The 143,873-nt window shown below is 45.9% G+C and overlaps 1 protein-coding gene and 1 long non-coding RNA gene across 4 annotated transcripts; both read left to right on the top strand.

Moving 5' to 3' along the window:
• Nucleotides 1-59,603: 59,603 nt before the first annotated feature.
• LOC133041318 (uncharacterized) lies at nt 59,604-63,926 on the top strand. Its single transcript, XR_009689217.1, has 2 exons — nt 59,604-59,759; nt 63,808-63,926. It is a non-coding gene; the product is annotated as an uncharacterized LOC133041318 (long non-coding RNA).
• Nucleotides 63,927-64,828: 902 nt separating this feature from the next.
• LOC133043543 (cyclin-Y-like protein 1) lies at nt 64,829-99,138 on the top strand. Of its 3 annotated transcripts, XM_061124475.1 has the most exons (10): nt 64,829-65,241; nt 75,917-75,991; nt 77,798-77,832; nt 83,170-83,270; nt 86,425-86,460; nt 88,598-88,649; nt 89,495-89,614; nt 92,715-92,881; nt 96,101-96,263; nt 97,388-99,138. In XM_061124475.1, exons 1-10 carry the CDS (start codon nt 65,010-65,012, stop codon nt 97,502-97,504), a joined length of 1,098 nt encoding a protein of 365 aa, XP_060980458.1. In that variant the 5' UTR covers nt 64,829-65,009; the 3' UTR covers nt 97,505-99,138. The 3 variants fall into 3 exon arrangements, with proteins under 3 accessions (XP_060980458.1, XP_060980475.1, XP_060980467.1); XM_061124492.1 differs by lacking the exons at nt 83,170-83,270; nt 88,598-88,649 and having other exon boundaries at nt 64,831-65,241; XM_061124484.1 differs by lacking the exons at nt 64,829-65,241; nt 77,798-77,832 and having other exon boundaries at nt 75,937-75,991.
• Nucleotides 99,139-143,873: the final 44,735 nt, after the last annotated feature.

Below are 143,873 nucleotides of genomic sequence, written 5' to 3'. Positions count from 1 at the left end.
GAATCTCTGGTGTTGCCTAAAAGAAGTCAATCCACTTGTCCTGCTTGATGGGGAATGCAGGATTGCTCTGGAGCCAATGCAGGGGAATCAGGCCTCATCTTGAGTTGATTTGTGGTACACTGGGCTCTTTCGTGTTGCTGCGTTGAACTCAGGGTCCCTCTAGACTTGTGACAGAGTTCTTGGGGACTATGTGGAGTTTCATCTAGGAAGTCAAGGCTCCTTTCCTGTTTGATGAGGAACACGGATGTGCTCTGCACCCAGTGCAGGGGAATTGGGCCTCATCTCGCGGCGAGGGGGGTTTCTCATGGCTTTCTCGAGTTGTGGAGGGAACCTGGTGTATTTTCTCGAGATACGACGGTGATGGCCCTCCAAAACTCGTGTTGGTTCAGCGACATCAGGACTCCTGTCTAGTTGCAAGGGACACATCAGGATTCTGCTCGAGGCTTGGCAGGACAATAGGGTCGCCTCTCGACGTGAGGGGGGAGACCAAGGGTCCTTTCCAGTTGCCCCAGGAATTTTGGGATTCCTATAAATTTTCAAGAGGAGGCAGCCATCCTCTCCTTTTGTAGCATTTAACTCCACGTGCCTCTTGAGGTTTCAAAAGGATGTGAGGCCTCCTGTCGAGATGAGCTGGGGAACTAGGGCTTTCTTTATGGTCTCTACAGGGGATTCAGACTCCCTTCATCTTTTGACATGAAAGACAAGCCTGGATTCATGTCACTGCAGGGACATCCGGCCTTATTTCGAGTCACGGCATCACGATGACCATTCCACTTGATACAGCAAACTCAGGGTCCGTCTCACATAGCTATAGCTGAGGGAAGCCTCCTCTTGAGGGGCTTATGGAAAGTTGGCATTCCTCTTGAGTCGAAGCCAGGGAATCAGCTCTCATCTCGAAATGATTTGCGTTACACGGAGCTTTTCTCGAGTTGCTGTGTTAAACTTGATGTCCCTTTAGACATGAGACGGTATTCTCGGGGAAATTCTGGGGTTGCCTAAAGGAAGTAAGCCCCATGTCGTGTATGGTATGATGGGTAATGTGGAATGGCTCTGGAGAAAATGCAGGGGAATCGGGCCTCATCTCGATTTGATTTGGAGTACACAGAGCCATTTCTTGTTGCTGTGGGGACATCAGGGTCCCTCTAGACTGGTGTCAGTGTTCTTGGGGTCTCTCTGGAGTTCCATCAAGGAAGTCAAGGCTCCTTTCATGTTTGATGGGGAAAACGGACTTACCCTGCATGTAGTGCAATGGAATCGGGCCTCATCTCGAGTGGATTTGGAGTACAAGAAGCCCTTTCATGTTGCTGCGGGGACCTCAGGGTCTCTCTAGACTTCTGACAGTGTCTTGGGGTCTCTCTCGAGTTCTATCAAGGAAGTCAAGGCTCCTTTCGTGTTTGATGGGGAACACGGACTTACTCTGCATGATTTGCAGGGGAATCGGACCTCATCTCGCAGCGAGGGGAAAGTCTCATTGTTTTTCTGGAGTAGCAGCGGGAAACTAGGTTATGTTCTCGAGTGACGACGGGGATTGCCCCTCAAAACTCGTGTTTGTTCAGCGATGTCAGGACTCCTGTCTAGTTGCAAGTGACAGCTCGGGATTCTCTTCAAGGCTTGGCAGGGCAACAGGGATGCCTCTCGAGGTGAGGCGTGAGTCCCAGTGTCCTTTCAGGTTGGCACAGGGATACTGGGATTCCTGTCAATTTTCTTTCTTTCTTTCTTTCTTTCTTTTTTTTTTTTTTTATTAGTTGGAGGCCAATCACTTCACAACATTTCAGTGGGTTTTGTCATACATTGATATGAATCAGCCATGGATTTACACGTATTCCCCATCCCGATCCCCCCTCCCACCTTCCTCTCCACCCGATTCCCCCGGGTCCTCCCAGTGCACCAGGCTGGAGCACTTGTCTCATGCATCCCACCTGGGCTGGTGATCTGTTTCACCATAGATAGTATACATGCTGTTCTTTTGAAATATCCCACCCTCACATTCTCCCACAGAGTTCAAAAGTCTGTTCTGTATTTCTGTGTCTCTTTTTCTGTTTTGCATATAGGGTTATCGTTACCATCTTTCTAAATTCCATATATATGTGTTAGTATGCTGTAATGTTCTTTATCTTTCTGGCTTACTTCACTCTGTATAAGGGGCTCCAGCTTCATCCATCTCATTAGGACTGGTTCAAATGAATTCTTTTTAATGGCTGAGTAATATTCCATGGTGTATATGTACCACAGCTTCCTTATCCATTCATCTGCTGATGGGCATCTAGGTTGTTTCCATGTCCTGGCTATTATAAACAGTGCTGGGATGAACATTGGGGTGCACGTGTCTCTTTCAGATCTGGTTTCCTCAGTGTGTATGCCCAGGAGTGGGATTGCTGGGTCATATGGCAGTTCTATTTCCAGTTTTTTAAGAAATCTCCACACTGTTTTCCATAGCGGCTGTACTAGTTTGCATTCCCACCAACAGTGTAAGAGGGTTCCCTTTTCTCCACACCCTCTCCAGCATTTATTGCTTGTAGACTTTTGGATAGCAGCCATCCTGACTGGCGTGTAATGGTACCTCATTGTGGTTTTGATTTGCATTTCTCTAATAATGAGTGATGTTGAGCATCTTTTCATGTGTTTGTTAGCCATCTGTATGTCTTCTTTGGAGAAATGTCTGTTTAGTTCTTTGGCCCATTTTTTGATTGGGTCATTTATTTTTCTGGAATTGAGCTGCAGGAGTTGCTTGTATATTTTTGAGATTAATCCTTTGTCTGTTTCTTCATTTGCTATTATTTTCTCCCAATCTGAGGGCTGTCTTTTCACCTTACTTATAGTTTCCATTGTAGTGCAAAAGCTTTTAAGTTCCATTAGGTCCCATTCGTTTATTTTTGCTTTTATTTCCAATATTCTGGGAGGTGGGTCATAGAGTATCTTGCTGTGATTTATGTCGGAGAGTGTTTTGCCTATGTTCTCCTCTAGGAGTTTTATAGTTTCTGGTCTTACATTTAGATCTTTAATCCATTTTGAGTTTATTTCTGTGTATGGTGTTAGAAAGTGTTCTAGTTTCATTATTTTACAAGTGGTTGGCCAGTTTTCCCAGCACCACTTGTTAAAGAGGTTGTCTTTTTTCCATTGTATATCCTTGCCTCCTTTGTCAAAGATAAGGTGTCCATAGGTTCGTGGATTTATCTCTGGGCTTTCTATTCTGTTCCATTGATCTATATTTCTGTCTTTGTGCCAGTACCATACTGTCTTGATGACTGTGGCTTTGTAGTAGAGTCTGAAGTCAGGCAGGTTGATTCCTCCAGTTCCATTCTTCTTTCTCAAGATTACTTTGGCTATTCGAGGTTTTTTGTATTTCCATACAAATTGTGAAATTCTTTGGTCTAGTTCTGTGAAAAATACCGTTGGTAGCTTGATAGGGATTGCATTGAATCTATAGACTGCTTTGGGTAGAATAGCCATTTTGACAATATTGATTCTTCCAATCCATGAACACAGTAGGTTTCTCCATCCGTTTGTGTCCTCTTTGATTTCTTTCATCAGTGTTTTATAGTTTTCTATGTATAGGTCTTTTGTTTCTTTAGGTAGATATACTCCTAAGTATTTTATTCTTTTTGTTGCAATGGTGAATGGTATTGTTTCCTTAATTTCTCTTTCTGTTTTTTCATTGTTAGTATATAGGAGTGCAAGGGATTTCTGTGTGTTAATTTTATATCCTGCAACTTTACTATATTTATTGATTAGCTCTAGTAATTTTCTGGTAGAGTCTTTAGGGTTTTCTATGTAGAGGATCATGTCATCTGCAAACAGTGAGAGTTTCACTTCTTCTTTTCCTATCTGGATTCCTTTTACTTCTTTTTCTGCTCTGATTGCTGTGGCCAGAACTTCCAACACTATGTTGAATAGTAGTGGTGAGAGTGGGCACCCTTGTCTTGTTCCTGATTTCAGGGGAAATGCTTTCAATTTTTCACCATTGAGGGTGATGCTTGCTGTGGGTTTGTCATATATAGCTTTTATTATGTTGAGGTATGTTCCTTCTATTCCTGCTTTCTGGAGAGTTTTAATCATAAATGAGTGTTGAATTTTGTCAAAGGCTTTCTCTGCATCTATTGAGATAATCATATGGTTTTTATCTTTTAATTTGTTAATGTGGTGTATTACATTGATTGATTTGCGGATATTAAAGAATCCTTGCATTCCTGGGATAAAGCCCACTTGGTCATGGTGTATGATTTTTTAAATATGTTGTTGGATTCCGTTTGCTAGAATTTTGTTAAGGATTTTTGCATCTATGTTCATCAGTGATATTGGCCTGTAGTTTTCTTTTTTTGTGGCATCTTTGGTTTTGGAATTAGGGTGATGGTGGCCTCATAGAATGAGTTTGGAAGCTTACCTTCTTCTGCAATTTTCTGGAAGAGTTTGAGTAAGTAGGTGTTAGCTCTTCTCTAAATTTTTGGTCAAATTCAGCTGTGAAGCCATCTGGTCCTGGGCTTTTGTTTGCTGGAAGATTTTTGATGACAGTTTCGATTTCCTTGCTTGTGATGGGTCTGTTAAGATCTTCTATTTCTTCCTGGTTCAGTTTTGGAAAGTTATACTTTTCTAAGAATTTGTCCATTTCATCCAAGTTGTCCATTTTATTGGCATAGAGCTGCTGGTAGTAGTCTCTTATGATCCTTTGTATTTCAGTGTTGTCTGTTGTGATCTCTCCATTTTCATTTCTAATTTTGTTAATTTGGTTCTTCTCTCTTTGTTTCTTAATGAGTCTTGCTAATGGTTTGTCAATTTTGTTTATTTTTTCATAAAACCAGCTTTTAGCTTTGTTGATTTTTGCTATGGTCTCTTTAGTTTCTTTTGCATTTATTTCTGCCCTAATTTTTAAGATTTCTTTCCTTCTGCTAACCCTGGGGTTCTTCATTTCTTCCTTCTCTAATTGCTTTAGGTGTAGAGTTAGGTTATTTATTTGGTTTTTTTCTTGTTTCTTGATGTAAGCCTGTAATGCTATGAACCTTCCCCTTAGCACTGCTTTTACAGTGTCCCATAGGTTTTGGGTTGTTGTGTTTTCATTTTCATTCATTTCTATACATATTTTGATTTCTTTTTTGATTTCTTCTATGATTTGTTGGTTATTCAGAAGCGTGTTATTTAGCCTCCATATGTTTGAAGTTTTAACAATTTTTTTCCTGTAATTGAGATCTAATCTTACTGCACTGTGGTCAGAAAAGATGACTGGAATGATTTCAATTTTTTTGAATTTTCCAAGACCAGATTTATGGCCCAGGATGTGATCTATTCTGGAGAATGTTCCGTGTGCACTTGAGAAAAAGGTGAAGTTGATTGTTTTGGGGTGAAATGTCCTATAGATATCAATTAGGTCTAGCTGGTCCATTGCGTCATTTAAGGTTTGTGTTTCCTTGTTAATTTTCTGTTTAGTTGATCTATCCATAGTTGTGAGTGGGGTATTAAAGTCTCCCACTATTATTGTGTTACTATTAATTTCCTCTTTCATACTCATTAGTGTTTGCTGCACATATTGCGGTGCTCCTATGTTGTGTGCATATATATTTATAATTGTTATATCTTCTTCTTTGATTGATCCTTTGATCATTATTTAGTGTCCTTCTTTGTCTCTTTTCACATCCTTTATTTGAAAGTCTATTTTATCTGATATGAGTATTGCGACTCCTGCTTTCTTTTGGTCTCCGTTTGCATGAAATATTTTTTTCCAGCCCTTCACTTTTAGTCTGTATGTGTCTCTTGTTTTGAGGTGGGTCTCTTGTAGACAGCATATATAGGGGTCTTGTTTTTGTATCCATTCAGCCAATCTTTGTCTTTTGGTTGGGGCATTCAACCCATTTACATTTAGGGTAATTATTGATAGGTGTGGTCCCGTTGCCATTTACTTTGTTGTTTTGGGTTCACGTTTATACAGCCTTTCTGCATTTCCTGTCTAGAGAAGATCCTTTAGCATTTGTTGAAGAGTGGTTTGGTGGTGCTGAATTCTCTCGGCTTTTGCTTATCTGTAAAGCTTTTGAATTCTCCTTCATATCTGAATGAGATCCTTGCTGGATACAGTAATCTAGGTTGTAGGTTATTCTCTTTCATTACTTTCAGTACGTCCTGCCATTCCCTTCTGGCCTGGAGGGTTTCTATTGATAGATCAGCTGTTATCCTTATGGGAATCCCTTTGTGTGTTATTTGTTGTTTCTCCCTTGCTGCTTTTAAGATTTGTTCTTTGTGTTTGATCTTTGTTAACTTGATTAATATGTGTCTTGGGGTGTTTCGCCTTGGATTTATCCTGTTTGGGACTCTCTGGGTTTCTTGGGCTTGGGTGGCTATTTCCTTCCCCATTTTAGGGAAGTTTTCAGCTATTATCTCCTCGAGTATTTTCTCATGGCCTTTCTTTTTGTCTCCTTCGTCTGGAACTCCTATGATTCGAATGTTGGGGCGTTTCACAGTGTCCCAGAGGTCCCTGAGGTTGTCCTCATTTCTTTTGATCCTTTTTTCTCTTTTCCTCTCTGCTTCATTTATTTCCACCATTTTATCTTCTACCTCACTTATCCTGTCTTCTGCCTCCGTTATTCTACTCTTGGTTCCCTCCAAAGTGTTTTTGATCTCATTCATTGCATTATTCATTTGTAATTGACTCTTTTTTATTTCTTCTAGGTCTTTATTAAACATTTCTTGTGTCTTTTCAATCTTTGTTTCCAGGCTATTTATCTGTAACTCCATTTTGTTTTCAAGATTTTGGATCATTTTTATTATCATTATTCTAAATTCTTTTTCAGGTAGATTCCCTATCTCCTCCTCTTTTGTTTGACTTGGTGGGCATTTTTCATGTTCCTTTACCTGTTGGGTATTTCTTTGCCTTTTCATCTTGTTTAGATTGCTGTATCTGGAGTGGGCTTTCTGTATTCTGGAGGTCTGTGGTTCCTTTTTATTGTGGAGGATTAACCTAGTGGGTGGGGTTAGACGATTGGCTTGTCAAGGTTTCCTGGTTAGGGAAGCTTGCGTCAGTGTTCTGGTGTGTGGAACTTGATTTCTTCTCTTTGGAGAGCAATGGAGTGCCCAGTAATGAGTTTTGAGATGGGTCTATGTGTTAGGTGTGACCTTGGGCAGCCTGTATGTTCAGGGCTATGTTCCTGCGTTGCTGGAGAATTTGCGTGGTATGCCTTGCTCTAAAACTTATTGGCTCTTGGGTGGTGGTTGGTTTCAGTGTAGGTATGAGGGCTTTTGGACAGTCACTTATTACTTAAAGTTCCATGTAGTCAGGAGTTTTCTGGTGTTTTCAGGTTTTGGGCTTAAGTCTCCTGACTCTGGATTTCAGTTTGATTCTTCCTGTAGTCTCAGGACTTCTCCAACTATACAGCCCTCCTTTCGAAGACAATGGGCTGCTTTTCTGGGCGCCTGATGACCTCAGCTAGCGATCAGAAGTTGTTTTGCGAAGTTTGCTCTGCGTTCAGTTATGCTTTTGATGAATTTGTAGGAGAGAAAGTGGTCTCCCCGTCCTACTCCTCCGCCATCTTGGCTCCTCCCCCTTCCTGTCAATTTTCAAAAGGAGTCAGTCATGGACTACTTTTGAAGCATTGAACTCTGCCTTTCACTCGTGTTGTCAAAGGGATGTGAGGCCTCCTGTCGAGATGAGGCGGGGAACTAGGGCTTTCTCTAGGGCCTTCCCAGGGGATTCAGACATCCCTTCCTCTTGTGAGATGCAAGACGAGCCTGCATTCCAGTCACTGCAGGGAATCCGGCCTCATTTTGAGTCAGGGCACCTCGGTGTCCATTCCACTTGAGGAAGAAAACTCAGGGTCCCTCTCACATACCTAGAGCTGAGAAAAGCCTCCGCTTGAGCTGCTTGTGGAAAGCTAGCATTCCTCTTGATTCAAAGCCAGGGAATCAGCTCTCATCTCCAAATGTTTTGGGGTACACAGAGCTTTTCTCGAGTTGCTGTGCTGAACTTGGTGTTCCTCTAGACTTGGGACAGTGTTCTTGGGGAATCTCTGGTGTTGCCTAAAAGAAGTCAAGCCACTTGTCCTGTTTGATGAGGAAGGCAGGATTGATCTGGATCCAATGCAGGGGAATCGGGCCTCATCTCGAGTTGATTTGTGTTACACTGGGCTCTTTCGTGTTGCTGTGTTGCCCTCAGGGTCCCTCTAGAATTATGACAGAGGTCTTGGGGACTATGTGGAGTTTCATCTAGGAAGTCAAGGCTCCTTTACTGTTTGATGGGGAACACGGACTTGATCTGCATGCAATGCAGGGGAATCGGGCTTCATCTCGCGGTGAAGGGGAATCCTCATGGTTTTCTCGACTTGTGGAGGGAACCTGGGGTATCTTCTCGAGTTACGGTGGGATGGCACTTCAGAACTCATGTTGGTTCAGCGACGTCACGACTCCTGTCTAGTTGCGAGGGACACATCAGGATTCTGCTCGAGGCTTGGCAGGACAATAGGGTCGCCTCTCGACGTGAGGGGGGAGACCAAGGGTCCTTTCCAGTTGCCCCAGGAATTTTGGGATTCCTATAAATTTTCAAGAGGAGGCAGCCATCCTCTCCTTTTGTAGCATTTAACTCCACGTGCCTCTCGAGGTTTCAAAAGGATGTGAGGCCTCCTGTCGAGATGAGGCGGGGAACTACAGTATTCTCCAGGGTCTCTACAGGGGATTCAGACATCCCTTCATCTTTTGACATGAAAGACAAGCCTGCATTCATGTCACTGCAGGGACATCCGGCCTTATTTCGAGTCACGGCATCACGATGTCCATTCCACTTGAAGCAGCAAACTCAGGGTCCCTCTCACGTACCTATAGCTGAGAGAAGCCTCCTCTTGAGGAACTTGTGGAAAGTTGGCATTCCTCTTGATTCAAAGCCAGGGAATCAGCTCTCATCTCGAAATGTTTTGGGGTACACAGATCTTTTCTCGAGTTGCTGTGCTGAACTTGGTGTTCCTCTAGACTTGGGACAGCGTTCTCGGGGAATCTCTGGTGTTGCCTAAAAGAAGTCAAGCCACTTGTCCTGTTTGATGAGGAATGCATGATTGATCTGGATCCAATGCAGGGGAATCGGGCCTCATCTCGAGTTGATTTGTGATACACGGGGCTCTTTCGTGTTGCTGCGTTGCCCTCAGGGTCCCTCTAGACTTGTGACAGTGTTCTTGGGGTCTCTCTGTAGTTTCATCTAGGAAGTCAAGGCTCCTTTCCTGTTTGATGGGGAACACGGACTTACTCTGCATGCATTGCAGGGGAATCGGGCATCATCTCGCGGTAAGGGAAAAGTCTCATTGTTTTTCTGGAATTGCGGCGGGAACCTGGGTTATGTTCTCGAGTTACGGTGGGGATGACCCTTCAAAACTCGTGTTGGTGCAGCGACGTCAAGACTCCTGTTTAGTTGCGAGGGACATCTTGGGATTCTCCTTGAGGCTTGGCAGGACAATAGGGTCGCCTCTCGAGATGAGGCGGGAGACCAAGTTTCCCTTTGCAGTTGCCAGAGCTATACTGTGACTCCTGTCAGTTTTCAAGAGGAGTTAGGCTTCATCTCTTTTTGAAGCATTAAACTCCGCGTGCATCTCTTGTTGTCAAAGGGATGTGAGGCCCGTTGTCGAGATGAGGCGGGGAACTAGGGTATTCTCTAGGGTCTCCACAGGGGACTCAGACATCCCTTCATCATGTGAGCTGAAAGAGGAGCCTGTATTCAAGTCACTGCAGGGAAATCTGGCCTTATTTCGAGTCAGGGCATCTTGGTGTCCATTCCACTTGAGGCAGCAAACTCAGGGTCCCTCCCACGTACATATAGCTGAGAGAAGCCTCCTCTTTTGGTGTTGTTTAAAGATGGCATTCCTCTTGAGTCAACGTCAGGGAATCAGCTCTCATCTCGAGATGATTTGAGGAACATGGAGCTGTTTTGTAGTTGCTGTGCTGAAGGTGGTGTTCCTCTATACTTAGGACGGTGTTCTCGGGTAATCTCTGGAGTTGTCTAAAGGAAGTCAAGCCACTTGTCGTGTTTGATGGGGAAAGCCGGATGGCTCTGGGTCAATGTAGTGGAATCTGACCTCATCTTGAGTTGATTTGGGGTACACCGATCTCTTTCGTGTTGATGTGGGGACCTCAGGGTCCCACTAGCCTTGTATCAGTGTTCTTGGGAACTCTCTGGAGTTCCATCACGGAAGTCAAGTCTCCTTTCATGTTTGATGGGGAACACGAAATTGCTCTGCACGCAATGCAGGGAAATCTGATCTCATCTCTTATCCAACAGGAAGTCTCCTGGTTTTGCTTGAGTTGCGGAGGGAACCTGGGTTATATTCCCGAGTGACGACGGGGATGGCCCCTCAAAACTCGTGTTTGTTCAGCAACTTCAAGACTCCTGTCTAGTTGTGAGGTACAACTCGGGATTCTCTTCGAGGCTTGGCAGGGCAACAGGGATGCCTCTCGAGGTGAGGCGTGAGTCCCAGTGTCCTTTCACGTTCTCACAGGAATACTGGGATTCCTGTCAATTTTCAAGAGGAGTCAGTCATCGACTACTTTTGAAGCATTGAACTCTGCGTTCCACTCGTGTTGTCAAAGGGATGTGAGGCCTCCTGTCGAGATGAGGCGGGGAACTAGGGCTTTCTCTAGGGTCTTCACATGGGATTCAGACATCCCTTCCTCTTGTGAGATGCAAGACGAGCCTGCATTCCAGTCACTGCAGGGCATCTGGCCTTATTTTGAGTCAGGGCATCTCGGTGTCCATTCCACTTGAGGAAGAAAACTCAGGGTCCCTCTCACATACCTAGAGCTGAGAAATGCCTCCGCTTGAGCTGCTTGTGAAAAGCTAGCATTCCTCTTGATTCAAAGCCAGGGAATCAGCTCTCATCTCCAAATGTTTTGGGGTACATGGAGCTTTTCTCGAGTTGCTGTGCTGAACTTGGTGTTCCTCTAGACTTGGGACAGTGTTCTCGGGGAATCTCTGGTGTTGCCTAAAAGAAGTCAAGCCACTTGTCCTGTTTGATGAGGAAGGCAGGATTGCTCTGGAGCCAATGCAGGGGAATCGGGCCTCATCTCGAGTTGATTTGTGCTACACGGGGCTCTTTCGTGTTGCTGCATTGACCTCAGGGTCCCTCTAGACTTGTGACAGAGTTCTTGGGGACTATGTGGAGTTTCATCTAGGAAGTCAAGTCTCCTTTCGGGTTTGATGGGGAACATGGACTTGATCTGCATGCAATGCAGGGGAATCAGGCCTTATCTCGTGGTGAAGGGGTATTCTCATGGTTTTTTCGAGTTGTGGTGGGAACCCGGGGTACATTCTCGTGTTACGGCGGGATGGCCTTTCAAAACTTGTGTTGGTTCAACGACGTCAGGACTACTGTTTAGTTGTGATGGACACATCGGGATTCTGCTCAAGGCTTGGCAGAAAAATAGGGACGACTCTCGAGGTGAGGGGGGAGACCCAGGGTCCTTTCCAGTTGCCCCAGGAATTTTGGGATTCCTATCAATGTTCAAGAGGAGGCCGACATCCTCTCCTTTTGTAGCATTTAACTCCGTGTGCCTCTCGAGATTTCAAAAGGTTGTGAGGCCTCCTATCGAGATGAGCCAGGAACTAGGCCTTTCTCCAGGGTCTCCACAGGGGATTCAGACATCCCTTCATCGTTTGACATGAAAGACAAGCCTGCATTCATGTCACTGCAGGGACATCCGGCCTTATTTCAAGTCACGGCATCTTGATGACCATTCCACTTGATACAACAAACTCAGGGTCCCTCTCACATACCTATAGCTGAGAGAAGCCTACTCTTGTGGGGCTTGTGGAAAGTTGGCATTCCTCTTGAGTCGAAGCCAGGAAATCAGCTCTCATCTCAAAATGATTTGGGGTACACAGAGCTTTTCTTAAATTGCTATGTTGAACTTGGTGTCCCTTTAGACATGAGACGGTATTCTCAGGGAAATTCTGGGGTTGCCTAAAGGAAGTAAGCCCCATGTCGTGTATGATGGTAACGCAGAATGGATCTGGAGACAATGCAGGGGAATCGGCCCTCATCTCGATTTGATTTGGAGTACACAGAGCCATTTCCTGTTGCTGCGGGGCCATCAGGGTCCCTCTATACTTCTGACAGTGTTCTTGAGGACTCTATGGAGTTCCATCAAGGAAGTCAAGTCTCCTTTCGTGTTTGATGGGGAACACGGACTTACCCTGCATGTAGTGCAATGGAATCGGACCTCATCTCAAGTTGATTTGGATTACACAAAGCCCTTTCATGTTGCTGCAGGGACCTCAGGGTCCCTCTAGACTTCTGACAGTGTTTTTGGGGTCTCTCTCGAGTTCCATCAAGGAACTCAAGGCTCCTTTCATGTTTGATGGGGAACACGGACTTACTCTGCATGATTTTCAGGATAATCGGACCTCATCTCGCGGCGAGGGGAAAGTCTCATTGTTCTTCTGGAGTAGCGACGGGAACCTGGGTTATGTTCTCGAGTGACGACTGGGATGGCCTCTCAAAACTTGTGTTTGTTCAGTGACATCAGGACTCCTGTCTAGTTGCGATAGACACCTTGGGATTCTCCTCGAGGCTTGTCAGGACAATAGGGACACCTGTCGAGGTGAGGCGGGAGACCAAGTTTCCCTTTGTAGTTGCCAGAGCGATACTGTGACTCCTGTCAGTTTTCAAGAGGAGTCAGGCTTCGTCTCCTTTTGAAGCATTGAGCTCCGCATGCCTCTCGTCTTGTCAAAGGGATGTGAGGCCTTCTGTCGAGATGAGGCGGGGAACTAGGGTATTCTCTAGGGTCTCCACAGGGGATTCAGACATCCCTTCATCTTGTGAGATGAAGGACGAGCCTGCATTCAAGTCACTGCAGGGAAATCCGGCCTTATTTCGAGTCAGGGCATCAGGGTGTCCATTCCACTTGAGGCCGCAAACTCAGGGTCCCTCTCACATACCTATAGTTGAAAGAAGCCTCTTCTTTACGTGTTCTTTAAAGCTGGCATTCCTCTTGAGTCAAAGTCTGGGAATGAGTTCCCATCTCCAGATGATTTGAAGTACACAGAGCTGTTTTCTAGTTGCTGTGCTGAACGTGGTGGTCCTCTATACTTAGGACGGTGTTCGCGGGGAATCTCTGGAGTTGCCTAAAGAAGTCAAGCCACTTGTCGTCTTTGATGGGGAAATCCGGATAGCTCTGGGCCAATGTAGGGTAATCTGGTCATATCGAGTTGATTTGGGGTACACCAATCACTTTCGTGTTGATGCGGGGACCTCAGGGTCCCACTAGCCTTGTATCAGTGTTCTTGGGAACTCTCTGGAGTTCCATCAAGGAAGTCAAGCCTCCTTTCATGTTTGATGGGGAACACGGAATTGCTCTGCGTGCAATGCAGGGGAAACTGATCTCATCTCTCATCCAGCGGGAAGTCTTGTGGTTTTGCTTGAGGTGCGGAGGGAACCTGGGTTATATTCTCCAGTGACGACGGGGATGGCCCCTCAAAACTCGTGTTTGTTCAGCAACATCAGGACTCCTGTCTAGTTGTGAGGGACAACTCGGGATTCTCTTCGAGGCTTGGCAGGCAATAGGGACACCTCTCGAGGTGAGGCGGGAGACCCAGTGTCCTTTCACGTTGACACAGGGATACTGGGATTCCTGTCAGTTTTCAAGAGGAGTCAGTCATCGACTACTTTTGAAGCATTGAACTCTGCCTTCCACTCGTGTTGTCAAAGGGATTTGAGGCCACCTGTCGAGATGAGGCGGGGAACTAGGGCTTTCTCTAGGGTCTTCACCGGGGGTTCAGACATCCCTTCCTCTTGTGAGATGCAAGACGAGCCTGCATTCCAGTCACTGCAGGGCATCTGGCCTTATTTTGAGTCAGGGCATCTCGGTGTCCATTCCACTTGAGGAAGAAAACTCAGGGTCCCTCTCACATACCTAGAGCTGAGAAATGCCTCCACTTGAGCTGCTTGTGGAAAGCTAGCATTCCTCTTGATTCAAAACCAGGGAATCAGCTCTCCTCTCAAAATGTTTTGGGGTACACGGAGCTTTTCTCGAGTTGCTGTGCTGAACTTGGTGTTCCTCTAGGCTTGGGACATTGTTCTTGAGGAATCTCTGGTGTTGCCTAAAAGAAGTCAATCCACTTGTCCTGTTTGATGAGGAAGGCAGGATTGCTCTGGAGCCAAGGCAGGGGAATCGGGTCTCATCTCGAGTTGAATTGTGGTACACGGGACTCTTTCGTGTTGCTGCGTTAACCTCAGGGTCCCTCTAGACTTGTGATAGAGTTCTTGGGCACTATGTAGAGTTTCATCTAGGAAGTCAATCTCCTTTCGGGTTTGATGGGGAACACCGCCTTGATCTGCATGCAATGCAGGGGAATCGGGCCTCATCTCGTGGCGAAGGGGAATTCTCATGGTTTTCTCGTGTTGTGGTGGAAGCCTGGGGTATGTTCTCGGGTTACGGTGGGATGGCCCTTCAAAACTCGTGTTGGTTCAGCGACGTCAGGACTCCTGTTTATTTGCGAGGGACACACCGGGATTCTGCTCGAGGCTTGGCAGGACAATAGGGACGCCTCTCGAGGTGAGGGGGGAGACCCAGGGTCCTTCCCAGTTGCCCCAGGAATTTTGGGATTCCTATCAATATTCAAGAGGAGGCAGCCATCCTCTCCTTTTGTAGCATTTAACTCCGCATGCCTCTCGAGGTTTCAGAAGGATGTGAGGCCTCCTATCGAGATCAGCCGGGGAACTAGGGCTCTCTCTAGGGTGTCCACAGGGGATTCAGACATCCCTTCATCTTTTGACATGAAAAACAAGCCTGCATTCATGTCACTGCAGGGAAATCCTGCCTTATTTCGAGTCACGATATCTCGATATTCATTCCACTTGATACAGCATACTCAGGGTCCCTCTCACATACCTATAGCTGAGAGAAGCCTCCTCTTGAGGGGCTTATGGAAAGTTGGCATTCCTCTTGAGTCGAAGCCAGGGAATCAGCTCTCATCTCAAAATGATTTGGGGCACATGGAGCTTTTCTCGAGTTGCTGTGTTGAACTTGGTGTCTCTTTAGACATGAGACGGTATTCTCGGGGAAATTCTGGGGTTGCCTAAAGGAAGTAAGCCCCATGTCGTTTATGATGGGTAACGTGGAATGGCTCTGGAGACAATGCAGGGGAATCGGGCCTCATCTCAATTTGATTTGGAGTTCACAGAGCCATTTCCTGTTGCTGCGAGGACATCAGGGTCCCTCTAGACTTCTGACAGTGTTCTTGGGGTCTCTCTGGAGTTCCATCAAGGAAGTCAAGGCTCCTTTCGTGTTTGATGAGGAACACGGACATACTCTGCATGTAGTGCAATGGAATCGGGCCTCATCTCCTGTTGATTTGGAGTACACAAAGCCCTTTCATGTTTCTGCAGGGACCTCAGGGTCCCTCTATACTTTTGACAGTGTTCGTGGGGTCTCTCTCGAGCTCAATCAAGGAAGTAAAGGCTCCTTTCGTGTTTGAAGGGGAACACGGACTTACTCTGCAGGATTTGCAGGGGAATCGGGCCTCATCTCGCGGCGAGGAGAAAGTCTCATTGTTTTTCTGGAGTTGGGACGGGAACCTGGGTTATGTTCTCGAGTTACGGCGGGGATGGCCCTTCAAAACTCGTGTTTGTTCAGTGACGTCAGGACTCCTGTCTAGTTGCGAGGGACACCTTGGGATTCTCCTCGAGGCTTGGCAGGACAATAGGGACGCCTGTCGAGGTGAGGCGGGAGACCAAGTTTCCCTTTGTAGTTGCCAGAGTGATACTGTGACTCCTGTCAGTTTTCAAGAGCAGTCAGGCTTCGTCTCCTTTTGAAGCATTGAACTGCGCGAGCCTCTGGTGTTGTCAAAGGGATGTGAGGCCTCCTGTCGAGATGAGTTGGGGAACAAGGGCTTTCTCTAGGGTCTCCACAGGGGATTCAGACATCCCTTCATCTTGTGAGATGAAAGAAGAGACTGCATTCAAGTCACTGCAGGGAAATCTGGCCTTATTTCGAGTCAGGGCATCACGGTGTCCATTCCACTTGAGGCAGCAAACTCAGGGTCCCTCTCACGTACCTATAGCTGAGAGAAGCCACTTCTTTAGTTGTTCTTTAAAGCTGGCATTCCTCTTGAGTCAAAGTCAGGGAATCAGCTCCCATCTCGAGATGATTTGAGGTACACGGAGCTGTTTTCTAGTTGCTGTGCTGAACGTGGTGTTCCTCTATACTTAGGACGGTGTTCGCGGGGAATCTCTGGAATTGCCTAAAGAAGTCAAGCCACTTGTCGTCTTTCATGGGGAAAGCCGGATAGCTCTGGGCCAATGTAGGGGTAATCTGGTCATATCGAGTTGATTTGGGGTACACCGATCTCTTTCGTGTTGATGCGGGGACCTCAGGGTCCCATTAGCCTTGTATCAGTGTTCTTGGGAACTCTCTGGAGTTCCATCAAGGAAGTCAAGCCTCCTTTCATGTTTGATGGGGAACACGGAATTGCTCTGAGCTCAATGCAGGGGAATCTGATCTCATCACTTATCCAGTGGGAAGTCTCATGGTTTTGCTTGAGTTGCGGAGGGAACCTGGGTTATATTCTCGAGTGACGACGGGGATTGCCCCTCAAAACTCCTCTTTGTTCAGTGACCTCAGGACTCCTGTCTAGTTGCGAGGGACCACTCGGGATTCTCTTCGTGTCTTGGCAGGGCAATAGGGACGCCTCTCGAGGTGAGGCGGGAGACCAAGTTTCCCTTTGCACTTTCCAGAGTGATACCGTGACTCCTGTCAGTTTTCAAGAGGAGTCAGAAACCTGACTCCATTGTAAGCATTGAACTCCACGTGCATCTCATGTTGTCAAAGGGATGTGAGGCCCTTTGTCGATATGAGGCGGGGTACTAAGTCTTTCACTAGGGTCTCCACAGGGGATTCAGACATCCCTTCTTCTTGTGAGATAAAAGACAAGCCAGCATTCAAGTCACTGAAGGGAAATCCTGCCTTATTTCGAGTCAGGGCATCTCGGTGTCCATTCCACTTGAGGCAGCAAACTCAGGTTCCCTCTCACATACTATAGCTGAGAGAAGCCTCCCCTTGAGGTGCTTGTGGAAAGTTGGCATTCCTCTTGAGTCGAATCCAGCGAATCAGCTCTCATCTCGAGATGATTTTGGTTACAGGGAGCTTTTCTCGAGTTTCTGTGCTGAACTTGGTGTTCCTCTAGACTTGAGACGGTATTCTCGGGGAATCTCTGGAGTTGCCTAAAGGAAGTCAAGCCACTTGTCGTGTTTGATGGGGAGCGAGGGATGGCTCTGGAGACCATGCAGGGGAATCTGGCCTCATCTGGAGTTGATTTTGTGTACACAGTGCACTGTCATGTTGCTGCCAGGACCTCAGGGTCCCTCTAGACTTGTGACAGGGTTCCTGGGGACTCTCTGGAGTTCCATCAAGGAAGTCAAGGCTCTTTTCGTGTTTGATGGGGAACACGGACATGCTCTGCACGCAGTGCAGGGTAATCAGGCCTTATCTCACGGCCAGGGGAAAGTGTCATGATTTTTCTGGAGTTGCGGCGGGAACCTGGGTTATGTTCTCGAGTTATGGCGGGGATGGCCCTTCAAAACTCGTGTTGGTTCAGCGATGTCAGGACTCCTGTCTAGTTGCGAGGGACACCTTGCGATTTCCCTCGAGGCTTGGCAGGACAATAAGGACACCTCTCGAGGTTAGGCGGGATACCCAGTTTCCCTTTGCAGTTGCCACAGGGATATTTGGATACCTATCAATTTTCAAGAGGACTCAGGCCTCGTCTGCTTTTGAAGCATTAAGCTCCACATGCCTCTCGAGTTTTCAAAGGATGTGAGGCCTCCTGTCGAGATGAGGTGGGGAACTAGGGCTTTGTCTAGGGTCTCCACAGGGGATTCAGACACCCTTTCTTCTTGTGAGATGAAAGAGGAGCCTGCATTCTAGTCACTGCAGGGAAATCCGGCCTTATTTCAAGTCAGGGCATATCGGTGTCCATTCCACTTGAGGCAGCACACTCACGGTCCCTCTCACATACCTATATCTGAGAGAAGCCTCCTCTTGAGCTGCTTGTGGAAAGTTGGCATTCCTTTTGAATTGAAGCCAGGGAATCAGCTCTCATCTCAAGATGATTTGGGGTACACGGAGCTTTTCTCGAGTTGCTCTGCTGAACCTGGTGTTCCCCTAGATATGGGACGGAGCACTCGGGTAATCTCTGGAGTTGCCTAAAGGAAGTCAAGCCACTTGTCCTGTTTGATGGGGAATGCGGGATGGCTCTGGAGACCATGCAGGGGAATCGGACCTCTTCACGAGATGATTTGAGTTACACTAGCTCTTTCGTGTTGCTGCGATAACCTCAGGGTCCCTCTAGTCCTGTGACATTGTTCTTGGGGACTATGTGGAGTTTCATCTAGGAAGTCAAGGCTCCTTTCATGTTTGATGGGGAACACGAACTTGCTCTGCACTCAATGCAGGGTAATCGTGCCTCACCTTGTGGCCAGGGGGAAGTCTCATGGTTTTTGTCGAGTTGTTGTGGGAACCTAGGGTATGTTCTCGAGTTAAGCCCAGGATGGCCCTTCAAAACCGATGTTGGTTGAGCGGTGACAGGACTCCTGTCTAGTTGCGAGGGACACCTCAGGATTCTCCTCGAGGCTTGGCAGGACAATAGGGATGCCTCTCGAGGTGAGGCGGGTGACCCAGTTTCCCTTTGCAGTTGCCACAGGAAATTGTTATTCCTTTCAATTTTCAAGAGGTGTCAGCCATCGTCTCCTTTTGAAGCTTTGAACTCCAAGTGCCTCTCGAGTTGTCAAAGGGATGTAAGGCCTCCTGTCGAGGGGAGGCGGGGAACTAGGGCTTTCCCTAGGGTCTCCACAGGGGATTCAGACATCTCTTCATCTTGTGAGCTGAAAGACGAGCCTGCATTCAAGTCACTGAAGGGAAATCCGGCCTTATTTCGAGTTAGGGCCTCTCTGTGTCCATTCCACTTGAGGCAGAAAACTCAGGGTCCCTCTCACATACCTAGAGCTGAGAAAAGCCTCCGCTTGAGCTGCTTGTGGAAAGTTGGCATTCCTCCTGAGTCGAAGCCAGGGAATCAGCTCTCATCTCGAAATGTTTTGCAGTACATGGAGCTTTTCTCAAGTTACTGTGCTGAACTTGGTGTTCCTCTAGACTTGGAATGGTGTTCTCGGGGAATCTCTGTAGTTCTAAAGAAGTCAAGCCACTTGACCTGTTTGATGAGGTACGCGGGATTGCTCTGCAGCCAACGCAGGGGAATCAGGCATCATCTCGAGTTTATTTGGGGGTACTCGGAGCTCTTTCGTGTTGCTGCGGTGACCTCAGGGTCCCTCTAGACCTGTGACACTGTTCTTGGGGACTATGTGGAGTTTCATCTCGCAAGTCAAGGCTCCTTTCATGTCTGATGTGGAACACGGAGTTTCTCTGCATGCAATGCAGGGGAATGGGCCTCATCTCGGGGCGAGGGGGAATTCTCATGGTTTTCTCGAGTTTTGGCGGGAACCTGGGGTATGTTCTCGAGTTACAACGGGGATGGCCCTTCAAAACTAGTGTTGGTTCAGCGATGTCAGGACTCCTGTCTAGTTGCGAGGGACACATCGGGATTCTCCTCGAGGCTTGGCAGGGCAATAGGTACGCCTCTCGATGTGAGGCGGGAGACCCAGTGTCCCTTTCCAGTTGCCACAGGGATATTGGGATTTCTATCAATTTTCAAGAGGATTCAGCCGTCGTCTCCTTTTGAAATATTTAACTCATGCCTCTCGAGGTTTCAAATGGATGTGAGGCATACTGTCGTTATGAGGCGGGGAACTAAGTCTTTCTCTATGGTCTCCACAGCGGATTCAGACATCCCTTCTTCTTGTGAGATAAAAGACGAGCCAGCATTCAAGTCACTGAAGGGAAATCCTGCCTTATTTCGAGTCAGGGCATCTCGGTGTCCATTCCACTTGAGGCAGCAAACTCAGGGTCCCTCTCACATATCTATAGCTGAGAGAAGCCTCCCCTTGAGGTGCTTGTGGAAAGTTGGCATTCCTCTTGAGTCGAATCCAGCGAATCAGCTCTCATCTCGAGATAATTTGGGTTACAGGGAGCTTTTCTCGAGTTTCTGTGCTGAACTTGGTGTTCCTCTAGACTTGAGACGGTATTCTCGGGGAATCTCTGGAGTTGCCTATAGGAAGTCAAGCCACTTGTCGTGTTTGATGGGGAACGAGGGATGGCTCTGGAGACCATGCAGGGGAATCTGGCCTCATCTGGAGTTGATTTTGTGTACACAGTGCACTGTCATGTTGCTGCCGGGACCTCAGGGTCCCTCTAGACTAGTGACAGGGTTCCTGGGGACTCTCTGGAGTTCCATCAAGGAAGTCAAGGCTCTTTTCATGTTTGATGGGGAACACAGACATGCTCTGCATGCAGTGCAGGGTAATCGGGCCTCATCTCGAGGCCAGGGGAAAGTGTCATGATTTTTCTGGAGTTGCGGCGGGAACCTGGGTTATGTTCTCGAGTTACAGCGGGGATGGGCCTTCAAAACTCGTGTTGGTTCAGCGATGTCAGGACTCCTGTCTAGTTGCGAGGGACACCTGGGTATTCTCCTCGAGGCTTGGCCGGGAAATAGGGATGTCTCTCGAGGTGAGGCGGCAGACCCAGTCTCCCTTCCCAGTTTACACAGGGATATTAAGATTTCTGTCAATTTTCAAGAGGAGTCAGGCCTTGTCTCCTTTTGAAGCACTGACCTCCACATGCCTCTCGAGTTGTCAAAGGAATGTGAGGCCTCCAGTAGAGATGAAGCGGGGGGGGGGGGGGGGGGGGGCGGGGAACCAGGGCTTTCTCTAAGGTCTCCACAGGGGATTCAGACATCCCTTCATCTTGTGAGCTGATAGACGAGACTGCATTCAAGTCACTGCACGGAAATCCAGCCTTATTTCGAGTCAGGGCATCTCGGTGTCCATTCCACTTGAGGCAGCAAACTCAGGGTCCCTCTCACATACCTATAGCTGAGAGAAGCCTCCTCTTGAGGTGCTTGTGGAAAGTTGGCATTCCTTTTGAATCGAAGCCAGGGAATCAGCTCCCATCTCGAGATGATTTGGGGTACATGGAGCTTTTCTCGAGTTGCTGTGCTGAACTTGGTGTTCCTCTAGACTTGGGACGGTGTTCTCGGGAATCTCTGGAGTTGCCTAAGGGAAGTCAAGCCACTTGTGTTTGAAGGGGAACACGGGATGGCTCTGGAGCTAATGTAGCAGAATTGGGCCTCATTTCGTGTTGATTTTGGGTACTTGAAGCTCTTTCGTGTTGCTGGGGTGACCTCAGGGTCCCTCTCGGCTTTTGATAGTGTTCTTGGGGACTCTATACAGTTCCATCAAGGAAGCTTAGTCCTATCACATTTGCTGGGGAACACGTAATTGCTCTGCACGCAATGCAGGGGAATCAGGGCTCATCTGGCAGCGAGGGGGGTGTCTCATGGCTTTTCTTGCGTTGCGGCAGAAACCTGGGGTATATTGTCAAGTTACGACGGGGATGACCCTTCAAAACTCCTGTCTGTTAGCGACGTCAGGACTCTTGTGTACTTGCGAGGGACACCTTGGGATTCTCCTCGAGGTTTGGCAGGGAAATAGGACGACTCTTGAAGTGAGGCGGGAGACCCAGGGCCCTTTTCCAGTTGCCACAGGGATATTGGGGTTCCTATCAATTTTCAAGATGACTCAGGCATTGTGTCCTTTTAAAGTTATGAACTCCACCTTCCTCTCGAGTTATCAAAGGGATGTGAGGCCTCCTGGCGAGATGAGGCGGGGAACTAGGGCTTTCTCTAGGGTCTCCACAGGGGATTCAGGCATCCCTTCATCTTGAGAGATGAAAGATGAGCCTGCATTCAAGTCACTGCAGGGAAATCCGGCCTTATTTCGAGTCAGGGCATCTCGGTGTCCATTCCACTTGAGGCAGCACACTCAGGGTCCCTCTCACATACCTATAGCTGAGAGATGCCTCCTCTTGAGGTGCTTGTGGAAAGTTGGCATTCCCCTTGAGTCGATGCCAGGGAATCCACTCTGATCTCGAGATGATTTTGGCTACATGGAGCTTTTCTCGAGTTGCTGTGCTGAACTTGGTGTTCCTCTAGACTTGGGACAGTGTTCTCGGGGAATCTCTGGAGTTGCCTATAGGAAGTGAGGCCACTTGTTGTGCTTGATGGGGAATGCGGGATTGCTCAGGAGCCAATGCAAGGGAATCGGGCCTCATCTCGAGTTGATTTGGGGTACACGATGCTCTTTTGTGTTGCTGCGGTGACCTCAGGGTCTCTCTAGACTTGTGACAGTGTTCTTGGGGACTCTATGGAGCTCCATCAAGGAAGTCAAGGCTCCTTTCGTGTTTGATGGGGAACTCGGATGTGGTCTGCATGCAATGCAGTGGAATCGGGCCTCATCTCGAGTTGATTTGGGGTACACGATGCTCTTTGGTGTTGCTGCGGTGACCTCAGGGTCTCTCTAGACTTGTGACAGTGTTCTTGCGGACTCTATGGAGTTCCATCAAGGAAGTCAAGGCTCCTTTCATGTTTGATGGGGAACTCGGATGTGGTCTGCATGGAATGCAGTGGAATCGGGCCTCATCTCGAGTTGACTTAGGGTACACAGTGCTCTTTGGTGTTGCTGCGGGGACCTCAGGGTCCCGCTAGACTGGTGACAGTGTTCTAGGGAACTTTCTGGAGGTCCATCGAGGAAGTCAAGGCTCCTTTCGTGTTTGATGAGGAACACGGACTTGCTCTGCACGCAGCATTGCAATCGGGCTTCAGCTCGCGGCAATGGGGAGGTCTCATGGTTTTTCTTGAGTTGCAGCGGGAATCTGGGGTATGTTCTCATGTTACAGCAGGGATGGCCCTTCAAAAGTCGTGTTGGTTCAGCGACTTGAGGACTCCTGTCTAGTTGCCAGCAATACCTCGGGATTCTCCTCGAGGCTTGGCAGGGCAATAGGGACGGCTCTCAAGGTGAGACGGGAGACCCAGGCTCCCTTCCCAGTTGCCACAGGGATGTTGGGATTCCTATCAATTTTCAAGGTTAGTCAGGCGTCGTCTCCTTTTGACGACTTGAACTCTGTGCTCCTCTCGAGTTGTCAAAGGGATGTGAGGCCTCCTGTCGAGATGAGTCGGGGAACAAGGGCTTTCTTTAGGGTCTCCACAGGGCATTCAGACATCCCTTCATCTTGTGAGATGAAAGAAGAGCCTGCATTCAAGTCACTGCAGGGAAGTCCGGCCTTATTTCGAGTCAGGGCAGCTCGGTTTCAATTCCACTTGAGGCAGCAAACTCAGGGTCCCTCTCACATACCTATAGCTGAGAGAAGCCTCCTCTTGAGGTGCTTGTGGAAAGTTGGCATTCCTTTTGAATCGAAGCCAGGGAATCAGCTCCCATCTCGAGATGATTTGGGGTACATGGAGCTTTTCTCGAGTTGCTGTGCTGAACTTGGTGTTCCTCTAGACTTGGGACGGTGTTCTCGGGAATCTCTGGAGTTGCCTAAGGGAAGTCAAGCCACTTGTGTTTGAAGGGGAACACGGGATGGCTCTGGAGCTAATGTAGCGGAATTGGGCCTCATTTTTCGTGTTGATTTGGGGTACTTGAAGCTCTTTCGTGTTGCTGGGGTGACCTCAGGGTCCCTCTCGGCTTTTGATAGTGTTCTTGGGGACTCTATACAGTTCCATCAAGGAAGTCCAGTCTCCTATCACATTTGCTGGGGAACACGTAATTGCTCTGCATGCAATGCAGGGGAATCGGGGCTTATCTGGCAGCGAGGGGGATGTCTCATGGCTTTTCTCGAGTTGCAGCAGAAACCTTGGCTATATTCTCGAGTTACGATGGGGATGACCCTTCAAAACTCCTGTCTGTTAGCGACGTCAGGACTCTTGTGTACTTGCGAGGGACACCTTGGGATTCTCCTCGAGGTTTGGCAGGGAAATAGGACGACTCTTGAAGTGAGGTGGGAGACCCAGGGCCCTTTTCCAGTTGCCACAGGGATATTGGGGTTCCTATCAATTTTCAAGATGACTCAGGCATTGTGTCCTTTTAAAGTTATGAACTCCACCTTCCTCTCGAGTTATCAAAGGGATGTGAGGCCTCCTGGCGAGATGAGGCGGGGAACTAGGGCTTTCTCTAGGGTCTCCACAGGGGATTCAGGCATCCCTTCATCTTGAGAGATGAAAGATGAGCCTGCATTCAAGTCACTGCAGGGAAATCCGGCCTTATTTCGAGTCAGGGCATCTCGGTGTCCATTCCACTTGAGGCAGCACACTCAGGGTCCCTCTCACATACCTATAGCTGAGAGATGCCTCCTCTTGAGGTGCTTGTGGAAAGTTGGCATTCCCCTTGAGTCGATGCCAGGGAATCCACTCTGATCTCGAGATGATTTCGGCTACATGGAGCTTTTCTCGAGTTGCTGTGCTGAACTTGGTGTTCCTCTAGACTTGGGACAGTATTCTCGGGGAATCTCTGGAGTTGCCTATAGGAAGTGAGGCCACTTGTTGTGCTTGATGGGGAATGCGGGATTGCTCAGGAGCCAATGCAAGGGAATCGGGCCTCATCTCGAGTTGATTTGGGGTACACGATGCTCTTTTGTGTTGCTGCGGTGACCTCAGGGTCTCTCTAGACTTGTGACAGTGTTCTTGGGGACTCTATGGAGCTCCATCAAGGAAGTCAAGGCTCCTTTCATGTTTGATGGGGAACTCGGATGTGGTCTGCATGCAATGCAGTGGAATCGGGCCTCATCTCGAGTTGACTTAGGGTACACAGTGCTCTTTGGTGTTGCTGCGGGGACCTCAGGGTCCCGCTAGACTGGTGACAGTGTTCTAGGGAACTTTCTGGAGGTCCATCGAGGAAGTCAAGGCTCCTTTCGTGTTTGATGAGGAACACGGACTTGCTCTGCACGCAGCATTGCAATCGGGCTTCAGCTCGCGGCAATGGGGAGGTCTCATGGTTTTTCTTGAGTTGCAGCGGGAATCTGGGGTATGTTCTCATGTTACAGCGGGGATGGCCCTTCAAAACTCGTGTTGGTTCAGCGACTTGAGGACTCCTGTCTAGTTGCCAGCGATACCTCGGGATTCTCCTCGAGGCTTGGCAGGGCAATAGGGACGGCTCTCCAGATGAGGAGGGAAACCCAGGGTCCCTTTCCACATGCCACAGGGATACTGGGATTCCTGTCAATTTTCAAGAGGAGTCAGGCATCATCTCCTTTTGAAGCATTGATCTCCGCATACCTCTCGAGTTTTCAAAGGATGTGATGCCTCTGGTCGCCATTAGTGGGGAGCTAAGTCTTTCTGTATGGTCTCCACAGGGGATTCAGACATCCCTTCATCTTGGGAGATGCAAGACGAGCCTGCATTCAAGTCACTGCAGGGATATCCGGCCTTATTTCGAGTCAGGGCATCTCGGTGTCCATTCCACTGGAGGCCGCAAACTCAGGGTCCCTCTCAGATACCTATAGCTGAGAGAAGCCTCTTCTTGTGGTGCTTGCGGAAAGTTGGCATTCCTCTTGATTTGAAGCCAGGATATCAGCTCTCATCTCGAGATGATTTGGGGTACATGGAGCTCTTTTGTGTGGCTGCAGTGACGTCAGGATCCCTCTAGACTTGAGACAGTGTTCTTGGGGTTTCTCTGGAGTGCTATCAAGGAAATGAAGGCTCCTTTCGTGTTTTATGTGGAACACGGAATTGCTCTGCACGCAATGCAGGGGAATCGGGCCTCATCTCTTGGCGAGGGGGAAGTCTCATGGTTTTTTTCGAGTTGCGGCGGGAATCTGGGCTGTATTCTCAAGTTACGACGGGGATGGCCCTTCAAAACACGTGTTTGTTCAGCGACATCAGGACTCCTGTCTAGTTGCAAGGGACACCCCGGGATTCTCCTCGAGGCTTGGCAAGGCAATTCGGACACCTCTCCACGTGAGGTGGGAGACCCAGGGTCCCTTTCCTCGTGCCACAGGGATACTGGGATTCCTATCAATTTTCAAAAGGAGTCAGGCATCGTCTCCTTTTGGAGTCATTTATCTCCACGTACCTCTCGATTTTTCAAAGGATGTGAGGCCTCCGGTCTGGATTAGCTGGGGATCTAGGTCTTTCTCTATGGTCTCCGTAGGGGATTCAGACATCCCTTCTTCTTGGGAGATTCAAGACGATCCTGCATTTAAGTCACTGCAGGGATATCCGGCCTTATTTCGAGTCAGGGCATCTCGGTGTCCATTCCACTTGAGGCCGCAAACTCAGGGGCCCTCTCACATACCCACAGCTGAGAGATGCTTCCTCTTGAGTTGTTTGTGGAAAGTTGGTATTCCCCTTGAGTCGAAGCCAGGGACTAAGGTCTCATCTCGAATTGATTTTGGGTACACGGAGCTCTTTCGTGTGGCTGCAGTGACCTCAGGATCCCTCTAGACTTGAGACAGTTTTCCTGGGGTTTCTCTGGATTGCCATGAAGGAAATCAAGGCTCCTTTTATGTTTGATGTGGAACAAGGTATTGCTCTGAATGCAATGCCACAGAATCGGGCCTCATCTTGCGGCGAGGGGGACGTCTCATGGTTTTTCTCGAGTTGCGGCGGGCACCTAGGGTATATTCTCGAGTTACGACGGGGATGGCCGTTCAAAACACGTGTTTGCTCAGGAACATCAGGACTCCTGCCTAGTTGCGAGGGACACCTCGGGATTCTCCTCAAGGCTTGAAAGGTCAATAGAAATACCTCTCGAGGTGAGGCGGCAGACACAGGGTCCCTTTCCTGTTGCCACTGGGATACTGGGATTCCTATGAATTTTCAAGAGCATTCAGGCATAGTCTCCTTTTGAATAATCAACTCCGCGTTTCTCTGGAGTTGTCAAAGGGATGTGAGGCCTCCTGTCGAGATGGGGCGGGGAGCTAGGGCCTTCTCTTGTGTCTCTCCAGGGGATTCAGACATCCCTTCATCTTGTGAGAAGGAAACCAGCTTGCGTTCAAGTCACTGCAGTGAATTCCAGCCTTATTTCGAGTCAGGCCATCTCGGTGTCGATTCCATTTAGGTCCGCAAGTTTCGGGTCCCTCTCACATACATATAGCTGAGAGAAGCCTCCTCTTGTAGTTCTTGTGGAAAGATGGCATTCCTCTTGATTTGAAGCCAGGAAATCAGCTCTCATCTCGAGATGATTTGGGTTACATGGAACTCTTTCGTGTTGCTGCAGTGACCTCAGGGTCCCTCTAGACTTGAGACAGTGTTCTTGGGGATTCTCTGGAGTGCCATCAAGGAAATCAAGGCTCCTTCGTGTTTGATGTGGAACACGGAGTTGCTCTGCACGCAGTGCAGGGGAATCAGGCCTCATCTTGCGGCAAGGGGGATGTCTCATGGTTTTTCTCGAGTTGCCGCAGGAACCTGGGGTATATTTTCGAGTTACGAAGGGGATGACCCTGCAAAACACATGTTTGTTCAGCGATGTCAGGACTCCTGTCTAGTTGCAAGGGACACCCCGGGATTCTCCTCGAGGCTTGGCAGGGCAATCGGGATGCCTCTCCACGTGAGACGGGAGACCCAGTGTCCCTTTCCACATGCCACAGGGATACTGGGATGCTTATCAATTTTCAAGAGCAGTCAGGCATCGTCTTCTTTTGAAGCTTTGATCTCCGGGCACTTCTTAACAGCACAGACACGGGGCTGCCCTGGAGTCTGATTCAACTGGTCTGGGCAGAGCCTGGGGTGAGGGTGTAAGGTTCCCCAGGCCTGAGCCACGGATCTCAACTGTGAGCCAACCTGGGTGGTTGCGTGCCCTGCCCACGGGGAGGCAGGCGCACCACTGCCCACAGGTGTGTGCAGCTCACCCCAGAAGCAAAGCAGGCAAGTAGCCACCTGGCCCGTCTGCGTGCCCATCACACCCGCAAAGTGTTTACGAAGCGGCCTGCTAGGAACTCTGGCTATTTCTGTCCCTCACACTGGAGAATGGAACACGGCGAGAGAACACAAACGCGAACAGGTGGAGAGGTCGAGTCAGGGGCCTGCCTCCGGGCGTCAAGGACCCCGGGGCCCCTGCTGCTCACCTGCACGCCCTGGCCTGGCCTGCCCGCCCCCAGCCAGGGCATACTCAGGATGGGGGCAGCTGCAGCCGGGAAGGGGATTTTAAATTCTCTGCTGCAGCGTGAAACAGGCAGCTCAGCCCCCGATCGTGTTTATTCTTTGCTTCTCTAGGACACACTCATGCATAGCCGAGAAGATTTAAAATGTTTATGCATTATACGGGCCGGCATAAAACAAGCCAAAGCTCTGCTATCACCGGGTGCTCAGACTCATAATAAGCCGCTCCTCAAGGAATTAACAAAGAGAGAGAAGCTCACCGATGCCGCGGGCACTTCAGGGAGGAGTGGAAGGGGAGAGGCGGCCTGGGCCCGCGTCCACGGGACTCCCCGTCCAGAGCTGACCTCCAGGCCAGAGGCTGCAGCCTGCCCCTCTGCCCCTCGACACCCGGGCTCTGGGATGGCAGAGAAGCCCCGCGTTAGCCACTGCTTTCCCAGACAGCATCTTGTCTGAGACCCGCCCCGCCTGCACTCTATTTTATAGACAAATAGCTGAGGCTCCAGGGGCAGAGGAGGCCTCCCCAAGGTCACATCCCAAGTGTCAGGGCCAGTCACACCAGCGACTCAAGCCCTGCCCTTCTGCTCCCCAGCCACCTCCGAGCCTCCTTTGTAAGGTTGACGCCTAGATGGCAGCCTGGACCCCTGGGAACCAGGCAGGAAACCCGAGAGGGGAGATCTGACCCTCATCACTCAAAGAAGCAGTCTGGGTCTGCAATGCCCCAGATGGCAGCATCAGACAGGAACAGGCTGGAGAGGTAGTGAGGTCCCCATCATCGTCAGGGTCCAAGGAAGCAGTAGAGTGCAGACTCTGATGTCAGATAGAACCCTGAGGACCAGCTCTGCACCCACTGGGAGACCTTCCTGGAGGCCCCTCACCCATCCCTGCCTCAGCTTCCTTGGCTGTGAAATGGGTATAAGTATATGACAGCTACCAGGTAAAGAATGGGAGGATTGGGTGAGCTAATAGCTTTGTGGTTGTGGACACCCATCACAGCCTGGCCCTGGGCAGCCCTCCCTCATCAATCCTCCCCTCCCCACAAGCCCCTGATGAGGAGGCCTCTCCACATCAGAGGTGATGATGGAAGCCGAAATTTAACTCAATGCCCTAAATCAACAGAGGAGATGCTGTCATTCCTGGTTTCGTGAATGTTGCTGTTTGGTTCTGCACTGTGGAATGCACAGGTGCGGAGCTCAGAGGCTCTCCTGGGGACCTGGCGGGCTTGGACAGGAGGTGGTCACAGGAGAAAGGAGACTTGGCCGGGCCCTCGGGGGTCAGATCCCAGCCCTGCAGCCTCTGGAGCTGGGCTCCTCATCATCCACACCCGCCTGGCCCCTGTCCACCCCTCCCGCCTCCTGGAGGGAAGGGGCCAGCTATGCCGTGGATGGTCCCCGTGGCCTGGAGTCCAGAAGGGGGATGCCTTCCTAGAGGCCGCACCTCTGTCACCATGGTCTCCCCAGGGCCTCTTCCTTGCCTCTCAGGTCTCTCAAAAGTGGTTGAAAGGGTTAGTCCAGGAGGCTGAATCTAGGAAAGAGCGTGGTCCAGCCTCATCCACCCTACCTTGCTCCTCCAAGTCCCCAGCTCTGGCAAACAGTAAGCACCAATGCTGGAATATTTAGGATGCTGCTTTGGGGTTACTGTAGGTGTGTTGGAGCCTACCAGATGCTGTCTGGGTGAGGATGGAGGCAGGAGGGGACGCCTGTACTCACAGCCTGCAGGACGGGCTGGGCACTAGACGGCGGGAGAAACAGGAGTCCCTGGAGGAGGGCATGGCAACCCACTCCAGTATTCTTGCCTGAAGAATCCTATGGACGGAGGAACCTGGCGGGCTACGGTCCATGGGGTGGCACAGAGCCGGACACGACTGAGTGACACACGCAGTGTATTTGAAGGGGCAGCTCCGGGCCCAGGGCCCCTCCCCGCTGACTCCCAGAGCCCCAGCCTGCCCTTCTCCTCTCGCATCACTGCTGCTCCACCTTCTCTCCCTGACCTGGGGAAGCTGGGGGCCCAGGCCGGCTGCTCAGGCTTCTTCCCTCTCTGTCTCACGATCACGTCCAGTTCTGCGGCAGTGAGAGCATGGGTCCTAACTACTGGACCACCGGGGGATCCCCTGTGGCTTTAAATGCCACCATCTCCCAGGAGTCTGTCTGTCTTCAGCCTGGAGCTCCCCACCTCAAGCCAAGACTCTAGCTAACTCTCCTCTGCACCTCTTCCCCGGCCTATCTGAAGGCATCACCAGTGCAGAATTAGACTCTTGAGCCCCTAGCCCCAAGTTGCTCCTATCAGTATATGGGGCTTCCTTTCCTCCAGTGGCTCAGGCCAGAAACTGCAAGTCTTCCCGTTGCTCCCCTCCCCTTCCCCCATCAGCCCCTCCATCGGCAAAGCCTGTGGGCTCCATCTTCAAGACACATGTAGAAGCAGCACTTCTCTCCGCTGAGCCCCCAGCCCCTCTGCCCTGGATTGCTGCCCTGGCCACCTTGTGGTCTGAGTGGCGGCCCCTACCCCTCACGTCTGCTCTGCAACCACCAGACCCACCTGGCTAACTGCCAGTCAGGGGTGGTCAGTCCTCTCCTGCCCCCCGGGGGCCCTCCCCTCTTCTCCACAACTCTCACCCCTGGCCCGCAACACCCCAAAGCGCCTCTGCACAGCCCACCGCCTGCTGGTACTAAGTGTGAGGCCGGGCCAGTGCTGTGGACACCAGTGCAGTGCTGTGCCTCCGGCCACTCACCCTGGAGGCCTTCAGGGAGGAGGTGTCCCGGTGGACAGGACAGGCTGCCCGGGGTGGGGGCACAGCCATTCTGCCATCCAAATCTGAGGCTCCTGCAAGGCTGCCTCGGACCTGTCCAAGGTGCTGAGTGCAGTGGGCCCCGAGCCAGCCCCTCTGGCCTCACACCCTGCTCAGAGCCAGTCCACCTGGGTCTGTGATTCTGGAAGCAACCGCTTTGGTGCTGAGCTAGGAAGGCACTTCCCACTGACAAAGCGGGTCACAGGAGGACCTGACAAAGAGGTTCACAAAGGTTCATGACCTCTTTATCCACAAGGATGGCAGAACAGGCTCAACTGTTTCCATTTTTCAGATGGGGAAACGGAGGCTCAGGGAATCCAGAACCCAGACCACGCTCTCCCAGGTGACGGAAGCACCTCTGACCCAGGTTTGCTGGCTCCTGTCCCTGGCCTGGGAGAAGCCGAGTGTGTGCGGTACACAGCTGTGGCGGAGCCTGGCGCACAGCAGATGCCCCAGGGTACTTAGCAGGGGAGGAGAGTCATCGTCCAGGGGCCCCTAGCAGGAGGGTGGGCACGGGGGCGCTCCTGCGGCCATCAGTTCAGGGCGGGCCTCTCTGGGTCTGCATTCTCACCAGGAAAACAGGCTGAGTGCTGTTGCCCCTCACAGGGGTGTGGGGGGAGGACCTAAGAACTCACGCTCAGAGCCTTGTATGGGTTCATCCATCACCTCCTCCCAGGCCCTCCCCCTGAGTCCTGCCTTGTCTCCAAGGAGCTGCCCAGTTGGTCCTGTGTCCCCAGAGACTTATCTATACCCAGGGAGGACCCACGGTTGCATCGTTGAGTTCAGTATCCCCAGAGCTAAGCACTTTGCTGAAGGAAGGAAGGGGGCAAGGGGGAAGGGTCTCTCCTAGCAGCTCATAGAAGGTGTGGGCTTGGAGTGGCGGCTTGGGCTGCTGCCTGGGACCATGGATGGATGGGCCTCACGGGTGCAGAGGCCCCCACCCAGGGGCACAGTGCTGCGTCCATACACACGTGATATCTGAGAGCGGACCCCTGGATTTCACCAGACCCCCACCTCCTGGGATTCCATGTGTGAGTCAGCGATCAGCCATGTCCCCATTTCTCCTGGAATGTGCTCCTGGAGTGAGGGGGAAGGGGGTGTCCCACGGACACAGCACCAGCCCAGCTTCCAACCGGATCCTTCTCCCTGGTGAAGCTGGTCAAGCTGGTCAGCCCCCTGGGTCCCAGATCCCCGTGCCCAGGCAGGGCTCCCTCCTCCCCCAATCTGTTGACACAAGGCCGGCTCTGGCCCCTCCATGCTGGCCCTGCTGAGTCCTCCTTCGAATTCACCCTCACCTGGCTCTGTCCCCCTCCCCCGCAGTCCATCCTCTGCCCAGGCCCAGGATCGACTTTCCATTGAGAGTCATCAGGTCACCCCTGCTCTCTGGGGATGACCCCAGGTCCACAGCAGGCTCTGCGAGCTCCCCGCAAAGCTATCCAGACTCCTCCCCTTCTGAAACTTTCCGCCCAAATAGTATGTAGTGGCTATATTCTAACACACCCCTCCGGGCCTTTCTGCCGCTCACAGCTCCTTAGCGCTGTCCCTGGAAATTAGTCTCCCTCTCCGGTACCCCTCCCCTCTCTGTCTCCACGTGGCCCACCTTGGCCTCTCTGGCTCAGCGCGGGTGGCTGCGGGAGTCGCTTATCTCTGGCCGCTCCGCGATCCCTGCCCGCAGGCCCCGCCGCGCCCCAGGAGCCCCCGTTCCCGGACATCTACGGCGGGGACGCGCAGCTGTGGGAGGCGCACTTCCGCGGCATCGGGCGCGCCTATCGAGCGCTGGGCGAGGAGAACGACTTCGCCATCCGCGTGCTCACAGAGGACTTCACGCTGCCCTTCCCGTTCGCCTGGCCGCCGGGGCCCGACCCGGCTCGCGGGCCGCTCTTCTACGACCCGCACGACCGCACGGGCTTCGACTTCCTGCTGCGGGGCCCGGGCGCGCCGCCCCCCGCGCTGCTGCGGCCCCTGCACAGCACGGCGCAGGCGGCGCGGCGCAAGCGGCGCCTGGAGCAGCTGGCGCTGAGCTATGCGCACGCGGGCGCCGGCCCCCGGCCCGGCCTGGTGCTGCTGGCGCCCGCGCCCGCCACAGCGGGCGGCGCCTTCCCTGGGCCCGAGGCCGCTTCCCCCAGCGGGGGCGCCCCCTGGCTGGGCTAGCGCAGTCCCGAGATTGTCAATAAAGCGTGCAGTGCCTCTGCTTCTCCCGCTCGAGGCTCTTTGCCAGACACACCTGGGCGGGCGTCTGGTGCCAGCAGAGCCCCGGGGGCCGGGTCCGCGGTGTTGTGGGATGTCCACTTTGTCCCAAGTGGCTAATGAATCAAGGCGGGAAGTCAGAGTGGCAGCCTTGATGGGCTGGCTAGGCCGTGAGGGGGAGAGGACCTGGGATAGTGGGGAGGTGGGTGGCCCTCGTGGCGGGGAGAGGACCTGGGATAGTGGGGGGAGGGGGGTGGCCCTCTGGGACCCTGGTCACAGCCTCTTGGTGGGCATTAGCGCCCCCATGCTGCAGGTGAGGACCCTGGGTCCCAGCGCTCCCGGGAGCACCTGCGATTTGGTTCCCTTGTGACTGCAAGTTCAGCAGGGGTCCTGTCTTCCAGGACAGAGGGGCCTCAGGGTCGGGTGAGGGGCGCGGATGGAGAGATGGGAGGGAAGGAGCACAGGGCAGGAGGGGGCGGGGAGGATGTGATGGGGAAACAGGAGCCAGGACACAAGCATCACATGGGGAGCCCAGTCCCCAGGCCGCTGCTTTCCTGCCAGCCCTCCGTGCTGGCTCTGCAGAGAAGAGGGTCCTCCTGCCCCCCCCACTCCCACCCCCACCCCTCTTATGGGGCTGAGAGATCGGCTGAGGCCGTTGGTGACCTGGCCTCCATCCTGGGTGTCTCCCTCTGTAGGTGAGAAGCCCTGGCAGAGGCCAGTCTATCGTGGACTCCTGGTGCCGGCAGAGCCACTGGACGCAGGGCCCGGGTGACCTTCTTCTCCCACCTGCCGGCCAAGGCTCAGCTTTCCTCTTGTTGGGGGCTTGGATCCGAGGCGTGCAGGAGGCAGGGGGCTGGAGGGCGCATTCTTACTCAAGTACAGATGGAATCGGAGCTTTTTTTTTTATCCCTTTCTTCTAATCCGGGAGTTATTTATAGCTTCCTGGTGGTGGGCAGAGATGGTTTTTCCAAAGTCTTGCTTGGTGTGCAGGAGAACCAGTGACAAGAAATGCTCAGCTCTGGAGGACAGGGGCTCAGCCTCTGCAAGAGGGGTCCTTAGCTTCCCCCTTCTCTGGTGGGGACCCCACAAGACCCCTGACCCTGCTCCAGATTCCTTTCCACTTGTGGTCCCATCTCTCCAATTTTATAGACATGTGCGGTGGTTACACCACAATCCTCATGCGTGTGAATCCTGACAGGGTAACAGAAATGATTCTGTTAAAGGATTCTATCAATATCCCTGTGTTGGATACTAATTGTTCGGGTTTCCCCAGAAGCAGGCCCTAAACGTGGATTTGAGTGCAGGTGACTGATGCGGGAGGTGACCTTTGGAAACATAGGTAGGGGAGTGAGGAGGTGAGAGAGAGAAGGGAAGGAAGCCAGTGGGGGGCGGCTATGCAGCTAGGTAGGCCCGCAGGTGTATGGAAGCCCCTCTGGGAACCCCGGGAGACCGCATGGGGACTGCCGCACCGCCAGCCCGCCTCCAGGAAGGGGAAGCCAGTGTTTAAACTCTGCCTCCCTTGTGCTGTGGGGACCGAGCCTGCAATTCACCCAAAAACAGCATACATGGGGAGGAACTGTTTAGAAACTTTTATAAGGTGCCAGAGTAGCTTTATAACTGTAAAGTGTGATAAGAATTTGGAGTTTATATTTAGTATATTCCTTAAATAGAAATTTGTCTAGAAATGTATTTTTAATGTAGTTTATGGCAATGGCAACCCACTCCAGTACTGTTGCCTGGAAAATCCCATGGACGGAGGAGCCTGGTGGGCTGCAGTTCATGGGGTCACAAAGAGTTGGACATGACTGAGCAACTTCCCTTTCACTTTTCACTTTCATGCATTGGTGAAGGAAATGGCAACCCACTTCAGTGTTCTTGCCTGGAGAATTCCAGGGACGGAGGAGCCTGGTAGGCTGCCATCTATGGGGTCGCACAGGGTCGGACATGACTGAAGTGACTTAGCAGCAGCAGCATGGAGGTATTGGGGCTTCCCAGGTGGCGCTAGTGGTAAAGAACCTGCCTGCCAATGCAGGAGACATAAGAGATGAGGGTTTGATTCCTGGGTCCAGAAGATCCCCTGGAGGAGAACATGGCAACCCACTCTAGTATTCTTGCCTGGAGAATCCCATCGACAGAGGAGCATGGTGGGCTACAGTCCATGGGGTCGCAAAGAGTCGGACACCACTGAGCGACTTAGCATGCACACATGGAAGTACATGTTGGAAATAAAAATGTGGCCCTTTACCACCTCTAATCTGAGAAGTACTGACCAAAGGGAGAAAGATAAGTAACCAAATAAGTAACCTACTAAAGAAACAAACGTGACTAAAAAAATAAAAACAGCAGTAAGTACTATGAAGAAAATGAGTAAAGACAGGTCCTATTTCAAACAAAGTGGTCATGAGGGCCTCTTGGAGGAGGTGACATCTGAGGTTGGAAGAGTGAGGAGGACCCGTCACTTGAACTTTTGGGGAGGGGGCTCCAGGCAGAGGGGACAGACTGTGCAAAGGCTGAGCAATTAAAAATAAAGCTTCAAAGGTCACAGGACTGGAAGCAGCGGGTGCAAGGCCAGAGCACAATGAGCAAGAAGAGACTCTCATTGTCTGATAAATAGCCTTCCATTTATGGGGAAGACTCTTTCCCCACAAGACTCTAGGATCCCAAAGCCCTTTCATGCTTACTGCATCTTTTCATCCGCCCTGTAGTTCCATGAGGTCAGTGGGTGGAAGAGGGCCCTGGGGCCTAGAGAGGGGAAGGGACGTGCCCAAGAGCATAAGCCAGCATGTTATTAGAACTCCACATTATAGCCACGAAAGGCCTGGCTACAACAGGCTTAAATGGGAGAAAGTTAAAAAGAATGGTTCATGTAACTGGAAGATCCAGAAATAAGCTGAGCTTCAGGTAAGGTTTGATCCAGGAGCTCAAGATTGGGTCTATCCCTCCGACTAGCTTCCTTAATGATGACAGCATGCCTGATGCGCCTCCTGACTTTTCATTCTCCCTGGCCACTGACTTCCCAGAGCTCTCATGGAAGAATGGATCCATCTCAAGCCCCAAGAAGCCTCCCTGAATGGCCCATTGGTCCAGTAGGGTCACGTGTCTAGTCCCAAATCAGACAGTATCCTGTACTCACTGACCTAGGCATGTATTTCCTGAACCAATCCCTATGACCAGTGGGTGGGGTTACCCTGACTGGATTCTAAGAATAAGGCCAGGAACAGTATCCTGGATCAGCTTGAGGGGACTGGAAGGGATGTTGGGGAGGTGACTCCCATGTCCATCACAGCCAGGAGGTGTGAGCCCTGGGGTGTGGCCCCTGGGTTGACTTTTTTTTGCTAAATCATGCATTTTCTCTTCCAATTAAGTACGCTGTTCCTGGAGAGAGGCTTGGGTCAGAAATGGCCACAGCGGGACCTCTACTCTTTCATGTGAAGCAAGGTTGATCATCTAAGTTGTCTCCTGACCACCCACTCAGTGCGGGGGTGGGGCATTCAGGGGTGGAAGACTTCCTGCATCAAGAAACCTGTGGGGGCGGGGAGTGTTGGGAGACCTCAGGACCTCTGCTCATTGCCCCTTGGATGAGTGTCTGGGCAGCCCCTCCTGGGATGCAGGGTCTCCTGCTGCCCTCCTCACAGACAGAGCCATGAAGCCCTGGCCTGGCCTTTTTGCTCTGGCTGATAGGGAGCTCAAAGCCCACCTGTGCCTCTCTGCCCTAGCTTTCCTCAGGCGTGATCTCCCAGGTAGGGCGCCTCTAACTTCTGGCCTCACTGTTTTATCCTGGACTGGCTTTCGAGTCTTAGGCTAAGGGGATAAAATCTTAAAAATGATGCTTCCAATTATTTTTGGAAATTGGAGAGAAACACCTTTTTTTTGAATGCTGCAGACCGTTTCACCCCCTCTGACTTGCCAGAAGATTCCGCTGTATTCTCAGAGGCAAGCCTGGTGGTCTGCACTGAATATTGTGGGTGTTGTGTCGGGGCTGATTGCTGTGACATTGGGCCCTGGTACTCGCTGGGGTGAGCAGTGGCTGCCTCCCAGGCTCCGGGAGACAACATACCTCTGCCAGAAAGCTGGGTCCTCTATGCACCGGCCCTGTAGCCCTCGGTCAGCACGTATCTAGGGCCTCAGGTCCTCAGTGGTAGGTGGGAGCACGGTCACGGTGCCTCTGGGTGGGACACTGGGGGGGGAGGTGGGAGAGCTCATTGTTCAGGCCCCTGGGTCGGCCTGGCATGCAGTGAGAGCCTGCAGAGGGCCAGCTGTTGCCACTGAGACTGTCCACTCTCTGGCAGCTAGCCTTCTCCCATTGTCTTAACCCAGGGGGGATCTCCTCCTCTGTCCTTCTCTACCCTGGAGCCCAGCACACGCCTCCTTTCCACATCCCTCACTCGGGGCACCAGCAGCCTCGCCAGGTCACTCACACCCACACCACAGCTGGTACAGCAGCATGTGGGGCAGGGTGTGACCCGTCAGTGGTCACGTGGGACCTCTGCCCCTAGAACCTGCTTGTGGGGGCTGCTCTGAAAGTTATGAATGTGACCGGGGGCTGTCAGCTTGCTAAGCAGGGAAGCTGGGCATCCTGGGGGTCCCCGGGGGAGGACAGGAGTCGGGTTGTCAGCTCGGAACCCGAGGCAGGTTCCCTCTGCCTTCCAGCCAGCACAGCATTTCCAGGGAGACTGGAGACTCCATGTCCTTCCATATTCCAAGGAGACGGCTCCCGTTTGATCCCTGCACTGCTAGAAACAGGGGTCAGGGCCCCTCCACCCCCTGCCTCTGCTCCAGTTTCCTCGGGAACAGACTCTGAGGAACAGTGAGATTGTTTAATTAATTGCAATTACAATCTTCAAAGGAAGCCGGGAGTTGAAACTTGTTCCTAATTACTGTGTTGCAATGTCGGCTGGCTCCCCAAATTGATCATGCTAGAATTTCCGATGGAGGATTAATTGAGTTGCTGTGAGGACCACTTTGCATCCCTCCCCCTTAGATGCGGCCTGTCCTCAGCCTGGAATGACAATGAGGGGGCCGGCAGCCTAATGAAGAGCTCCCAGCCCAGGTCAGGGCCGCAGCTTCGGCCTGTGGGCTGGCCGAGCGACTCCCTGCAGTCCCTGGTGCGTGCACTTCACCCAGTGTCTCCTGCTCCTGCTTCTGGAATTTCCCTGCGTGGGGCCTGCTCTCTAGGCCCCCTGTGTTTAGCTGGGGCCTGCGACTAGTGCTGGCCAGCAAGTCCTGGTCACCGTGACATGCGTCTCTTTGGGGCCAGAGGCCTTCCTGCTGGGACAAGACCCTCAGGAGTCTTTCCTTCCTCTGCCCCGTGACCCGTGGCCCTGGAGACAGTGCCTCCTCCACCGTCCTGCATCCTGGAGGCACCTGCAGCTAGAGTGAGAATCGCCCATCGTTGCCCCAGCTCCTAAGATTCGGAGGCTGTTTCCTCCCGTGGCTCGGTCTAGCGCCTCCCGGTTGATACAGCCTCTGCAGGCGAGACTGTGCAGGCCCAGAGCCAGATGAGACCAGGGGCCCTTGTTCAAAATCAGGAAAATAGCAGGATGACAACAGCAGAGCATTAAACCGGCCCTGGAGTGTGACTGCCCAGGTCCCCGGCCCCAGACCCTGTAGAACGAGAGGAGGGAGCTGTGAGCAGGCCTCATGGAGGCAGGTTCTGTGGGACCCGTGGCAGGAGAAGGGTGTGGGCCGCCCTCCCCGTCCTGTGTCCTGCAGGGCCCGCCGCCCTCCCGTCCCGGCCCCAGGCGCCTTCTGCTGCTTTCCATGGAGTCGCTGAGCTGTTGTTGCTCCTTTTCAGATGGGCTTTCTGCTCTGCGATGTTGCCCTGGGCGTGGGGGTCGCAGGCCCCCAGGAGTGCTCCCATCCAGGGCTGCAGAGAGGCTCAAGGGGTGTCAGGCAGGTAGGGGAGGGAGGCCACCAGAGAGGGGTTTAAACAGAGCCCCCAGGGAAGGGGTGAGGGGCAGACTCTGAAGAGGGGAGCCCAGGAGGTGAAGGACGCCCGTTTCTTGTGTAGGACCGAACTAACTGAACTTTGGCTTGTTCCTTGGTGGGCTTGGAGCAGAGCAATGGCAGCGTCTCATAATTCTTTAAAGCCTGCATTCATAGGGGTGGTGCTGATTTCACCCCCAAGGGGAAAATCTGGTTCTTGGGGGGGCGGTTCTTAAGTCTGGTTCTTAAGATTTCAGTGAAGAAATCTTACTTGTTATGTTTGAAGCACAGCTACACATAAAGTACACACACAGAGATGCACAGTTCATCTGTGGTCTTAAAATTTCGAGGGGGGCAAACTAGGAAGACATGTCTAAAAAGACTCCTTAGGTGCTGAGGGGCAGAAAATGAAAGAAAGGTTGAGAAGCACTGGTCTAGAAGGATCAGTTTGCTGTTATGGGTTGAAAATAGATTTGGGCGCGGGTTCCACAGAGGCACTAAAAATTTAAAGTGTCAGTTGCCCAATCGTGTCTGACTCTTTGCAATCCCATGGATTGGAGCCCGCCAGGCTCCTCTGTCCATGGGATTCTCCAGACAAGAATACTGGAGTGGGTTGCCATGCCCTCCTCCAGGGGATCTTCCTGACTCAGGGACTGAACCCAGGTCTCCAGCATTGCAGGTGGATTCTTTATCATCTGAGGCACCAGGGAAGCCCAGGAGAGCTAGAGGCAATTGCAATAATCCAGATGAGCCGTGCTGGAAATGCAAGAGGAACCTGGGAGGGGGTGCAGCTCCAGTGCAACTTCCTGGTTAGAGAAGGAGGGATGTCAGGGAGGCCCGAGGTCTGGGCAGGGGCAGCGGGAAAGCTGGACTTTTATCCCCTGGGGTGGGGAGGCTGGAGAGGAGGCCACCTGAGGAGCCTGGCGGACCCCAGTGGCGGCGGCAGGCTCAGCTCAGTGGAGGCCTTGGACAGATGGTGTGTTGGGGACTCAGGCTCAGTGCTGAAGGAGGACCTGCCTGGTGCTGGCTGAGATTTTTTGAATGGCCGAGGAAGGGTGCACTTGGAGTCCCTTGGCTTGGTAGGCCCTCAGGCTTCTCATCTGTGAAATTGGCACTCTGTCACTTGGCCTGAGCCTGGTTTTTCTCTGTGGGGCAGGGACTGTCTCCAGCAGGAGCTGCTGAGGGCCATTTGAGGCCCCAGTGCTGGGCTGTTGCCGGGGTGTTGAGTGTTCTCATGGCCTTTAATTACTGAATGCTAACGAGCCCTGAAATTAAATTAAGAAGAGGAGCTGACCACCAGCGTCCCTTCTTCCCCGCCGTGACGGAGTTAATGGGGATCCTGGGGACAGGCTGGGGCGGGGGGGGATGTTAATGAGGGCAGGGGGGCTGGAAGTTTGCACGGTGTTCTGATGTTCAGGCTCATGTCATTCTGCTGGCTCCTGTGGCCCAAGGAGAGAGGGCAGGGCCCGCCCCAGAGCGTCCCAGCCCCAGACCAGGCAGTCTCATCGTCCCCCACTCTCCCAGCTGGAGAGACTCAGATCTGCCACCATGGCGGGCAGAGCGACCAGCAGGTTCCTGGTTCAGTGTCCGTGCTTCCGCTGATGGCCCTGAGCCGAGGCCAAGCTCGCTGGCCTCTCTGGTCCCTGGTCTCCTCTTCTGTGGGACAGAGGGACAGGTGCACCTTGTGGGGTCAGCTTGTAACTGTAGGAAAGGGTGGACGTGCGTCTGAGCTTAGCCGGGCTCCGGCCGCAGGACGGCTGGTCTCCCCTGGCCATTGAGGCCTCCTGCCTGGAGCCCGAGGCACCTGGGTCTGTGATGGGCCAGCTTCCCTGGAAAGGGCCTGTGTCCTCTGACCCCAGCCCGGTCATCATTCCCTGGCCACACTGGCCTCCTCTGGTTCCCAGACCCGAGAGCGCTGGAGAAAGCCCCCAGGAACACCCTCCTTCCATTCCACACGCGTTTGTCACAAATCCATGAATATGCCATCTTTGCCCACCCCCTCCAGTGAACTTCCTCCACTTCTGCATCGAGTTCTACGTTAATCATCACTAATTGCTAGCGGGAGTCGTTTATGTCAAGAGCCATTATTCCTGGGAATAAAGAGGAAGAAAAGATGCTGCCTTTCAGGAACCCTGGCGTTGGCTCTGGGGGAACAATGCCAGGCCCGGACGAGGGCCCTAGCCCGCCCGGCCCACTTCCAGCGGTTCCAAACCGCGTGTGACAAACGTGGGCCTCTGGCCTTGATGCATATTCAGGGGAATGAACGCATCCATCATGTTCACGCGGTCTTCTAAAGTTGTTGTGAGTTTCCTTGAAACCAAGGAGAGTTTTTTCTTTTTTTTCCCTTTTTGGCAACAACAGCTGGGAATAAGTTGACACTTTCTAAAAACTGCCACTTCTTGCTTGGGGAGGGAGCAGAGGAGAGAGACCCCTGCTCGCCGACACCCAGGCCCAGCCCAGAGCTTGCCCGCCAGGACCGGTCCGTTTTGGGTTCGCTACTGGGAGGTCAGGCTGGGCGGTGTACCTGCGAGGTGAGGGGCGGGCCGCAGCTGTGGGCTCCGGGACCCAGAGGAGACCCTGAGGGCTTTCTGCACATCTCACGTGCTGAACGTTGCTTCTGTGTTTTCATTTTTTTTGGGTCTGAATTCAGCTTATTAACTGGAATATTTGATCGGTATTTTCTTATAACCAGAGTATGGCGTCTGATGTCTGTTAATCCTGCCCGAGGCCACACCTGCGAATACCGGGGCATGAGAACAGGTGGGCACAGGCCAAACACGCATGTGCCCATGTGTGGGTGTGCAGATGTGGGCCCGTGTGCGTGCTCGTGTATGCGTGTGTGCACATGCATCCGTGCGTATGCTTTTGTCTGAGTGTGTCTGTGGTCATTGTACACAAACAACACAAAGGTCTTCAAAGTTCCTGAAGCCTCCCTCCTCCCTCTCCCCCCAACTCTCTGAGCTCTGTGATTTTAGGCCCCTTTTATTGATGAGGACACTGAGGCTGTGAGGGCTTAAAGGGCTCTCCTGAGGCTCCCGAGCGGAGAACCAGCCCAGCTGGGACTGTGTCCACAAGGCCCCCTTGAAGGTACGGAAGTTGCTGCTTGGAGGGGCTGGGGCCTGGGGCCAGGACACAGGCTCTGCGGCCCTTCCTGCGTCCTCCCCTCCCCCGTCTCCCCCTTCCCTCCTGGCTGGTCCCGGGCCCTCTCACCAGCCCCGCCTTGTCTGTCTTTCCCCCTCTGAGCCTGTGCCCCTGGGTGAGCAAGTCGGAGCCCACCGAGGCTCAAAGGCGAAGGGCAGCTGCTGTCCTCCTGGGCCCCGTCTGCCGATGGCCCTGGGGGGTCAGTGACTCGTCTCTCACCCCCACGCCCCCCACTGGGCACCCGGCACCTCTGTCCTGTCCACCTCTCTGGCACAGGCGGTCTCCCCGTCACACTTGCTCACTTTGCACACCTCCTCCAGGAAGCCTCCACGGATCCTCCTGAAGTCTGGGTTGGGATCCCCGGGACTGTTGTCGCTCTGAGCGATCTGCTCCGCCATGTGCTGTCTGCTCCTGGCAAGGCTGAGTGCTGTGTGTCCGTGTGCGTGGGGCCAAGGCAAATGCTCTGAGGTCTCCCGCGTTGGACTGGAACCTCAGGTCCAGGTCGGCTCTGCCCTCAACGCTGACCCCTGCCCCGTCCCTGGGGGGATTGCAGGCAGGTTCCTCACTGCGGCTGATGCCGCCCATGGGTCCAGGCCTGCTCTACTGATGTGTCGAGATCCTGAAGCGAGTGCTCAGCGCAGCCAGACGTGCTCCCTGGTGGCTTGGCGATGTCTGCTGTGGGTGAGCCCCCCCGGACACCACCTGAAGGCTACGTCCTGGGGGCAAGGTCGGGAGGGGCTCTCACGTCTGTAAGTGTGGCACGGGGCCTGGAGCCGGGAGCTCGCCTGGTGGCTGACGGAGGCTGGAGGGGCAGGCCGGGCAGGGCAGAGGGAGGAGGGAGCCGGCTGAGGAGGGACCGCAGGGGCTGGCCCCAAGGGTGAGGAGGGCGGGCAGCTGGCCCTGCTCCTCCCTGCGCTGGTTTTACCTGGCTCCCCACTCCTCCTCCAGCCGACGTGCTGGGATGTGGGCGGCCCCGAGTGGGCCCTGCAACGCTCGGCTCTCCTGGCAACGGTGCCCCAGCCCCAGCCATTCTGGAGCCAGAGAGCCAGCAGGTAGGATGAGAGCGCAAAACCTCCTGCCTGGGTGCCCAGCAGAGCCTGCCAGGCATGGCTCAGCTCCCAGACCCCGAGGGCCACTCAGGAGGCCTGACAGCCCTCTCAGTCTTGGGGTACCCAGTGTGGACAGTCAGCTCAGGACCAAGTGACCTCGGGCCCCAGGTGGTCGTGTCCCTTCTTAAATGCCTCGCAGCCTGACGATGACGGCCCAGCTTCTCCGCCTCCATCCTCCCTCCTCTCGCCTCCCCCCCGCCGGGTCCAGGTGCTGCTGGAGCAGCCAACTCCTTCCTCACCTCCTGCCTCCCGCACGGAGCCCTGGCCTCAGAGAGACTCAGGCTCACACCCATCCATGCCCCTTACTAGCTGCGCTGTCTGGACGAGGGTCTCCTGGCCGCCGAGCCTCTGTGAGACGAGGGTGGTGCAGCACCAAGAGAGGCGGGGAGTCTGAGATTGCTGACTGGGACCCCAGGGATGAGTTCCCTGGAGCTGGGTGGCAGAACCGGTCCTGCCTCCATCCCTGCTGGGAATCTCCAGGTCTCCAGGCGTGTGGGGCCACCTCCGCAATGCTTTGGAGTCTCAGTGAAGGACCAGATGGTGTTTTGAGCATTTTAATAAGAGCTATTTGCAGTATTGTCGCCATAAAAAAAAATTCCTGCTAAATGAGCAAATGCATGTCGGTAGCGAGTTAAAGGCTCTTGGATGTTTTAAATATTATGTACATCGTGTTCGTGTTAACAAACCTGATTTTTATTTACACCTTCTCTGCTGCCTGGCTGGGCTGAGGGTAAGGGAAGGGAGAAAAAAAAAATCAGGCAAAACAAGCGTGGTTTGCCGTGAGAAGCGACAGCCAGACTCTGCGGATCCCCCCTTTGCAGACACGGCTGTGACGGCTGACAGATGCCAGAGCTCGGCAGGGATTTGGTACTGGGCCACCCTCACTGACCTTCACTTCCAAGCCCTGACCTGGGCAGAGAATGAGCGCTGATCCCTGGCTGAACACTGAGCTGAATCCTGGCCACACACTGAACCCTGCTCCCCGACCACAGGCTTAGCCCTGATCCTAGCCACACATTGAACACCCACTGTGATCTCAGGCTGAGTCCACATCCTGGGCACTAACTGAGCTTTGACCTTGATCATGATCTGAGCCCTGATCCCAGACATGAGTGGAACGCAGAGCGTGTTCACAGACTGAGCCCTTAGACACCAACGACCTCACTCCCTTTGCTGGTGTCTCCAGTGGAAGGCTTAAGGCTTCAGGAAGTCCCCTCCTTCTCTTTCTCCCTCCCTCAATATGTCCTCAGCGCTGCCAGGCAGGGGGCCTTGTTCCCACCTCAAAGACCTCCTCCTCTTGGGTCCGTGAATCCCACACTGAGCTCGTCACCTGCTCACCTCTGCCTTCTCCAAGCCTGCTCTCCTACCGGCCCTGCTGGTTAACGGGATGGGAATCCAGGGTGCACTGCTTGCTTCAGTCTGTCCTCATCGGTCCCTGAACCCCTGAAGAAGGGACAGTGGCTGTTGTCCATTTGTAGTTCTGGCTCCGGGCTCTGAGTCTGGAAGGCAGGAGACTTTTATCACAAGTTTTCTGAATGTATGAGCAAGCTGGTCCAGAGTCTCAAGGCTGGGTCCCTGCTCAGGTCAGCCAGGCCCATGAAGAACTAAACCCAGGAGCATTGGGGAGGCCAGCCGGGGGTCATACTGAGGGTCCTGTCCAGGCAGGCCAGAGTCTAATCTGGTGCAGGGTGGTGGGCTTGGGCCTTCCGTGGGCATTCACTGAGACCTGCTGTGAGCCGATGGGTTCTGGGTCCTGGCGACACACCGTGGAAGAGAGGCTGACCCGCCTTCCAGTAGCCCAGGTCCCTGGGGGACACACGGGCAGATGCTCCTGGGTGGTGATGGGGGCTGCCAGGGTGAGGGGGCAGCTCCGACTCTTTGAAGACACAGTGATGCCACGTTGCTGCCGAGCCTGAGGGCAGGAGAGGCACTGGGGAAGCGGCCCTTGGGCATAGGGCCTCACGGGGCGAGTGCCCGAGGGAGCCCGGAGACCTGGCCCAGGCTGGTGAGCAGCGGGGCCCTGTGCCACCATCTCCGGGCTTCGAGTGTGCAGTGGGCTGATAATTCACTCCACGAGCCCAGCCTGTGAGCCGGGCGCTGTTCCAGGAGGACAAACAGACAGTCTGCCTGCCCTCCTGTGGAGCTTCCACCTTAGCGCCCCAGTTCTGAAAGTGGGGGTCAGTGGAACCCTGAGAGGGGTCCCCAAGATGCTGTCAGGGGAGCCACAGGTCAAAGCCGCGTTCACGGTAACACTCAGATGCTGTTGTTTGCCTCTTCTGTGTTGGTGTTTGCACAGATGGTGTAAAAGCAGTGACAGGCAAAGTGGCTGACGCCTGGGTACGGATCGGAGCGGCAGCGCCACGTCCTGCCACTGTGACAGGCGTCTCCGGGGCCGCACACCTGAGCCCCGCCCCGCCGCGGGCAGCCAAAGCCAGCTTCCCTGAGGCTCGGGGCTCTCCTTCCAGTGCAAGCACCAGTTGTGCAAGCGCTCTGTGAGCGGCGGGAGGCACCACCGTGGTGGTCTCGGGAAGAGCCCCGGGCCTCTGTTTTGAGTTACAAGCTCGGCCAGCTGCCTTTCCCCAGGAGAACTCAGCCCCGATGGCCGTCCCCAAGTGTGGCCTCAGCATCCCGGTGTCAGCCCCAGCTCTGTGACTCTCCGAGGGCCCTCCCGGGCCTGGGTCCTGGTGACAGCAGAGGACAGACCCGCCGGGAATAGGAACAGCCCGGGGCAAGGCTGCGGCATCAGGGGCTGCGGACACAGACCCTACTCCACCCACGAAGCCCAGTGGCCCTGGGGGTCGTGACCTCCCGGGATGTGCCCTCTCATTGGGAACACTGGGTAGTTACATCCTCCGCGAGGTCTTCTCCCAAGTCCAAGTGTTTGTAAAGGGCCGGCATAGGTAGAAGTTCTAAAAATGGCCCAGTCATCACTGGGAAGAAGAATCTTCCAGCAAACGTTAGGAGATGGGCCCCAGTAGTCTATTTTCAAGAGGAGGAATCTGAGGCTCAGAGCAGGAGCTGACCTATCCGGGGGTGCCCAGGCTGGCCACCCCACTCCTTGGGGCCACACGGGCCTCTTCCCTGCCTGCTCTCTCAGACCCCCAGGGCCCTCCCAGGCCTGCACCCAACCCTGGTTTGTAGCTCAGGCCCTGCAGGGCCCACTTCTCAGAGCAGCTTCCCGTCCGGAGCTGGCTTCCTGGGCTCTGTGCTGGGCACTGCCCTCTCATCCCCACATCCTGCTGACGGGGGGCCAGGTTGGATGCACGGAGGGAAAGGGGCGCTGAATGAGCGGGGGTGAGGGGTGGCAGGGGCGAGAAGAGACAGCTTCCGGGTGGCTGAGAACCTCTGTCCCATGGATGGGTGTGTGTCTTCTCTGTGCCAGGCAGGAGTAGGGGGCCAGAGGGACTGCAGGGAAACTGGGGAACCGGCAGGCCCCGGGGATCACAGTGGGGCTTAGGGGCTCTTGTGCTGCTGTTTGATTTCGGCCGGGGAGCCAGGCGTGCCAGTGCTCCTGGCAGTTCCTCACCCCTGCTCTCTGCACGCAGCGCAGCACCAGGCAAGCTGGACGCAAACATGAGAGCAGGGTGATGACCAAGGGGCAGCCTGCCGGCAGCTGCCCGAGTGGCCTGGGCCCAGGCAGGGTTTCAGTTAAGGCCGAGTTGGGGCTGGAGGCTTGGACATGAGCCCAGGGGGCACAGAGAGTGCCCTTCCCTGCATGGCCGGGAAGCCTGGGAGTGCTGGGGTGGAAGCTGTGTGTCAGAGGCGGTCTCAGGAAGGTGCAGGAGTAGCCTTCCGTCAGGGAGCGGCCTGTGCAAAGGTCCTGGGGTGGGAACGATCTGGTGTGTTCTGGGAAAGGAGGCATCTTAGGGCCAGCCTGAGGAGTGGGGGTTTGGGGGAAGATCAAGGGAGGTCTTGGCCATGCTGGGGACCTAGGTTTTCCCATGAGCAGGATGGGGGCCCCAGTAACTTCGGGTGGATATTCTTAGAGGATTTTTCTGGCTTCTCGTGGGCCACAGAGCAGGGCAAAGGGAGGCGTGCAGGCAAAGAGGCCCAGGCCTGCGACAGGACGCTCCTGAGAGGGAATGACCGGGCCCCTGGAGGGCGTGGGGGAGGCAGATGCCCTAGCCAGGGTCCCTCAGGGCAGGTGCGGCACAGGCGTCGGACAGAGTCCCAGCCTCGAGCTGGGGGCCCGCCAGGTGCTTTTTTCATGGAGGCTGCAGCCCTCTCCCAGCAGCCCTGCTGGTGACTTGGCCCCGGTGGGACCCACTGGGATGGACAGACGGATGCGGCAGGATCCGTGGGCAGGCAGACGGTTGAGAGGGGGCTCACTGGGAGGCGAGGGCAGGCCTTGGGGGGGCACCGCAGGGGGCTGGGGGGGCAGCAGGGTGGAAACGCACCCACAGTCCTAGGGGAGCCCTGGATCCCAGGTTCCTCACATGCTGTCCCGTGAGAGGTCCCTCTCTCCCACTCCCAACCCCTGGGGAACCTGTGAGCCCCAGGCACCTTTGCCCTCATCAGGGGTCTGGGCCGCTCTCAGAGCTTGGTGAGCCCACCTGACCCCAGACTTGTTGGAGGGTGGGGGTCCTCCTCCTTGCCGCCCCAGGCCCAGCACGCCCAGGTTCTGCGTGGCTGTGGAGTGAGGCCGCCTGGCCGGGACATGGGCTCGAGGGCAGACTGCATGGCGTGAATTCACTGGGTTCCCAGACTGGCCTTGTCCTTGACTTTTGAGGGACCTTGAACCCTCACTGCCTTCTCTGAGTGGCCACTTGCTAGTGAAGGGCCAGAGGATTCCCTCAGCCCCTCCAGCCTCTGTCTCCTGGGATTCCAAGACCCTCCCCCCTGGCAGTGATGGGCAGGGCTGGCTTGTCCCCGGGCGTCAGAGCTGCTGGAACGTTCACTCTTGGAAAGAACACGCTGCACAGAAATAGCAGCCTGGTGCCGACGAACATATGCTGCTTCCCGGGGGGTGGCAGGGAGGGGCGAGGGCCCCTGACAGGCTCAGGCTGGAGGTTTCGCCACTCCCCAGGAGGGAGTCTGCGTCGCCAGCACCGACTGGGGATGGCAGACGGGCTTATAAGGCACCTACTGTGTGCCAGTTACTGCTGTCTGTGGTCTGCGGCTTCCCGAGGGCCTGCGGGCAGGTGGTGCTGCTGTCCTTCTTCCAGGTGAGGAGACCGAAGGGAGAGTGGCCGAGTGATGGCGAGGTCACACAGGGGAAGGGCAGAGCCGAGCTGTCGGCCTGACCTCGAGGGAGGGGGTGCTGCTGTTGGTGCGAGTGGAACAGACTCCCCACCCATACACCCACCCACCCACTTCCTCATTCATCCACACATCCGTCCACCCACCCACCCAGCCACCCACTTAACCCATCCATCCATTCACCCGTCCATCCTTCTCTCTTCCTTTCTCTTTCTTTTTTTTCAAGTCTTGTTGATTTACAGTGTTGTATTAGTTTCTGGTGTACAGAAAAGTGGTTCAGGTACATATATATATACACACACACATATTCTTTTTCATATTCTTTTCCATTATGGTTTAGTACAGGATGTTAAATATAGTTCACTGTACTATACGGTAGGACATTGTTGTTTATCTATTTTATATACAGTAATTTGTACCTGCCAATCCCCAATCCCTAATTTATCCCTCCCCCACTCCCTTTTCTCTTGGGTAATCATTGTTTCCTGTGTCTGTGAGTCTGTTTTGTAAACAAGTTCATTGTGTCATATTTTAGATTCCACATGTATGCGATATCATATGATATCTCTCTTTCTGACTTACTTCATTTACTATGATAATCTCTAGGTGCATCCATATTGTTGCATATGGCATCATTTTATTCTTTTCTAATGGCTGAGTAGTATTTCATTGCCTATATGTACCACGTCTTCTTTATCCACTCCTCTGTCCATCCATCCATCTTCCCATCCATCAGTCACTAGACTGAAGTGAAAGTGAAAGTCGCTCAGTTGTATACGACTCTTTGCAACCCCATGGACTACATAGTTCATGGAATTCTCTAGGTTTGAGTATTGGAGTGGGTAGCCTTTCCCTTCTCCAGGGGATCTTCCCAACCCAGGGATGAAACCCAGGTCTCCCGCATTGCAGGCAGATTCTTTACCAGCTGAGCCACAAGGGAAGACCAAGAATCTTGGAGTGGGTAGCCTATCCCATCTCCAGGGAATCTTCGCAACCCAGGGATCAAACCCAGGTCTCCCCCATTGCAGGCGTATTCTTTACCAACTGAGTCATCAGGGAAGCCTCAAATTGTCCTCACTCACTTGTACCCTAGGCCGTAGCAGGGAGCCCTCTGGGCCTCAGTTCCCCCTATGGTACAGAGGGGGCCCACTTGAGGCCCCCAACTCTCAGGCTGAGAGTGAAAGTCACCTCCCCAGCTCTGCCCACTGCCGGGCCCACTCAGCTCCCTAGTGTGCATCCAGACTCTCAGTCCAAGCAGCCTGCTCGTCCCCTCCTCCGGTCCTCCGGAGTCTGCCTCCATCACTCCCCATTCGGGCTCCTCCTTGGTTCTCCCAGGCCCCTCCTGTGTGATGTGGGCCCTGATCGGATGGAATGCCATGTGAGGCCGAGGCCACAGGGCTCCATAGTCAGGGATGTGACTATATCTCTGAGGTCCGAACAGGGCTGGACACCGCACCGGGCTGGGGGCGCTCCTGGAATCGTCACCCTGGGGTTCCGGAGTCCTTCCTCGTGTGTGTCCCGGCTTCCACCTGCTGCAGCTCCGGTCAGCTTCCTCTTTGGAGCCTCAGGGTGGCAGTCAGGAGGGTCAGGGGAGCGTAGGGAAGGGCTCCTGGCCCAGCTGAGGGGGCTGCACGCACTCCTACAAAGCTTCGTCGCGTTGTTTCGGGCGGCTGAGCTGTTGATGGAGAAGCTGGAAGCAGCCTGGCAGGGAGTGGAGAGGCGCCCCTTGGAAGAGAGGAAGGAGCCGTTACTTGAGCACTGAGGTGGCTCTGCCGCCGTCTCCCCGGAGCAGGATGAGGAGGGACGGAGGCAGGATGCCTCTCTTGACTCTCCGTCACAGGAGGCTTGTGGTTGGACGGGGAGCTCAGAGAGGACCACCCAAACCGCCGCTCTCCCTGGGGACCCCCTGCCCCACCGGGTGAGATGGGCCATCCCCATTTGTGGGGTGAGGTGCCTTTGGGAGCCCCAGAAAGTCTCCCTCACTCAAACATCCCGAGACTGCCCTCCTAGGGCTTCCAAGTGACCTGAAAACAGCATTTCCCCTGGGAGGTCAGGAGCAGCGTGTCAGGGTGGAAGGGGTCTCGGAGCCACTGGGATCAAGCCCTGATGCCTAGGTCTCACCCTCTGTGCTCTCAACTGTGGAGAATGAGAGGGTCCCCGGGCCCCACCGGCTGACTCCAGGTGGGCCCGGAGAGGTGCCCTCTTTGTGAGCAGAGTCTGAGGGGGCCCCCCGCCCCATGCAGGTGCGGTCAGGCCAACACCCCCTGCATACCTTCTTCCTCGCCTTGTTCATCACCGACAGATGCCTTCCTGGAGGGGCAGGGCACCTGGGTGGGGTCCTCTCCACGTGACCCTCCCCATGGCGGGGTCTTGCCTAATCGATTCACCGTCCCACCCAGTGGCAGCTCAGGCCTGGACCCGGGGACCCGTCTGCTGGAGGTGGGAGGCCAGGGTGCTGACCCCCGAAGGAGCCAGCGCCACCCAGGACGCTTCTCATGCTTTGATCAGCCGACTCCATGCTGGCTGGGGAACTGAAGCGAAGCCCCCTTGAAAGGCGGATGGGTCCCTTGCCCTTTTGGAAGCCAACACGTTTGAAGGGACTTGGAATCTGATTGTTCGCCGATGGAGGCCAAGCTGCCGCACATGTAAATTTCCAATTAAAACAGAAATTAATCCTCTCCCCCAACTACCTGCTATCTCCAGCCGGATGAGCAAAAGTTTTATTCTGCTAATTAATGTTATCACCCGTTAGCTTTATTTACATAAGCAGATATAATTCACATGGCTTTGCAAAAGCTGATGGAGAAACTTAAAAAAAAATTTTTTTAAGTTAAAAAAATTAATTACCTTGATCCTCCCTCTTGCATTCTAATCACAGACTTGCAGGGTTCTTCTTTGGTGCTCCCCGAAACCCCCGGGTTGGCACCTTCTTTGATGAGTGGGAGCTTGTTCCAAACAGAGAGAGGAAAAAGTTGAAAATTGAGCAGCTTGGAGGGGAAGCCAGTACCAGTCTTCATATGAAAGGCCCGATGGATGTGATAATTATTTACGGTTTCTGGTGTTGGTTATTTTTGTTACCCAGTTAAATAGACTCCAAATACCACATTAAAATCTTGCAAAGATCCTGGCAGATTAATAAATCACAGCAACTGCTCGGCATTTGGCATGGTTTGGGGGGAAGTTTGAGTCTGTTTGGTGACTGCACCTTCAGTCGCCTCCCTGCAGGATCCACGTCTGAGGGTCCCCCGAGGGGAGGAGCAGCCAAGATGCATGGGACAGGACGTCCCGGCCCCTGGGCTGGAGATTTCGTCCCTCCAGGGCTGTGTCGAGGACCCCGCTCAACTGTCGCTTTACCCTGAGGAAACGGAGACTCAGATGGTCAAACAGGCTGCCTGTTCACTGGAGACTGGCATAAAATATTACGCGTTGTCCTAGGTGGGAGCCGTGAAGTTGGTGTGACAGTCAGTCATCAGACACTTGGAGAACTGTGCTCTGGATCAGTGGTCCGGCCTTTTTGGCCCCAGGGACTGGCTTCGTGGAGGACAACCTTTTCACGGCTGGGGTGGGGGGCGGGGTATGGTTAAGGTGGTAATGTGAGGGTGCGGAGCGATGGGGAGCGGCTGGTGAAGCTTTGCTTGCCTGCAGCTCACTTTCTGCCGTGTGGCCCGGTTCCGAACAGGCCACTGATGGATCGGTCTGCGGCCCCGGGGTTTGGGGACCCCTGCTCCATATGACCTGTGGGTGTGAACTTTTTAGTCTCAGCAGATGGAATCAAGACGAGGTCATAGCGGAGTGGGGTGACCACCGATTGATGGACTGCGTCCTCTCAGAAGAGGGAGGGCTGGAGATAGACACCGAGGAGGGTCGGCGTCCCGTGGAGACACAGAGTCTGCGGGAAGAGGCGGAGACTCAAGCCAGGACCTCATGCCAAGGAGGCTGGAAGAAGGAACGGGCCCTCCCTACCCCAGGGCTTCAGAGGTCCACCTTCTAACACCAAGTTTCCAGATTTGTGTCTCCAGCCCGGGTGGGGATGAGTTTCTGTTACATGAACTCACCCAGACTGTCCTAGGAAAGCAACACAGCTCTGCAGAGTTCCCTGTCTGGAGCGGGAGACAGACAGACAGATCGTCAATACTCCCGGAAGCATCAGGAGTCTCCTGGGGTGGGCGGAGGAGTGCAGGCTGCCTGCTCCAGCCCGGGGGTCAAGGAGGGCTTCCTGGAGGAGGGGAGGCTGGGCTGAGGCTGGGTGCTGGCAGTCAGCTGGGGGCTCAGGCTGGCTGTCTCTGCACAGTGCCCCAGCCCCACACCTCTGCCTCTGCCACCCTGTGACCTGGCTGCACTTCCACTGATTCCCCCCTTGGACGTCCGAGTCCACCTGGGGACCCCACCCGTGGCCCTGCCTGTGGCCCTGGCCGTGGTCCTGGGAGGCCCTCTGAGCACCCAGCCCTCTACTCCACCCTTCAGTGGCCTCCCACTCCAGCCACGGAGCTGGTGCTCCTGCTTCCTTCCCCCACCAGACCTGAAGCTCCTCGGGGCCTCACTCCACACCGTGTCCCCTGCCTGTCCCCCTCCCACAAGTGCCTGGCAAAGGTTGGAGACTCTCCGACGGGGCCCCTCTACCTGGGGGGTGCAGGAGCCCAGGGAACCCTTGGGTGCCAGCCTGGCTCTCCCTAAGTCTGAGCCCTGGGCTTTGTGGAATCCGCCTCCCCTCCAGGGCCTCACGTGCCTCAGGGCTGACGTGGCCGTGGGGAGGCCTTGGGCAGTGCTGAGCAGCTGTGGGGCCTGGGCCGTGCGCCTGTCCCCTATCCCAGGTCAGTTCAGTTCAGTTGCTCAGTCGTGTCTGACTGCGACCCCCTGGACTGCAGCACGCCAGGCCTCCCTGTCCATCATCTACTGCCTGGCGGGGGGAGGCCTGACCGTGACCATCCCCTCCCATCAGCCAGCCTGCACCTGGGATCAGACGTCACTCTGATCTGAGGCTGGGGCTTCTGAAGAGCTCCGGACAGGTGAGAAGGGACAGGGCTTCTTTCAGGGGACATGAAAGTCAGCCTAACTTTGAAGAAACCCCCTCCCCACCACCCCCACCGGTGTGGAGAGCAGCTGCCAGAGTCTGAAACAGCGTCCTGTCCCCAGAGAGATTTGGGTGTGTTTTTTTTCCCTCCTTGAATGAAGGAAAGAAATGATGCTGAGTGGAGACTAATTACGCAAATTGAGGCAGAAATTAGTCGTGAAAGGGGGAGGAAAGGAGATCAGCTAGGAAGTGCCCCTACCCCCAACCACCGCTCTGCCTTCTCCTCCGGGTCGGGCCCCGGGATGCTGTCATCAAAGTGGTTCTGGCTCTGATGGCCTGGCCCCTCCCTGCCCCCAGTGAGGGCCCCAGGGGTTCTCATCCCCCACCTAGGGTCTGCCAAAAAACAAAATTCTACAAATTTTGCCTCCTAGCCTCACAAGGGTTTCCCAGGTGTCCCTAATGGTGAAGAACTCGACTGCCAAAGCAGGAGACCTCAGAGACATGGGCTTGATCCCTGGGTGGGGAAGATCCCCAGAAGGAGGGCATGGCAACCCACTCCAGTATTCTTGCTAGAGGATCCCATGGACAGAGGAGCCTGGTGAGCTACAGTCCATGGGGTCACAAAGAGTTGGACACAACTGAAGCGACTTAGCATGCTTAGCACTAGCATCATAAAATGGTAAAAATATCTTAAAGGGGCAGAGCCATAGAGTTCTTTTTCTTTCCTCTTTTAAAATTATACTATTTTATTTTTTGGACTAATTCAACCAGGAAAGACTGAATGACACCTGTGAGCAAGTGAAAGCAAATGCAGCTCACCCATCACTGTCTCCAAGAAGACCTTGTCGACATGCGGGGCGTCTGGAAATTCTCTTCTTTTTGGTGGAAGCTGTGGCAGGGATGTGGCTGTTTGCACGCTGACCCCCTATCCCATGAGGGCCTTGGTACCTCCCTGAGGGGGCTGTTCTCAGGGGCAGACCCACTGAGTTGTTTGAGGAGCCTGGAGCCCATTTCTGAGCTTCGGGAAGTGGTTCTATATATGCCTGGGTGTGGAAGGGGCAGGTCAAATGTGAGGGGCCCACTGGGTCGCCACTTCAGAGTCACAGTGGGTCACGTAGACGGCCAGAGGGATCCCCTTGAGGAAAACCAGTTAACTCTGAAGAAAACTTTTAGCCCCAAAATAATTTATGGAGATATAGTTCACAATGATATATAGTTTATGGGCTTCCCTGGTGGCTGAGCTGGTAAAGAATCCATCTGCAATATGGGAGACCCTGGTTCGATTCCTGGGTTGGGAAGATCCCCTGGAGAAGGGAAAAGCTACCCACTCCAGTATTCTGGCCTGGAGAATTCCATGGACTGTATAGTCCATGGGATTGCAAAGAGTTGGACACGACTGAGCGACTTTCACTTTCATAATTCACATACAATACAATCTGTCCACTTGCAATGTACAATTCATGGTTTTAAGTATATTCACAGGTGTGCTGTCATTTTTAGAACATTTTCATCACTTCACAAAAAACCTCAACACCGCCACCCCTCAGTCCGCACCCCATACCCTTCGCAGCCACGAGTCTGCCCTCGGCTCTGAGCGTTTCCCGTTCTGGGCGTTTCCTACAAATGGAATCACACGTGTGGTCTCTTACTGAACCTCTTGTTGTCAAGGCCCATCCACGTGGGAGCCTGGGTCAGGGCTTCATCCTTTTTTTGAGGCCAAATCACATCCTGCTGTGTGGATGGACCCGTCTTCACCAGCGCCAGGTGACGGGCCTTCGGGCCGTTGGCACCTTTGCTGCGGATGCGGCTGCCGTGGACATCTGTGTACACGTGTTTGTGTGGATGTGTGCGTTCGTTTCTCTTGGGTACACACCTCGGAGCGGCACTGCTGGTCACATGGTGACCCCACTTTACCTTTCAGGGGACTCACCAGGCTTTCCCAAAGCGGCTGCATCATTTTCCGCCCCCACCAGCTGTGTGTGAGGGTCCACTCTCACCTCCTGCCCAGCCCTTAGCATCTGTTGTTTGATTCTGGCCATCCTAAAGGGTGTCATGTGGCATCCCATTGCATGTTTAACAATTAAGCCAAACTTTCACAAACCTGCTTGAGCCCTGGGCCCCACTCTGAGGAGCCAGGGTGTAGGACAGGGTGTAGCCCCCCTGTCGCCCCTCGGGACATGCTGGCCTGGCACAGGGATGCTGGGGGTGGGTGTGACCTTGCGAGTTGGCACCCAGGGCTTGCATGGGGCGTTGCTTAGTGTCAAGTAAACCCTGATGCTTCTGGGGAAGGGCACACAGACCTTGGCATATACCTTGTTTCAGAAACAGGCAATAGCAAACAGCGTGTTCACTCCACCTACTTCCCTGGAGAAGGGAAGATCCTCGTGAGATGGGATCAGATGGGCCATTGGTCCCAAGTGGAGAGTTTCCCTGAAGGGCTTTCATATTACTATATTATGGGGGTGGTTTGTGGATATTTCTTCTGCACATCAAACACTTCACAGTATACATTCACATGGAAATTGCTAGTTAAATGTAGCAGCTGTAGAGCTTCCCCGGTGGCTCAGTGGTAAAGAATCCACCTGCCAAAGCAAGAGGCAGGAGTTTGATCCCTGGCCCCAGAGGATATCACATGCCATGGGGCAACTAGGCTGGCGTGCCCCAGCTATTGAGCCTGTACCCTACAGCAGGGGAGCCGCAACTACTGAAGCCCATGTGCCTGGAGGCTGTGCTCCATGACAAGAGAAGCCGCCACAAGGAGAAGCCCATGCACCACAATGAAGAGTAGCCCTCTTAGCCACAATTATAGAATGGCCTGTGCAGCAATAAAGATCCAGCACAGTCAGAAGTAAATAAAGGGGAAAAAAGTAGCAGCAATAATAATGTTTGGAGTTTTGTGTTCATCAGTGGTTTCGTTTTACAGGACACTTTTTTTTTTTTTTTGCTGAAACCATAGATTCTAAGTTGCTCTGTCAAGGTAATCGCTAGAAAAATAAGCTATTCTTAGCATATAAACTTTAGGAAATTTCTCCTACTACTCTTCTCTATTTAATGTATTATATGTTGTTTTCAAGAAACAGTCTGCCTGCAGTGCAGGAGATCCAGATTCGATTCCTGGGAGGGAAAGATCCCCTGGAGAAGGAAATGGGTACCCACTCCAGTATTCTTGCCTGAAGAATCCCATGGACAGAGGAGCCTGGCGGGCTACAGTCCATGGGGGTTGCAAGAGTTGGACACGACTGAGCAACCAACAACTATCATCATGTTGTTTTCAAACACATAAGTGGAGACATCACAAAATGAACATAACCTATGGCAAATTTGTTTCTGCACAAATCTGTGTTTTTTTCTAGCTACCAAAAAACTCAGAGACCAAGCGGGGAAAGGAATTGTTTGAATGGCAGATAGTGCATAAGACTTAGATTTGGTTACAGTATAAGTTTAGCATAATACATTATAAGGTGATGGCCTGGATGATCTTCAGAGGTTGATGAACTTCGGTGAATAAGTTAACGTTGAGGTTTTTTTTTTTTTTTTTTTTCTGATTTAAGGAATGTTGTTCACCATACCTCTCCTTTCCTCCTCTGTATTTTTAGATTAATACACTTACTAGGGAAGCAAAATACAGCGGGATTACATACCTGCATCCAGTAAGAAGTCTGACTCTCCTGAGACCACCACGTGCTGATGGCTGTCTGGCTAGTCCCAGATGTCCCAGCCTTCAGAGACTAGGCATCTGACGGGAGAGTGAGGAACTCAGCTGACAGCCAGAGCAGACCCTCCAGCTGTGTGGCCCTGCATGAACCGTGTCCAGCAGCTAGATCCATTCCAAATGAGGCCCGAACTCTTCTGGGTCAGAGAGGGGTGGTCCCCACCGTGCCCTGCCCTTGAGGACCCACAAAATTGTGAGCATTAGAAAACGACTGTTGTTTACATAGATTTTCATTGGTGTACAGTTGCTTTACAATCTCATGTTAGTTTCTATTGTACAGCAAAGTGAATCAGTTATATGCATACATATGTCCCCTCACTTTTGGACTGCTGTCCCACTTGGGTCTCCACAGAGCACTGAGTAGGTTTCCCTGTGCTACAAAGTCGGTTCTCATTAGTTATCCATTTTATACACAGTAGTGTGTATATATCAGCCCCAGTCTCCCAACCCATCCCACCACCTCCCCTTTCCCCTTGGCGTCCCCATATCTGTTCTCTATGTCTGTGTCTCTATTTTTGCCTTGTAAATATAGTCATCTATACCATTAGAAAATGACGATTGTTTTTAAAAAATGCTCTAGAGGAACAGAAACTAGAAGGAGAGGCACACACACAGACACACACACAAAAAATAGAGAAGGCTGAAAAGTAAAGAATAATTGTATCAGTTCTCAAACTGTGCTTGATGGTACACTTAGTCCAACTTTTTCACTTTTCCAACTTTTATTATTCATTTAGTCATTCAAGAAAAAACATATTGAGCCTGCTGCAAGCCAGGCATTATACTTTGTGCTGGGGACACCAAAAAGCTGAATAAAATAGCTCTGTCCTCAGGGGAATGGCTAGTTTAATGAGGATGTCAAGCTATTACCATACAATGGGATACAAGGCTGCTTTAGAGAAGGAACTGATTGCCCTGAAGATGCAGAGGTTTCCTAGCTTTAATAGTCAGAGAGCACTGCAGAGAAGGTTCTGCTTGAGATAAGCCTCAAAAGAATGAGTAGAGGTTTACCAGATGGCCAAGGTGGGACAGGGCAAATTCTGTGACTACAAAGAACAGTGAATTCATTTTTGGGACAGTAGCTTCAGCTGCTCCTGTGGTCTCGATTTTTCCTTGTGTCTCCTGGGCAAAGCATTGATTGCATAACCAGAGAATTACTTTCAGATGAGTATTTGGTTTTATCTGCATGATAAGTATGACTGGAAAAACACAGGTCATGGGGTGTATGGCCTTACTCAACCTAGGCTTGTCAAACAAGTGCCCTACATAAGCTAAAGTTACTCAACATAGGGGACAAGGCCTTAGCCCTCCCTACCCCCTACACCCCCACCCCCAATGTAACCTGTGTTATTGGTTTGTTTGTTTTTTCCCCAAGTGTGCTGTCTATTCAAATCTGACTCTTCAGACAAGTTCCCTGGCCCCTACCTCCTTCCAGTTTGCTGTCTTAATCCCTTTTGATAGAAAAGTTCTAGAAGTATTTCAAGGTGAATGCCATGCTATGAGGATAAAAATTGATTTGTCTCCAGAAAAGGGCAATAGATTCATATGAGAAACATTTCATGTCCTAAAAATCCGTGAGCTTTGTTTCTAGGAGACAAACTTGGTGAAAAAGACATCTTCAAACTTTTCCCTACTGCCAAGTTTAATGAAACTCCTTTTTCTGCAGTGTTTCTAACATCAACTTTGTTTCAGGAGGCCGTTGTCAAAAAGGCTAGGAGAAACTGAGGGGAACATGGTGAACCACTGCAAGAAAATGGTTCTAACTTCAATAAGGCAACTTGGCCAAGGATTCCGTTTTAAGTGTATAAAATTAAATGGAAGTGCAGAGAATAAACGTCTTAAACATCCCAAGATAACACACAAGGGAAACAAGTGGAAATAGTGAAATTTGGAAATGCTGGGGGAAAAGAGCGTTGGCATGATTAAGAACAAACAACTGAAAGCATCTACTGTGAGTGTTTTTAAAAATCTCTCTGCCTTGTTCTAAGTGGATTTGGCAGTGAATTATTTCCTGGGTAAGTATAGAGGGGAGGAGCTCTCTTATGAGACCAGTTAAGTATAGACCACATACTGTTACAGTCTTTGGAGCTAGGAGCAGCTGGCATCTGCTTTAGGAAACCAGCAGCCTGAACAAGGCACTTCCAGAGGAGAACGGCTCCTCTACCTTCGCTTGGAGGTGATCAGAGGAAGCACTGGTGGGCTGAGAAAAATTTGAGATTTCCTATCATATTTAGACAAATGAAACTAGAAGTAAATAAACCATTAAATGGCAGAGGAAAGTAATGGCCCCAAGAAGGCAAAAGGAAACCCCTTGACTCTTCTAGAACTGCAGACTTTTCCTAGAACTTGTCTGAGAAAATGCTTCAATATTTGGGACAGTGACTTGTCCAGTGAGCATTCATTGCCCTGATGGTATGGTAAACTAACGACTTTTTCATTTTTTTAGAGCATCATTTCAGCTAAATTTGCATTCTCATCTCAACAGACTCACTTGACAGAAGGAAACCTAGATGGTGTGAGAAGAGAAAGAAGGTGGGAGAATGGTTCAGAAGGAGTAGGGAAGGAAGAAAGCTGGAACAGACATGGGGTAGTTTATTACAATATGACTCCCAGTATTGTCTAATGCCCCCACTTACTCCAAAATCTGGATTATAATGTTCTGAAGTCGGGAATGAGAGAAGTCAAGTTGTTCCACATGAAATCAGGTATAATAGTAATTCTCAACTCTTTTGTTCACACATGCCACTGAGAATATGATGATAAGGGTAGACTCTACATCCAGAAAAAAATGTACCTATTACACACAAAATCTTCTTTTATAAGACCAACAAGTTGTAATACTCAGGATAGAATCCAATTACTCACAACACACACATATAATATATAATCCTGTTTACTTGACCATTGTGGACTCTTTCTTGCATCTGACCTCGTTTCATTCTACAGTTTGTCTTTCTCCATTTTTTTGTCCTTTTAACTTAAGAAAAGATCATTATAGAACTCCTTGTATAACTTTTTCAAATATGCTTGCAAAAGGCTATGAAATTTTATCATGATCATTCTTACTTTAAGTTGAAATTTCTCTAATCTTTCCTTACAGATTGTTCCTTACAAAGCGTGCTTTCAATATCTAGTTTCAATGTCTAGTTCTCCCTTCTGCATTAGTTACTCAGCTATATAATTACATTTTCTGAGCCTCCCTTGCAGCTATGTATGCCCATGGGACTAAGCTTTAAGCCAATGATATGTAAGCACTGTGCTATGTGGATTTCTGAAAAAATCTCCCTTCTACTCCTCCACCCTACCGTCTAGAATGAAGACACAATAGCTGGAGATAAATAGATATCCTGGGCCATGAGCTTGAGGGGTGATGGATAGGACTGGTTTGTGGACTCCCTTATCAGAAGATAAATTTCATGAGAATAGGGACCTTGTTTTTCTTGGTCAAAGCAACCTAAACCTGAACCTAAAAAGTGTGGCTTATAGTAAGAGCTCGGGAGCGTGCATGCTATCTCTTCAGTTGTATCCCACTCTGTGGGACCATATGGACTGTAGCCTGCCAGGCTCCTCTGTCCATGGGATTCTCCAGGCAAGAATACTGGAGCGGGTTGTCATGCCCTCCTCCAGGGGATCTTCCTGACCCAGGGATTGAACCTGCATCTCCTGCATTGGCAGGCAGGTTTTCACCTCTAGCGCACCTGGGAAGCCAAGAGTTCAGACGCTGTGCTTAATTGCTCAGTCATGCCTGACTCTGCCACTCCATGGACTATAGCTTGCCAGGCTCTTCTGTCCATGAGGATTCTCCAGGCAAGAATACTGGAATGGGTTCTTTGCCCCACCCCAGGGATCAAGCCTAGGTCTCCCACATTGCAGGCAGATTCTTTACCTTCCGAGTCATCAGGGTATTGAACAGCCATTAAATGAATAAGTTGAATTAATGAATGCATTTACTCCAGATCCATGTAAAACAGGGAATGTTCATACATCAGTTGGCATATGCAAATATCAGGTTCTATCACAGAATCAGACTCTAGCTTAATTCAAACGTCATTACTGCTCTGCTTCCCTTTTCTCTCCCAGATTTGCCACAGTCATAACAGGATAAGGTTTTTTCTCACTGCCCTCCAATGTTCTTCTAAAACAAAATATTTTCAAATCTATTAATACTTTCATAATGGTGCTTCTGAATAATTTTTCTGCTTAGCAAATTTAAAATTCTTTAATTTTCAAGGTCATGCCTATCTATTTTTGTATGTGCCTGATGTTAAATGCAGGCAGTGTTTTGAAACTTAATCTTAGGCATTGTCCCAAGTCTATAAGAATCATCCAAAATGGTAGCTAATGACATTCCTAGGACTTCAGACAATATTATTATTGTCATGGAATGTAGTCACTAGGTCCTAAGGATTTAACGAGAAGTTGTTCACTGAAACTGAACTTCCTTGAATCCTTTCCCATTCTACCATGGTTTCCCACATTTCAATATATTGCCTATTTTTGTATCCAAACCTTACTTATATCTTTTAAACAATTAAATATTAATCATCTTTGCTTCCTTGATTTTTGAGGTGACCTTTCCATCCCGGTATCCTTTTAACAAAGGAGAATACTCCTTCTGGGTTTTTTTCCTTTCCTTTTGGTCTTATGTGTGATGAAAGGGTTTTGTAAAAGTTCACATTTTTGGCAATTACATGTAATTCCTTAATTTTTTTAAAAACTCTTCCCCCTTGAAATTTGTTGCTATTTCTTTTTACTATTTGGAGGAACAAATGTTCCCATCATTCACTTTTGTGACATACCTGTTTTATACCCTAGCTCCTTGGTTTTTTTTTTTTTGGTTTTTTGCTCAAATTTATTTTCAACTTTTCTGATTTTGAGGGAAGCTATCATTTTCTTTTTATTAGGTATATCAAGCTTTTCTAATGTTTAAACTTCTTTACACATTATCCTCACTTTCCTGGAGTAGCTTTCCAAACAGAAGCCTATTATAACAGAGAAAAATAGAGGTCATCAGATGAGCTCTTCTTAAACATCTTCTCTATCAGAAATGTCTCTATTCTGACAGACCCAAAACAGGCATCTGTCACCCAGGCCCTGTTTCCTTCCTTGCTTTTCTCTCAATCCAAAGCTAATCTATGTCTGCCCTGGAGGACATCCACTTCTGCCTTCTTGAGGACCTTGCTCTGTCAATTTTCCCATCTCCTCTAACCTCAAACTCCTTTTTTCTCCATCGGCTCATACCCTTTAACATATAAATATACTCACATTTTTTTTCCATCTTAAAAAATTATTAACTGCACATTTCCTTCTAATGACTGGCACATCTCTCTTCTCAGTCAAATGTTTGGGAAGAAAATCCTTGTCTCCACTTTATCACCTCCTATTTATTTCTTTTACTCACTGCTTGCCTTCCAGTTTGCACCCATCCTCAGTTACCCATGTACCACGGTCAGTGGTATTTGTAACTTTCCTGCCCTCTGGACAACACTGGACTCTGTTTAGGGAATTACAAATTAGAGCTTCTACTGGCCAGGTACTGTTCTAGGTGCTCTGTTCCAGAAAAGAGCAGATGTGATTTCTACCCTCATGGAACTCAGCTGATCAGCCATTTCTGATTAATACACAGGTCCCTTGATTTCCACTTCTTCCTTTGGCAGGTTTACTTACATGCCATTTAAATTTCCCTATTTTTGAAGTTCCCTCTCTTCCTCCCTTCATTCCTTTCCTTATTATACATGTCTTCTCGAGGCAATTACTTCTACACCCATGGCTTCAACTACTTTGTATGTACTCCAATGACAATTTTAATATTGTTCTCATTTAACAGTTTTAGTTTACATAGGACATGTCATTTACTAAAACCATAGATTCCAATTTGCTCCATGAAAAATATTATAGTCTTAACTGTCAGCACAGCGTTAGGGGATTTCCCCAACTACATTTTAAAATTGATTTAGTATGTGTTATTTTCAAAAACATAAGATGGGATATCACAAAATGGACTTGGCCTACAGAAGTTTACATCTAACTTTCAACTGGAGAGCTCTAATTCCATGCTGTCATTAACAGAGCCCCAAATGATCTTCCTCCTCAAACCTCTTCCTCTTTCTGCACTATCTAGGAAAAAGTCACTGTGCTCTCCCTAGTTCCCTAAGTCAGAACCCTAGCAGCCATTTTTGCCTCTCTTTTCCCCCTCTTGCTCGGTATCTAGTCACCAAATGACCTCAAATCCTTTCCCACCACACCAGTCTCTGCCACTGCCTTTAGTTTAAACTCACTCCGCTCTTAGATGCATAAAAAGTCTCTTCATTGCTCTTGTTTCTTCCATCAATCCTCCTTATTGTCCAGAGTGACCTCACTAGAAACCACCTGATTGTGACTCCTTAACGTCACAACATTCAAAGGCTTTCATGTTTCGGGGGGGAAAAAAATCAAGCTCTTTACCCCAGAACCTACTTTGGGGTTAGACAGATCTAGGTTTGAATTTCAGGTTCAAGTACTTGGCAGCAGTGTGAGTGACCTCAGACAACTGGACTTTCTAAGCCTTTGTTTCCTCATGTGCCTGACGGAGCTCATCGAGGGCAGGGCTACTGCAGGAACACAGTGCCTAGAAAGTGGGAGGGACTAACCAATGTTGAACAAGGGAAAGAATTTTAAAATCCACTTCAAAAACTTGTTCTCCCTTAGAGAAAATCCTATGCCACTTCCAATCAAATTTGACTTCTACCTCTATTTTCTTATAATCACAATAAGGTGCCTTTGCGGATCCAAACAATCGGAGACCAAATCCTGGCCATACCCCTGAGCAATCATGTGACCTTGGGAACATATCTTTACCATCACCTTCATTAAATCAAAACCGTGGTACTTCACTTTGAGACTCTTCAGTTTTGTATGAGAAAATCGTGCTTTATGCTTTATGTGACCGGTGAAAGTAGGGAAACCTGGAGACTCGGCCGTGGAAGAGAGAAACAGCGAGAAAATCGAGTTGCTGAATCCCAGCGTTTCAGAGTTGGGAGGGAGGAGTTCGGTCCCTAATTTACCGATGAGGAAGCGGAGGGGTGACGCGTCCTCGAGTCTCATTCAAGACACGGACACAGCTCTTTATTGAGGACCCGGGGGATTGCTATGGTTAAACTGAAGGCGGAAACTAACACTCTTTAGAAGTCAATTTGAGAGGAGCATTTAGTTACAAAAAACTGTCAACAATTCGGGTGTAACTAAGTTCGTTGAGGAATGCATCAAATGAGTCAGCTGTCAGACCCGGTGAAACCGAGTTGCTTAACGGAACTGACTCTTTACTAACAAGCCTTCTATAGGGTCCACTGACTCTCTAGCTTCGATTCACAAACTCCCGCAATGCTTCCCGAAGGACCGGAAAGCTCCGAGTGCCGCACGAGGAATGGAAACAGGAGTCCGGGGCGCGCCACTCGAGGGGCGGAGCAGTCGCGGGGTGGGGGCGGGGCATTGTGAGTCACGTGCCTGCTCTCTGAGGCGGGCGCTGGGAGGAAACTCTGTGTGTGATTGGTCCGTCGTAACCAGGTGACCGAAGGACGCGTTCCGGTTGGCAAGGGCCAGCCAGGCGAGCGGCTTTCAGTCGGGAGGCGGCGGCGGAAGGAGGAGGAGCTCCGGCCGCGCTCTCTCCCGTCAGTGGCTGTGCGTCTCAGCGCTCGTCGGGTCCCCACCCCTTTTAAATAAGCCGGGCTGGTCGCCGCCTTCACAGACTGGTTGACTCCGGGGAGGCGGCGGCGGCGAGACAGCGCGGGTGCGGCCGGGCCCGGAGCCCTGCCCCGGGCCCGGCGGCGGGGCGGACAGGAGAGAGGCAGGCGAGGCCGCGTCTCCATGTGCGGCGCAGCCCCGGCATAGCCCGGGTCTGCCGGTGCCCGCCGCGCCATTGTTGGGGGAGGGGGCGGCCTCTGAGCTTGGCGGAGTCCGGGGCCGAGCGGAGGCGCCCCATGGGGAACACGCTGACCTGTTGCGTGTCCCCCAATGCCAGCCCCAAGTTGGGCCGGCGCGCGGGGCCGGCGGAGCCAGACTACGAGTCTGAGGTCTACGAGGCGGCGGCCGGAGACGCGGTGGCCGTAGCACCGGCACCGGCGCCGGCTGCCGTGGAACCCACCGAGTTGGATTTCCGAGCGGGTGAAGGCCACCACCTGCAGCACATCAGCGACCGGGAGATGCCCGAAGGTAAGGAAGCGGCCGGCGCCGTCTGCTCTCGGGCTTACCTCTGGCCTCCGCCGACCCCCAGGTCCCCCGGGAGGAAGCCGCCGCCTAGGGCTCCTTCCTGCCTGGAGTTGGCTCTCTCGGGGCTGGGCACCAAGGACGGAGGCTGGCCCTGCCTGGCGTCCCCACCCCTTATTCTTTCTCCGTCGCGTCCAGCCAGTCTTTCTCCCTCTTCTCTACCCGAACGCCCAATTCTTCCCCATTCCCTTTTCGCAACCCGACCCAAGACCCTCAAGTCTGTGGCTCCTGTTCGTGATTCTATTTAACGTCTCGTGGGACTTTGTAAATACTTTCTGATGTATTCTCTCTTTTCTCAATGAAAACTTAAATACTCCCATCTTCGGCGATATCCATCCCATCTTCCTATCCTTACCTATTCAAATGGTACCTAAGAGAAGGAACGAGGTAAGGATCTAGATACACTTCCACTCGTTAGGATAGTTGATACTCGGGACAATTAAGACAGATTTTAGGGTTTGTTATTTAAAATCAAAACTGATATCGACAGAGTTAGTGTGGCGTTAAGTAATATTCTGTCTAGAGTTGTCCTGATTGAAGCGACCTTATTCTAACTATAATCTGAAAACGATAAGAAAGAAAAAGGTTGGAGGGTGTCTTAAAATAACTGAACGGTGTGAAACGTTACTGCAACGGCTGCAGGGAATAGTTTTGTTGTTGTTGTTGTGTTTACCCAAAGACGATCCCACGGAGCTCTGATTAAGATTCCCACTTTGACACAAAAATGTCTTCAGCTCCCCAGCTTTAACCAACTTCACTTGCATGTTGCCTCTTCTAAGGGAGGATTGGGGGTGGTTCCTGAGACTGTTGGTCAAAAGTTTCAAAGGAGAAAAAAGAAATTCAGACTTTACTTTGTAATACAAAGATTTGGCAGTTAAGATGGCAGATCCTGCAGGAAAAGTTGTCTCCATGGCTACCTCTCCTTCCAACCCCCTCCTGCCAGTGGAATCCTATTCAACTTTTATAATGTTCAGGTAAAATTCTGAAGAGGAAGTGGCTGGGGGTGGGGGTGGGTTGTCATGGAGAAGAGGAGAGAGAGGAGAGGAAATGTTTGATTTTTTTTTTTCCTCTAGAATTTTGAAACTGGACGGCTCTAGGTTTTAAAAAAAAAAAAAGATTCTGGATAACACTGTGGCTCATTAATAAAGACTGTGTTCTTTAAAGTAGAAAACATTGTGCCGTGAAGATGTTAAAGCCCCACTGGCCCACTTGTTTCATTTAAATGCCAGAGAGTATTTCTTTATTTCATAGAGGAAATGTCTTATAGCTCTTCTATTTAAATTTTATTTGGGTTTACTTAATTTCTTTCAAAGTTAGAATAGGTAAGCCTGTGAACTCACCCATGTGATGGACATGGCTTTGTAAGTAGAAAGTACTCCCTTTTCAGAATAGTCAGATACTGTGAAAGAACAAATTATCTAAATTAATTGTAGCTTTAAAAACAAAGCTTGTGCATACCTGTGAAAACTGTTCAGCTTGTTGCTATAAGGTAAGCCTCTAAGTGATTTTAAAAAACAGTAGTAGGCTAGTGTAGGGAGACCAAAGTTGGACTTCTGTATGATTCTTTTACGATTTACAACGTATTTTCGGGTGTATTTCACCTGACCCTTCCATCTATAAATAAGGCCTGTAAATATTCTCCCTGTGATGCCAATGAAGAAGCCAAGACTTAGAGCTCTGAAATAACTGTGTAACATAGCTACTGAACAGAAGAGACAGACTTGAGAGTGGTAGATACACCAAATTCAGTTGTTGGGTGCTTAAAAAAAAGTTTGGAATGCACTTTTTATCTTATAATTTATCCATAAGATAGGCCTAACTCAACTTCAGTTTGGTTATTTCCATTTGAGTTTATTGTTCACAACTCAGAAGCAACACATACCTCTCCATTCTGTGTCTGTACATTTATTACAATGGATAGGAATAAAAGAAGTCGTGAAATAGCCTCAATTTACCAGTCAGGTAAACATGTTGGTATATTTTAAAGAGTTTGTTCTGCTGACTCGAATTGAAGCCGAGAATGCCCTGGACAGAGGGACATTAGGAGAAACTGGTAAGCGGGCAGGTAAGGTACGAAGCATTTAGTGAGGGGGAGTGCTGAGTCGGGAACTAGAAAAAGAGAGTTCATGAGCACAGAATTTACCTTTTTATGTTTGACATGATTGTTAAAATTTTACTTAATTTTGTCTCTCTTTTTTGGCATTCAATAAAGTGATGAGAGAAACCTCAATTTCAGCATTTGCCTATTATTAAGTTTCCATAGATACGAGGTCAGAACACGAATGTAAAGTGCAAGCACATCGGAAGTTTGCTCTTAATGTTTTTATTTCAGACAATTTTATATCAGTTTCCCTGGAAACTGAGAAATACCTGCAGTGATATAAAACATGTTGGCTTTTCAAAACCAAACATAAATGATGCTGTGTGTTTTTCTTCAGAAACCTTTGAGAAGAACATGATTTCTTCAAGCTGTTTCAGTTAACTCCTAAGAACCTAGAATAAATATCAGATAGACTCAAAAGAATTTTGTCGCTATCTTGCCTTTAACAGTGTATCTAATGTAGCTGATGTTAGTGTCAATAATAGAAAATAAGATGCTAAGGTCCTATTATCTGATTTTATTATTATGCATCAGCTTTTCAAACAGCCTTCATATTCTCCTCTTAGGAACTTTGCTCATTCTCTGGTGCAAGCTGCTCTCTCAAGTGATTCCTTCCTTCCATCCTCCAAGGAGTGGGTAGGGAAGGAATTGACAACGTAATGGGGGAAAACCTCTGAGCAACAGGTTTTTCCTCCTTTCAGTAGCTATTATAAACACTTTTTTTTTTTTTTACTTTTTTGATAACAGTAAACATTTGAGGTAAAAGATTTGCAAAATACTAAAAAGTCATTCACTCATACTCAGAATATCCAGAATTTTCATTAATATTTTGGTGTTGGTTCTTCCTGAACCTTTTGTATACGAATAAACAGAATGTTGTGTTTATTGTATGAGATTGTTCTTTGTGTGCCACGTTGTAGCTTTCTCTTGTAAAGTGAAGACGGGAAGCTCCTGGAACCGTGCTGACACCTGAAGCGTGCCCCAGGATGTATTTCCACGCAGCTGCATATAGCTGTGCAGTCTGCTTTTTACCACCTGTTTAATGGTTGGAGCATCATTCATTTACCCACCCTTTATGGTTGTCTTTTATAATCTCTTCATATTGCTTTAATCTGGGCACAGACATAAAAAGTGATGTATCGTACTTCCCTGTAGAATTCTGGTCTTGTGGCTTTGTCTTATGACTTAATTAAATTCATAGGGTGAGTCATTTTGTAGTTAAGGTATTTTAACATTAAATGTTCTTTCCCCAAATTAAAGTTACCATTGATTTTTCACTGAACAGTAGATTTCCTCTCTTAGGTTTTTGTGGGTTTTGGTAACCTGTCGGTGTCTTTGAGTCTGAGTAACTAAACTACCACTCGAAGAGATCTGAAATTAATGCTGGTCTTGGGTGACAGACACATCAAAGGACAGCATTAGAAGAAATCTTAGATGATGAAGGAAAATTGGGAGAAGCATAAATGATTTGGCGTACACTGAAATGGATGATTATTGGGCACGATTTAGGGGCAGGACAAACAGAGGTTATACTGACAAAACCCAAACCCTAACTCTGGTCTTTACTTCCTAGAGGTACCTGGGGCCTGTTGACACAGGAATAATGTCAAGTAGCGAGACACTGAGAAGAAAGAAAATGATGGTCATGGACTGAGAAGGGGGCAGTGTTACTGGGGGTGGTCTCCTTAAGTGACAGTGAGCATCCTAGGAGTGAGGGGGAGCCGTGTGAGGTCCTCAGAAGGAAATATGCTCGGTGTAGGCAGAGGACAGAAACAGGGTGGCTGCAGCTGAGTGAAAGAATGCCAGGAGGAATATCAGGGGGTTAAGGCCTTGTGTCTAGTAGACCTTGACAAGAAAAAATACGGATTTTAGTCTAATTGTAATGGGAAACTATTGAAAGGTTATATGCAAGGGAATGGTGATAATTCTTAAAGAAGGGGAAGGAGACGTGGGGAGAGGGGAGGGAGATCAGACGAGCTACTCTAACGTGGGCAGGGGTAGAATGAAGCAGGGAGACAAGCTAGGAGGCTGGTGTAGTCACTCAGCTGAGAGCCAACAGTGGTTTGAACAAAAAAGCAACATTAATAAGGGCCTAAAATAGGCTGACTTGAAGAAACTGAGTGAATCTAAAAGTAGGCTAACAACAATATGAATGGGATAAGTCACAGAAAAAGAAATGCAGATGGCTTTTAAGCATATCCTCACACATAAGGGAAATGAAAATACAACTACTGTAGCTTGTGTTGGGAGAAAATTCAGAAACTTGGCACTGCATTCTTTGGTGATGCTGAAGAAAGTTACATTCATATATTGCTGGTAAAAATGGGAAATTGGTCAACCCTTGAAGGGGAAGTTTGCAGTCTCACTTAATCCAGAGATCCTACTAAAGGAATTTATTCTGAAGGTATAGGCTGCATATGTTGCATTATCTTCAGTAGCAAAATACTGGAAATAATTCAGATGTCCAGTAAGGGACTGGTAAACTAGCACATCCAGACACTGAAGAATTAGGGAGCTGTGAAGGAGCTCTCTCCACTGTTAATGACTTCATCTCCAGGGGATGTTAACCTGAAAAAAAATGGGGAGAAAATATACACTAATCTCCATGACAGAAGCAGGAGAAATGATATGTATTTGCTTATTAAAGAAGAAAAAGGAAGAACACTAGGAGAAATGCTTGCCCTTGGGTACTCTTATCCTCTTTCCTTTAGTGGGTGGCCTGACTCAATGACTTATGAGTTTGCACAAACAGAATCATGTAGGACTGGGAAGCCTGGCGTGCTGCAGTCCATGGAGTTGCAAAGTCAGACACAACTTAGTGACTGAACAACAACAAAGCACTATTTATTTAAGATGTTATTTGGCTGAGGGTGATAAGTGGACATCAATTTTCCTATGAAATGCTAAATGTTCACTTTTGGCTTTTGAGTTAATTTGTGAAAGCTGTGATGTGTCATTTATTATGCTTTATATAGTATATCCCCTCATGGATTGCAGCCTTGTCATGGTGAAGGGGCTTGTGTAACTCAGTGAAGCTATAGTGTATGGATTGCTCTTGAATTTCATTTGATTCTTATCATGTTCTGAGTTAGGCAGTGTAGGGATTCTTCTCTGAGGTATAGAATTGTCCAAGGTTTTACTCATTTTTAAAACCTTGATCAGGACTGTAAATTCCATATACATGACATAGGGATAAAATTTATTGATGGCATTTTGTGCTCTGCTTTGAAATACTACCTTTTTTCTCGCCCCTTTTAGAAAAATTGTTTATTTTTAGGGTATTAAAGTAATAAAACTTGAAGAGTTAAAACAGTAACAATGTATGATGTGAAATGAAATCACCGTAGCTTGCAACCCAGAAAGGTTCTTAAAAGTCCAAGAAGCCCGAGCTAAGTACTCTTTAGAAATACATAAAGCCAGGTATACTTACCTGTCTATCATCTCTTGGTCATCATCATTACAGCATTTGATTGAGGATTAAGGTAAGGCAGGACTGAGAACCAAGTTAGAGGCAAGTTGAGAAGCAGTTTGGAAGCCAGGTTGGTCAGAAACTGGGGAAGCAGGTCAGTTGAGGGGGTTGCAGGAGCATGCTGTGTGCCCTCCGGTGAGAAAGCCCAGGTCAGCATCTGCTGGCAAGAACCGCTTGGCTAGGGTGTAAAGTGTGGACTCAGGTGAAATCACCGGATGACTGTAAGACATGAAATGTATTATTAGCCATAAAACTAATATACTGTACTACTAGGGGTGATAGGGCAGTTCAGTAAATGGAGTAAACCTTTAAGTAAACTGGAGCCCAGAAGTTGGCCCAGAAAATGCTGACAGTCCTGTTTAATTGCAATATATGAAGTGAAGAAGAACTAAAGGGCCTCTTGATGAAGGTGAAAGTGAAAGAGGAGAGTGAAAAAGTTGGCTTAAAGCTCAACATTCAGAAAACTAAGATCATTGCATACAGTCCCATCACTTCATGGCAAATAGATGTGGAAACAGTGGCTGACTTTATTTTTCTGGGCTCCAAAATCACTGCGGATGGTGATTGCAGCCATGAAATTAAAAGATGCTTGCTCCTTAGAAGAAAAGTTATGACCAACCTAGACAGCATACTAAAAAGCAGGGACATTACTTTGCCAACAAAGGTCCATCTAGTCAAGGCCATGGTTTTTCAGTGGTCATGTATGGATGTGAGAGTTGGACTATACAGAAAGCTGAGTGCCAAAGAATTGATGCTTTTGAACTGTGGTGTTGGAGAAGACTCCTGAGAGTCCCTTGAACTGCAAGGAGATCCAACCAGTCCATCCTAAAGGAGATGAGTCCTGGGTGTTCATTGGAAGGACTGATGTTGAAGGTGAACCTCCAATACTCTGGCCACCTGATGCAGAGAGCTGACTCATTTGAAAAGACCCTGATGCTGGGAAAGATTGAGGGCAGGCAGAGAAGGGGACGACAGAGGATGAGATGGTTGGATGGAATCACCGGCACAATGGACATGGGTTTGGGTGGACTCCGGGAGTTGGTGATGGACAGGGAGGCCTGGCATGCTGCGATTCATGGGGTCGCAAAGAGTCGGACTCGACTGAACTGAACTGAACTGAAGTCAGTATGTTGGCATTAGTCTCCTCCTGTCAGATGATTTCTTGGTCACTACCCTCTCTCTGATATTTTGACAGGGAAAAATCATTTATTGACAGTTTGACAGCATAATTTTAACACTTTTAGGCTTCAGTAATGCATCTTGTTTGTCCTAAGTTGCCTTTATTTTCATATTTTTAACATCTGCAATTGAGATGGATCTCACGATTGATAGAATGTTAGGTTGGAGGAAAAGTAATGTTCAGTGACCTGGTATTTTACAGGTTTCCTCCTGGGAGTGTTTATATTAAGACCCGAACTTAAATTTTTTTAGTCATCCTTTTTCCCCATAAGTCTATCATGCTGTCAAATAAGTTGCAATTTAAATTGGTAATATAAAAGTGATGGGTCTTAAAATATAACTTTAATGATAACCCCTAATCATAAGCTCAAGAATATTTCTCCTGGGTTAAAACATTCTTAAAGATTGCTAGAGAAGTAATTTTAGGAAGAATTCACATATAAAATGCACAGTAATTTCTCAAAATACCTCTAACATTACTGTGTGTGCTTGTAGGAGAGGGGATGAGGGGAAGTGTGGGTGGTAATGCTTTGCTTCAGAGTTGACAGTCTTACCTTTGTGACAGTGAAGAGTACGGTAGGTTTTTTTCATCGTCTCCTTAGACTCTTGGCAAAACAGTTAATGGAGTGTGCAGAAATATTGTGTGTATGTATGAGTTTACTGTCTAATGGCTTACCTGTCAAGTCTATTATAAAATAGTGATGTAATTTTCACTGGCAAAAAGTGCAAGTTGTATAGAAAATTGTTATATAGGCTGTAAACAGAAGATTAATATTTTCTGAAAACCTCATGCAAATTGACAGCAGTAAGGCCCTGGTATGTTTAGTATGTATGAATGATAGGCAGCTCACCAAAGTGGAAATGATGCTGATAATTATGGGAAAGTAGTAAAAACTGTGTAATCGAAAGAAATACAGATTAGATCTACAGTGCTGTTCCTTATTTATATTAGTAGGACTTCCCCCCTCCCCGCCTTTCAACTGTACAGAGCAGGGGTCGGAACTAAAACTGTCATGATTGGTAGTATTATACATTAATGTGGCCCCACCTTCTTCAGGAAGCAGTTTAGCACTGTACCTTGAGCCATGAAAATGATCTAACCTTTTGGCTTAGACATCCCACTTTTGAAGATCTTTGCTAAGGAGATAAAACCATTATTTATTTAAAAAGCTGTATAACAATAGATGAAAAGTTTCCTCATCAAAGAATAGAATGTTGTAAGTACCTAAACCCCAGCAATAGGGGATTGGCTAAGTCCAGCACAGGAATAACGCTTGATGGGCTGTTGTGTATTCATTAAACAGTAAATATGCAACAATCAGATGCAGAAGGGTTGTTAGTAACAAGAAGACATAAATTATACACTAATTAGAGCTTTTTCTAATGTATAAGGAAAACAACTAAAAGTAAGGGTTGTAAGTCTGTGGGTTAATTTTTAAATAGGGTCATTTTGTCTCATGCAAATTTTTGTTCATGACATTTGTTAAAGGAATGAGCAAGTGACTTTTACCTTTCCCCTCCTTCATTGTGATCATCAGTACTGCTGGTTAACCAGGTCTCTTTCAGTTGCAAGTTTGAGAAAATGTCTCAGAATAGCTTAAATTAAAAATTATATATATTGACTTTTATATAACTGGAGTTGAATGAGTAAATTAAGCAGTACTTGACCCAGGAGTTCAATGACCTCACAGCCTATCTCAGTTCTGCTGTCCTCTATTGATCTCTCCTGAAAAGCCTTTCCCCTCATGATGGCAAGAGGAGTGTCCAGCAGCCCCAGACTAGCTAAGGGTCCTAGGGCACCCCTCTGCCTTCTTCTGCTTCTTGGGAAGTTCCAGGAAAGCTGTGATCTATCAGTCAGTTCTGGGTCATGTGCCCACCCTTGAAACCTCTAGGGTAGGGTAGGGGGAGTGCCAGCTCTTTTCTGATCACTTGGGCAAGTTTACTTTTTTCCTGCGTGTTGTCATTTCTTTTATCCCAGCCTTCTTGCTTTCTGTATATAGATCCGTAGTAGCACATCATAGCATACCTGGAACACACCCTGGTTTGGCAGGGGTGTGTGTGTGTGTGTGTGTGTGTGTTTGGCAGGGGTGTGTGTGTGTGTGTGTGTGTGTATGTTAAAGCTTGCTTCTCTTTGATCCTGACACTTATTTTTCCTGGACTTCCATTGACTTACCATTCCATAAACCCTGATGAAAAATATGGCTACTTTGCAAGCATTTCTGCTTATTTTTTAGATTCCAGTGTAGTCTGTTTACTTTCTGGGACAGGTAAGTAGTCATGAATCCTTTCAGAAGCCTTAGGTCGAAAGTCTGTGCCTGTCAACTTTGTATATAACTGAAATAATTTATTTTCCCAATGTCCCACTTTTCAAATATGTAGGGGGGAAAAAACTTGAAAATAATTTTATGGGTCTTTTACATAAAACTTTTGAGTAGAATATTTTCTCCAAAAACAGCTTAATAAACTCCAAATGCAGTGAAGGAATTTTCACGAAGAACAAAGCAGTCGGTTTAGCTATGTAAATTTCTAGTGCTGGCAGTAACAATTAAATTCCCATTAAACCAGGAAGTCCCAAATTACTGTTCATGCAAAATTCTTTCTTTGGGGAAGAAAAGGCTTCTAGGTAGATAACATTTGTGAAATGCTGGGTCAGACAGAATTCACTATGGGACTGGTTAGTTTTTATTTATTTTTTCATTTATTTTTATTAGTTGGAGGCTAATTACTTTACAATATTGTAGTAGTTTTTGCCATATGGGATGGGGAACCCATGGTTAGTTTTTAATGTATCAATGTATGTATTCTTTTGATTCTCAGCGATAATGTGTAAATGACGTTGACCACCAAAGTCCCCTTTAAAAATAGGCCAATTATTATGTGGTTTGGGAAATGCTGCCTTAACTGTTGCTCTTTAAAAATCTTGGTCCAGTTTCTTAAAAGATTGTTTAATTGGTTTGAGGTGGACTTCACTAAGTAACTGCCCACAGGGCTTTTACGTTTGTTTTAAACAACAACCTTACTGTCCAGCATGGCAGCTTGTGCTTGCTTGATATTTCTGCCTAAATAGAAGACTGTCCCACCTTGGTGCAAGGTGAACTGCCAGCAGACCCACCTTTTTTATGTAGGTATGGGCAAAATTTTTTTCAAGCAGCCCTTTGATGTGCTCCAGGAAGTACTGTTACTGAAGCCCTCTATTAATCATGCAGCATGAAAGGAAGAAGTGAGAGTTTAAGCTTTGGAAATAGAGGGCAAAGTTAAAACTCACTATCCTGGAAGTGTTCCTATGGATCAGAACATTGAACTCTTATGTAATCCTCTTAAATCTGCCATGATGAATAGCCCCTAGATAAACGGCAGCCAACTAAATGAGTTCGTTTGTTGAGTGTAGTTGGAATTAGCCATTAGATTGTCTGAAGAACGTTTGCCAAAAGCAGCTCATTTGGTTATAGCATATTTGATTGATTGAGCTGGTATCTGATAGTAATTGACTACAGCATAACTTGCTTCTTGAGACTTCCTGAAATGTGCTAGTAATATCAGCTTAAAGAGAGGTGACTGAATTTTTAATCAATACGTAGGAGGGGAATCACATACATGATTTGCCTAAAAGTGGCATAGATTAGGTGCAAGTTAAAAAAAACCTAAGACATAGCCCTGGTTTTATTCCACATATATGGAGAATTTCTACAAATTTTCTGTTTCCCAATAGAATTTTTGTATTGTTGCCTTTACTACAGTTTCCTTCTTGTCATTACTAAACGCTCTTCTTAAGACTATTAAACTTGATTAAAATCAGCATGTAGCTGTTTTAAAAGTCATGTCTTTTTCTACTCAACTAAATTGTCACACCTTTTTCTCTTTTTCCTGTGCAGACTTAGCTTTGGAATCAAACCCTTCTGACCACCCAAGGGCAAGCACAATTTTCCTGAGCAAATCTCAAACGGATGGTAAGACAGTGTTTTCCCCCCCCTGAGAAAAAGATTGAAAACTGTTTTTGTTTTGTGTATTATAGGAAGATACAGAAAAGCACTTAGAATGGTTTAAATATTTTTTTTTCATATGTGATAATATTTTAATATGTGATGTTTTATTTTAATATGTGATGATACATTTTTCATTTAGGTGTCACTGTTTTAATGAGGAGAAACACCTAGACCATCTGTTTATACACTTTGCTATTTCTTTATCAGCAGTCAGCTTGCCACATGATTTAGTTGTGGTCTGTTTTTCCATGCTACTTTGTCCTTTTCCTTTCGCTCCAAGAGCACATGAGTTAAAGATGAATGATACGGTTTAGGTCACAGTTAGGTTTTCATAATCAGTTGTTATGTATGGGAGTCGAGGCTTATGATTTCGGCACCATTTTGCACAGTGCTCAACCGGGTGAACCTCTCTCACATCCACATTCATATGAATTTTTAAGTTCTTTTAAAAGTTCTTATAAGAACTTTTAGCTCTTCAAAGTTCTTTCATCCTGATGCAGTGCTGGGTCAGGGTAATCAGACCAATGTGCCTGCCATATGGGATTTTCCAGAAGGTTATCCTCAGTATGGGAAACCTTGTGTAAATTTCTAGTGTCCTGCTTGTTTTAAGATGAGAATCAGAAGTTTTTGCACTCCTGCTTGTCTTGCCTGCTTGTCTTCCTTAATATATGTTAAATCCTAGTTTATTTGCTAAAAAGCCATATATGATCAGGTTTTCCGGTTGTTTATGAGAGCAGGAATACCAGAAGTGAAAGTTCTATAATATTTGAAGTAATGCAGCACAGTAAAAAATAGAGGGTTCTTTTCCTCTTTTATTTTCATTAGATTACTGGTTTTTATCAAAGGGTCTGTCTCAGGAACAGCCAGACGGAAGAGGGCCAGGCATGGGGGCAGGGCCCAGAGTGTACCACAGTTCTCCAACCTGGGAGCTCCTGGGGTTTCTAGTTTGCCTTTTCTTAAAGTGTGTGTACTTTGCCTTGAGGCAATTATTTTTAGTTAGGATTACTGTATTTCTCAGTCTTTTCCAGACTCATGAGCTGCTCACACTGTAGAGAGACGGTGGAGAGAGTAAAAGAAACACTATCCCATGCCCCTGTCTCTCCTCAGTCTAAAGGAATTCGTGCTTGTGATGCCATGGGAAAGTGTATGGCCTAAGACCCTCTTTGAGCTTATATTCTTCTGGCCTTTGTTGGAGCAAAACAGTTCTATGTGCTGTCGATGTATGTTCAGTGAGGTCAGCACGTATGTTAAAATTTATAGATTACTTTCCAGTGTGTAAAGAACCTGTATTTTTTAAGTTGGGTGTTTGAGTAGGTGACCAGTAAGTGGTTTAGGATGCTTCCAGAGACACGGGTGCTTGACCAGAAACTGGAACTTAGAGTTGTCATCTGTTAATCCTGGTGACTAAAGTACATGTAGAACTAGAAAATACTACATACTGTGCAGCTGGTAAATTTTTTTATCAGCTAAATATCTCACCTGGCCTAATTTGCTTTGTCCTTTTCTTTTGTAAATGGAGAGTCTTTGATTTGTACCTAATACAGAGTATCTGTTAGTATTAGTCAAATAGTAAAACTAAGTTTTTAGATATTATTTATAGGATTCATTTTGCTGGGTGGTTTAAATTATATATTTTGTTGGAAATTATTTTAAAAAACCGAATGAAATTTTAACTCTTTGTGTATATTGGTAATCCATCAGATAATTAGTGACTTATTTTTCTATGGTAGTTTTATCAGAATTCATCAGTTAGTTTTTTTTTATTCTTAGTGCGAGAAAAGAGGAAGAGCAACCATTTAAACCATGTAAGTAAATAGTTGAAAAGTTAAGAAATCAATAGTTTGATTAATTAAAAGCATGTCTGCCATGATTCCTAAAAAGTATGATGGATCCAATACTGTTAGCATTAACCTCTTATTTATAAAATTTCTGAATCTCTAGTTCCTAATTATCAAGTATATTCAGAAAGGTTTTTGACTTAGTAGTACCCTTTTTTTTTTTTTAAGGGTCCTGACATTTAAGTTAAATTTCAATAATATGGTTATAGCATAAAGATCTACCTTAAATTCTTTTGCCTTAAATTTTTTATCTTAGTTTTTAACCAAAGTAATAAAAGTGTAATAGGTAATTTAATTTTTAGCGCCGTCCATTGACTTCTTGGCACAACAGGTGAAAGCGTAACTTCCTCGTCCACCGTGATTTTATTTCCCTCCTTCTGTTCCCTTACATGCATCAGTTTTTATTAAATCGGAATCCCTGTTTACATTATTATGACTAAGCAAGTGTTGTTCATTGCTGAGCCATATAGTTCTCTGTGCCACCTCCTTACGCACCTTTCATTCTTCTTCTTCAATGTTAATGAAATCTGAGCACTTCCACACTTCTCAGGATAATCCAGTTCTGCTTTTTCTAGCAAACATGATCTCACACAGCCCAACATAGTTGAGTAGCTCCCTGGCCAGTCTCCCTGTTTTCACATTCTTCATTTTTTTTCTGTGGAATTAATTTCCTGACTATATTCACTTGCCTGTTTTCTAACAGCTATTTTTTCCCCCAAATGTTGTAACATTTGTCACATGCCTATCAAAAATATTTACCATCCACAAAACCACATCTGTTCCATTTCTTCTTGGAGACACTCTTCGCCAACCTTTTGTCTTCCTACCCCCTACATACTAATGATTCCTGGACTGGCTCTGTGCCTGTTTTCCTGGGATATCTGTGTGAAGTCACCTGGGATCTCACATCACTGCTCTCTCCTGTTGGATCCCCTATGTCCTAGATTCTGTTTCCCTCTGTCCTGTTTTACTGGAGCACATTTTCCTGGAAAAAGGCACATGAGCAAAAATTTTATAAAGACCTAGCCTCTGTGAAACTCCTTCTATTTGATAAAGTGTAGAATTCTAGGTCGAAACTAATTTTTGCAGTTTTAGAGGCATTTCCTTCTTGCCTTCTCATTTACAGTGTTGCTCTTAAATCTATTGAATTTGATACATTGTATATTACCAAGTTAGTCTTTTCTCCATTCCTTCCTCCTGTGGAACCTTGTAGTACCCTCTGTCTTTGTGGGGTTTTGAAATTTCATAACATGGTTTGGTTTTGTCACGCTATTGGGGCATTTAAACATGCAGAACATCTTTTCTTCTGGTGAATTTTTTTGTGTGCTGCTTTGGTATTTTCTATTTTTTTCTTTTGGATTCCTGTTAGATGTTGAAAATTTTAGAGCAATATTTCTGCACAGATTTTTTTCCCCTTCTGTTTTCCATTTTGTCTTCTTGTCCTACTTCATGGAGGTTTCCTTGACTCTGCTCTAATCCTTCTATTGAATATATTGTTTTGTCTACCTTATTTTTTAGAGTTCTCTTCCATCCTTTCATTCTTTTTTTCACTGATGCAATTTCTCATCTTTCTGTAGATGTTGAAGATTTTTTTTTAAGTTTTTATTTGCTCCTGGATTTTTATCATTCCCATCAGTTCCTTCTCCCTGCTTTGATCTGTGACTTCTTGGAGGTTTCCCTCAAACATGTGATGGTCCCTCGCTGTCTGTTAAGATCTAACTGGAAGCATCACTTTGCTAACTGATAGACCTCACTGCACGGATTTGGCGACCACGTCTCTGAATTTTGAACCTGCCTTGGGTTCTGTAAGACAGATTGGTTTTGTTGTTCCTGGCCCAGTCACTCTGTAGTTCCAAGGTTGTGCTTCCTCTGTTATGCCATGTCAGTTACTACTCCTTTATCTCATTTTTTCATCTTTCAAACATCAAAAATCATCTGCAGTTTATCCTGTCTTGGGTACAGCTTTTTTGAAAAAATACTTTTAATTCTAATGAGATGATATTTCTGAAAGAAGGTGGGAAAAGAAGTAGACTTGTGGTTGGTCCACTCAAAGTTGGATTTATACTTTGAATGTAAATTCTAAGTTTAAAAGTTTTAATTCAGTGTAGTTAATGATACTGATTCAGACAATACTTTCTATTATACCTACAATTAAAATACTGTACATTTCTACTAAGGCCTTGATTAAGAATCCTGTTCAAACTACTCATCCTGCCACATTGTCCATTAATGTGCAGTAGTGTGGATGGAGTAGTTTACACTAATGCACTTCTTGTTGTTTTGTTGCTAAGTCAGACATGACTCTTTTGCAACCCCAGGGACTGTATCCCACCAGGCTCCCCTGTTCATGGACTTTTCCAGGCAAGAATACTGGAGTGGGTTGCTATTTCCTTCTTCAGGGGATCTTCCTGATTGAGGGATCAAACCTGCGTCTCCTGCATTGGCAGGTGGATTCTTCACCCACTGAGCCACCAGGGAAGCCCCACGCTAATGCATAGAATATTACAAAATTTTAAGTTAAAGTCTTAATAATTATTAATAAACACATCTAAAGCTTGTGGAAAGGGGAAGAAAAAAGTGAATTTCAGCTTAATTTTTTTGATGGGTTAAACTCAGAGGCAGTAGGCAGGATGGGAAGATTCACTTGGGTGGAGGCAGAATTTCAACAGGTGCTTGACTTTTAATGATAAGTTTTGGGGGGGATTGTTACTTATTAGTCTTCCAGTATGATGGTTTTCTAGTCTTTGCCATTAAACCTGAAGTCTACTAAGTAAGCCTTTTCCCTTCTTGTAAAGATTGTAGACGTCCATCTGTTCTGTCCTTAGCTCTGAATGAAGGTAAATACTCTTCTTCATTGAACATTAAACTATCAGTGAGTGGGTTCTGCTGTTTGATTTTTGTATTTGCATTTTATATCATTAATCTTTGTCAGTGTAGTTTATTGAGGTTTTGAGCCAGTGATGATAAGGCTTTAATCATAAAGGACAGTTACCTTAAATTTTAAAGTGAGATGAGGGGAAAGTAACCTGTTGGCAGCTAATACATCCAGGCTTTGCTCAGAGGCTTTAATTCTGCCATCCTTTAGTGAATAGTAGATGCCAAAAGTTTGAATCGCTTCAGGAGTAGGCCTGGAGAAGTGTTCACTATTTCTTTGGTAGGATCTAGCCAGTAGTCTGTAGGTTACTGATAGACTAAATGAGCACCCATAGTCTGTAGGGCTACGTCTGATTAAACTTCTTAAACGTTTCAGCACTAATATTTCCAAAGATAAACAGATATAATTCATAATAAAGAAAAAGTTTTAATAGAGAGAAACGGGATAAATGTTACCCCAAGCGAAAGCTCTACAAACTAGTCTATATTTTGGTGCATTTTCTTACTATTTTTATTCCCCTCATAGGTAGATTTTATAGTCAGAACTGACTTTTACTGTGTGTAATGTGTCATACTCTTAATAGTGGTGACCTTTTAAAAGATAACTTCATTTAGAATATAACTATTTGAATGAACATTTTTCATGCTGTGTCTCTTTTGAGATTCTAAAATTACACATTAACCAGATGGCTTAAGGAATATATGAGTTTCAGTTTAAATCATTTCTAGCTTGAAGGAGAAATTCTTCCAAATAGTACTTTTCAGGTATGTTATGTGTAGAACTTTTTGTTAATAAGGAGTAAGTGGCCTTGCCATAAAATACCTGAAACAAGCAAAATGGTGGCTTATACACCCATTTGGATAGTTCTTATTATTGGCTACTGGCAATGTTTATTTAAATGCCCTGTATTTTAAAAAAACATTGACTAGATTTTCTCCTTGTTTCACCTTTGATGCGTTTGTGGAGGACACTGATAGAGTGTGACAGCGTGGTGAAAACTACTTTATTTTAATAGAAGGAAGGAAGGCTCATCTGAATTAGTAAACAAAAACCAACAAAACCAAGTGTTAAAACTGTGTTCTGTGGTATTAAAGAATGCTATTACTCAGAGCTACTGACAGTGACTGGGATTTGATTATTGGCCTTTACTTAAAGGAAGAGAATTGTCCTCACATAGTTCAGGCTGTTTTAGTATTTGACTATGGCTGTGTTTTGGGCTCTTCACAAATAAATGGATACTTCTAAAGTGTTTTAAAGATAGCTTATTCTCTAGAGGGTCTGACAAAGCTCTTTGTCACCTACCCAGCACCACTGCAGATAGTTTGAATGTGTATCATTAGCATGATTTACCTTCCAGTTGTAATTGATCTTAAATAATTGGTCAAATGCTTCTTGATTCCTAATTTGTCCCAGATTCTGTTCTCAGCAGCTGGAGGAGGAGCAGTAAGAATCTGTCACCTGGAGGAGCTTGTTTGCTTACTTAGGAGGGGGATACCAGGCAAGCAGTTGAGACCATGTAACAGGTGGTGAAACAGAGGTGTAAGTGTGCAGAAAGGTAGAAGTTTGGTGGTGTGGCTGCTGGCTGAGGTTTGCTGGAGGTCGATGGGGTCAAGCTTGCTGGGACAAGGAGGAGGAAGAAGCCACTGCAGGCAGAGAGCAGCATGCGCAAGGCAGCAGAGTGCCATGATGAGTGGCAGATAACATGTAGAGTAGAATTAATAAAACTGTGAGATGAGTGGAAAGTATTCTCTGAGGCTCTCCCTTGTGTAATATAATGGCAGTCTTACTTAACCGTGAAATTCTCAGAGCTGCTCTGTCTGTTTCTTGGCTGTGAGAGAATCTTAAAGCTATACCCTCTCATCCTCCAGATAAGGAAACTGAGGCTCAAAGAGATCTATGGCCTTCAGGTCACTAGTGATAGAGCAGCCCTGGCATGCCCAGCCTCTGATTCAAAAACGCTTGTTTCCTCACACTGTCTCCCAAACTAATACATTTATGATTGGCATTCATTTACTGCAATGAAATGCTCTCACATCGATATTATATAAAGCATTGCATTTTATTGTAGTAAATGAATAGAAATAGAATAGAATAGAATCCGCTGCATTTCATTGCTTAAGGAAGAAACACTGAAGTCTTACTAAAAGCTTTCTCATTACTATAAAGGCAATTTATAATAGGTGCTTTCCAGGTTCATTTGTGGGTCCTTTTTCAAGAGCAGCAGTTTATACCACATTTCTCAGATCTTGCCTGTGGAAGTTAGAGTACAGAGGTTTCCCATGGAGCTGCACGTGATGCCACACTCAGCAGTTCATGGAGTATAAGGAAAATCTTAATGCTTTATCGTCTGACATTTTAACCAAGGAAAAAACACACTTTTATAGGTTTAACTTACTGTGGCATTTTCTTCTATCTCCCTTCCCCTTCAGGTACCTTCAGGGCAGCTTACTAAAAAGTATAGCTTATGCCCAACCATATTTCTAGATGACAGCACAGTCAGCCAGCCTAATCTTAGAACCACAATAAAATGGTGAGTACAACTAGGTTGCCAAGGCTGAGTGGCAGACCCCCTTCATGCTGAAAGCATCCTCGCCATACATAATTTCATTCGTTTGGTTTGTCCTTTTCAGTGATCAGGTTAAGAAACTGGTGTCAACTCTATGTTGGTTTCAAGGACCTCTCAATATGAGTCTTCAGTTTCCATGTTAATCACAGAGTACATGATAGAAGGGAAAGTCAGTTAGCAAGTGAGAAATCCCAGGAAAAATGTAAACCTCATTTGATTCATTTCTATTGTTAAGACAATGTTGAACATAATGAGAAACAGAGGTACCTGTTTATTGTATGTTTCTAGAAAAAAATTATTTCTTTATGAGTTGGGAGAGTCCTACAACTATGTATACTAGTTTGGAAGCTACCATTAGAAGAAGGAACAGCTTGTCCCCTACTGGCACCGAAGTGAATCTGCAGTTAAATTTAACTGGACTTGGTCAGATTTATCCCACCGTGCATTTTTTTCCTGCAATATTTCTGTAGGAAATTTTACTTCTCCTTCCTCTCCCCCAAAGAGGGGGAAAATATATCAAAACCGTTTTAAGGGGCATACTCTCAAACTTAATTTCTCCATAGATGAAATTTGTTCAACTGAGATTTTAACTTAATAGACACATTTAATTTTTGTTTTTGTTTTTTTTTAAATTTTTGTTTATATATGTGTATCTCTAACACACTGTATCAATCAAAGCAGAGAACAAAAAAAGAGATGAAGTTTCAGAAACAAGGCTGTGGCCAGGCTTATACTTAAGAAGATATGAACAGTGTTAGGATGACGAAAACTATTCCTCAACTTTTGGAAGCCCCTCATAGTCCACAATTGGAGATGCACAGTTCAAAACGCCCTAATCATGGGAATGTTCAAGTTTATTTAAGAGAGAGAATTAAAAACCAAACAGGATGCAGACCTTCCTACCTCCCTTGGGGTTGTCCATGGAACATTAACTAATGTCTTCTTAGCATATGAATGTTGACTTTTCAGAACAGTTTGGGAAATGCTACTTGAAAATATTAGTATCCTTATCATTAATTTTACTTTTCTGTCTTAAAAATATAATTAGCTTATAAATTTAATTTAATTTTTAATGTGCAAGGCTTTTTATTTTTTAGCTATTTAAATGATCAGTAACTTCTAACTTTAATTAAAAACAACCAGTTCACAATCATAATAATGTAACTTTCTTATAATATTAGTTTCGGTCAAATCGTATTTAAACAAAAACTGAGCCCCACTGCTCTTTAAAGTCCTGAGTTTTGGCACTTCTCTCGTAATCACTGAATGTTTTTATTTAGCCAAGACTCTAAATCTGTGGGTTAAAAACTACTCTCACTGTGGCTAGACTCACAGCTTCTTTTGAATTCAAAAGAGCCTGATGTTCCAGTATATAATTCAGAAGTAGTTTTAAAGATCAACCTTGCTCAGACAAGTAGGTTTCATGCTTTTTATTCTCAACCTAGTCTTAGTGTTTGGAAATACAGTAAATTTATTTCTCATTAAGTTTTAAAAATGACCATTCACATTCATTATTGATGAAATAAAGGTTTACTGAGAAAATTAATAGGGCAAATTGGCTTTTAGGAATGATTTTGAAAAATACGATGGGATTAGTTTTCATTTGGGGTAGGTGAGCCTTATTAGAATCACTTATGCAACTGTTTCAAGATGTATGTCTCTGAACACATACATGAATTCCACCTTTCCTCCCTGCCCTCAAGACACAGTCTGTGGGTCTCTCTGCCTCTCTGTCCCTGTGTGTCTTTCTCTCACACACACACACCCCTTTTGACAAGCTGAGGAATGATGTGTGAGGCATGATTTCATAGACAAAAGCATCCTGAGAGATTCTGATCTTAACCCTGACTCATTCATTCCTAGACTTGGCTGCACGTTGCAGTCACCTGGGGAGCTTTAAATACAATCCTGTTGCCCAGGTCGTACCTAATGCAGTTAAATCAGAACATTTTGAAGCAGAAGCCAGGCAGTGTTTAAAGCGTCCCGGGTAATCCAGTGTGCAGCTGACCTTGGGAACCACTCTCTGCTTTGAGGGTAGGAGAAAGAGAACTACTTCTGATAATTGGTGGGACCTTGAGTAAGTCAATTTTAAGCCTTGATTCTCTTATTTGTAAAATGCGTTAAGTATCATATTAGGTTCAGTTGCCCTTTTTATCATGTAACTTTTAATTCTGTGACTTTAAAATCAGTTTGAAGAAACTTTGAAGCACTATAGAAGTATCCATCTTTGATGCTAGCAGTGTTACAGGCCTTTCTGCAAATGCTAAGATTCTACAGAGGAGTTACAAAATTCAGATTTGCCTTCTCTCCATTATTTTGAGTTTCATTTTAGATACTGAGAACAAAGGGAAGCAAATAACTTAACCAGAGAACCCCTTAATTGCCTAATACACAGCATCTGTGAATAACTTAGGGCTATAGTAATGTAAAAACTATCTGAGGACTTGTACCTGTTGGTTAGTTAATACTTTATTTAAAATAATGTGGAAATACCTGTCATTAATAGTGTACTGTGCTGTATTGTGCTGCCTTATTAGCAGTGCTTATTTCAGGATAACTAGGCCTATCATCAATTTTGTGACTATAAAATTTTGCTATTAAATTTTCTAATAATTATGTGTGAAAGTGATTTTAAATCCATTTTACTTGATATGGAGCACTTGTATTACTTACTTTTAGAGAAATAATGGAAAATAGATGTGTTAGGGGGAATACCGAACGGAATCAACTGAAATGCAGTGCCTAACAAAAAGCCACACACACAAAATCTGTATGGCTTAAATTTAACCATGTGGATAGATGATGTAACTTGTATGGGATGAAAGATTCTGTGCATAGAAGGACAAATGACCGGGGAAATATATAATAATTTATATATTATAATAATCAACCCAAACATGTCTTCTAAGAGCACATCTATATTTTGGGTCTCCTAATTTTGCTAAAAGCCAAAGAACCTAAGACATGGGGGATACCACCTATGGGTACTGCTCTGAATTAGGGGGTGTGGGGGCCACCGGGCATCTGGATGGTCTTACCTCTCTGCCAACCCTTTAAAATGTCTTCAGGCCTAATGTGATAAAAACCAATTATTAGAATATTTTTTTTTCCTCCACAGTGTGATCTTAGCAATATATTACCACATAAAGAACAGGTGAGCTCTTTTAAAACCTGTCTTGTTATTCCAGCTAATTAATTTACACAGTATCAAGTTTAGTGTTAATAACAATAGACAGTATTAGAGTAAGCTTTTACTGTTAGAGTGCTTTCATTACAGTATTGAAGTGAATCATTTGTTTTTATCTTGGGACTGTTAATTCATTAAGTTTTATGTGGTTTATATGGATATTTACTGTATTAGAAATTGAAATTTAAAATTTAAAAAATTAAATCCACTGTATGTTAAAACAGGCTTTCCTTAGCACTGCTGAAGTTTTGAGCTGGATGAGGCTTTGCTGTGGGGTGCCACCCTGTGTGTCGCAGAGTATTTAGCAGCACCCCGGCCTCTGCTCTGTAGGTGCAAGTAAGGTGTTCTGCTTCTCTCCACATTAGGACAGGAAAACTGTCTCCTGAGGGATGAGATCACCATCTGACTGGGGACCCCAGTGTTTAACATAAGTCATTTTTTTAATGAAAAATAACCATTTTCCACAACAAAATAGTGGAGAGGATAGTATCTCATTAATAGGAAGACAGTTGATTCTCATGTCAACATTGTCTTCAGTCATTTGCTTTGAAGAAGCAATATGAAGATCCAGCTACATGCAGACATATAGTTGGGAAAAGGAGAATTTTTAAAGCCTTGAGATAATTGGACATATTCTTTGATACTGTCCCCAAAATCCACATGTGCCAGTTTATTAAATTAGTTAAGATGGAGTTCCAAGTCATTATCAGTGAACTTGAGGTAGATACTATGTTAAATTAATGCCCATTGATCTGTCATGCATACTGAGTGGATCTTTTTATCTGTACATGATTTTATAATATTATACATTGTCATTTGCAAAGTATTGGTTCACATGTCTTCAGACAGTGTCAAAAACTCACTCTTGTTAGTATCACTACCAGTCTTATCGGGAAAGTCTTTAAGTATTGACAAATCAAGCTCACCATAAATAACACACTGGAAGGTACACATTTTCCAAAAATCCTAGTATTTTTAGCTTGATGGTTTGAATTTTATCATTGGCAACAAATAGTTTAGAGTTTTCTTTGAAGTGACAGGCTCACTTTGTTCATTTTTGAAAAAATGACTGTCAATTGGTGTTTGATGAAAAAAGTGGTTTAAATATGATGTTCTAGGGGAAAAAGTGACTTGGTTCCCGGTGAGTTACAAGTGCTCTTCCTTAGCACAGCCATATTTCAGTACATACAAGTGCTTAATGCATACTTTCCGCTTACTCAGAATATGAGGAAGAAGAGTAAAGGTTTAAGAACACTTAATTTTTACTCTTTCATCATGGATGTTCTTAAGTGAAGCAGATTTTTTACATTCATTTGGCCAGGAATAAGTGAATGACTTCTAATTTAGTTTCATACCACTGCCTTGATTCACACTCAGAAATGAGCAATTTTACCCACTTTTGCTTTTATACAATCATAGTTAAGTGTCAAACAGGGTAGAGGCAGGTGATGTCTTGGTATTCTTATAAAAAACGTTTTGACCTCTTGGACTTACAGGATTTCTGAAGAGGGGCCAGGGGAGATTCCCAGAGGCCTATAGACCACATTTGCAGAAATACTGTTTAAATGGGCACAGTGTAGTGGTGTGGTGGAATTTAAAAGAAGAAGCCTGGTCTCTCTTAAAAGACAATTAAAAATTTTAACTCAAACTATTTAAAAGAGACAAGAAGAAATAAACAATAAGAATATAATATGAAGAACAAAAGGGGGTGGAGACAAGAAAAAATCATGAATCTCATATTTACATTCATTGAAGTTAGAAGACTTTATTGCCCACTACTACCACTTTATAAAATGTTCTTGTATATTCCATTGTGAGGTTAGTGAAGTGGAAATGTATTGGTCTACGAACATTGCCTGTTAGAAGGGGTCTGTGTGGGTAAAGGCAGCTCTAGCTGGTTGTAGAAGAGATTTCATGCAACTTGGTGTGCTGAGTATAAAATAGGTCAGAAAACCTTTCTAAGGGCAGAATCCAGGAGAATATGTAAAACTGTTTGCTTTATTAAGGTTAAGCTTCCTCTACTCCTCTCTCTACTTTTAGCAGATGTTTTACTAAGCTAGTAACTCCTGAATTAATTTTTAAAATACACATTCTTATTTTATAGAGATGCCAATAGGTCCTTGGACATTTTTGATGAGAGATCACATCCACTCACAGTAAGTGTCACTTTTATTGAAGGTGTATTTTTCTCTTATTACAGTTGTGTTTATTTCATGCTGATTTGCTTTGAAATTAATTACTAGAAGAAAATTATTGCCTCCAGCTCAAAGCCAAGATTGTCTTCCTTTAAGTCTTCTTCCCCCACCCCATATTATGTCAAGTAATTTTACCAAAAACATGTTGTGTCAGGGGTGTGACTGATAAGAACCAAGTTACGCTTTGTATGACGAATGAGCAGGTAAGTAAACATACCCAAGTAACAGAAAATGTAGGTTTTTAAAGGATGATTTTCCATAGCATCACACAATACAAACATTTCCTAACACATATGTAAGACCTCTAAGGAGAAAATTTAAAAACTGTTTAAATTTTAAACTAATTAAAATGACAGGGTTTAAAAACTCACTTCTTCAGGTGCTCAGTAGACACATGTGACTGGTGACCGCTGTGTAAGAGAGCACACTCTTAGAGCCTCTGGTTACAGGACACTGGAAAGGTGTTTTCATAGTTGACTGCAGAGAAGTATGATGATGTACAGTGATCAGTAAGACTTTGAGCCTAAAAATAGTTTGCATTTGGTTAGAATTCTTTGGGGAAGAAGGTGAAAATACATTTTCTGAGGTTGTGCTTGCATTTTTCTTTAATGAATGGTAGTGAGTATTGAATCACTATGGTACTTTAGGATCCAATTGTTTATATTTAAAAGACTACAAGATATGTCACCTAGTCAAAATTATTTTAAGTAGCACGTGGGCCCACGTGTGAAGATTGCTATCTTGAGGGTACTTTTAAGTATTTTTCTTCAGTGGATACTTAACATTGTGTTTTTTTCTTCTTTCAGCGAGAAAGGGTTCCAGAGGAGTACTTAAAGCATGATCCTGAACACAAATTCATTTACAGATTTGTTCATACTCTTTTCAGTGCCGCCCAGCTGACTGATGAATGTGCAATAGTGACTTTGGTAATATATTTTTCTCTTAATAGAAGCATCTCTAGAAATTTTTTTCTTGTACAGAAGGTATGGGCCTGTTTTTCAAATGAAAGTAGGTTCCTGAAATGATCATCAGAACTTTACTAAAGAGAAATGTATCAAAAAGAATTAAAACATACAGATTTGAGCTTTAGTAATCATCATGATTTAAAATGTTGCCATTGCTTTTCTCATCACAAAACAGTTGATGTTAAAGGCAGCAGGAGAGACTTCTGGTTTCTCCTTCCACACCTCAGGATGCATGCACACACAGTGCACACAGGTACACACCGGCAAAGTGTGCTGGGTGGTAGGATGGAGGCGATCACTGAACTTCCTGGCCCACGGCAGGTGTAGATTCAGTGTGTTTCTGAGTCTCAGGCTGTGTTGCCTAGGCAGTTGTGATGTGTGTCTTGATTGAGACCGACTGCCTTCACCTCCCTGACCTTGGACGACAGTGTTAACCATCTCTTCTGTCCCCTGGTGCCAGCGTGTGAAGGTACCCAGGACTGGGGTGTCAGCAGTGCTTGGACAGGCTTTACTCAGGTTAGCCTGCCGAGCTCCAGCTATGTGAGGACCTTTCTGTCATCCATACTGAATTCCTATGGTAAGATTTTATCATCTGAATAATGCATCATATTCAGCTGAGAGGTAGTTGGGATTGCCTAACTCCTCCCTATAGCAAACTTATAGGGGAAAGTCAGCTGCATGGTCTGAAGGGAGGGCCTACGTCCACCGCTGCCTGCGCCCCTGCAGGCAGAGTGTAGGAGAGGAGGCTTCCCCTCAGTGGGCCCCGGGTCAGACGCAGGCCTTTTCTTGGAGCTGCAAGCCAGTTACAGTGCTCAGTTAGCATGTGCTTGAGAGACGCAGGAGTGGCGCTGGCACGTGGAGAGCTGGGAAATGCAGGCAGGAGAGAGTATGTGGGTTGGAAGAGGGGCATTTCTCTGTAGACAAGTTGAGCCGGTTGGACCTGTGAGACAGCAGAGTGACAGTGTCTAGCAGTCATTTGACTGTATGGGATTGGAGCCTGAAGCTGAGAGAGAGGCAGGGAATTACGTGTAGCTGTTCAAATGCAGAGAAAGTACGTTAAATAAAAGTTGAGGAGAAGATAGATCTGTGGGGACTGTCAGCACTTACAGGACACATCCCCAGAGGAGTGGCCGGAGTGGTAGGAAACCCAGGAGAGAATCAGAAGAGCTGCCAGGAGAGCTTGAAGAAGGAGAGCATGGTGCATGTGCTGAGTGCTTCCAAGGAGCTCCTTAGGGCATAAATAGGCACCAAATGCCTGCCCGTGTCACGGTTCTCAGTGCTGGGCATAGAGGAGAGTTCTTGCCTTTCTGAGGTAAGTATAGCAGACATAAGGGTTTTGTTTTTCTCTAGTTTTTGTGGAGTATGGTTCATTTACAGTGTGTGTAAGTATCGGGTGTACCACAGAGTGTAAGACTTTTTAAAATGAGTATTTTTAAAAAGATGACTGTTTGAAGTAGTAGTGAAAGCTAGAAAAGAGAAAGCAAAGTAAAGGGATGGAGAGATTAGAGGGGCTTCCCTGGTGGCTCAGACAGGAAGCAGTCTGCCTGCAGTGCAGGAGACTTGGGTTCCATCCCTGGTTTGGGAAGATCCCCTGGAGAAGGGAGTGGCAACCCACTGCAGTATTCTTGCCTGGAGAATTCCCCATGGACAGAGGAGCCAGACAGGTCCATGGGGTCACAGAGTCAGACACGACTGAGCGACTTAACGCATGCACGCTAGAAAGACCAGAAGAGCCTCTTTACAGAGGTGAGATCTGAACCAGGACCTGGCTGGACTGAGGAAGATGAGGGGCCTGATAGCACAGGCGGGGGGCAGAGCACGAGGCGCAGACAGGAGCGGGTTCTGTGCTGAGGGATCAGCAACGCGCCGCTGTGATCAGAGTAGGGAATGAGGGAAGGCACAGGCGATGAGGGCACAGAAGGACGATGGCATCTCACACAGGGCCTCGTAGCTAGCAGGCCACAGAAGTGACCTGTTTGATGGGAGAGCCCTGGCAGATGTTGAGCAGGCCCGTGAAGCGCACTTAATCTGAGAGGTTCTCCTGGCTGCTCTGGGGAGAACGGACTGTGGTTGGCGGTCAGTGGAAGCAGAGAAGTTAGGAGGCAATGGCAGTGATAGAAGCCAGAAGTGACGGACAGAAGAGCAGAGCCGGCAGGTGACCAGTGAAAGTGGAGATAAGAATTCCCAACAGATGGTAGTGAGATAACTCAAGTGGAGGTATTTGGTCCCGGCAGCCAGGCGTGTGGCAGTGTCTCTCAGCTCTGAGGGCAGGCCTGGGGAGTGGGGCGCTGTGATGAAGAGTGCTGGCTGTTTGTCATGAAGGCAGCAGTGACCATGCCTCAGTAGTTTCAGGGGGACAGTGGCGGCCAGGGGCAGACTAAATGGGCTAAGGAGAGGATATTGGGGGTCATGAGGAGACAGTGAATGGAGATGTGAAAAATCGGGGTATGAACAAAAAGCTCTTTTTGTGCATGAATCTTCCCTAAAAAGGCACTAAATGGAAAGCACAGCTGCTTTGTGCTGCCTGTCCTGCTGTGCCACGCAGCAGCCCCTGGGAGGCTCTCTTGACCACCAGTTATTATCTTCAAGTTCACCCTCTGAAGAGAAGATAAAGAAATGCTCAGTCTTACCAGAGTTTAACATACTCAAGCTTTATGTAAAATTGCCACGTACCCCCCACCAGTATGGTAGGTACGTTGCACACGGTAGGCACTCAAGCATTTACTGAACGGTTGAATCGATGCTGGGCTATACATGCTGCCTTTTACAAGTGGGAAGGTAATAACACAATGCCTGTCTTTAGAATGCTGAGATGTCCTTTCATTCCTGCGACCAAAACTGGGTTGGAAATTCACATGGGCAGAGTGGAAATACCAGACTGACAGAAATGTTTGCATTACAACTGTGACCCGGCCTTTGGCCTTGGCTGGCCGAGCAAAAGTCTCTGTAGAACCAAAGAATAAAAGACATGTTAAAAACAGATGAAACCTATCATTCCTAACAATTCTCTCACGGCCCTTAAACTGAACTAAAATCAAAGGTCAGTCCTCTACTTTTGCAGGTTTACTTAGAAAGGCTTTTAACTTATGCTGAGATCGACATTTGCCCCACCAACTGGAAAAGAATTGTTTTGGGAGCCGTTCTTCTTGCCTCCAAGGTTTGGGACGATCAGGCTGTTTGGAATGTGGACTACTCCCAGATCCTAAAGGACATTACAGTTGAGGACATGTGAGTTTGTAAGGTTACGGTGAACTGTCTAACCATTTTCCAATACCTTATTTGCTCCCATAAAGTTTACAGCTTAAGAAATGTTACATTTTAAGAAAGGTTACATTGCGCAGAGAGCTGAATTAGGTATAAATATAAAATTAGACTTCTTTCTGTCTAGCTGTAGTATAACCATTTGTATTTCCCATCATTAATTAGTTAAATCTTGGTGTGTTACTGTTGTAATATTCTGCTTGATAAACTGAAATTACTTTTCTGGTGGTTTTTGCCATTTTACAAGCTCACTACCAGAACAACATGATGCAGTAAATAACTTCACGTCTTTCTTAAAGCTGTCTACCAGGTCCAGTCTGTTTTTAAGAGACACATGTCTGGCCTTGGAAGTTAAATGGTCACTGCTGAGGTCTTAGCACCTCCAGACTACTGAGGTTATAACTTCAACTTGAGTCACACATTGTATGTTTGTTTTTGCAGGTCTTTTCTTTTGTAATCTGAGGTTGTCTCTAAGGTTCTGTTGTTACGGAAACCATGATGTACAGATGACCAAATAGAAAGGTTTCAGATCTCTGTGTTCTGTCTCCTCCACTGTCAGGAGTGTTCCCCATGTTTAGAAGTAGGTCTGCTGAGTTAGGAAACTCCTTTGTCTCAGGTAGCCCAGGAAGTGTCAGTGGGGCCTCACCCGGGGCACTCAGCAATCACAGCGGTACTTGGTGGGGCCTCGAGTTAACTTGGCGGGTTCCTCACAGATGGCATGCTCCCATGGGCGTGAAACATCAGGCTTGCTGTCTGGCTGCAGGGAAGGGCCCCGAGGGTGGGAGGCTGCAGGAACCAGAGAGGTATTTGCAGCAGACTCTATAAGTGCTCACTTGACAGGAAAAATGTCCTTGTGGGTGGCATTTAGGAAAACGTAAAGGGGCACCTCTTTATTACAGTGAACAGCAGAGGATGATCAAGGTCATGGCAGGCAGTGGCAAGAGTTTGTTTTTGTTACCTTTGCCCCTGACTCTTAATTCAGATTTACCAAAGTACATATTTACAACTGAAGCAAAGAAGCTTGTGACTAAGAGAAGGGACCAGTGATTGTTGGTAGCTGTCAAAGTGGCTTTTGGTGAAAATGTCCACTTTGATGATAAAAAGTGTCATGGTGATATTGCTGGTAGCCACCTTAGTGTTACGGCAGATAATTCGAGATAAGTAGAAGTACTTTTGGAATTTGTAGAAACTAAGGTGACATTGAGCACCACTATCATCCATCTTTAAACTGGTTCCTTGAAGGAAGGAAAATGTGTAATCATAAACACCAGGTCTGCCATGATGGCAGCTGAAATTTTCTCAGAACCTGCAGCTAAGCTAACGGGGGCTCTGGGTCCAGTTACAGCATCAGAGAACATGCAGGGAAGTGTGTGGATGTTCATAGATGTGAGCCCAATAACACTGATGGCAGTGTCTAGCTACAGGAAGAAGCTAATTGTAAACAGCACTTTTCTGTGTACAACAGAATCACCAGGAGCTATGTTCGTAATAGGTTGCTTTTGTTTATGATCTTTGGAAACTGGAAAGCATTACAGCCAAGTGTTCAAGTCACATTGTCTTATCCCCCTGCTGTTGGCTGCTATTTGTAATGGTCTCATTTTGAGTCTAAATTGAAAAATTGGCATCTATCAGCTTTTCCTTAAAAGTTTTCTAACATCCATGTATCTTGTTTGAATATATTGAGCAGCTGCTATTCAGAAAATTTGCTGCGCCTATAAATGGCATGCTCTTCAGTCATCTAGTCATTAAAAAAAAAGAAAACAATGCAGAAGCGTATTCTGTAGTCCTAATGCTTTTTTCTTCAGTAAGTAAAGCTCTGTTAATAGACATGTTAATCCTATGAAGTACTGTATTTCCACACAATTAAAATGTATTAGTGGAAGAGAATATAAAAGGGATAGTGAAGTGCATTTATTCCCGTAGTAAATTAAGTCCTGATTAGCTGATTATCAAAACATTATCTGATTTACATTTCTATAGACTTATGGCCATATGAACAGGAAATTAATTTTGGAGGTAGGTTCAGTTAGGTTTAAAGTTCAGCAAATGAGAAACCTCATTTCTGCTCACATTCTGCTCTCCACGCAGGAGAACATCAAACATTTGATGACTTACCAATGGATAAAATATTAACACTTTAAAACCAGGAAACAAATATTTTGAAAAATAAGTCACTTTCATTTGTCTGGGTATTTATCATTTTTATATAATTAACTCTTTAAAGTGATTGCTGTGAACGTGGTAAGACTTACTCTGATTTTATTTACTTAAACATTAGACAAGCTAATGACTGTGTATGGTCCCACAGGAAAGACCTGCTTCCAGGACCCTACTTTCCCACTTCATTGAATTCGCCCCCTGCGAGCCTATGCACCTTCTGTCCTAGTCAGGGCCGGCGGACGGAGCACAGGGGGAACTGCTCCATCGGGGTCGTTGCTCAGGTGCATTTAGTCTAGCCAAGACGTCTCCACTTAATCCTACTGCCTCCCATAGCTTAAAAAGTGTATCCCATCCTGTCCCAGGAACACCTTCTGGTCCTACTGGGATTAAGAGGAACAGAAACTTGCATTCTGCCCTTTGCCACAGTCCCCTGCACTGGAGCAGGGGGAGGGGATTCCCTTTCGCATGGAGTGTAGCTTATTTATTTATTTATCTGAGATGAATCCTTGTTGCCTCAAGAGTCTTCTCCCCTCAGAGATAATAGCAGTGGCTCTCCATGGCCCCATTTGTTGCCGTGGTGATGTGCCTACTCCTTTTGTTGGTGTGTCTCTACTTCAGTAAGCCCCTTCCTGTTATCTGTGAAAATGTCTGCAAGTTCTCCAGAGCTAATAAACAGCATACATCATTCCTTTCATCTGATGACTATAGCGGGGCCTTGTGAGTGAGCGTGGAGCATGAATGCACAGCTGCACTAATGGAACTCTGAAGAATGAGCCCCCGAGTCAGCAGCATGGGTGCATAAGAGGGCCGTAACCTCCCTCCCTTGTCCCAAACTCCAAGTGCCAGGACGCAGGAAGAACCACAAAGAGCTGTACCTTGTTTGAACATGAGTGTATTAATCCAGCTGGGGAGCCATTATTTGTTTCCAAACTGTATTTAGAGCTGTTGTGGCACAGAATGGGGTTTCTGAAGATAGCCCAGTTGACTAAAATTGTCCTATGTTGGTTTTGTCTTCTCCTCCCCCAGGAATGAGATGGAAAGGCACTTTCTGGAGCTCCTTCAGTTTAATATTAATGTTTCCGCCAGTGTTTATGCCAAATACTACTTTGACCTTTGCTCCTTAGCAGATGACAACAACCTGAGTTTTCTAATTGCTCCTCTTAGCAAAGAAAGAGCACAGAGCCTAGAGGTAAGACTGGGTATTCACTAACTGGGTTTTCTGTCAGCCACCAAAGCCAGCATCTGTGGCTGACTTACACTATGCAGTGACTAACAGTTTGAAGAGCTTATTAACCCATTGGCATCTTATTCCCTGTGTCTTTTATGGGTTGGACAGAGATATCACATTTTTTTTAAAAAAATTACAGATATCTCTTATGTAACCATAATTCAGAATATTTTAAATCAGATTTAATTGTTCTTAATGGTTTTCCATTTGAACCTCCACACTTACATATAACCATACAGGAATAATTTCTTATAATTGTATCCCTAATCATATGTACATTGATAATTACTTACCACTCTTAACTGCCTGAGCTTGTAGTGTGTGTTTGTGTGTATCACAGTTCAGCCCCATGAGTTTATTAGACCAGAAGCATCAGGGGCTAACCTGTGAGACCTATACTTGGAAATTATAATGTGGGTTCAGAAACTGGATGTAGAAAGTAGGTGGGTTTTTAATGGAAGTGGTAACATACATGGGATGAAGTAATTTGTAGTAGTGATTTGAAGAGTAATTTGAAGTAGTTTGTGGTTTCTGGTGGGTATACAGCAAAATTTACAACTGAAATGAATACATATAAAGTTGACACTTTTTCTGGTACCTTGGTACTTTAGAAATAAGACATTTTTCTACAATAATTTACATGCATGTGAAATAGCACCTTGTAGTGCTTCATCACTAGACCTTTCTTGCCTTCAACACACACCTACCCTCATTAAAATGTTTGTAGTGTGTAGTAAATAATGAAGACTGAATAGAAGTTGAATAGCTGGGTAAACACTGATTTTGCTCAGCTGTGTTCATTATGCTTAAGGACCTAGTATGTAGGTAACATCATATTGCTGTTAGATGGGGCCTATTTTGGGAACCCAGTTTTTAAATATGTTCCTCCCTGCCCCAGCAATCTCATCATAGCCCTTGAAGAATATTATCTTAGGAAATCAGCAGTGTAGATATGAGCTATCCAAAGTAGCAGCAACTGTCAACCTAAATGAATGCAGATGTGTGGCTTATCAATGCTGCTTTCTTTAAGGTTGGAACTTTTTTCCCCCAATTATACTTATGTTCTATCTGATTGACTTTCTTAGGCCATCTCCAGACTGTGTGAAGACAAATACAAAGACTTGGGCAGAGTTGCTGTGAGAAGGTCTTTCAGCGCTGATAATTTCATTGGTATTCAGCGCTCCAATGCCATCCTCTCATGAACAGAGAGAGGTGAGGGGTTGTAACATCATGAACCCCTCGCAACAAGGACTGGAGAAATACCACCTCTCCTGCTCAGAAACCAGCAAAGTTAGTATTTTCACCTAGAAGAAAGACACTGAATTCAAGAGACTTGCAGACAGCAAAGGTTATGGTCATAGGAAAAAACTGGACCTTGTCAAGGCAACACACTCTTCTGTCCTTTTTAATGTAAACAGAGTTACAAAAACCACTCCAAAGCTAAAAGCTCCCAACCCACCCACAGATATTTGCTTACTGTGTAGGCCGATAACTGTGAACTATGTGAGGTTTTTTTAATAGTTTAAATTTTTAGACTTTAAAGACACTAACTGTATAACTTTTACTTTTTCCTATTTTTCTCGCCCATATTGCTGCATATTCCTTTAGAATCAATGCAGTATTGCCGTTCAAACACGGGACTCCTGACGACTCATAAAGCCACTTAGCAACAGACTGTTGTAGCACTGTTAGGTTTTGAAGGATTCTTCCTCCCTATTTCATTGAAGCTGCTAGTCATTTTTGGCAATCAGTTTAAACCAAAAAGCTGCTGAATAACACTTGTCATTCAGTTTTTTTGCAAGCACTACTTATTAGCATATTAGCATGTTTGGGATCACAAGCAGAGAAAGTATGTTGTTACCTACTTCTATTGAGTCCGAGCTGCGTTTCTTGTTAACGCTAATGGTGCTTCTCATTTTCTGATGATTTTCCTCTTTGTTAAATACTTGTATTAAAGGATATTTTCATAATTCCAGCCAACCTGTTAGTCCAGGAATAAGCAGATAGTGAAATAGAGGGTGTCCCAGAAGTCTTGGTGCAATTTTAAGCTTTAATACAGTGTGCTTGGACACTCCAGGACACTGCCGCAGAAGTATAAATGCTACAGACGCAAAATGTCACTTGAAAGTTTACTTGAATTTCTTCTAAACTCATTTAGTTTTGTAAATCTTAGATGTTAAGCTTTTAATTTGAATGTTTTGTTTCAGTCCCTCTTGAAGATGGCAAACAATAGGCTGAAACAAAAGGTTAAAATTAAGAGCTTAATGTTTAAAATTTACAAAACTAAATGAGTTTAGGAGAAATTCAAGTAAACTCTCAGGTGATGTAAGTTTGTAGCATTTATATTTCTACAAGTATCAAAGCTTCAAATTGCACAAAGACTTCAGGAGGATATCTTGTATCTTTATAGACCTGGCCTCCTCTTTTTAAAATAGTCCTTTGCCTGGCTGGGCTGTTGATCTGCTTGAACACGGAAGTTTCTTTTTTCTAGGTTTGGTAAAGGAATAATGAACAATAGCATTAGTTCTCGGTAATAAACTGAAAGGAACTGGACCCTAGTAGTAGTGACAGGAAAGTAAGGGACATGAAACAGCTTTTCTGTTCTGCGTGTTAACCTGGCTGTAGGTGTGTCACTTCAAGTTGTTACTTGAGGAAAGATAAATCTTAGGAACCCTTACCTCAGGCTTTTTAAAACACAGGGTACCACTTAGCCACCAGGAAGCCCATTAAAAGACAGGGAGGTCCAGTAATCAGTCTTTTAGGAAATTGGTAATGATGTCACCTAAACTTAAAACATTAAAAAAAAAAAAAAGTGTTCTCAACTATGTAAAATCTTTCTCCTACCTTCTCAAACATAATCCTAGGAATTTTGCCTGTAAACAAAGCATTTCTGGGCTAGAAATACTTTCTCTCTTTATAGCAAGGCTTCACATTATATTGAGTGCCACAGGTTCCATCATTTTTAAAGGACAGAGACATAAATGATAAATAATGGATATAAAATATTACAGTCTACCACCTCAAAAAATATTGTTTATGGAGCTTGGAGATTCAAGTATCGATTGCAGTTTTATTTTGAAAAGAATGCTACAACTTGTGTGGTTTTTCTTCCTCATGTTATATGAAAAGAAAAGCTAATAAACTCTATTTTAATTAAAATACGTGGCTGTTGTGCATCTTCTCACTGCTCACATAACATCACGGCTCTGCTTAGCGCAAATGTTCTCAGTCCACTCTGATAGGCAGGCCTGAAAGCATTTTCCAACTACCCATTCAAAAGTTTCTTTGACCGTTGCCTTTAGTTAAGAGGCATTTGTTTCTTCGGCTTATGTTCTTTTCAACCAGAAGATAATTTAGTACACTTAAAATCACTGGCTGTGGTGCTCAGTGGCATAGTGCATTAGATGGCACTTTGGAATTGTGTGTTATTGTACCAACCGGGGAAAAAAGCACACTGGAAGATAAAAGGTAAAACACAGAAAGGAGTTACAGAAATACTGTTGAATCAGAACATGAGTTACTTGAGGATTTCAAGCCACTGAACAGGAAAGAAGATGGAATAAGAGGAGGTAGAACTGTGTTGTTATAAAGAGGGTGATGTTAAACAAGCCATGTGATGTACCAGGTCACCATCAGGTTTCTCTAAGACCCTGGTCACTGCACTTGCGCAATATTCCATCACTCCTGGTAGTGCTGTTGTGTCTGCATCCACCTTCATTCACTACCTAGGGTCAGATCTTTTAACTTTGTTCTTGGTAAGTTGTTGATTAGGAGAAATAATCTGAATTAGTGCAGAAGGAGAGAAAAACTATGACAAATCACTAAGATAGTTTGTACCAGGTAATAATATGCCAGTTACTAAGCAGAAATGCTGTCACATCTTGAGTGGTCAAAGGTGAAAAAAAAGGGGGGGTAGGAACACTGCTTGGACACGACTGTAGTTTGAAGACAAGTTAGAATCACTAAAAATTGCTCTTTCAGTGTTAATTCTAGAGACAATTACAGCCATTTTGATAAATGGAAAACTTAAAGGTTCTCATAAGTACTATAGGGCATGAAAACTAGTTCCTAGTAGGGGCAATAGGGTAGTGTTGAGATTTTATACTTAGGAAGAGTTTATTCCCTAAAGTACTAAGACTATAAAAGAATACCTCAACTCAAAATTTATTTTCATTTTTAGTTTTTGGAATATACCGACGGTGCAATTTTAACTGGAATACTGTGAACTGAACTTTATAAGGACAAGACAAAGGTTTCAAATCTATGTTTGAACCAAATGAAATTGTCATTTTTCTACATTAAATTCACGTTGTTCACCCTAAGACAACTTAGGGCCCAGTGTTTCTGAGAAGTTTTTTCCATTCTGTATCAGATTCTATCATGACCCTATTCTATCACATCTAAAGTACCCTGTATACCCATTATTGAAATTCAACATTACTAAATCCTGGTTTTATAACAACTCATGTTTCATTTGTTAGTTTTCCCATTTTATAAGATACACCATTACTTGATTTTTTAAAAGTGCTGATGAAGTCAGTATTTACTGGAAAATCATTCACTCTATATTTCAGGTTATGCAATGTTTTGGGAAGTGTTTCCATACAGCATGTAGGTTACCTGAACTCTTTGATCACACAAGCCTTCTAACCACGTGTAGAGTGACTAGGACTGTTCCTCGCCCAGAAGCTGTGGTCTGTGAGTTCAGAGCTACTAGGTAAAGCACCTGATGGCTGGCAGAGCCTCTCTCAGGCAAGCGCTAGTTTCTGTGCAGAATCTGTTGATTATCCCTAGCATCTACCAAGGATTAGATCACCTAAGATCTCAACTGTTGGCCACTTACCACCCTGGCCGGCCTGACACTGCCAGCAAAAATAAAATCCAGGAGCCCTTCAGCAAAGTCTGGTCCCTTGTACACAGGTGCAGTCTGGTTTCTGAGGCAATTTAGTCTATTTTAAATGGGTTTGGCAGATGAGAGAACAATTTACTTAATGTGAAACAAATTTTAAGAATACCAGTTTGTGGTTTAGGGAACTCTAGGATGCAGAAAGAACTAGGAAAGTGAAATAGAAATTAAGAGGAATCCAGAGTCAAATGAAAAGTGGTTAACATTCTTTAAAAAAGGCCCAGGTAAATGTGAAGGGAGCTAGTAATTTGAATATTAGAAAAATTCAACGACAGCCTCAGAACCTAAGGTACTCAAGAATGTGTCCATATCTACTCAGATTGTTCTCCTAACTTTTTCTTAAAACATCTATTCCTTCATCCTAGCATTCTCATTTCCAACCTTTACTTCTGGCTTCCCAGACGGTGGCCCTGTATTTCCTCCCTGTGGGAACTGACTCTTCCAAGGGCAAAGGTTGAGTGTTTGGTCACCTCCCACTGGCCTCTCTCAAGAGGATCATCTCAGCTTCACCCTCTGACTTTCTGCTAGTGCCAAATGTGGCAGTGCTTGATGCTGGTTACTACTGTGATCCACTTCCAAAGCCTTAGCAGGTTCCAGGAAGTACAGGATTTATATGGCTCACAGGCAAACTGGTCCCTGTGATCCCCTTTAATCAACTACTTGGGCCCTCCTCAAGGTGCTTGTTCCCTATCTGCTGCACTCAGTCCCCTGACCTGCCCACAATTCTAGACGTATCACCTCAGGCTAAGCAGCAACCCCATGTTCCAGACTCCACAACTTGTTTCACCTGGCGTTAGGAACAGATGCCTCACTCTTAAGGTAACCCCTCTCATCCAACGGAGGCAATTCCATCCCAAGGCTTAAAATCAAACTGCTATATCCACCCCCATCCCCTCCAGAGCCTCATCAGTTTATTGCCTTCTGCTTCAAAGTTGCATTCATCTTCCCAACATGAGGATAGGGCAGTTTGACCTTGCTTGGTCCTTTACGTGTCCCAGTATTTCACAAGATGTGGTCCCTAGACCATCTGCCTCTCATGGGCTGAAAACCTGTAAGAAATGAGTGGAATCCTGGAACAGATAAAGAAACATTAGTAGAAAATCTGGTGAGATCCAAATGAAGTCTGGAGTTAATAGTAATATGATAATCTTGACTTCAGTTTAACAAAAGTGCTATAATAATATGTTAATATTAGGGAAAGATGTATATATTTTTGCAACTTCTGTGTAAACCTAAAATAATTCTAAAAGTTGAAACAAGCAAACAAAACAAAAAGAACCATTTCCTGGACCCTAGACTAAAGGAATCTCAGTTCCTGGAGCAAAGCCAGGAAATCTACATTTCTAATAGGAACCCCCAATGATTCTTACACAGACACAAACTTGAAAACTAGTCTTTCAATTCTCTCCCATCCCATGCCTGAATGGCTGCTTCCTCCTCATTTTATTGATACTTACCTTAACCTGGTGTAATCCTTCAGATCCTCTCAACTCTAAAATATAAATACTATCATTATCGCCCTTTCACAGATGAGAAAGTACTAAGATGAGAGTACTAAAAGGTCAAACAATTTGTCTAGGGTCAAGCAGCCCATGATTGATGGAGCTGGAGTTTGAGTCCCTAGTCAGTCTAGCCCCCAAATCTCTGCGTAGAACAATCACACTGCCTCTCCCTCTGTTGGACGTGACCAGTTAAAGAGCTCTGCAACTAAGCACTAAAAATGCATTATGACCTGTTTCTCTAGCCACCCAAGTCTAACAGGCCCCTTTTCTACTGGTGGGGAATAAGCAATGTCTTAGAAAGCATCAGGAAGATGTGTCAACTATGGAGACCTGTATGGGGAAGGCACAGTGGCTCTTCTACCAGGATCCAGCTCAACTGCTGTATTTTCTATTCTCTCAAATGCCCTAATGTGTACCAATCTAACAATGCTCATCTTACTTTGACACTACATTCTCTCAGGTTTGCTAAGCATCTGTCCATATTGTCAGGGAAGTGGCAACTTTAAATCAACTTACAATAGGTCCTCTGTATCCACAGGTTCTGATCAGTGGATTCAATCACCATGGGTTGGAAATACTTGGGGAAAAAATTTAAGAAAGTTCAGAAAAACAAAACTTTAATTTGCTGCCTACCACCAACCATTTGCATTATACTTAAAACAACTCCTTACTGAGGATTTGTATTAGACATTAGAAGTCTAATGTCTAGTCTAAAGAAATCTAGACATGATTTAAAGTATATGGGAGGATGCAGGGGGAAGACGGAAGGACTGTGTGTAGGTTATATGGAAATATTGCACCATTTTACATAAAGGACTTGAGCATCTGTGGATTTTGGTATTTGCAGGAGGGAATGTTCCTGGAACCAGTTCTCCACAAATATAGAGGGAGAATATATATCTCCTTATCTGGACTCCTTGACTGGTGTTTAGACCTTAATGAAAGTGAAGGTGTTAGTTGCTCAGTCATGTCCAACTCTTTGTGACCCCATGGACTATAGCCCACCAGGCTCCTCTGTCCATGGAATTCTCCAGGCAAGAATACTGGAGTAGGTTGCCATTTCCTTCTCCAGGGGATCTTCCAGACCCAGGGATTGAACCCAGGTCTCCAGCATTGCAGGAACATAATTTACCGTCTGAGCCACCTGGGAGGCCTTCATACCAAGTTGTAAATTGAATGATCAAGTTTGGGGAGTTCATGACTGCCAAGCAGACACACAGAACAGCACCGCTTCCATCCAAATTGCTTCAGCAGTCTAGACAGAGCTGACGAAACAACACAATGTCAGGCAGTGCCTCTGTTCTTGTGTATTTCCCTTCTTCCAGTGAATCATAAAACAATCACAGGATTGGCAGGAGAAACCTAAGAAGTATATTCAAGTAAAACATGTTTTCATTAGTTCTGCTTCTATGATTGGAGTTTGCTTAATTTCATTATCAATAAAAAGGTTGCCACTCATATCTGAAAAATCTGATAATTAAGTTAGAATCCACATAGTGCCTTCAGCCAGCACATGCTCATTCATGTCCAACTCTGTGAGATGCTATGAACTGTAGCCCACCAGGCTCCTCTGTCCTTGGAATTTTTCAGGCAAGAATACTGGAGTGGTTTGCCATTTCCTACTCCAGGGAATCACTTAGAAAGCAGTATGTCTCTTTGTAAAAAGCATGAGGAGAAAAATACTTGTGTAGCATCTTTTTACTTACTTTACTATTGCTTTAATGCACTTTAAAATTTATCTATATTAATTGGGAACAAAGAAACAAAAACAGGCATTTCTTTGTTTTTCATAAATACTCTCCATATTTGATAAAAATCTCAAACCATTATTTTAGCTTCCCACAAATATAATACATACAGATTTTTTATCTGAAATAGTGTCAGCAAATTAAGTACCTTGAAACTAACATAACCACATACAACTGCTGTTCTACTGACTTCCAGGAACAAAACAAAAAACTTTTTATCAAGATGCTCTGGATTTCCTTTTGTTAGTGTTAAGAGATTCAATATTATAATCATCTACCAGTAACAATTTATAGATTTGAGTTGATTGTCTACAAATAAAATACCACTGGCATTGCTTTATGAGTTCTGGATTTGACATGACATCGACAATACCTCATGGGACAGGCAATACACATATGTGGAAATCAGAAAAAGTAGTGAATGCCTTGGGCTCAAACTACTGACTCAGTATGTGCCTCATTTGGCTCAGTAATAAATTCACCTGCACCAAACCCGTATCAAAAGTCACTAAATCTCCCATATATAAAAATTATTTATATACACCCACAACACATACATACTATGCATACAGTTTTTAAGAACATGAAGTAATATTGTCTTCAAATGATGTACCACAGACATTATCCTGGCTGAAATAAATCCTGTAATTGTCATCAAGCTGCTAGAAGATTTTGAGAGTTCTGAGTCTGGTTACTTAGTTACTTTCATCCTGCCTACCCTTCACCCTGCTTTCATGTCCTGGTAGCTTTTTCTTTCAGAACCACCCTCCTCAACCCAGGCAGATTTCTTTCCCAGGATCACTTGATTGGACTTTGGAGGCAAGAAAGGGCACGCAGAGGGAGCAGGCAATTCTCAGCCACTGTACCTCACACCTGCCTAGATTTGTGATGTTCTCTGTCCTGTTGGCCCCATTTGGTGTTAGAAAGCAGTGATTCAAAGCTTTGTCCCTCCTACCCTCCTTGGTCTTTCTGTAGAGCACAAAAGTGAAAGAAGCCTCTTTAGCAGGGGTGGCAGTTCATTAAAATATACAACTACGTCTCCTAGCTCTGGGGTTCCCATTCTGTACTTGAGACTGCAGGTCACGGATGCTGTTACTAAGGTTTGGTGTGGGATCCATGAGGTTTTCTCCTGGCAGCCGGTGTCAGGATTAGTGCAGCCCTAGCCCAGGAGGAAAGGGCCTAATGAATACCAACTTGGAAACAGGGCTGCTGGCACATTATTTAAGCCTGTACATGCACACAGTGACACACAACACACACATGGGCCCGTCGTTGGAAGTGTTATAGCCACGCTTTCTGGGAAACAGACTCACTCAGAAGGACAATGCAGATAGTGGAGTGCAGTTTATTACGCCGGCGGGTCCAAGGCAGAGTCTCCTCTTAGCCAAGGACCCCGTCCAGCATTTGTGAAAATCTTTTATACCCCATGTGTACGTGTCCAGACCCAACACCTACCCCATGTGTACGTGTCTAAACCCACCCCCTACCCCATGTGTACGTGTCCAAACAGTCAATAATCAATAAGCCTGCAGTTACATTCCAAATAGTTAATAACCGATAAGCCTGTGCTTACATTCTGATAGATAGTGTCCGGAGGCAGGGGTGATTAGTGTCTGTTTTCTCTTAGGCAATGAGTAGCCTGGATGTGATCTTCAAGATTCCCCTGTCTAGAGGGGGTCTTATCCTTCCATTGTCGTCCCCACAGGCACTAAGCAGAGAGTTCAGAGTCCGCTGGAGAGGCAGCCGAGCACGGCCAGCACGGACAGGCCTGAGATGGAGTCCAGGCCCTATGAATTCCTTCTTCAGAAGCGACGGCAAGAAAGTATGACAAAGGTTTGCAAGGATAAACCAATAAGGCACGAAGAGAACTTTCTTCCAGTCAATTTAGACAGCTTCAGAATGTGAGGTTAATAATACATAGTAAAAAGACTTCCTAAGGCTCTTGTCAGCTGATTCACTGATAGGTCGCATATTAGTTCCTTCTAAATCTTCACCCTCCTGTCTATGCTGAGAGACATTGCTTAAAATTGAACCACGAAAGGGACAGCACAAAAGCTGTGTAGGAGACTAAACTGGGCCTTAAATCCTCACTAAAATCAGAGCTAGCTGTAAAGAAGCTGCTAAACTACCTCACAACCTTTCATTTTATAATTGCTTTCATGAGTATGGATGGTCTGCCTAATGAAAATAAAAATCAGGAGAGAACTGAGTATGAGATGGAAACGGGGTGAGCATAAATAGATGGGTTTCTCTGCCTGGGTAGGGGGAGGGGTGGTTGATGCAAGACTTCAGGAAGCAGTGGGCTTAATCTTTGAGGGAAGGGAGAGTAGGGGTGAGAGAGAGAGAGATAGACTGAAAACAGGCAACGCTAACAACTGGGATGAACCTAAAAAACCTCCAGTGCATTACCTCTATTACTGCTCTTTGCCTTAGTATCCTTTCTCTTAACTGTCTTAAATTGTTTTTAAAGTAAATTGGTTGTTCTTTTTAGGTTTGGTATGTTGCCGAAATAAAAAAATAATTGTTTTAAAAGTAAGAATTAAATCACTTCAACCACATCCTCTCACAACTTTTAGATAAATTCTGCATCATCTTTACACTCTTCCACAAAAAAAAAAAAAAAAAAAAAAAAGGAAAAGGAACAACCCAAACTAGACACAATGACAGAAGGCAGCAGAATAATCTATGTAATTTCTGGGAAGAGGTCAAGGTGATCAGAAAAGGTCCTCATTTGAAAAACAGGAGAGGAACTGGCCCTCAGGCAGGGGATCTATTTCAAGGTTCTAAGCAGCTGCAGAAAAAGCAGACGAATTAGATGTGCAGAAAGTTCTGTAGCTCGGTGTACCAGGTTTTGTCAAATATACTGAAATTTAATTTTGATTTAGATGAGTGTTTAAGAGCAGTGCATTTTTATAAACATGAACAGCCTTTGAAAGTTCATGAAAACTATTAACATCATGCTTCTTTCCATCAGCATAGTGCTTAAATCCATTGTGGAAAATACACACTTGTTTACTTAATATCCATAAAGTAAAAGCTGACCTGGGCTTAAATCTTACTTTTCCAACTTTGGTATAAATGAAGTGCAAATCGTTATACTTGTCATTTTTCTAGAGAGGCCTTCCCAAATTTTAATTGCATTTGCCATTTTAGCTTCTTAAATCTAGTCCCCAGTATTTTACCGGAAAATGCACTGTCACTCCCTTCCCCAACTGTAGCCTCACACTCTTCTTGAATGAATGGTTAAACAGATTAGAAAAGCAAACAGCAGTTTTAATAGTAAAGTGTGTGTGTGTAGTGTGTGTACGTGTGTATTCAAAAATACGCAGGCTTTCATATAAGAATGAGGGAATGGTTCAACAGATTAGAAAAGCAAACAGAATTCTCTAACAGTAAAGTGTGTGAGGGTGTGCTCACCAATATACAGGCTTTCTCAGAAGAGGAGGAAAAGAAAAATATATTGAGGTGGGGTGGGGAAAACGGCTTTCCTTTTGCTACACTGATTCACGTTTCAAAAGCTTAAGCAAGTGTGTTATGGGTCTCATTTGTTGTCAGAGGCTGCAGAGAGCAGTGTCTCGCTGCTTTTGAAATATCTGGCTGTAATCTAGTCCACTGTCCAGGGACAGTCATTTTCCCTCATTGCTGCCAATGTTTGTTCACAGGTAGCCAGCCTCCCTTTCAAGCACCTCATTCAAGGATGGGTGTGGTTTCTAATCACAGCTCTCCAGGAGAGGAGGAATAAGAAAAGCAAAAGGACTGTTTAACATGATAAAGGAGGTGGGATGGGGGAGGAGCAGATAAGAGAAGTGTTGGAAATTTACTTAATTACAGGAGGTATATCCAGTTTAGTCCTTAAATGTAAAAAGGAGACCCCTTCAGCTCTATCACTAAGTACTTTCAGAAGAAGAAAGTGGGCTCATTTTTACCAAAATATAACACAAGTTTTTTGTTTGTTTTTTTTAAGTAAGATCACTAGAGTCTATTAAGAACCACCCACTCCTCCAGCACAAAGCTGCCATCTTAACAGTCTGGAATTGAAGTTCAACCAATCGCCATCCCTTAGGTTAGCAGTATTCCAAACATTTATTCTGGACACTTACAATGCTACCTCTAAGTCATTCAAGCAAAGCTGGCACTGTTAAGAATGAGGATGATTACAAGGACTACAGAAAAGAAACTCAAGCTTGCTAAACAAAGCTAGGACGCACACAGAAACTCTCAACACTTCCTAACCTTGTCACTTTCCGGAGGCGTAAACCCATTATGCTCCCCCTCCTCAGTATGACTTAGGGTGTCCCCAAAGTTAGGGAAAGGGCCAAGCAGCTCATCTTAAAGCATCTGGGACACTTGAAGCAGTGGAAGGAGAAGTAAGCTGGAGAAGCCCACGGGAAACTTCCCGCTCACAGCAACCTCAACTTTCACTGTTCACATTATTTTTAAAGACACAAGTATAGGAAATACATTTTCCCAATTGAGACCACACAGTTCACAGAACCCTGAACCAAGTGGACCTTCATTATAATGCCAACCTCAGGAGTGTAACCGCCCCCCCAAAGCAAAGGTAAGTTTTGTTGCCAAAATGCAACAAAGTTAAAAATTAAGAAAATGACATATAAATTAAAAACATGGTTCCCCTCAACAAGGCAGGAAGATAGAGCAGACGTCAGCTGAGCCCCCCTGAGAAGTCCTGGGACAGGTGCCCCCCTGGAAGCAGCCCCTTCCCCTCCGCTCCAAGTTGCCCCAGGAGGGGGCATCAGCACCGTTAAGGTAAGACGGAAGTGACCTTGGCAAAGCTACCAAAGGAAAACAACCTAGCTCCCTCAACTCCCGCCCGGCTCCTGGTCCCTTGGCCGCCTCCTACACGTGCGACAGGGACACCTGCTTGTGGTAGGCGGCGGCGGCGGGGCCGGGGGGCCGGTCCTGCCCGCGAGCGCAGCGCTTGCCTCGGCGTAGTCCCCCGCGGCCGTGGTCCCGCACGTGTCGTGGCGGTCACCGGCGTGATCGGTGGCTCGCGCGCTGCTGTCCTCACGGGTGTTGCGAGTGGAGGGGGCTGAGCTGGGGGCGACGGCCTCGCCTCCGGGCAGGGTAGGGAGTGGCAGGCTCTCTGGTCTTCTCCCTTGACTCCTGGTTCTCCTGCTGCTGAATGGTCTCCCAAAGCCAGTCGGGAATAAGCGTGGACACTTCAGGGCTGGCGGGAGGCATGTGTTCTTGGCTGCTGAGGTCGGAGGAAACGGCCGGCCTCACAATGATGGTGCGGGCCCCCACCTTGGGTTCGTTCGTGTCACTGCCACTGCTAGTAAGCCAGCCCTGGATCTGGTCCCTTCACCAGCCCAGCATCATCCCCACTGTCACCCCAGGGTGCTCTTCACAGATTCTATATCTGTATCATCTCCATCTATTCTACATCTACATCTATATGAACTACATCTATTCTATGTCTCTATTATTTCCATCTATTCTATATCTATATCAACTACACTTGTTCTACTGTTAGCACACATTCCTGTGCATGCACACTGGGGTCAAACAAACTGAAACATCAGAGTTTGAAGCAGAGAAAGGTTTATTGCAGGGCTATGCAAGGAGACAGGTGGCTCACACCCTAAAAGCCCAAACTCCCTTAAGAGTTTAGCAAAGCACTTTTAAAAGCCAGGTGAGGGGGGAGGGGTGAGCTGGTATACAATTCTTTGATTTGGGGAGGGAACAGGGTGGTGTCACATTCTCAATCCTTAGGCTCCAGGAGGCCTGAGGCTGTGTACTTTTAGTTGTCAAGTAATCAGTGTCTTCTATTCTGTGGAGCCAAGAAATTAAAACATGTTTACTCCTTAGAAGGAAAGTTATGACCAACCTAAATAGCATATTAAAAAGCAGAGACATTACTTTGCCAACAAAGGTCCATCTAGTCAAGGCTATGATTTTACCAGTGGTCATGTATGGATGTGAGAATTGGACTGTGAAGAAAGCTGAGTGCTGAAAAATTGCTTTTGAACTGTGGTGCTGGAGAAGACTCTTGAGAGTCCCTTGGACTGTAAGGAGATTGAACCAGTCCATCCTAAAGGAAATCAGTCCTGGGTGTTCATTGGAAGGACTGATGCTGAAGCTGAAACTCCAATACTTTGGCCACCTCATGCGAAGAGTTGACTCATTGGAAAAGACCCTGATCCTGGGAGGGATCGGGGGCAGGAAGAGAAGGGGATGACAGAAGATGAGATGGCTGGATGGCATCACCGACTCAACGGGCATGAGTTTGAGTAAACTCCGGGAGTCGATGATAGACAGGGAGGCCTGGCGTGTTGCGATTCATGGAGTCACAAAGAGTCAGACACGACTGAGCGACTGAACTGAACTGCACTGAATCTGTGGAGGGATTTTCACATCTGCAAAACAACTCGGGAAATGTGCATCAAATCTAGGTACTTTAGAGAGAAGCATATAGCATCGAGGAAGGCTTGTCTGAAAAAGCCCCCTAGAATCCTACTCAGTTGCACTATATCTATACCATCTATTAATAAGTCTATTCTACATCTATACCATCTATGTCATGGTCTGTGTGCGGGTTGGAAAATGATTTCCAGACATGAGACAGAATGAGAGGGAAATAAAGTTTATTAGAGTGGAAGAGGCTGTTAGAACAGCTGGCCAGCCCAAGAGAGAAGGGATGTTGAAAAGGGGTCCTTAGCTCACTTTTATACCCAGGGTACAATGAGTGTGATAGGGGTCTTGCGGGTCACTTGCTGATTGGACTACGCACATATATGGTGTGGGAGGAAGAGTAAGGCAAATACCTTCTCACTATTGGGTAGGAGGGAGACAGGTTATACTTCTCAGGAGAACCTGAAATCCATTAATAGTTACAATGTGGGGGGAAGGAAGGACAATACGGGTCTGGTTTTCTGTTCCTGAATTCCAGGACCCTCCTTGGTTTCATCTGCTCATTCGTCCTTGGGTCACCACATTCCTCCCTCTCTTTACTTTTAGGACCAAATTTTTGGCCCCTGTTGATACTCTGCTCACATCTAACTATCTACCTATTTTCCTTCTCAAGCATTTGGGAACCCAGTCTCAAAGGAAAAGGGGCGATGACCACTCTGGTTTCTTCAGGCTGTAGGGGCATACTGGGGCTCTGGGTTTCAGTTCCCTTTGCCTGCTCTCTGTCAGGGTGCATTTATGGACGGAGATGAGAGTCCATGGAATAATAAAGTGGCTTGTTTCAGCATTGTCTAGGTGTTGGTCGGGAATATTCTTGTCAAACTATCACTCGGAGATTTTTTGTTTTCTAGAAGAAATCAGCTTAATGAGAAATTTAAAGATATATGGCCTAAAGACTAATAGAAGTAGAAAAGATTCTGAGGAGCTAGCCAGGAGAACCAGGACTAGACTTTGGTTTGTGACATTAGTGTTTTTCCAGGTAAGAGAAGATGCAAGAATTTGGGCTCATAGAAACCTTTACCTGAAAGCATCTGACCCTCTGAAGGCCAGTTCTTCTGGGTTTTTCCCAGAGCACAGAGTGCCTTATTTCTGATCTCCACCCTGAATTTCTTCCAAGGGGTGTTGAAGGTCAACAGCTTGCAATGGTCATGATGTAATCTTTGTAGAGATAGCTGGCAAGCACCAATTTCCAGTCAGCAGGATCCCTTCATAGTCACATATTTGACCATGTTTGGGGGGCATTTCATGGCCATTGTGTCTCACGGTGCTGGGAAGGCTCATTCCCAGGTCTCGGGAAGATCCCATTGAGAGGCCACTCGTTGTGCTGTTGCTGGACCAGACCTTGAGAGTAGCAAAAGTCTCTGGACCATACCTGTCTTACTAGCCTCTTGGTCCAGGAAAGTATTCCCTCTTGTTGCTTCTTCCCAATTCTAGAGTTCCATTATTACAATCATTGATCTCATATGGAACTGCATATCAGCATTTTATCACAGGCTCAGGCACACATTTAGTAACATAAGAAACAGTTCTGAAACAAGTGACACAGAAAATAATATAGCTAGCAGGTATTAGTAAGGTCATAAGCAAGAATTTTGGAGAAGGAAATGGCAACCCACTCCAGTATTCTTGCCTGGAAAATCCCATGGACGGAGAAGCCTGGTAGGCTACAGTCCATGGGGTCATAGAGTCAGACACGACTGAGCGACTTCACTTTAAGCAAGAATTTAAGTCAAGAACTTTCATTGGGTATAGCCCAGTATACCCCAGGTCATCTGACTTAGTTAAATGACTATAGCCATGTGTTAATCTCCTGGTGTACATCACGGAGCCTCTGACCTTTATCCAAAGATTAGTCATTGAGATAAGCTTTAGAAACAAACTTAGAATGTCCTTTCTAATAACTTAATTAATTAAACCTTTTAGCAATATAACATAACAACAAGGAACTATCTCAGAAATGAATAGTACTAAACCAGGCCTTAATTAGCAAAACTAGAACTTAATATTAAGTGAAATATAATTTTTTGTCATTGTGAGGACATTAACCCTGTAGCCAGGGAAGGCTTTAACTCATCAAATAAAAATGAGGTTTTTCAGGGAGCAAGGAAAGCCAAGCGGCCACCTTGGATTTCCCACAGCCCTGACTCTTTGATTTACAGCTATTGTTCACCTATTTTTAATTCCCCGATTTAGGAGTAGACTGTTGCCATGTTTTAAGGACATCAGGATAGCAAAGGTCTAACAGTGAGGACTTATTTTTTGTAGAAGCAGAATGAGCTTTGCCTGTATGTACCATAATCTTAAATAATACTTATTTACTTTATCAAAGTAACAAAAGATTTTAAAAACAAATATAAATCACTTAAAGGCAAAGAAATTCATAATCCATTAACAAAAGTTGCATTCTAAGAAAACTTTGTTCTCTTAACAAAGAGAGTAGAATAAATTCCAGTCTGTTACCAGTTTACCAGATAAGAAACAAACAAAATTTGTTTATTGGTTAATCTTAGATAAGTCTTTTCCATAAATCTTGAAGTAGCAGTATTCTTGCAGTCATCAGAGTGAAACCATGGAAGGCATGTTTAAAATCTGATTAAATTGCAATTGACAAAATAGCCTGGTCATTGCTGTGAGATGTAACACTTCAATATGATAACTAGCATTATAGTTAACCACATTTTCTCAGGGTATATCAGATCTATACGAATTCCACATAACTTTAGGATATCTATATTAATAACATCAACCATTCAGTATAACCTGAGAAGATTTATCACCCCTTCAATAGTACTTCCCATGTACTTTAACATGTCCAATGAACCCAGGTAGTTTAATAGCTCCTTGGGATGTCTCAGGGGCCCTCTGAAGCACCCCAAAGTTAGCTAGAAGTTAAGTTATTTAAGAAGTTTTGTCGATAAATATCGAAAGGGCTTATAACAGTCAGATAGAATCATATAGATCACTGTGAAACAATATATTCATTTAACCAAAGTATTAAGGAAGATTTCAAAAGTAAACATAGAACATATCACTTCAGAGGTAAAGAAACTTAAAATCTATTATCAAAGGCAGTTCAACATCTCAAGAAAACTTGTATTTATGCAAAAAACTCTTCCCTTGGGGTCCACTTTCCATAAAATCTTCTTATCACTATCTGTACCCATTACTTTCCTCACCCATCCTGAAACAGCCACCTATAAGTCAGACCTACTTATGTTTCCATTTATAAAATGTAATTTCATTCCTCATACCTTCTTTACTAAAAACACGCGTCCTACCTTCCTCAAGCAACCAAGAAGTGACTTTTGTATTAGCATTCTATAGATTGGTGAACATAGACAATTTCTAAAAAAAAAATTCTATAGAACATCTCAGGATGGCATCAAACATTATTCATTAATAGTCCAAAATCTCTAGTTTCTCTGTAAGAGGAAGTTAGTATTCTGTAATGAATGTTTCAGAATCTTATTTTATTTGGAAATGACCTAGCTAGTCAATAAACTTCTGTTACTTAGTTTAGCACAACCCTAGAAATTCAGGTTACCAAAATCTAGAGAGACTGTTTTAGACAGACATTTCTAAAGTATGATTATTCTTAACAGAGTTTATCTAAAAGCTCATATCTCATTTACATATTTTTTTGAAGTTTCTTCTCTTGAGGTTCTTTCCTTGTGGATAAACTTGTAATAGATAATAACAATATAATAACATATAACTTATAATAAACCTAGGGACAGTGAAAATAGTATGCTTAATGTTAATAACTCTTGGACATGCCTATATTAGATTAACAAGCAAACATTAATACTAGATATCTAATACTGAGTATTTCCCAGTTCATGTGAATCTTAAATTCATTTAGGTTAATTTCTCTTGTGTTTAGAATTATCTCATTTGTAAGTGCTTACTTTTCTTTAGGTCAATTTAGAACTCATTTACAACTTCAGCAATATTATCAAAAAAACAAAACACAGAAGACACACACTGAGACATGCATAAATCCAGACAGACAGACAGACAGACAGACAGACAGAGATCTCAGTTTTCTGCGAGATCTCATAGTTTTCTGCTTGAGCTTTAAAATATCACTTTGACACCACCTCCCCGGCCCCCACCCTCTTTTTTGGCTTGCAGTTCTAATTTGGCCAAGGTTGAGGTCTCAAAGTTGGTTGTGTGTTTCAAGGACATGGAAGGGGTTAACTTCAAGCTTTTCCCTAGGCAGGCCTTTTGACAAGCTAGTTTTTTTTAAGTTGCATACGCAAAAAGAATTGGTCTTACAATTTCCAAGAAAAAAAAAATTTCATTTTAACCAGATTTCTCCAGAGTCTAAAGAATATCATGGCCATCCTGTGTCAAAAAGTCATCTTTCTTTTCTGTAGTCATAGTTCTATAGCTAAAATATAGACCAAATAGTGCTCAAACTGACTCTGATGTCAGGCGATATCAGCTGATAAAAATCTCTGGTGGGAAGGGAGGTCTTTGTCCCATCAGAAGAACCTGAAGGGTTAGGGGGTTTGCAGGAGTGGGGGAAGCTTGGTCTTTCTCTACCCTGAGAAACAGGAGTAGTCAGAAGGGAATTCTTTAGGATGCTCAGGAGTGGGGAGAGCTTGGCTCCCTCCACACCCGTGAGATGAGTGTAGTTAGAACATTCTTTAGAATGTTAGGAGAGGTTTTAATCCTTCAGGCTTTTGAATAGAGGAGAAAGACTTGGACCAAAGGGAACCTCAGAATCCTTTCCTAGAAATCATGCGGATATGAAAGGTCGAGTAGGGGTCGCCTCGGAAATCTGGTGGAGAGAGTCAGAGGGGGACAGGAGATAAGGAGGCAACAGAAAGACACGTGAGGCGTGAGTCCTGAAATCCGGATTCTGACTGAGGGCCATGAAGGCCTGAACGTGAGGAGATTCTGAGTCGTTTCACTGCTCTTGGCAAGAGCTAGTGTGCCATTCGGAGGCCATTTTGGGGGCGTCCCCCAGTTTGTATTGAGGCCAGACCTTTCACAAGGTCAGAATTTTCCCGTCTCTGAGAATGTAGCCAGGGGGTGAGTCTGAGAGGGCTCCCAGGACACCCAGAACCCACTCTTAGCCTACCGGCCACAGAACGGGGGTCCTGAGAGTCACCGGCTGACAGAAAGGCGTCCCTTTGTCCCAGGGCTCTCTCCGTGCCGCTAACGGCATGAAAATGGCTGCCCTTCCCCACAGCCGTGACCGACAGTGAGAGGCGACCCCTGAGAGCCGTGCAGCTAGGGCACCGTGTGACCGGGCAGAGGAAGACAGCTTCCCGGGAGCAACAGGGTGGCGCACGGTTGGGAGACTCCCTGAAACGCGGAGGGCACTCTTGGCATGGCCCAGAGGCAACACCGAGGCTCCTGTAACCGAATCCGGACTGAAAGGGAAAGAAGGGAGAGCGACAGGGAAGAAGGCTGAGGAATCTGCCCTCCGAGCCTCCTGGGGAGGCGGTGGCCAGGGGACAGTGGGCTCTGCTTTGCTTTAGCCACTGTGAGCCTGACGCGGTGCACAGAAGTTGTGGGTGCATGCCCTTGTGGCCTGATCTGTTCCGGGTCCCCCTTATCCTCACATGGGAGTCTTCATGTGGCTTTTAAGTGCCTAACCTGTGCTCACACGATATTGGTTGGCCTAGTCCTCAACTGGAAAGAAGACAAAGGAAAGACCCTCACCCGTTCTGGCGGCAGCTACTGGGGCGCAGCGGGCAGCGGGCCCTTTGGAACACACCAGAGGATAACCCTGGCCAGAGTGCCTCAGTTGCTCCACAGCACTTGTGTGTTCGCAGAGGGTCCCTTTGAGAAAGGAGAATTGAGGCGGTGGGGAAGAGACCCCAAGTCCCCATACAGGCCCCTAAAAAGGTCGTGGTCCGGGCACGAGTAGGAAAAGAATTTCCAGACATGAGACAGAATGAGAGGGAAATACAGTTTATTAGATTGGGAGGCGCTGTTAGAACAGCTGGCCAGCTCAAGAGAGAAGGGACGTTGAACAGGGGTCCTTAGTCCACTTTTATACCCAGGGTACAAGGAGTGGGATAGGGGTCTTGCGGGTCATTTGCTGATTGGATAAGGCACATATAGTGGGGGGGGGAAGAGTAAGGCAAATACCTTCTCCCTGTGGGGTAGGAGGGGCGGCAGGTTACACTGCCCAGGAGGACCTGAAATCCATTAATAGTTACAACATGGGGGAGGGAAGGACAATAAGGGTCTGGCTTTTCTGTTTCTGCATTCCAAGCCCCTCCTTGGTTTCATCTGCTATTTCAATCTTGAGTCACCACAGTTCCCACTCTGGCTACCAATTGCATTGAGATTGTTTTCCTCTAGGGAGAAGGACTATTACTTATTGACCACTTGCTATTAGACTAGCTTGTTCTATCTTGTGTATTGCCTCAACCTTCACATCTTTTGGAGGTGGACATAATGGTCCTTTATAGATGGGGAAATTGAGGCTCAGAGAAATGAAGAAATTGAGAGAACTCAACCGTAGAAATGAGAGTGTGACAGATTGTATCAGATAATTAAGGATATGATTTTGTTCAGGCTATTGCAACAAGGACAACATTCATTAATGAAGAGCATCTCATAAAAAGGAGGAGAACCTGGGTTTTGTAGAGCAGATAAATAAGGAAGTAATCTACAAGTCTTATGGAAGTCAGGAGAAAGGATGAGAATGGATCTTGGAGTATACAAAGGAAGGATTGGGGGAAGGTTTCTTTTTTGTTTGGTTGGTTGGTTTTGGATTTTTGACTTTTGGCATTCATTTTTACTTTACTTTTTGAAGTATAGTTGGTTTACAGTGCTGTGTTATTTTCTGGTGTACAGCAAAGTTATACACACACACACATATGCACAACTAATTTTCTTTTCAAATTCTTTTCCATTATAGGCTATCACAAGGTGTTGAATATAGTTCCCTATGCTACACAGTAGGACCTTGTTTATTTTATATACAGTAGTATAGGGATTTCTTAACTGTTGCAACTTTCTGAGAGCACAAGTTTCAGAAAATAATTCAACATTGTCAGAACCCCTTTTTCCCAGACAAGCATCATTCATTGCTGAACAACTCAGAGGTAATTATAAGCCTCTTGAGAGGGCAAAGTAGAATCTAAGAAATAGTCTCCCAGGTGTTGCAGGAAGGTAGTTGTTAGAGAAAACACTGACTGAAACTGCCTATCCTGGCCAGCCACCACAGTAACAATTTGTGTGAGTTATTTGATGACAAGTGATCCTGGTAAGGAACATGAAACTAACAAGCCACCAACAATGATTAATAGAAGAACTTGGGAAAGTCAAAAGGAGGTACCAATTCATTTCCAAGTGTTAGACAAGAATCCACTCTCAGGGTCCCTTTTCGTGCAATGCAAGGATTCTTGTTAATGCTATTTCTGTAAAACCAGTTGAACCATCTGTTGAGAAGTGGTAGCAAAGATCAGTCGTTTTAGGGTTCTGGAGATCAGGCATCTTGAAAGAGGGATACCTAAAGTTAGAAAGGTAAATATTAGCACTGAATGTTATATTAAGGTAAAGAGCCAGAAGCTGAATTCTAAGGGCAGCTAGTCCAATGGACTCCAAGAGGTTGGAGAAGGTTGTTCGGCAGTACTCTATTTCTTAAAGTTCTCCAGTTGGGACGTTGTTGTTCTTGGTGATGTGTCCACTGTCTTGGTTACATCTTGTAAAAGAGCATGTATGACCTGAACTTTTCACTGCACTCACTTAGTGATCCAAACACAGCTTGTACAGGGAGAATTCTGCTGCAGTGGTGAGCCCTTGGAAGTTTATGGCAAGTTGTTGGGCTTCGGCTTGCAGGGCCTCTTCAGATCTTGGGAAATAGGACCAGCTACAAGGCAATCTAGTATCCTAATAGGGATCTAAGCAGTCAGGTTTCAGTTCTAGAAGTTACCAGATTTAAAGTAAAGAAATAAAGTTGCAACAAAGTTAAATTTTTTTTTAATACTGAAAATATGACTAGTACTACACTGATGTTATCTAATATAAGGCAATGAAGAACCAGGAATCTGATAAATAGAAACATAATGTAGAAAGCAAGGGCACCGACAGATCTCTAGGAACTTCCTCTATGACATACAATTTAAAATATTTGTATTAATAATATCACCCATACAAATTTACCTAGGGAAGGCTAAGCATCTCTTCTGATTTGACAACTCTTTGCTTTTCATCAATAGTAACATAGGAAATAAATTTTATTATTTCTAGCACCTCTCTTTTTACAAGGTGAAGGAACAAATTCTCTGTGAGTTTCTAGGGGCCCTCTGGGAAATCTCAAAGGCAGTTTTAGGTGTAAAGATATCATTTATAACTGTATTTTGGAAACACAAAACTCAAAAGTTGTTAGGAAATTTGAACATCTAAGATAGAATTGCATCATGAGTGCCTGAGACATTTTGCTTCTTGTTCCAAAGTGACAATGAAACATCCAAAAATAAACACCGAAGGTAACATGCTTTTTCCTAAGTGATAAGCTTTTATTTTCTTAAATCTTCAAAGATACATTAAAACCAACATTAAACCATAGAGGGTTATTCTGTTAAGACACAAAATCTTTGTGAACTAAAACATTACGCAGAAGGCAAAGAATAATATTTTAAAACTTCATGCTAAATGGACAGAAAATTTTGCTGTTTTAACAGAGATAAAAACAATCTCAATTTTGCATCAGCATAATATTTGACACTAGGGCTTCTCTGGTGGCTTGGATGGTATAGAATCTGCCTTCAGTGCAGGATACTGAGGTTTGATCCCTGATCCAGGAAGATCAGGATCCCTTCTCCTGATCCTGGAGAAGGAAATGGCAACTGCCTCCAGTATTCTGGAAATCCCAGGGACAGAGGAGCCTGGCAGTTTACAGTCCTTGGGGTTGCAAGAGTCAAACATGACTTAGTAACTAAACCACTACCACCAATATTTGACACTAAAAGCCCTTTTTGAAATCTTATATGAAACCTACCAAACTTGAGATAGCACTGACCACAACAAATAAAATTCCCTTTTCACAAATTTTCTATTAGGTTTTACATCCATTTAGGTTCGGCCTTCCTCTTTTCTCTTTCTCATTCTGCAGCAACCAGTGATAGCTTAGAACCAAACCACTCTCTTGCTTCATTAACAAAAGCACATCCTACCTACCTTGCATATGGAGTTAGCCCTCTCTGGCATCTCCTTCACATATATTGATTATAACTTTTAACCACAGCAACTTCTATTCCACAGGGAAAATTAAGAGGCTGATAACTGAACAATCTGCCACACACCAGCATTTTGCAGCAGATTAGCAGAGCTCACAACTTCCTGTAACCATACATGTCCCTTACAATACAGTGTCTCAAAGTGGCAAAAATTAAACATGCTCATTAACAACCCAAAGTAGAAAACCTCTCGGCAGCATATAAAAATAAGAGGCAAGTGTATTCAAACTTTAAATTATGATTAGTAATTAATGTTTTAATACTCTATCTTACTTGGAGGTGATGTATGTAAACTCAATTTAGTAGAAGTCTAAAGTTTTAAATCACCTAATATTCTGGGAAATTACCTTCAAGCTTACAGATTACAAAAGATAATTACTGTTGAAATAAAGTTTTCAGAATAGTGATTCAATTTGGGAAAATATAAATGTATGTCTTTCATAACCTTAAGCATTAAGTAAAAGTAATGTTAATTATCTAATAAGTGAACATGTGTATGTTTAGAAAACCCATAAAGTACAACAAAATATATGCTATTTTTATACTTACTGTCAATAACTCAGAAAAACAGCTGTTTTTATTAAACCAAAATCAAACAAGTCTTCTTTGTGAAAGATTTACCTAAATTATGTTAACTTGAATTCTTAAATCATTTCTGAGTTCATTTACATAGGAATATCTCTTTTTCACATTGAAAATATTTGGGGTTTAATTTCCTTAATTTCTTGGAATTTTAGGAATATTCCATTTACATAAGCACTTATTTACCTCTAAGATAATCAGAATAGAGCTCCTATAAAGAGATTTATAATCTAATTTAGTAATACAATTCAGAAACAGGAAAACATTACACAGTCACACAAAGGAAAGGTGAAGGTCTTTCTGAATCATATATATATAAACACACAAACACATACAGAGAGAAATAGCTTCAAGTTTAAAATGTCAGCTATGGGTCAAGCATAAAAACAGAAATACAAGACTCGCTGGTCTGTATCAAGGAATTTTTCCCTTCCTCATGGTTACAAATTCTTAGTTAATTCAAATTCAAAACAAACAAAAGACAAACAGGAAAGACTAACAATTCTGATTCTGTGCTATCTTCCATCCAATAGAGAAAAGAACTTCTTCATGATGTTACATCTGTTACATTTACATTAGTCTATTTACAGAGAACACCAATTTGTCAGACAATAAAACCAAGAAAAGCCAGGACTGGAAGTCAAGTGAGTACGCAGAATCAGCACCAAATCCTTACTCAGCTACTAACAGACAAGAGCCCAGAATACCAGCCAGGAGTCAGGGGCACCATGGGGGTCCCAAGTTAGAAGTCAAGGAGGGAGCACAGCTGACTCTGAGAAGCTTCAGTATGTAGATAGAGTAAATGTGGATTCAAAGATGAGGTCCAATCTTATTTAAGTCACAGCACCGAAACTGTGAAAGACAAAATGCATTGGACAATTAAGGATATGATTTTACTTATACTATTGCAATAAGGAAAATGGTAATTAATGAGGAATGTCTCACAGAAAAATAAGGGGACCTGGGGTTTATAGAGGCAGGTAAGCAAACAACTTATTAGGAGTCTCATGGGAGTCCTGGATAAGGATGGAGACAGATCTTATCTCAGAATATACAAGGACCTCCTTTGTTGTTAGCAAGTCCAGGAACACAAAATCTTCCAGGAGTGCAGGGCTCATATAAAATGCAACACTGTCCAAAGATTTGTTCTTTCAAAGATGAACTCCTGGACTTCCCTGGTGGTCCAGTGGTTGAGAATCCACCTGTCAATGCAGGGGACACAGATGCCATTCCTGGTCAGAGAAGATTCCACATGCTGCGGGGCAACAAAGCCCCTGCACCACAACTACTCAACCCACATTCTAGAGCCCGCAAGTCACAACTGCTGCAGAGCCTGTGCTTGACGACTAGAGAAGCCACTGCAGTGAGAAACACTCTGACCACAACCAGAGGGTAGCCCCAACTCACTACAGCTAGAGAAAGCCCGTGAGTAGCAACAAAGACCCCATAGCCAAAAAGTGAAGAAAAAAAAATGAAACAGTTTTCAGGCCTTTTACTACATTCCTTTATATTTCCTGGTTTTGGTTGCAGGCAGATAGAAGGTGCATAGTAAATGCTTGCTGAGCTAACTTTAACAGAATATGATGATGAGGGCTCTGCCTGCCAGAGAGGACTTGGAGAGAAAGGTGCTTGCTGTGCTGCCCAAGGAGGGGACTCAGGTCAGTCTGTGAATGTCAGCAAGGAGTAAATCCATGATGGAAGTGGACACTCTTCAAAGGTTCATCTCTGCTACAGGGGAAGTTCAATAATTTTTTGGAGACTCATTTTTTTCTCCCTAAAATGGAAATGCAACATATTTCATAGATGTCTCTGAAACTTCAGCCACATAATAACACTAAAATGCCTGCCATATGTTAGGCACTCAGTGTTTCTTCCCTTCTCCCCAGTCATCCCCATGCTGTTTACAGAGCACATTTTTTTTTTTTTTTTTATAATTAGGTTATAGTTCAATCTACAGTACTGGGATACTCTCTCACACCACACTGCAAACTCTCTCTAGGCAATGAATATAGGTATACACCTTTGAATCATCTTTGTACATCAAGCAGAGCAAGTGCCTTGTGAAAGCCAAGTTTATTGCTCTTAGATAGGCATAGGCTGAGATGCTACCAAAGAGCCTGTAAAAGAAAGTGACTTAAATAAGACAAGTTTATTTCTTTGTCAGGAATTAATCTAGAGGGTAGCAATCCAGGCTGATGGAATGGTTCCATGTGACTTCAGAGATCCCATTCCTGCTGTGTGTGGTTTTGTGTTAATATAGACTCCTAAAGGAGAGTCAGCAAACTGAAGTCCATGAGCAGACCACCTGCTTTTCAAAATGAATTTTACGTAAACACAGCCATGCCTACTTGACTGCATACTGTCACAGCTGCTTCCGTGACAACAGCTGCTTTTCTTAAAACAGCAGAGTTGAAGAGCATGTGTGGAGACCGTAAGGCCCACAAGCCCAAACTATCTGTCCCTCAACAAAAAGTCTGCCCATCTTGCCCTAAGGCACAGTTTTCATATACATGGCTGAAGCTGGGTAGTTGCAAGAGCGTGTTGCGTGAAGAGGGAGAAGATGGAAATTCAGAACACACAGTTTTTGTTTTCCTTGGAGATGATTCAGGCATAGCATGTAGGATTTCTGCTTATCTCATTGCTCTGAACTTTGCCAGATGACCACACCTAGCTGCAAGAGAGGTTGGGAAAAGTAGCCAGATGCCCAGCTTAAACCCCAGAAGTTTAGTACTAAGAGAAAAGACTGCAAACCACATATCTAATAGAGGATCAGTATCTGGAACATACAAAGGACTCTCAAAACTTAAATAATGTTTAATTATTCTCAAATGAGCAATCTAATTAGAAAATGAGCAAAAGATATGGACAGACATTTCAGTGAAGAAGATATACAGATGGCAAACAAGCCCACAAAAATATTCCACATCATTAACTGTTAGAAAAATGCAAATTAAAACCTCAAGGAGATACTACATATCTATCAAAATGACTAAAACAAAAATAGTGACACCAAATGCTGGTGAGGATGTGGAGAAATTGGATCATTCATACACAGTTGGTAGGAATGTAAAAATGGTACAAGGCACTTGGGAGTTTCTTATAAAACTAAACATGCCACTACCATACATCCTAACAATTGCACTCTTGGACATTTATCCCAGAGGAGTGACACTGTTGATTAAAAAACTGTTATCAGATGTTCATAGCCAAAAACTGAAAACAATTACATATTCCTAAATGGCTGAATGGTTAGAAAACTGATGCACCCACACCTTGAATATTACTCGACAATAGAAAAATAATTTTTAACTAATTTTCATTTATGTATAGTTGTTTTACGATGTTGTGTTAGTCTCTACTGTATAGCAAAGTGAATCAGCTCCCCTTTCTTTTTTGCATTCCCTTCCCATTTGTTGTTCAGTCACTCAGTCGTGTCCAGCTCTTTGTGACTCCACGGACTGCAGCACACCAGGCTTCCCTGTCCCATTTAGGTCACTACAGAGCACTGAGGAGAGTTCCCTGTGTATGTATCATTATTGATATTATGTAAAAAATAGATAATAATGAGAGCCTACTGTATAGCTCAGGTCCGGTCCAGTTCAGTTCAGTTCAGTCGCTCAGTTGTGTCTGACTCTTTGTGACCCCATGGACTGTAGCATGCCAGGCCTCCCTGTCCATCACCAACTCCCAGAGTTTACCCAAACTCATGTCCATCGAGTCGGTGATGCCATCCAACCATCTCATCCTCTGTCATCCCCTTCTCCTCCTGCCTTCAATCTTTCCCAGCGTCAGGGGCTTTTCAAACGAGTCAGCTCTTTGCATCAGGTGGCTTGCCCAATTTATCCCACTTTCTCCTTTTCCCCTTGGTGTTCATACATTTATTCTCTACATCTGTGTCTCTATGTCTTTTAAAAACCAATTACTGATAACATGAAACAACTTGTATGAATCTCAAGGGAATTGTGCTGGGAAAAAAAAGTCAATCCCAACATGGTGTATACTGTAGGATTCCATTACACATCTTCGAAGTGCCAAAATTATAGAAATGGAATAGATCATGGTTTCCAGGGATAAAGACACAAGTGGAGGGCCAGGGGTTGGTCAGGTGAGGAGGGGAGAAACAGAAGGAAGATAGATGTGTTTATAAAAAGGCAACACTAGGGACCACTGTGATGACAGAATCACTCTCCACCTTGACTGTGATGATGGCCACAAAGACCTACACAGGTGATAAAATAACAAGCCCACCAACGAGGACAAGTGAAACTCCATCTGTGAAAAGGAAGAAGGAGACGATTGCCAGGGGAGAGTAAGCAGTCTCCATAACTGTGTTAGAGTTCTGGTGCAAAGACCAGAGATAGAGGGATACTCCTATCACTCTGACCTCGCTTCTGCCCATCTCTTCTTCTGAAATTTGCTACATGGCATGAGAATATTAGCATGTAACCAACAGTATCTCTCTTCCACCCTCCCCAAAAAGGAGAAAAGATGAGAGCAGTAGCTATTTATCTGCTAGTTAAGTAAGGGATTTTTATTATGCTGTTAAGAATTTCCCATGGAAAAGACTAGAGAATTAAACTCCCCCTTTTTACCAGATAACAAAATAATAAGATGAACCCTTGAGGGCTTTAATAGAGCAAATAACAATGAGATTGTTTTCCTCTTTGTAAAACTTAGATGCATGAATCATTTAAATTGCAAGAGGAGTTCTTGGAAGTGGCAAATATAAACTCTTTTAATCATCTGAGCTTTCCAAGGCAACAGGAATCACATAATAATATATGGTCCAGAAGGAATTAAAGTCTGGTAAGGAGTATGTCAAGGCTGTATATTGTCACCCTGCTTATTTAACTTGTATGCAGAGTACATCATGAGAAATGATGGGCTGGATGAAGCACAAGCTGGGATCAAGATTGCCGGGAGAAATACCAATAACCTCAGATATGCAGATGACACCACCCTTATGGCAGAAAGTGAAGAACTAAAGAGCCTCTTGATGAAAGTGAAAGAGGAGAGTGAAAAAGTTGGCTTAAAGCTCAACATTCAGAAAACTAAGATCATGGCATCTGGTCCCATCACTTCATGGCAAGGAGATGAGGAAACAGTGGAAACAGTGTCAGACTTTATTTTTGGGGGCTCCAAAATCACTGCAGATGGCGATTGGAGCCATGAAATTAAAAGACGCTCACTCCTTGGAAGGAAAGTTATGAGCAACCTAGATAGATATTAAAAAGCAGAGACATTACTTTGCCAACAAAGGTCCATCTAGTCAAGGCTATGGTTTTTCCAGTGGTCATGTATGGATGTGAGAGTTGGACTATAAAGAAAACTGAGTGCCGAAGAATTGACTGCAAGGAGATCCAACCAGTCCATCCTAAAGCAGATCAGTCCCGAGTGTTTATTGATGTTAAACTTGAAACTCCAATACTTTGGCCACCTAATGCAAAGAGCTGACTCATTTGACAAGACCCTGATGCTGGGAAAGATTGAGGGCAGGAGGAGAAGGGGACGACAGAGGGTGAGATGGTTAGATGGCATCACAAACTCAATGGACATGAGCTTGGGTAAACTCTGGGAGTTGGTGATGGACAGGGAGGCCTGGCGTGCTGTGGTCCATGGGGTCACAAAGAGTCAGACACGACTGAATGACTGAACTGAACTGACCAAACTAAAAAAATACCTTCTGCTCTTGAATGTCCTGAGAACACCTTTGCTACCCAGAGAGAGTCATTCAATTTCCCATCTATTAGTTGTGTACATTAATGCAAATTGGTTTCTTCTTCATTTCGATATGACAAGAAGAGGTGCAGGGTTTTCTGTCTAAGGCACTCTGTGAAGGAACAGCAGTCAAGGGCTTTGACGGTGAGCACAGGTGCTGGATCCACTCCAGTAACCTGAATTGGAGGTCAAACGGAGCAGAGGTGGGCTCTGCAGGCTCTTGAATGGTACTTCCTTCTGCTCTTTGGCTTCTTTCTGAATGCCAAGGCACTATTCACCATATACCACACTCCTGGTTTTCCAGAAAGATTCTAAAAGGAGGCCAGGTTAGGGGACTGTCTTCTCTCTTAATGAGGGTGAATTTATCCCTGAGTTAACTGGGAGGAGGACTCCAACCCCAGGGCCTAAGTAAGGGATTTGGTCTCTCTGTTCCCACCAGAAAGGATTGTTTTATTTATGCATCTTACATCTGTTTATTGAACATCAACTATGTGGCAGGCTTCATGAAGACAAAGATTAAATTGCAGACAGGGGTTAAATCCTAAGCTGACCCTGACACCTAACATCACAGATTCTCTCTCTGTCCTGTTATCAGCGTCTATGAGAAACTGAGACTGGCTGGCCACTTTGTGGCCAGTGTGGGCATGTTTGAGCCTTGGCCACCCTCTACATCTTTTGTTACTCTGGTAGTCTTTAGAGGGGGTTTCTTAAAAAATGCTGCTATAGACAAATAGCATATGATATCGCTTACAAGTGGAATCTTAAAAAGTGCTACAAATAAACCTATTTACAAAACAGAAATAGAGGCACAGATGTAGAAGGCAAACTTATGGTTACCAGAGGACAAAGATGGGGAGGGATATCATGGGAAATTGAAATGACATACACACATTACTAACATATAAAATAAATAGCTAATAACCTACTATACAGTACAGGGAACTCTACTCAGTACTCTGAATGGCCTATATAGGAAAAGAATCTAAGAAAAGGAGTGAATATATTTATATACATGCCTGAATCATTTTGTTGTACAACAGAAACTAATACAACATTGTAAATCAACTGTACTCTGATAAAAATTGACTTAAAAAAAGGAAATGCTGCTATATGTCATTAATGCAATCAAGAATGACTTATCTAAGCCAGTGGTTCAGTTTACTGTGCGTCAGAATCACCTGGAGGGCTTGCTAAAATAGTTTCTGATTCAGAAGATCCAGATGAGGCCTGAGAATTCACATTTCTAGCAAGTTCCCAGACGCTGCTTCTGGTGCTGCTTTAAGGGCCACGCTGGGCAAACCACTTACACCATCTCCTTAGAACGCCTCCTTCTACTCCTTTCCTCACTCTTAGCCATGCATGATACAGTCCCAAGCGGACAGCTCAGCATTGCTTCTCTGTGTAGGTACAGCCAGCAAGTCCTTTGAACACAGAACTTTATTAGAGAAGAATCTTTGTGATAACAGTCTCGGCTATGTAACTCTAAAACCAGAAGGCATCCAGGAGAGAAAGATGGAAAAGGACTTTGTGGCCTGATGTCTTCCTGGGTCCTCTTGCTGTGCAGAGCCCTGGGAAGGGAATGAATGCTTTTGTGTAAGGAGTCCGGGGGGGTCTGCTGGGTGGGAAGGGACTCAAATTTAGTGACAAACAACATCCACTGATTATCTGGTTTCTGCAGAGAAATCTGCGCTCTGCTGAGCAAGATTTTCTGCCTGAGGGGCTGAAGTCAAGGAGTTCACCAGGCTGTGTTCCTTCTTAGAGCTCCGAGTCCTCTTCCAAACACAGGCAGTTGTAGGAAGAATTCAATTTGTTGAGATTCTAGGACTGAGGCCCCTATCCTCTTGCTGGTTTGTGACTTGGGCTGCTCTCAGCTTCCAGAATTTTACTGCAGTCCTTGCAATATCACCCCCCACCTGCACTCAGCTCCACTGACCCCCTCACATTTAGTATATCTTCCTCTTCCCTGAGGTCAGCAGGACCACAGGTTTCTAACTTCTTTTAAAGGCTCTTCTGATGAGGTCAGACCCACTCAGGGAAATCTGTCTTTTGTTGAACTTTCGATCACTAGTCATGAAAGTGATACCCTATCACATTCACAGATTCCCCTCCTCCCCCACAAAGGAGAGAGGATTATTCAAGGCATCTACCCAGGGTTGGGCATGAGGTGGGTGAGACTCAGAAAGGTGAAGCTTGAGAGACACCTTGGGATTCTTCCTAGAACTCCATCCTTCCTAGAATCTCCACCCTGAGATTCAAATTTATTAAATCATATTCAAGATGATTCAAGTGATTCTGATCAAGGTCAAACTGACAAGCAAGGATGCCTAGGGACTCAAAAGCACTCCCACAAGAAGAAGAGGTTGGGAACGGTGACATGAAGGTTTAAAGGCTCCTGGGAGAGCTGTTTTGGGCCCAGTAATTAGCTGAGGCTGCACTGGGATTTACTTGGAAACAGTGACCAAGCAAAGTGTATGAGAAGAGTGGAAAGGAGTTTGAAGTCCTTAACTTCTGTCCCCAGTCCTATGTTCTGGTTTAGCCCTGCCACCTCTCACTTGGACTATTATGAAAGCCTCCTAGATCCCCCAGTTTTGCTGCTATCACTATACTGGATAGTATCCACTGACTGGATACTAGAGAAGATTGAAAAGTATTTCCTGGGGAAAAATCACCCCCACATGAGAACCATTCAAGATTCTCAAGTGAGGGAATGCTCTTGTTGGGCTATGAGGAATCCGTATCAAAGTAAAACCTTTCTGAGGACCCACATTCTCATGGCTATAAGGTTGGTTTTGGTGAGATTTGACAGCCCAATTCCTTCTTCCCAGATCCAATGCAGCCTGGTCATTTTGCCAAACCACTCTTCCAAAGGATTATTCAACAAATATTTCCTGCAGTGAAATCCAAGCCTGAGGTCATATCCTCAGCTGCACTTGAATATTTCCTAAGTTTCCATCAGCAGCATGTTTACAAAGCTCTTCTCAGGGTAGACTCCACCTGACATGGCCAAGTGTATCCACTGTTTGCTGAGTCTTCTTGGTTTGTCTCTTGGATGATGACCTCATCTGCCACATTCTTGAAGCAACTCATTGCATACTCCAACTTTCTATTCCTGAGCTGAACCTGAACAGAGCAGGATTCAGAATGACAAATGCAATCAACTCTGCCAGGCACAATTTATGCAGACTGTCTTGTGTCCACTTTTGGATGTGGGGGTGGGAGGTCTTACATTAAGTGTGCTCAATTATTGTTGTTGTCATTCAGTCACTCAGTCATGTCCAGCTCTTTGCAACCTCATGGACTGAAGCATGCCAGGCTTCCCTGTCCTTCACCAACCCCTGGAGCTTACTCAAACTGTTGTCCATTGAGTCAGTGATGCCATACAACCATCTTGTCCTCTGTCATTCCCTTCTTCTGCTGTCCTCAATCTTTCCCAGCATCAGGGTATTTTCTAATGAGTCAGCTCTTCACATCAGGTGGCCAAAGTATTAGAGATTCAGCTGCAGCATCAGTTCTTCCAATGAATATTCAGGATTGATTTCCTTTAGCATTGACTGGTTTGATCTTGCAGGCCAAGAGACTCCCAAGATGCTTCTCCAACACCACAGCTCAAAAGCATCAATCTTCAGCATTCAGCCTCCTTTATGGTCCAACTGTCACATCCATACCTGACTATTGGAAAAACCATAGATTTGACTAGGTGGACATTTGCTGTCAAAGTAATGTCTCTGCTTTTTAATATGCTGTCTAGGTTTGTCATAGCTTTTCTTCCAAGAAGCAAGTGTCTTCTAACTTCATGGCTACAGTGATTTTGGAGCCCAAGAAAATAGTCTGTCACCGTATCCATGGTTTCCCCATCTATTTGCCATGAAGTGATGGGACTGTATACCATGATCTTAGTTTTTTGAGTGTTGAGTTTTAAGCGAACTTTTTCACTCTCCTCTTTCACTTTTATCAAGAGGCTCCTTAGTTCCTCTTTGCTGTCTTGCTTAAGGGTGGTGTCATCTGATATCTGAAGTTATTGATATTTCTCCTGGCAATCTTGATTCTAGCTTGTGCTTCATCCAGTCTGGCATTTCACATGATGTATTCTGCATATAAGTTAAACAGCAGGGTGACAATATACAGCTTTGACATACTCCTTTCCCAATTTTGGACCAATCCATTGTTTCATGTCTGGTTCTAGCTGTTGCTTCTTGACATACATGGAGGTTTCTCAGGAGGTAGGAAAGGTGGTCTGGTATTCCCATCTCTTTAAGAATTTTGCACAGTTTGTTGTGACCCACACAGTCAAAGTCTTTAGTGTAGTCAATGAAGGAGAAGTAGATGCTTTTCTGGGATTCTCTTGCTTTTTCTATGATCCAGTAGATGTTGGCAATTTGATCTCTGGTTCCTCTACCTTTTCTAAATCCAGCTTGAACATCTGGAAGTTTTTGGTTCACTTACTGTTGAAGCCTGGCTTGGAGAATTTTGACCATTACTTTGTTAGCTTGTGAAATGAGTGCAGTTGTGTCGTAGTTTGAAAATTCTTTGGCATGGCCCTTCTTTGGGACTGCAATGAAAACTGACCTTTTCCAGTCCTGTGGCCACTGCTGAGTTTTCCAGATTTGCTGGCATATTAAATGCAGCACTTTCACAGCATCATCTTTGAAGATTTGAAATAGCTCAGCTGGAATTCCTTCACCTCCACTACTTTGTTCATAGTGATGCTTCCTAAGGCCCACTTGACTTCACACTCCAAGATATCTGGCTCTAGGTGAGTGATCACACCATCATGGTTATCTGGGTCATTGAGGTATTTTCTGCATAACTCTTCTGTGTATTCTTGCCACCTCTTCTAAATATCTTCTGCTTCTGTTAGGTCCATACCATTTCTGTCCTTTTTTGTGCCCATCTGTGCATGAAATTTTCCCTTCGTATCTCTAATTTTCTTGAAGAGGTCTCTAATCTTCCCCATTCTATTGTTTTCCTCTATTTTTTTTGCATTATTCATTTAGGAAGGCTTTCTTATCACTCCTTGCTATTCTTTGGAACTCTGGATTCAGATGGGTGTATCTTTCCTTTTCTCCTTTGCCATTTACTTCAATTATAAGCATTACTTATTTTATACTGGTTACCACTGAGATGTTGGGAAGACACTCTTTTGGTGTTGGCTTTCTTTAAAGGTAAAGGTGAATCACAGAATTAATGGGGAAAAGGATCCCTGAGTATTTGAGTCAGAACGGGTCTATAGGTGGAAAGTGGCAAAGTCTGCTGAAGGATGCTGTACTAAATGAAACTAGAGTTGTTTTGTAACTAAATAGATTAGATAGACTACTGGACCAACAGAAAGATGCAGTCAGCTGAGCAGTAGGCAAGGACATGTGGAAATTAAACAAAAAACTCGGAATTTAGGAGCCAAAGCAGAAGGTATGAGATATCTCAACTGATTTTGCAGGACAGAAATGATTCCAGTACAAGATCTGATAGTTTGCAACCTGGCTCCTGAAGCACACAGCTCTCCACTCTCCACAAACACCCCCATCAAGACAAGCATCATTATATATCTTTTATATTACTCCTGTCTATTTGCATACTGCTTGGCACAGAGATAGTCCATAAATGTTGATAGGTACTTTTTTAATTCAATCATGATGCAAATATAAGAAAGTAGTTATTTATAGATGAGGAAACTGAGACTCAGATTCCTTTGCAGATTGAGGGCAGAGCCAGGACTCAACTGAAACTCTGGCCTGATGATTATAAGTCCATTTTTCATTTCTGCACAAATTAACAGCGATCACATGTATTCCTACAGCTACATTTTGGCTCTTCCTTTCAAATTATGCCATCCTAAATCATTTTACTTGAGCTAATATCAAGTTATAAAATGAGCATATTTCACTTTTCACTCTTTTTCTCTCCCCAAGGAGAAGCAAAATCATAGGTTAAAAAGGAATTAGGTAATAAACCACTGTATGATGAAAAGCTGGATTTCCCTAGAAGACCCACAAATTTGCAAAACCAGGTCAAAATACTCAAGTTCTAATTTAAAGAGCTTCAAGGTAAGCACCAGAACAAATCTGGCCAAATGAAGTATAAACCTCTGATGCTTTGTATGAGCAGAGACAATAGGCACTGTGGAAGGATAATGGTCACCCTAGAGCAGGGAGATCTGAGTTTGATTCCGGTTCTGCCACTTCAAGCGGTGTGGCTTACACAGGTCCCTTAACTTTTCTCATGTTTTCCTTTATCTTTGAAACTGAGTTAGTCATGTCTATATTGTAGCGTTGTGGTGAGGATTACATGAAAAAGTCATAGGGACTTCCAGTTTCTGGTGCAGCAAGTAAAGAGCTTGGAAGTTGTCACTTAGGAAGTTTCCTAACAACAAACAAATGCTGAACAACCTGTATACATATATATATATATATAGGGACTGCAATGAATATATATATATACACATGCTATATGCTGTGCTGAGTTGCTCAGTCATGTCCAACTCTTTGCCACCCCATGGACCTCCTCTGTCCATGGGGATCCTCCAGGCAAGAATACTGCAGTGGATTGCCATGCCCTTATCTAGGGGATCTTCCCAACCCAGGGATCGAACCCAGGTCTCCCACATTGCAAGTGGATTCTTTCCCAGCTGAGCCATGAGGGAAACCCCAAAGATATATCTATATCTATCTATAGATAGATAGATAGATATTTTCTGGTACAGCATGCAAATATATTTATATATATATAAAATATATATATGTATATATTTTAACGTATATTTGCTGACCAGAAACAGGAGCAGAACCTGGAAGTCCTTAGATTTATTAGAGAAGTGAGTCTGTCCTATATTCAAGGCCAATCCTTCCTATTCACCAATGGCTACACAAAGAGAGGGTCATTCCTTTCATCTCTTTCCCTTCCCTCACCCACCCCACTGATCTTCCTATTTTCTAGAGAAAACAGAAGCCACCAGAAGAACACATCTATACCTTCCACCTACCTGTATCTTTGCCAGTATGTTCTGCCTTGCCTTCTGTTACCAAGAACATGTTGTCTTTCCTGTATTCAAGGCCAAACCCTTCTCAAGACTCTACACCCTCTCACTCCAGGAAATGACCCTTCTCTCTCCTATGTCATCAGTTTTTTCCCTCTCTACTTCCTCATCCTCACCAGCATACAAACATGCAATCTGTTCTGTTTTTTAATCTCTTGATCCCACATGCCCTGCTTGATATTTGCCCACTTTCTTGCCCCTCTTCAGAACTCCCAAGTGGTCTGCGCTACTCATTGCTTCCTCTGAGTCCTCTCCTCTCATTTTCTACTGAGATTCTACAATCAGGATGTTGTTCCCAAGACACAGAAACCAGGGACCTCCAAATTGTTAACTCTGTCAATTGTTCATTCTCATCTTACATGGCCCATCCATAAATTTGACAGAGATAAACAAGCCCTTCACCTCAAAACTCTTTCTTAGAACATCATCCTCATCTGATCACCCCCGTGCCTCACCAGCTGCTCACTCTCACGTCCATTGCTTGTTCCTCCTCATCTTCTTGACCTCTAACAGTGGAGTGCTCCAGGATGCATTCCTCAGCTCTCTTCTGTCCTCTGTCTACATTTACTCCTACAGAGAACTCATTTAGCTTCATGACTCAAAAAAAAAAAAAAAAAAAAAAAAAAAATCCACAAGCTGTGTAAGAACACACACACAATTCCCACATTTCTAAACCCCCTTGGCGTTTTCTTCTGCACTTCTTCTACATGCTCCTGCAAGTATCTGCTCAAATGTCACCTTCCCAGTGAGGCCTCACCCAACCACCTTTATTTAAATCTGGAACCTACCCTCATCTCACGAGACTGCTCCCCATTCCTCTCCCTTACTTTCCTTTTTCTTTATAATTTTTTTACCTTCTAGTACCTCATATACTTTATTTACTGGGTTTATTTTGTGCTCTTCAATACTGGAACATAGGTTTCCTGAGTTCAGGGGTTTTTATCTGTCTGTACAGCTGTATTCTCCAAACTTGGAATTGAACCAAGCACATAGTAAGTGCTCAAGGAAGACTTGTGAAAATGAATGCATGAATGTCCTTACAGGAGCTATCATAAAATTAAGGGGCAGAAAATCATATTTGGAAATATCTATTTTCACACAAATAGGTGAACTTGATTTCTAGTTGCACATCTGTTTATTTGCACCCCTGAGGCCTCAAGCCTCAAAGCTGTATGGTACAGTCCGCTCCCAAAGCACCTTCACTCTGTTGCCTCCAGGATCCTCTAAGCCAGGTATTTGAGTCCCACAGAAGTCAAGGGGATACCTTGTATGACAAATAAAATGCACCACTGAAGAAGTCCACATCCTAATCCCCAAAACCTGTGAATATGTTACATTGTTCAGCAAAAGGGACTTTGCAGGTGTAATTAAGGGAGGTTAGCCTAATTATTCAACTAGACCCAATCTAATCACAGGAGAACTTAAAAACAGAGGACTTCCTCCAGCTAGAAGCAGAAGAGATTTGGCAGAAGGATCACAAGATTTGAAATGTGAGAAAGACTCTCAACCTGCCTTTGTTGGCTTTCACCCAAGTTTTACTGATATGACTGACACAAAAATTTGTGTAAGTTTAAGGTGCACAACATGTTGATTTGTTATACCTTGAAAATAATCACCACCTTAGCAGTAGCTAACACCTCCATCATGTCATATACTTACTACTGCATTATGTGATAGGAACATTGAAGATATACTCTCTTAACAACTTCAAGTATTTAATTCAGTGCTGTTAACTATAATCACCATGCTATGCATTAGATGCCCAGAACTTATTCGTCTTATACCTTGAAGTTTGTATTCTTTGACCAACACCTCCCCATTTCTCCCATCCTCCCCCTGGGCCCTGGTAGCCATTCTTCTACTCTCTGTCACTATGTATTCAACTTTTTAAAAAGCTGCATGTAAGTGGGGCTTCCTTGGTGGCTCAGCAGTAAAGAATCTGCCTGTAATGCAGGAGACATGGGTTTGACCCCTGGGTGGGGAAGATCCCCTGGAGAAGGGAAAGGCAACCCACTTCAGTATTCTTTCCTGGGAAATCCCATGGACAGAGGAGCCTGGCAAAGGGTTGCAAAGAATTGGACATGACTTAGTAACTAAACAACAACAACATGTAAATGAGATCACCCCATATTTCTTTATTGTGTGACTTGTTTCACTGAGTATAACACCCTCTAGATCCATCCATATTGTTGCAAATGGCAAGATTTTTTTACATGGCTGAGTAATATTCCATTGTGTATGTCTATGTGTATATATATGTGTGTGTGTGTGTGTGTATACATGTGTGTATATATATATGTGTGTGTGTGTATATATATCCCCTACCTGTTTATCCACTTGTCTGCTGACAGACACCCAGGCTCTTTCTGTACGTTGGCCACTGTGAGCGATGCTGTGATGAGCATGTGGGGACAGACACCCATGAGTCAGGGCATACAGGTGGTCTCTAGAAGTGAGAGTAACTTTCGTCTACGAGTCAGGAAGAACACTGAGAAATTAATTCTGCCAATGATCTGAGTAGGCCTGGAAGCAGATTCCCCCTCAGAGTGTCCCACAAGAGCCCAGCCAATACCACCTTGATTTTGGCACTGTGAGCCCTTGAGTAGAGAACCCAGCTGAGCTTCCTTGAGCTGTGAGATAATAAATGGGTGTTATTTTAAGCTGCTAAGTTTGTGATAATTTGTTATGACAGCATTGAAAAACTAATACACGCAGTAGTTATCTATCACTGAATGATCAGGGACCCTGAAATCTTTGGAACAAGTATGCTTTTCTCCAACCCAAGAATCAGGCCCACTTTGAGAGATCTGGCTTCTCTTGACTTCCCAAAGACAACAAACTGATGCTTTCAACTTTGGTTAGAATACCATTTTCAATTCCCCTGGTGTTAGAAATTTAAATTAACCAAAATAATAGAGGTTGTTCTATATCTTTTTTCAGGTTGTGGGGGAAACATTTGAGAGAGATTGTCCCCTTTGCATAAACTGGGCTATGTCTAACTAATAGTTCGATTTTCTATTAAGCTTCAGGGGAAGTGAGAAATGGTGGTTTTCATAGAATTAGTAAATGCCACCAAAACTAAAGGTCAAACTAAGTTGACATTAAATACAGTATTTCCAGTGGGTCAGTGTGGGGTGCTTGAAAGAACAGTTGCAACAAGTCCCTACAATGCCTATTCTCTGAGCTTGTTATGAGTGCTAATGGAATCCAGTAAAACTCTGTCCATCCCTGGCCTTTCCACTTGTGACATATATTAGCCACAAGTCTGTTTTCACAGACGAAGTGCCCTTGGCGACCAACATGGAGAAGAACCGTGTGGCTGATTCCACATTGCAGATGTTGCATTCATCCATGCAGGCTTCTCAGGGCCCCTGGCACTGCCAGCTTTCAGGATCACTGTGAACTCAACACTGATTTATCCCCTCATGTGGCTTTGGAGGACAGAGAAATAAAGGAGCATGGACATAGGGCAGATTACAGCTGAGTTGAGTTTGCACAGGAAACTCAAGCTTGAATTAAGGGCCTGGTATCCTGGGAGCTTCAAGAAGCAGAGGGAGGAAAGCTTATACAGAAAATACACACAGACTTGGGAACCAGACTGCTATAGGTATGAATCCCAGATCCACCACTTAATAGCTGTGTATTCTTAGCCTGGTGTCTCAGATGATAAAGAATCTGCCTGCAATGCAGAAGACACGAGTTCAGTCCCTGGGTTGGGAAGATCCCCTGAAGGAGGGAATGGCAACTCATCCCAGTATTCTTGCCTGGAGAATCCCATGGAGAGGAGCATGGTGGGCCACAGTCCATGGGATTGCAAAGAGTTGGACATGAACGAATGACTAACACCCTTAGATGTGGGCTTCCCAGGTGGCACTAGTGGTAAAGAACCTGCCTGCCAATGGAGGAGACCCAAAAGACACAGGTTCGATCACTGGGTTGGGAAGATCCTCTGGAGGAGGACATGGCAACCTACTCTGACATTATTGCCTGGAGAATCCCTCGGACAGAGAAGCCTGGGAGGCTCCGGTCTATAATGTCGCAAAGAGTAGGACACAACTGAAGTGACTTGGCACGAATTCATCCTTAGATATGGTTTTAACCACTTTGATCCTCAATTTCCTCATCTGTAAAATAATGAGGAGATACCCCACACCCAAGGGCAAAGGTGAAGCCCCAGCAAGATGGTAGGAAGGGTGAAATCGCATTTAGAATCAAACCCCATACCCACCAGAGATGCTCAGAGGGCTCAAGGGCCCAGAGACCCTACAGAGACTGAGACAGAACTGTGTTTCAGTACCTCCTGAGGAGGTACAGGTCAACAGTGGACTGCTGCAGGGGCAGGGGCTCTGGATGCAGTAGACCTGGGTATGGCATAAATACTCTTGGAGGAGATTGCCATTAGCCCCACCACAGAACTGCCAGAACTTATACAGGACTGGGAAAACAGGCTCTGGGAGGGCACAAACAGAATCTTGTATGCACCAGGACCCAGGAGAAAGGAGCAGTGACCCCACAAGAGACTGACCCAGACTTGTCCATGAGGGTCCAGGAGTCTTTGGCAGAGGCATGCATCAGTGTGGCCTGCTGCAGGGTTGGGGACACTGAGTGTAGCAGTGCATGCATGGGACCTTTTGAAGGAGGTAGCCATTATCTTCATCAGCTCCACCATAGTTTGGCCCCAGGTCAAATAACATGGAGGGAACACAGCCCCACCCATCAACAAAAATTGGATTAAAGATTTATTGAGCATGGCCCTGCCCATCAGAATAAGACCCAGTTTCCCCCTCAGTCAGTCTCTCCCATCAGGAAGCTTCCATAAGTCTCTTATCCTTCTCCATCAGAGGCCAGACAGACTGAAAATCACAATCACAGAAAACTAACCTATCTGATCACATGGACCACAGCCTTGTCTAACTCAGTGAAACTATGAGCCATGCTGTGTAGGGCCACTCAAGATGGATGGGTCATGGTGGAGAGTTCTGACAAAATGTGGTCCACTGGAGAAGGGAATAGCAAACCACTTCAATATACTTGCCTTGAAAAGAAGAGAAGCGAAAGGCAAAGGAGAAAAGGAAAGATACACCCATCTGAATGTAGAGTTCCAAAGAATATCAAGGAGAGATAAGACAGCCTTCCTCAGTGATAAATGCGAAGAAATAGAGGAAAATAATAGAAGGGGAAAGACTAGAGATCTCTTCAAGAAAATTAGAGATATCAAGGGAATATTTCATGCAAAGATGGGCACAATAAAGGACAGAAATGGTGTGGACCTAACAGAAACAGATATGCAGATGACACCACCCTTATGGCAGAAAGTGAAGAGGAACTAAAAAGCCTCTTGATGAAAGTGAAAGGGGAGAGTGAAAAAGTTGGCTTAAAGCTCAACATTCAGAAAACTAGGATCATGGCATCTGGGCCCATCACTTCATGGAAAATAGATGGGGAGACAGTGGAAACAGTGTCAGACTTTATTTTTGGGAGCTCGAAAATCACTGCAGATGGTGATTGGAGCCATGAAATTAAAAGACGCTTACTCCTTGGAAGGAAAGCTATGACCAACTTAGATATTAAAAAGCAGAGACATTACTTTGCCAACAAAGGTCCATCTGGTCAAGGCTATGGTTTTTCCCGTGGTCATGTATGGATGTGAGAGTTGGACTGTGAAGAAAGCTGAGTGCCGAAAAATTGATGCTTTTGAACTGTGGTGTTGGAGAAGACTCTTGAGAGTCCCTTGGACTGCAAGGAGATCCAACCAGTCCATCCTAAAGGAGATCAGTCCTGGGTGTTCATTGGAAGGACTGATGTTGAAGTTGAAACTCCAATACTTTGGCCACCTGATTCGAAGAGTTGACTCATTGGAAAAGACCCTGATGCTGGGAGGGATTGGGGGGCAGGAGGAGAAGGGGACGGCAGAGGATGAGATGGCTGGATGGCATCACCGACTCAATGGACATGAGTTTGAGTAAACTCTGGGAGTTGGTGATGGACAGGGAGGCCTGGTGTGCTGTGATTCATGGGGTTGCAAAGAGTCAGACATGACTGAGCGACTGAAATGAACTGAACTGAGCAGAAGCAGAAGATATTAAGAAGAGGTGGCAAGAATACATGGAAGAACTATACCAAAAAGATCTTCACGACCCAGAAAATCACAATGATGTGATCACTCACCTAGAGCCAGACATCCTGGAATGTGAAGTCAAGTGGGCCTTAGGAAGCATCACTATGAAAGAAGCTGGTGGAGGTGATGGAATTCCAGCTGAGCTATTTCAAGTCCTCAAAGATGATGCTGTGAAGAGTGCTGCACTCAATATGCCAGCAAATCTGGAAAACTCAGCAGTGGCCACAGGACTGGAAAAGATCAGTTTTCATTCCAATCCCAAAGAAAGGCAGTGTCAAAGAATGCTCAAACTACCACACAACTGCACTCATCTCACATGCTAGCAAAGTAATGCCCCAAATTTTTCACGTCAGGCTTCAACAGTACGTGAACCATGAACTTCCAGATGTTCAAGCTGGTTTTAGAAAAGGCCGAGGACCCAGAGATCAAATTGCCAACATCCATTGGATCATCAAAAAAGCGAGACAGTTCCAGAAAAACATCTACTTCTCTTTCATTGACTACTTTGACTTTGACTGTGTGGATCACAACAAACTGTGGAAAATTCTTCAAGAGATGGGAATGCCAGACCACCTGCCTGAGATATCTGTATGCAGGTCAAGAAGCAACAGTTAGAACCGAACATGGAACAACTGACTGGTTCCAAATTGGTAAAGGAGTACGTCAAGGCTGTATATTGTCACCCTGCTTATTTAACTTATCTGTAGAGTCCATCATGAGAAATGCTGGACTGGATGAAGCACAAGCTGGAATCAAGATTGCTGGGAGAAATATCAATAACCTCAGATATGCAGACGACACCAACCTTATGGCAGAAAGCAAAAGAACTAAAGAGCCTCTTGATGAAAGTGAAAGAGGAGAGTGGAGAAAGTTGGCTTAAAACTCAACATTCAGAAAACTAAGATCATGGCATCTGGTCCCATCACTTCATGGCAAATAGATGGGGAAACAGTGGAAACAGTGACTGACTTTATTTTCAGGGGCTCAAAAATCACTGCAGATGATGACTGAAGCCATGAAATTAAAAGATGCTTACTCCTTGAAAGAAAAGCTATGACCAACGTAGGCAACATATTAAAAAGCAGAGACATTACTTTGCAAACAAATGTCCATCTAGTCAAAAAACTATGGTTTTTCCAGTAGTCATGTTTGGATGTGAGAGTGGACTATAACGAAAGCTGAACACCGAAGAATTGATGCTTTTGAACTGCGGTGTTGGAGAAGACTCTTGAGAATTCCTTGGACTGCAAGGAGATCCAACCAGTCCATCTTAAAGGAAATCAGTCCTGAATATTCATTGGAAGGACTGATGATGAAGCTGAAAGTCCAATACTTTGGCCATCTGATGTGAAGAACTGATTCATTTGAAAAGACTGGGAAAGATTGAAGGCAGGAGGAGAAGGGGACAACAGATGATGAGATGGTTGGATGGCATCACCAACTTGGTGAACAAGAGTTTGAGTAAACTCCGGGAGTTGGTGATGGACAGGGAAGCCTGGCCTGCTGCAATACATGGGGTCACAAAGAGTCTAACACGACTGAGTGACTGAACTGAACTGAACTGAAAATGAGATAGTATTAGATTAAAAGTAAGATAATTGAAGAAATGAACACTCCTCTACTTCATTGTTTTCTATTATTCTTACTTTTTATTTGTACATTTTACTTGTTACTCTCTTTTTCCCCCATTTATTTTTATTAGTTGGACGCTAATTACTTTGCAATATTGTAGTGGTTTTTGCCATACGTTGACATGAATCAGCCATGGATTTACATGTGTTCCCCATCCCGATCCCCCCTCCCACCTCCCTCTCCACCCGCTCCCTCTGGGTCTTCCCAGTGCACCAGCCCTGAGCACTTGTCTCATGTATCCACCCTGGGCTGGTGATCTGTTTCACCCTTGATAATATAAATGTTTCGATGCTCTTGTTTATTATTTAGTATCTATCTCCCTATCAACCAGAATGTAAGTTCCATGATGTCAGGAACTTTGCTTGTTTACTTTGGTTGGCCTAGAGGCAACAAGGCAATAATCTTCCCTGGTGACTCAGTCGATAAAGTGTTCGCCCAGAATGTGGGAGACCTGGGTTCAATCCCTGGGTCAGGAAGATCCGGTGGAGAAGGAAATGGCAACCCACTCCCATACTCTCGCCTGGAGAATTCCATGGGTGGGCCTGGTGGGCTACAGTCCACTGGGTCACAAAGTGTCGGACTTGGCTAAGTGACTAACTTAGAGGCAACAAGAGGCAGGAGAGCTTAGTGGTTAAGAGCAACGGCTCCAGAACCAGGTTTCTGAGGTTTCAATATGGACTGCTGTGTGAACCTGGGACAATTACTCAACTTCTCAATTCCTCAGTTTTCCTATATTTAAAATGACAGTAATACAACTTTCCAAGGGAATTCTACTACCTTGTTTGTGGGAATGTAAATTGATACAGCTACTATGGATAACAGTGTGGAGGTTCCTTAAAAAACTAGGAATAAACTACCTTGCTTGCATGTATGCCAAGTTGCTTCAGTCATGTCCCACTCTTTGTGATCCTATGGACTGCATCCCACCAGGTTCCTCTGTCCATGGGATTCTCCAGGCAAGAATACTGGAGTAGGTTGCCATGCCCTCCTCCAGGGGATCTCCCTGACCCAGGGATTGGACCTGTGTCTCTTATGTCTCCTGCATTGGCAGGCAGGTTCTTTACCACTAGTGCCAGCTGGGAAGCCCCTAAAACTACCATATGACCCAGCAATCCCACTACTGGGCATACTCTGAGAAAACCACAAATCTAAAAGACATATATACACTAATGTTCATTGCAGCACTATTTACAATAGCAAGGATGTGGAAGCAAGCTAGATATTCATTGACAAGTGAATGGATAAAGAATATATAGCACATTTATACAATAGAATATTACTCAGCCATAAAAAGGAATGAATTTGAGTCAGTTGTAGTGAGAAGGATGAACCTAGAACCTGTTATACAGAGTGAAGTATAACTTCACTTATTTTTCTGACTGATGAGAAAAGAGAAAAATAAATATCATATATTAACTCATGTATATGGAATCTAGAAACATATACTGATGAACCTATTTACATGGAAGGTATGGAGATGCAAATATAAAGAATAACCTTGTGCACACAGTGGGGGGAGGAGAGGGTAGGACGAACTGATAAGGCAGCATTAACCTATATACACAGTCATGTGTATAATAGAAAACTAGTAGGAAGCTGCTGTGTAACACAGGGAACCCAGCTTGGTGCTCTGTGACAACCTAAAGGGGTGGGACGGGAGAGGGGAGGGAGACTCAAGAGGAAAGGGATGTGTGTGTGTGTGTGTGTGTGTGTGTGTATATATATATATATATATATATATATATATATATATATATAATTATGACTGATTCCTGTTGTTGTGAAGCAGAAATCAACACAGCATCATAGAGAAATTTTCCTCCAATTAAAAAAAAATAATAATAGAGAGGACTTCCAGTTCAAGATGGCAGAGTAGAAGGACATATACTCATCTCCTCCTGTGAGAACACCAAAATTGCAACTATTGAACAACCATTAACAGGAGGATGCTGGAACCCACCAAAAAAAAAAAAAAAAAAAAAAAAAGAGGCCCCACGTCCAAAAACAAAGAAACTGCAGTGAGACAGTAAGAGGGGCGTAACCACGGTAAAATCAAATCCCATACCTGCTGGGTGGGTGACCCACAAACTTGACAACAATAACACCAAAGAAATTCTCATACTGTTGTGAAGGTCCTGAACCCACATCAGGCTTCCCAGCCTGGGGATCCAACAAACGGTGGGAATCCCCAGGGAATCTGACCTTGAAAGCCGGATGGATTTGATTATAGGATTTCCACAGGACTAGGGGAAACAGAGACTCTCGTCTTGGAGGCACAAACAAAACCTTTGTGCACCAAGACCCAGAGGAAAGGAGTAGTGACCTCACAGGATACTGAACCATTACCGCCTGCTGGTGTTGGGGGGCCTCCTGTGGAGGCATTGGTTGGCAGGGGCTCACCACAGGGACAGGGCACTGGCAACAGCAGGCCAGGAAGGTCCCCCTTGGCATAAATCCTCTTGGGGTTCACCATTAACCCTACCAGAGAGCCTGTAAACCCCAGGGATGGGTCTCCTCATACCATACAATGAACCTGAACCAGGAGGAAATTCAACCCCACACACCAGCAGAAAATTGGATTAAAGTTTTACTGAGCAAGGTCCTGCCCACCAGTCCCGCCCACCAGGAAACTTACACAAGCCTCTTAGCCTTCTCCATCAGAGGGCAGACAGAGAAAGCAAGAAGAAGCACAATGGC

The sequence above is a fragment of the Dama dama genome, chromosome 3 (assembly GCF_033118175.1).
Source record: "Dama dama isolate Ldn47 chromosome 3, ASM3311817v1, whole genome shotgun sequence".
NCBI lineage: Eukaryota > Metazoa > Chordata > Mammalia > Artiodactyla > Cervidae > Dama > Dama dama.
Note: the sequence above shows the minus strand (reverse complement) of the source record. Positions and strands in the feature narration are given on the sequence as shown.

Coding starts and splice junctions, on each gene's coding strand:
- LOC133043543 (XM_061124475.1), top strand. CDS start 65,010: ATGGGGAACACGCTGACCTGTTGCGTGTCCCCCAATGCCAGCCCCAAG. Junction 77,833..83,169: donor AGAGCAACCATTTAAACCAT/GTAAGTAAATAG, acceptor CTTCCCCTTCAG/GTACCTTCAGGGCAGCTTAC. Junction 88,650..89,494: donor AGAGATCACATCCACTCACA/GTAAGTGTCACT, acceptor TTCTTCTTTCAG/CGAGAAAGGGTTCCAGAGGA.